The sequence below is a fragment of the Panthera onca genome, chromosome C2 (genome assembly GCF_046562875.1).
Source record: "Panthera onca isolate mPanOnc1 chromosome C2, mPanOnc1 haplotype 2, whole genome shotgun sequence".
Taxonomy (NCBI): Eukaryota; Metazoa; Chordata; class Mammalia; order Carnivora; family Felidae; genus Panthera; species Panthera onca.
In genome coordinates this window covers 28,405,633-28,549,811 of record NC_138347.1, presented here as the reverse complement: position 1 = coordinate 28,549,811, position 144,179 = coordinate 28,405,633, and the positions used below count along the sequence as shown (strand labels likewise).

Genomic DNA, 144,179 nt, shown 5'->3' with positions numbered 1-144,179 from the left:
TGCATTTTGCATCTTATGTATAATTATTCTATACAAGGTGTCCTCTTCCTTACCCAAGTCTGGTTCCTTCTCAAGTCTGTCAAACAGAAAATATCCATCATAGCCTGGTTCTTCTAAGACTCAAACTCCAAATTCACACTGGTTCCTAGCTTTCATAAAAGACTCTCTTTAATTTCACTTCTTAACTGCTACTCCTCCATATTCAATTAGTCCTCCAATCAATACTATTATTGTTTCCTGGTCCCAAATCTCACTTATTTTATTATCTAGTTATATTTGCGATAACCCAGAATGTAATGTTCTCCCTACAATCTCTATTCCTTATTCCAAGCTCTCCCTGAACCCACGATCTGTTTTAAAAAATTAATCAGTTACTGTCCATAAATCCAAAAGTTCAATTTTAATCAATTAATGAATATACACATATCCACGTATAGGGAAAACATAGACAAAGGTGTTTTATAACAAAATCTGTATGTGTTCAGTAGTCTTGGGGCTAAATATTTTATACCCATCAGGAAGTAGACTTCTCATATCTCATTTTTTATGATCAAAAAGGGAAAAGGGCCTATTATTCTATGGAAGCAGGTGGTAACTATAGCAGACACACGTGGGGTTATCTGTCCAGCCTCTTCATTGGGAAATGTCTGTTTTCGTCACCTCATTCATGAGGTTATCATAGATGCTGTTCTAGAGCAACAGTTTTTTTGGCCCAGGTGTGAAGAGTAAACTCAAAATGACTTTATCATAATCCCTACCACAGAACTCATATCCCTAGGCAAAGCTTGTAAGTTTCACTCAGGTATGTGACACAAATGGGAACAACAGGAATCCACCCTTGAGAGTATTTTATCTAGAACAGACAATCATTCTTTGGGTGCCTGAAGTATGATGTATAAAACCAGGAGGCCAACTATCAGTAACCATCTTTCCAGTCATGTGGAACAAAAGAGGAGAGGAAATAAGAAAGAAAGAGAAAAATAAAGCTCATATGCCAGAAGGTCAAAGAAGCAAGAGCTACACAGAATCCTGATGGTGCTCAGGTTTCTATTTCCAGTTCTGCCTAAAATCCAGCTGGATTTCTACGCTTGGGCCTTCTCAATTCTTCACATTCCTCCAATTAGTTTTATTTGATTCTGTTACAAGTGAGACGAAGAGTCCTGATGAATGAAGTTCCCACCATCTGAATTTACCAAATGGGAAGCTGAGCCTCAGAGAGATCAATAGACTTGTCAGGAACATGTAGAAAGTAACTTATGAAAGAAAAATTCAAACCATGCTTATTCATTTCTTATCAAGGAATCTGACTAATTTTCTTTTCTTTCTTTTTTTTTTTTTTTTTTGAATCTGACCAATTTTCTATTGCTTGATATTGTCTTCAGTGGCAGGAAAGTTAAAAATCCATCATTATCATTAGGCTTTATACTGAGAAAAACAATGAATCTTAAATAATTCTAAAACATGGACTCCTGGGTGGAACATAATTATATTGAATCCTCATTTTAAAAGCTCAGTGTACCATTTTTCTCCTACAACTCTTTGAAATGGAAGGAACTCATTGTGAAGTCCAAAAGAAAGTCAAGTACTTAAGCAAGCACATGATCTGTATTATCACAAAATAGCTAACGTGATTCTTTCATATGCTCATAGCCATCATAGGGACACAGAGGATTTCTGCCAGTCCAAGTTTTCATTTCTCATCCAAATTTTCCACAATCTCTAAAAATGTCAATACATACTCTGTTTAAAGGAAACATAAATCTAGTAAATAAACAAAAATATAAACTTTAAAAGGGTCTAACTCATTGTTCCATTTTTATCACCTATAGGAGAAGGACCAAAGGACAAAATAATTAGCACAGTGACCACAGATAAGTAAGGTTTACAAACACATTTCAAGTAATGCAAAACAAAGTACAATCACTAAGGTTCCTAAGAAGGAACTGACAATACTGGGAGACTCTTCATGTATAGAATGATATAGCCTTGTGTTTAGGAACTTGAGTTTTGGAGCTACACTATTAGGTTTCCAATCTCCAACCTGCCATTTAACTTCCATGTGACCTTGGGCAAATCATTATCATCTTGATGCCTCAGTTTCTTGGTCCGTAACACAGAAAAAAAAAAAAAAAACCAGGGTTCACAAATTGGCAGTTGAGAATAGTAAATGAGTTAATATATTTAACACACTTGGAACAAAACCTGGCAGATAATAAGCACTCAATAGATGTTAGCCGTTATGATTAAGAGGTCATGAATCACTTAGTTTTATAGCTTCAAATAAAGTGCTTGTGCGCGCACACACACACACACACACATGCACACACACACACACCTGTTAGTTATTTAAATAAAAAAGAAAACCTAAATCAACAGAGTACATTTTAATTAAATCAGCTAATGGCATAGTATAGATCAGTTGGGAAAATGAGTTTACTTCACAAATTATTTCTAACATGTTTCCTCATAAAACAGTAGGACCTCATTAGATATAGATGTTTAGAGGGAACATTAAAAGTGTATAATGTATTACCACACAGTTTGTTTAACAACTGCTTTTTAAAATTATTGTTATTTGAAGTAATTTTTAGTTTAAGGGAACTTTCTGAATGATTTTCTGAAGAAAATCAATAACTCTGTTTGTTCAGTCCCTTGAGATCACTGGGTCATAGCAACTACCAGTGTTCAGACATTTGGGAACTGTCCAAAAAAACGCAGCAGCTTTGAAGTATCCTCAAGTATGAGAAGGGCATGTAGAAACAATTAATCATAAACAAGTCATTAAAATTAAAAGTGTATTCTTAAATCGTTTCTTGATTAAGAACAAATGCCTCATTAATCTGGAACATATTGACTTGAGAACACAAGTAAAGTCAAAGAGAGCAATGACTGACATGACATGGAACACGAGATGCTGTGTGTTCCCATCTCAAATGCTCTGCAAGAACAGACTCCACAAAAGGTCACTAGATGCAGTGAATTGAACAGAAAATCTCACGTCACCCGGTGATGCTAAGGTAATTTTTTTAAAAATCTAGATAACAGAGAACATTGTGTACCAGCAGCCCCAAAACTTTTTTCCATCTATAGATTGTGAGTACATTCTATTTCTCTCAGAATGAAAACAGGCCTAAAACCCAGATGCACAAAATAAAAATGAATACATACATAAAAGAAATAAGGTATCTACTTTCAAAGAAACTTGGTATCCTTTCCTCCCAACCCCCATCCCCATCTCCCAAGTTTTAGTTAAATATGTGAATAGATATTAAACACCAACACAAATAGCTTTGGACAAAATTCTAACAATGTAATTGTATGCAGATTTTTCTTTGGACCATACTAAAGCTGAATTTCTTAAAGGAGAACATAGTACTTGGTAAATAAAACAATAGATGTCCATCAATGTGAAATGTGCATAAAAAATCTCGGACATAATTTTTAAAAACATCAGATGTTAAACATCCATGTGAAGACGACTATGCAGTTTTTAAAAAACTAAATCTTATTTTGGACTAGCCATTAGGATACATCATATGTTCTTCTGAAAAGTTTCAGAGTTGGATGCTCAATATGTATTTGATGAATAAATAACTTCAGCCACGGTTGAAACCATAACTTGGATATATATGTTGTGATTTATAAATTTAACGATCGGCCTCAGGACCTTACACTCTTTAGTTGGCCCCATATCCATTCCCTTCCACACCTCCTTTATACCCAGCATAACTTCAAGACAGATTCTCCTCATGATGAAGAGAAAGAAAATACTGATGAAGATATGTAGTGGTTTTAGATAAATATTATATGCAAAAAGCTTCCCAAGTGCCATTGTCTATAGAATGGTACAAAAAAACTACAATAATTTTTCCAAGACCAGGATAATTCTTCCAAAGTCAAACAAAATTTGACATCATTTTTAGAGTCAAATTCAAGACAGAATACTATATTATATTTTCTAAAATAGTATACTTTATTTCAGACTTCAAAACAAGGGAAAGATGAAATCTTTCTAGAAAACTTTTCTAGAAAATGAAGAGAAAAAAACAGAAGGTAGAGACTTACTACTCTAGGCTGTAATCAGACTTTATTTTCAGCAATATTTAAACCCTATTTTCCCCAAGACTTTAATCTCAAAAGCAAGACAGCAAAGAAGAAGATGGATAACCAGCCAGTAAAAGTGTTTCTTATTTATTAGATATACCCTCAGCTGGTGCTAGAAAAAAATTATGGTAGTCTGTGCCCATGAGAAATAAACAATCCAGTTGCGGGTATAAGCCTAGCAATCAGGAAACAATTATATCCTGCCTTATATTCTCTTAAGTACTAAATTGTGTACAGCCTATTCTTAAATGTTTGTTTACTTTTGAGAGAAAGAGAAACAGAGTGTGAGTGGGAGAGGGACAGAGAGAGAGAGAGAGAGAGAGAGAGAGACAGACAGAATCCAAGCAGGTTCCAGGCTCCAAGCTGTCAGCACCGAGCCTGATGTGGGGCTGGAAGTCACAAACTGTGAGATCATGACCTGAGCCGAAGTCAGATGCTTAACCGACTGAGACACCCAGGCTCCCCCGTGTAGAGCCTATTCTGAATGGCCTAGAGATGAGAGGCAATTCCAGCACCTCACACAATGTCTCAGCACATATTAGACATGCAATAAATATTTGATAGGTAACTGAAAGCTTGAATGAATTGATGAATGAATGAAAGAAAGAATGAATGAATGAATGCTTTTAGAAGTTAATCCTGTTTAGGATGCTGGAGGATGATGTCCCCCATTTGCTTAGTATCTTCCACAAATGACATTTCAATTTTCCCTACCTTTCTGTCTTCACATACATGAGAGAAATTATGTCAGCCTTATGTAGAAAAGGTGGAAATGTAGATAACACAACTGTCTTCTTAATAATATCGGTGGTCTTAGAGGCTCAAATTACCATAGTTCAGTTGGCCTGACCCATCAGATTCTCCTTCTTAGGAACTAATTCTACCAGACTCATAGGATTGTGGCCAATTTAACTATTTGCTTTTGAGCCTGGGGCCATGCAAGATCAAAGCCAGGGAGGGTAACCATCTGAAGCCCTGTGAAAAATAAGCTGAAAAAACCAGTTGGGATACAGAGAGAACTTGAATAAAAGCAAATTAAGGAGGAACATCCAGAAAAACATGGTCCTTGAAACAAAGACAACTCGAGAGAGGAAGAATGTTCTGAGAGAAGGGCTAATCAGTCCTGTCGTTTCAGCATTCATTTTTTTGGATTGCAAAGATACCTCTTTCTCTCACTTAAATTAAACTACTTTGGGCTAGTTTGTACATCTCATGACTGAAAAAGCCCATTCAAACACTTACCTTTCAATAGTTTTATTCTTTTTCCCACTGTAATTTGTTAAAATTGCCTTTAGCCAGCTTTAGATAATACAAACATTGGCTTAGAAGTCCGGTTTTAAAGCCATTTTGATTATATGTTTATGCTAAGAGAGTTTATATATTTCCATAGGATTTTACTTTACAGCAATTCTGAGAGAAAAGATTAATTTATTGTTCCGGTGAGTTTCTATTCCACTTAAATTTTAAAAATCATATATTTTAAATTGTCATAAAGTAAATTAAGCATTTGAGAATGCCATCTATAACTTTGAAGAGAACATTTCAGGCTAGTATCAGAAAAATTTATTGAAAAATAAAAATTTATGAAAAATATTTCATCAGTTTTATGGGGCTTTTGTATGAATTTAGAAAATTTAGCACTTATACAAGGTCCAAGAGCCATTGGAAAATTTCTAAAATAAATTATTTAGTTGTCCACGCCCACAACACAAGAAAAAGATGAAACAGAATTTTTTCCCCACATAGTTGACCAAATTCCCTGTGATCTTTTTGAAGTGCTTTGTTAAAACAGCTTGGGGGTTCACTGTTTAAAAGTTAACTCCTGGTATGTGTTTGGCTGTTGAGTAGTTTCTTTGCCCCTGGGTACAGTGTTTAATTTGTACATCTCAGTCATCTGAATGATCTCAGTGATCTGAAACTATTGGCTGTGGGACACCCAAACCTTCATCCCAAAGGTCCTTGGAACTAGACCTCTCAGAAGGAGGTAGTTGTATCAGAAACTACCCTACCTTGCTGCCAGAGGCTTACTGTACTGTAAAATAAAAGGTTCCAGAACACACGCTCAAGGAGATAGATCCTAGAGTCCTTACTCACACCTAGAATGTGGGGAAAGAAGCAAAAACCTCTGAGAGTATGACCTATGACCAATTATACTTAAGAGAGACACATGCTAGGGGCCTCTGGGTGGCTCAGTACATTAAGCATCTGAACTTGGCTCACGTCATGATCTCACAGTTTGTGAGTTCAAGCCTTGCGTCTGGCTCTGTGCTGACAGCTCAGATCAGAGCCTGGAGCCTGCTTGGGATTCTGTGTCTCCTTTTCTCTCTGCCCCTCCCCTGCTCATGCTCTGTCTCTCTCTGTCTCTCAAAAATAAATAAGTGCTAAAAAAAAAAAAAAAAAAAAAAAAAAAAAAAGGCACATGCTAAAAGGAAGTAAGATTGTTAAGTGATCTTTTGGTGACTTCATCACGTATAGAAGACAAAAGTTTGGTAGTCTTCTTCTTGGAATACTTTCTCTATTAAGGTTTAGAAAGACAACTTGATAAGTAGGTTAACATCAGGTTTCCTGCTGAAACTCAAGCCGAAAGACTGCAAAGTTTCCAAAGGTAAGGTAGATTGAGGTGCCCATGTTAGAATCAAAATGGGTATCTATGCCTTGGTTGATAATTATATGCATAGAAAGAGCCCAAATCACATCTATAATTTTCCACTCAGCACATTAGATTTGGCCCAGAAAAACAAAGCACATTTATAAGAGCTACAGAGGAAAAATTGAAAAATTTTGGAACTATTAAAAAGTATTGGAGCTGGAAATTCAAATCTAATTCCAAACTGAGACTAATGGTTGTAACTCATGTTTCTGGCTTCAAGTCACATGTCACAAGAAACAAAGAAAGGAGATTTTAATATGTTCTTTTATCTTAAACACTTGCTTATTGTCAGATTTGTGGTTTGTTCTTCCCAGCCTCCATAATGGTACCCGAGATTCTCTTCCTCTTTCTTTATTTATGAAACCTCACATCCTCAGTCCTCAGTCTGCAACTAGAATAAAGGCATATATCTGAGCACTAAGTTACAGGCTTCTTTCTGCTGACTACTTCTTCTTTTTTCTTTTTATGTTTATTTTTGAGAGACAGAGAAAGACAGCATGAGTGGGGGAGGGGAAAAGAGAGAGGGAGACACAGGATTCGAAGCAGGCTCCAGGCTCCGAGCCGTCAGCACAGAGCCTGATGGGGGGCTCAAACTCACAAACTGTGAGATCATGACCTGAGATGAAGTCAGAAGCTTAACTAACAGAGCCACCCAGGTGGCCCTCTACTACCTCCTTCTAAAGAATCTTAGGCTCCGAAGAGTTTTTCTTAGCACCCAAGAAATTCTGGCAGTTTTGTGTTTTGAGTGTTGAAAAACAGCTAGTTGTGCTGGTTCAGACTCTCCCAGCTTTTTACCATGGTCCATGGGGCATCAGAGTGTTTTCCAATCTTAGGATCCTTAAGGAGGACACAGCTTCTGGGGTCCCCAATGTTGTACAGCACAGCCGTGCCTTCAGGGCACTGTCTTTCCTTCAGTCTACCCTGTTCAGCAGAAATGCGGGAAATATTTCTTTTTTTTTTTTTTTTAAGTATGTTTTTTTTTTCTTTAAGTTTATTTATTTATTTTGAAAGAGAGAGGGAGAGAGAGAGAATCCCAAGCAAGCTGCACACTGTGAGGGCAGAATCCGACATGGGGCTGGAACCCACAAACTATGAGATATTGACCTGAGCTGAAATCAAGAGTCAGATGTTTAACCAGCTGAGTCATCAAGGTGCCCTGGGAAAATATTTCTAATTCCTGAATTCTGGGGGCTCAGACGCTTCATTGCCTCCCCATCCAGGAATGAAATGCCACATTATCCTCTATATTTCCTTCCTTCTCATCTTCCAAAGCCTTCTCAGGGCTTCAGATACAAAACTTCCTCCTCTCTCCTCTCTCCTTCCTTCTCCAAATGCAAATTAGACACAAATATATGCCTGGGAGTATTGCTGAATCCAAAAAGCTGTTCTCCGCTTAAGCTAAGAAAAGACCTCAATCTACATCTACATTTGCTCCTTTCAAACCACCAGATGACAATAGTTAATAAAGATGAGACGCAGAGTCACCTTTATACCTTAGTCCTTTGTATTTTCAGTAGGATGAACACCATGGTTCTTCCCAGCTTGCCAAAAAATTTGAATGGAAATGTGCTGAAGTAGGAGTAAAACTTAGTGCTGGCAAGGTAAAATGACATGTGATATTGTTCACGGGGAATAATGGCAAACAGAAAGATTTTCCATCCCATCGTGTCAAACAGATGGAATAGGCATGGATAGAAAGAAGAGAGTACAGCGGTAGAATAAACACAAGTTGGGAACACCACTGAGAAAACTAATAGGTGTTATACATGAAAGAGATGGCCTGAAGTGGTTCATAACTACAACAAGACATCATCTATTTTACCGGTATAATTTTATGTCATCCGGTATTATGCATGGTATACACAGTACAAGGAGCTTGGAAGTGGAAAAAATTCATTTTCAACAGAAGGGTTGAGTTGGCACGCTGATTCAGGTGTGCTACTGAATAGTGAGATGACCCAGGAGCAATTCAGGAGGAGTGACCCAACAGAGGACTTGAAAAACAGGAGCGAAAACCGAGAAGAAGGGGGCAGAGATATTTCAATGAAAAAGGATCTCAAGGCCCTAAATGGAAGACTTGTGTTGAAAAACAATGACTCCCTTGCCAGGAAGAAAAACTTAACTTAGGACATAGTATGTAAGCTCTATAAATTTTCAGTTATCACAGCAAAGAGGAAAGTAGTTTTTTAAACTAGGTAATTAGAAAATGTTTACATTATTACTTCCCAAATAGAGACAAATCTGTACTCTAAATACAAAATCTTCTGAGTCTATTCTGTTTTCCATCATTCAGGAATTGTGAGACTTACATATTATTTTCAGATGCAAAGTTCTGCTCAATTGAATAAAGATATGATTGACATCTTAAACAAACTGGATCATCAGGTCCCACTGCTTTCATGAGCCTGAATCAGTGCTATCCCCTTTTCGGAGTCCATACCTAAGGATGTTTCCAAGGCATCACAATATTATGTTGGCCTAGTTACAAAAGAGAAAGCGTCCTTTCTAAATTCCATGCGTGTATGTTCGTGCAAGCACGCCTGCTGCTGGGGTAACAGGCAGCCTTCGGTCTAGAAACATTCCCAAGAAAGAAATGTATTGCTAGCAAAACTGTAAAGCATAAACTACCATGACTTAAAAAAAAAAAAAATCAGACTTCACACATCCAAGGGTGTGTTGTTGCCTTTAAAGTATCCATTTGGGAGGCTGCATACTTATTCTAATAAAGCTGTTATTACTCTAAACATTTTAAGAGTTCCTTGTTGAAGATGGTCTTCATTTTCTATGCCAAATTTTTTTTTAATGCCTTTACGGTAATGTATCTTCATCCTTTGAGTGTAAATTTGACTTATAAATAACGAAAAGTTAGTCAGAAGTAAATCTTAAGAACAAGAAAGATAATTAAGTTGGGCAACATCAAAAAAAACTAAGGCGGGGCTCCTGGGTGGCTTTGTTGGTTAAGCCTCCGACCTCAGCTCAGGTCATGATCTCACGGTCCATGAGTTTGAGCTCCACATCAGGCTCTGTGCTGACAGCTCAAAGCCTGGAGCCTGCTTCAGATTCTGTCTGTCTCTCTCTCTCTCTCTCTCTCTCTCTCTGCTTCTCCTCCACTCACGCTCTGTCTCTCAAATTTGAATAAACATTAAAAAATAAATAAAAAAATAAAAAAACCTAAGGCGAATTTTGGAAAAGCTTTGGCTGTATCCTTGTACATGTATTTCCCATTGGTGAGCTATTAATTTTGTTATACCTCACACTTTCCAGTCTTTTTTGAGTTAGTTTTGTTGCCTTTGTTTTCAACAACAGATTCACTTCTAAAAACATATACCAAAATGTGCGATTACTTTTAGCTAATTCTTTCCATCTTCTGTGTAAAGGTCTACTCTGCAAGATGCTTTGACAGGAATTTTAATACCGCTTACAGTGTCGTATTTTATTAAAGATTTTTCTCCTTTTGAAAATCGTTTTTATAACTTCTCTTAGGCTCATCAGTTATCACTATTAATATTTTTACATATTTCCCTATGATTGACATGGGAAATTTTTGATACCAAATGAAGTAAAAGAATGTTTTGCTATAAATTCTAGAACTTCAATTTGATATGAAACCATTCTACTACGATTTAAATGATATCAAGTCAACCAAACTTATTTATGCAAAACGTTTCTCCCTACCACTGTGCTCATTGGCAAAGACTGCTGAGTTAGGTGTTCTGTAGCTCCTAAAATATTCAATATGATATCAGGTTATAGGATGTGGGTCACAAATCCCTGAAGCCTAGAGAGGCTTTAGGAGGTACAGTCCACTGTCTTTCAGCTTTACAATGCTCATGCTTGAAACTTATGTCTCTCCTACCTATTTAACTTGTTTTCTAAAATACCGTGTATTTGTTTCAAAAGTCAAACCATAGCAAAGTGAAAGTGGGAGGAATATGAGAGCTCCAGTACAATGAAAATGGGCAGTGGAATCAGGGTTCAAAGGCTAGCCCCCAAATAGACATGGGTATCGTCAGGTGGTGGACTTACAGCCTACATTCTCTCTGTTTCACAATTGAATGAAATTTAATGTAGTTATTTTGCCAAAAGACATAAAAGGATATCATTTCTGTGAGATGTAGTCTCTAGTTCACGGCTGCTTTATGCTAGCACCATCAACATTTGGGGCCGGATAATTCTTCAGTGATGGTGGATTATGTACTGGGCATTGTGAGATGTTTAGCAATATCCCTGGCCTTGGCTCACTACATGCCATTAACATCCCTATTCCCAAAACTGACAGCCAAAATTCCAGATTCCAGATGTGGCTAATTGCACCCTACCCCCCCCCCCACCGCCCTGGGGGACAAAATCCTCTTTCCCTACCTACCACTGTGCTCCTAACTCGAAAACCATTTCTTCAGATCAGCCATTTTGACATTTAGAATATGTTTCTGACAATATGTTACAGAAAGTTTATGTCATGTCATTTATTATTCATGTTAGTTTAGTGTTTTACTATAAGTAGACTGGAGTCAAGAAAATGCATCCTATCCCGTATAATGTAAATTCTCATCAACTATGTTCCTGTGCTCTTAAGTTGTTTTGAAATTGTGAACCTGCGTTTAAATCTATGTTTCTGCAGTTCACACATAAGAAGAAAAGCGTACTGCTTATAGACAATAAAAGATGCAATATGGCCAAATATAGCATACGTTAGCATTATAAAGCGTATCTCAGATATTTGCAGCATTTCACAGCAACAAAAGCTCCTGTAGAGTAAGTGGGTCAGAATTACCATCGGCGAGGTAATACCCAAAATACCTTTGGATTATTATAGGCCAGGCCAAAGCAAGCGAAAGCTCATTAGATTTGAAAGGCAGCCCTTGGAGTCAGTTAAAATATCCCCAGTCAGATAGTATTTGCAACCAACATAGGTCTGAGGTAACCAAGTGGGCACCTGGTAAGACTTCAAATACTCTGAGAACAAGCCTGATTTTGTATGTGATGCTAGCAGAAGCTTCAGGTCTATTCTTGCCCAGCCCCACGAGTTTAGTAGGCAAGTGACAGGAAAAAAAAAAAAAAAAAAAAGACAAACTTCAAATCTCAGTCCAAGAAGTATGTGGCTTTATGGAACATAAAACTAACTCAGGGGAACATAAGCCTTGAATAATGTACAGACTGATAGCAAGTGAATTAAGGAGCCCACAGTAGCCTTCCGGTTACCTTGGCAACCAGATAAAGCCAGGAGAAAGCATCAATGAGTTTTAAAACACACGCACACTCCACCTGAAACTAATATTACACTGTATGTTAACTAACTGGAATTTAAACAAAAACTAAAGACAAAACAAAAGGAAAACAAGAGAAAGGATAAAAACCATACGACTATGTCAATAGATGCAGCAAAAGCATTTGGCAAAGTACAACATCCATTCACGATAAAAATCCTCAACCACGAAGTAGCAGAAAGAGAAATTAAGAAAACAATCACATTTATAATTGCACCAGAAAGAGTAAAATACCGAGGGATAAAGCTAACCAAGAAAACGAAAGACCTGTACTCTGAAACTTGTAAAACACTAACGACAGAAATAGAAGATGACTCAGAGAGTGTTTTCATGAATCAAAATTTTGGAGATCAAAGTACGCGTTGAGCTATGAATATGTATGGTGCCATTTTATAAATAAAATGGGATAATAAAAGTAAACAAATAAATAGATAAATCAAATGCACATACACACACACTTGAGGCTCACAAATACCTGAATAATAGTGATAATAATCCTCCTGAGTGATAAAGTACAGACAACTCACTCCGGTTTGGCAAGTACAAAACCGGTTATTCGACCCTTGACGCTTTAATAAGAAGAGCTTCCCACGTGTAGTAAAGGCCCCAGTGCATTGTGTGAAAGTTTGCAGCGCCTGGGGAGGGGAAAACTGGCCTAATCCCAGAGTCATCTAAATTTGTGACCCCTGTCAAATTCCTGAGAAGATGGCAAAGGGGAGGGCTACTTTACCAAAGATCAGAAATATGGGAACGCGGCGCGTGTGAATTCAAGCTATGTGACACACGTGTTGCTCTTACCCTCCAGCTGCCTCCAAAGCTGGCTGGGAGACGCAGGTCACACAATGAGCTGGAAAGCACTGGAAAACCTGAGCTGTTTGGATCACCACATCCTTACGGTGTCTGCTCTGTTCCGCCTGAATCACCGGCACATCTTATTCGAGACGGAGGCCTGGAAATCGTTCTCAAGTGGCCTAACGCTTCTTCTCCAAATAATATTTATTTTCATGTGGCATTACTCTTTTTCACGAATTATTTTTGGGCACGGCATACTGTAACCATTTGATCCAAAGCCAAACATTACAAATCGTTATAATCACACACATCAAAAGGTTGGAAGAATGAGCTGAAAAACATACAGGAGTTAGAGAGAGAGAGGAAGAGAGAGAGAGAGAGAGAGAGAGAAGAAATCAGGTAAAACCATAAAATAATGAGGAAAGGGAGTAATTTCTGTGTATCAGATGGGAGAGAAAAGCTACTTCCTAAGGCTCTGGGGGCGGGGGAGGGGGAGTTCCCACACTAAAGAGAAACCTGTACAGATCGTCCTCACTCCTTAACAGAGCTTCTGAAAGTATGGGCATTAAATGTAGCATTAAAACTACATACAGGTTTTTTTCCTTAGAAGTAAATTACATTGTTTTATTACTACAATATGTGGCTCTAGAGGCAAGTAATTATTTTTAGTGGCTGGGAAGAAATTAGCTCCACAAATGAGGAGCAGTTTGAAAAAATAAGAATCATAATACAGACAACGGGATTATGTTTCTCTGGGCTCCCACATAGAATTAAATTCTAAAACTTGCCTAAGCCCGCAGAACCAGTCTGCAAGTTTTGCACTCCTTCTGTCCGTTCTTACTAAAATCACCCTTCACACACAACTTTTTCCCTCTCCTCCTCCGGGCACTTCAAATATCTCCAGGATAAAAAACTGTAAACAGATGCCTGTCTGTGGCCAAAAGCACAAAGTTTTCCACGTAAATTTTTCTGCACTCACACAAATGCAACCAAAGGGAGGCAGGAATGTACACTTTATATTTAACAGCTACAGTCTTTGAAGTCTCAGATTATACATAAATTATTTTGTGATCAAATCCTAATCTGGTCGTTTAAAAAACCAGAGACCCAGCTCAATACGCCATCACATTCTCCCTTAAAAATGTAATATCTCTGCCTGAAGGTCTTCAAGTATTGATTTGTTTCTTTTTCTGAAAATTCTGCCTCATGTTGCTATTCCTCTGACATCTACTGTATTATAGTTAGAATTCCTATCGTGGGTAAATGTTATCTTTAAATTTTGTTTTTTTAACGTTTATTTATTATTGAGAGACAGGGAGACACAGAGCATGAGCAGGGGAGGGGCCGAGAGATGGAGAGACACAGAATCTGAAGCAGGCTCCAGGCTCTGAGCTGTCAGCCCAGAGCCTGACGTGGGGCTCGAACCCACAAACCGTGAGATCATGACCTGAGCCAAAGTCGGACGATCAACCGACTGAGCCACCCAGGCGCCCCAGGTACCTTTAAGTAATATGTGCAGGATTTCTTAATAAGTTTTCACAACTATTTGTACGGATATTCATTTTAAGACACAGTTTGAAAGTTGGGGTGATAATTTGATGACTAACAGCTATTGGATAACTGAGGAGAATAAACACATGTAAGTCTTCCCTTTGTGTTTGATTAAAAAATATTAACATTTCATTCATGGTATCCTCTTATATTAAATTTCTTGGGGTCATCAGATCTCGATGCTAAAAGGGCAGAGGAAAGAAAGGAGAAGAACCAGATACTGAAAACATACGGTGTCCATCTTGCAAGCATAAGGCTCCCTGGTATTATTGTGACTCTCTCTGTGTTCAGAAAAGCTGGAAAAAGCCAGCAGGCAATCTGCTGTCTCATCAGAAGAGTGCCAGAAAGAGGTGGTGCCGACCTAACCTTTTCCTTCCACCTTAGCAAATACTCTTAGCAAACCCTCCACTGGTCACCATAGCATTGCTTTAAAACATTTACTAGGTGAAAAACAAGTGTTTTGAAAATGGTAGTTCATAGGGAGTCATGAGGCCTGAAACCGCTGTTGTTTTTTCCCTGCTTTCTTTTTACACTCTTATAAATGATGTAATTTTAAAATTTTTTAAATGCACATATTTTAAATGTTCATTTGTGTGAGTTTTAATAATCGATGTATACACCAACATAATACCACCAAAACAAGATACAAAACATTCCGGTTACTCCAGAAATTGTCTTCCAGGCAAACGCCACTGGACTGTTTTCTATCACCATAGGTCATTTTTGCCTGTCCTTGAAGTAATAATGCCATATGCATTCTTTTGTATCTGGCTTCTTTTGCTCCATGTTGTTTCTGAGATTCATTCATGCTGTTGCAGTTATTTCCAGGCCATTCTTTTTCATTGCTGAGCAATATTTCATTGTCTGCATGTACTACAATTTGTTCATCGATGTCCCTGAATGCAGATGCTCAACTTCCAGGTTTTCTCTGATCATTCTTACATAAGAATGCAACATATATTTTTATAGACCTACATTTTTTATAGACATATATTTTTATATCACTTGGATAAATACCTAGGAATGGAGCTCCTAGTATATAAAGGTTTAAATTGTAACAAACTGGCAAGCCATACTCCAAAATGGCTGTAATGTTTTACCCTACTGACAAGAATGTGTGGGTATCCAAGTTGCCCCACATTCTTGTTAATACTTGGTGCTGTCAGTCTTTTAGTCATTCCCATAGGTATGAAATACTGTCTCATTATATTTAAATTGCACCTTCCCCATGACTTATGATGTTGAGTATCTTTTTGTGTGCTTCTTGTCCTCACTCCTACGTAGGATGGCTCATAGTTACAATTTCTTTTGCCAAGTGTGTGTTCAAGTCTCTTCCCACATTTTATTAGGCTGTTTAACGTTTCACTGTTGACTTGCAAAAGTTCTTTATATATTCTTGATACTATTTATTCATGAAATAGAAATGATAAGACTATCTTTCCCAGTTGGTTGCTTGCCGACTCCTTTCGTGTTCATGAACAGAAATTTTTAAGTTTGATGAAACCCAAATATTCTTTTATAAATGGTGTCTTTTAAATTCTAATAAATCTTGGCATGCCCCAGGATGGCAAAGATGCTCTTACTTGTTTGCTTCTAGAACATTTTTTTATTATAGTTTTTATATTTAAGTTCATGTAGGGAAGGCAAAACTTTACCTCTACCCTCTTAGGGCCTCTGGCTAGTTCTGAGAGTTACATTGACATGCGACAGATTAATAGGACAAAAGCAGCATACAGATTTTTTTTACATATATGTGGGAGCCCCATAGGAAAATGAAGACCCAAAGAAGTGGTCAGGCCTAAGTGTTTCTACACAAGGTTGGACAAAGAGAGACAATGTATGTAATGAAAAGTAAAATTACAGGGCGGAGAAAGGAAGATAAGAATGATTTTAACAAGGCGTTTCTAGAGATTTCTCCTGGCCTCAAGACCTTGTCTCTGCTTATAAGAATATTTCTTTCCTCCTGGTATAGAAGGACACCTTTCACATGGGAATTTCACCTCTAACTTTTAGAAAGAAAAGGGAAGGTTAGAGTGGCTCTTCTTGCACCTGCTGTCTTTCCGGTGACTTTAGCTCAAAATAATCCTTATGCCAACAGGGCATATTTTGAGGTGGCGCATTCTGCCATCCTTCATTCATGATCCGTCTTCAAATAACATTTTTGTGTATTGAGTGAGGTTGGATCAACAAACATTGTTTAAAATGGATTTCCACTGTTTCTACATCACGTTTGCAAGAATTTTCTCTCCCTCGTCAGGGACCTGATTTACTACTTCTGTCGGGTAACAAATATTTGTGCATGTATATATCATATGTGCGTGTGTGAATGTGTGTATCATATATTTGTATACATATGTGTATGTATATATATCACCTATTTGTATATATATCACACATATATAATATAATGTGTATATACATCACATATTTGTGTGTGATCCCATTTCTGGATTTTTAAATTCTGTTCCATCAATCCATTTGTCTACTATTATGCCGATACCACACTGACTTGACTACTGTGACATTGTATTAAGTCCTGAAATCAAGTAGTATAAACTCACCAACTTTGTTCTTCTTTATCAACATTGTTTTGGCTACTCCAAGTCCTTTGCATTTTTAGACTAACTTGAAATTTCTTCAAAACAGCCTGCTGATATTTTTATTGACATTGTGTCACATCTATAAATAATTTGGGGGATGATGGACATCTTAGCAATACTGAATTTTCTAATTCATGAATATGGTATTTATTTAGGTTCATTAAAATTTCATTCAGTAATGTTTTTTAAGTTTATTTATTTATTTTGAGAGAGAGAGAGGTCCTGCGTGCACAAGGGAGGAGCAAAGAGAATCTCAAGTGGGCCTCACGCTGGCAGCGCAGAGCCCAGACGCAGAGCTCTATCTCACGAACCAGGAGATCACGATCTGAGCAAAAATCAAGAGTTAGTTGCTTGGGGTGCCTGGGTGGCTCAGTCGATTAAGTGTCTGACTCTTGGTTTTGCCCTAGGTCATGATCTCAAGGTTTCATGAGTTCGAGTCCAGCATCAGGTTCTATGCTGGCAGTGCAGAGCCTGCTTGGGATTCTCTCTCTCCCTCTCTCTCTGCCCCTCCCCTGCTCATGCTGTCTCTGTCTCTCTCAAAAATGAACAAACTTAAAAAAAAATCTTAAAAAAAAAAAAGTCAGTTGCTCAACTGACTGAGGCCTCCTGAAATTTCTTTCAGTAATCTTTTGTAATTTGCTCATCTTTTGTTAGATTTATTTCTAGGTGTTTAAGGTTTTTGACAGTATTTAAATGGTACTTTACAATTTCATCTTATAGCTTTTAATAATACATGTGATAATAATACAATACAATTGATTTTTGAATATTGAACCTGTGTCTGAGACTTTGCTAAACCCACTTATTAGTTTTAGTAATTATTATTACATTTGCGTGGATTCCATGGAGTTTTATACACACACAGTTATGTCGTCTGTGAAATATGACAGTTTCACTTGTTCCTTTTTAATCTTTATGTCTCTCTCTCTCTCCTTTCTGGCTTTGTTGCAGTAAGTAGGACTTCTAGTACAATGTGGAAGAGAGGTAGTGACAGCCATTCAAATATTCATCCATGTATTTCCCTTTCTGGTGTTTGTTCTTCTTTGCTGCATATCCTAGTTTTCGCACTGCATAATTTCTTTTCATTTCAAAAACCTTCTTTAAATATTTTTTGTGGTCCAGATCTGCTGTAGACAAATTCAACCATTTTTCTCTCTGAAACTGCCTTTATTTCATCTTCATTTCTGAAGGATATGAGTTACAGGTAAATAGCTTTTTCTTTTAGCATTAAATGTTGTTCTTTTCTCTTCTAGCCATCATTGTGATGAGAAGGCAGCCATGTGCTTATCATTGCTCTTATCACTGTTTTCTCTTGTCTCTTTTATTTTTCTATTTTAAAAACACGTAAACATATGACTTGGGTGGATATGTCTTTGTATATAGTCCACTTAGCGTTTTTTGTACTTCTTTGATGTCTTTCGCTAACTTTGGAAAATTCTCACTATATCCTCAAATATTGCTTCCACCTCATTCTTTCTCTCCTCACCTAGGACAGCAATAACCCAGATGTTAAATCATCGAATTACTGATCTCAGGTACTCTTCTTCATTATTTTCATCGTTGGGTTTCTTTTCTCTGTGTTTCATTTTGGATAATTTCTACTGAACCATTTTTGAGTTCAGCAGTTCTTCTCTGTGCCCACTCCGGTTGTCAGTAAACCCATTGAATGCATTCTCTACTGCCTATATGTTTCATTTCTAACATTTCCATTTGGCTTTTTAAAAATGTTCATATCTCTGATAAAAATTGCCATCTGTTCACACATTCACCTTTTCCGCCTATCGATCATAGTTTCCTTAAAGTCCCTGTCTGGGAATTCCAACACCTGAAACATCTCGGTATTTGCTTCTATTGGCTGTGTCCTCTCTTTAACATGTATTATATCTTCTTTTACTACTTGCTTCATAATGTATTTATTGTATTCTGGACACAGTGTGTAAAAGAACAGTAAATATTAAAGTATAACATTATTGTCTCACAGAAAAATCATACCCTTTCTTCTTTTAGAGGATAAATTTGGTGTGCTGGGTCAATCTAATCTGTAATCAAGCTATGCTTGCACATTTTCATAGGTTTGGTTAGACTGGCTTCAAATTATTTGAGAATGGGATCAGGAATTTCCCTTCAGTTGCACTTGGGAATCTCAGCACCAGAGATACTCTGGAGATTTCTTTGTAATTTTCATCCAGCCTCCAGCTTTCTGAACCATGGGCCATCTCTTTTTTGATTTATAGCCCTGTTACTAGATTTTTGAGTCGTTGGAAAATTCTCTTTGCATTTCTGCCAGAATTCCTGAATTTTAACCTTGGACCTACCAACGACTGATTGGATGACTTGGGTGAACTTACTGAACTTTTCCATCTCACTGCTAAAATAGAATAAGAATCATTCTTCCCATGTATATTAAGGGTGCCTTAACATTAAAGAGCTAACATGCATATAAAAGAAGCCCAATGGGTTCTGGTTGAACTGAATGTGAAAGTCAAAATCAAATTTGCTATAGAAAAACAAATAGATATTCTTTTTATGTTGATCTGTAACATTAATATTGTGAATCCAATAGTGTTGAATCAATTGCTAAATCAGCGAGTATGTTCGTTTTTCTATTATGGGCCCATCTCCTGCAAATAAGAAAGTACTAAGTCAGTCTGAGTTACTAGAAGAGATGGTGGGAGCATGTAATCCAGCTAAAGACTATATGGATTCCTGAAATTTGTTTTATTATTTGTAATTTTCTAGTTATCTCAAAAATTTAGAAAATGTGATATTTTAATGCAGAAACATGCTGAAAGACACACAACACAACATGGATATTCACAAGCCTACAAGAAAGACATAAATAAAAAGAGAAGAAAGGGAGATTACTATACAGTTAATATTCAGCATTATTTTGTCAACCGTCTGCAATGCCTTCTCATTCATTACTCTAGGATTATAGCCATATAGAGCAGCACAGAGGGTTTCTGCGTTCTCTATCTGTAACTGCAGTTTAAAATAAGAAGTTTGCATTGTTGAAATTAGCCCATATCCACTGCCAAAAGTACATGATCTAGTGGCTAACATGTAATGATACTATTTCTGAAAACTGTGTTGTAATTAAATGTCACAGTCTTGCATATATTTTAGACAACTCAGCACGGAAGTCAAGTCAGGTCACTGATAGAAAGTTATTGGTCAATGATCCCATTAAGCAAGTTAAAGGATGCTCTATATTCAAAATGACTTCATCTTCTCTAAGGATAAAACCACCACATGATCCCAAAGGATGTCTCCTTGTCCTCATGAGAACTCCATTAAAAATTAATATCTCAACCAATTATAATAAACTGTAAAGAGATTTCACATTTATTGTGGTGAAACTTTATTGTAATGAGAACATTGCTAGGAAAAAATATCCCCAAATAGCAGGGTATAAGGTCAAAAAAATAATTGAAAGAACCTTCTCTTCACCTTATTGTCTCATAATAAGACCTAAGAAAATATTTTTGATCTAAGGAGACTTGTGGCATATAATTTACCATGCCCATATTTGTAAAGCCCTGAAGAGCAAATAAACTCTTGAGTAAGAAGCCTTCCTCTGAACTTGAGGAAAATAATTTTACTTTCATAAGCTCTTCTTGTAAGAATGATTTGTTATTTAGGAGAGACATAGTATACCATTATTATCACTCCCTTACCCCAAAACACACAAAATAAGAACAAAAAAGTACAAGTATAGAAAATATCTTTTAAAGTATTAAAAATAGAATCAATGAACCACAAAGTTTTGGAATTTCTGAGACACAGCATATACAATCAGATCTTTAACAAAACAGAACTGAAGGAAATGATGGGCTGTAACACATGTAGAAGAAGCCTGCTGTGGAAGTTTGAAAGTCTCTAAGCCCAGTGTCAATATTCCAAGAATTAAGGGAAAACCCTGGGCATTTAAAAGGGGATTTAATTGGAGAGCTGCATTTGTAGCAGCAGACTCATCAATTTCTTCCTTTCTCCTTTTTTTGTGTTGTATTGGCCTTAACAACTGACTAAAAAAGGTGTACTGGGGTTGGAGAAGTCTTGCAATGGTCAAATAGTAGTAACTCACTTGCGGGAGTGATGGAAACTCACATTTGGAAGACAAGCTTCCATTCCAAATGTTTCCTCCCCATACACTGGAGGCAGGTTATAGAAATACAAAGGGCACATGAGTGGTGATTCTCAAAATCAAAGCTACAGGCAGCCAAGAAACACTAAACATCTTAAGTCAATAATACAAAAACTAAGCCATAACAAAAAGGAAGTCAATAATACAGAACTATACAATACAATAATACAGGAACTAAGCCATAACTCTCCCCCCCACCCACCCCCCAGGAAAGAATTAACAGAAAGACTCAGAATAAGTATAAAGATACTTAGAAAGATTTGAAAGAACAGTGCGTCTATGAAATATATTTCCTGAAGCTCTTAGAATAAAACAAGACAGAAATGAAAATCTAAATAGGTATACAACAGTAGCAGTAATACATACTATATTGTAAAATACTATACTGGGTTGAAAAACTGAGCTGAGACATTCTCACACAGAGCGGTACATATGGATAAAAGGAGGGAAAAAATAAGTGTAGAGTTAACTAATGTGAAGAGTACATCCAAAAATCCCCAAATCTAGATTATAGGAATTACAGAATAATAGAAAAGAAAAAATGCAGAGAATATGATCAAATAAATACAAAGCAAAAGTTCTCAAGTCTGAATAAAGGATGAATCTTCAAATTAAAAGTGCTAAGCTAGACTTTAAAAGAGCCAAAGCCACATGCCTCATTGTGACATTTCAGAATTTCAAGGATTAACAAAATCGTAAATCTTCTTAAAGAAAAAGAGGGCAAAACAGGAAACTTAAAAAACAAACAAACAAACCCTGAAAAGTCACCCTGCCATCAGCATAACTTCTCATGAGCATCATTCAATACTGGAAGATAGGGGGGGCACCTGGGTGCCTCAGTTGGTTAAGCGTCTGACTTCAGCTCAGGTCATGGTGTCACAGTTTATGAGTTTGAGCCCCTCATTGGGCTTTCTGCTGTCAGTGCAGAGCCCGCCTCAGAAACTGCCCCCTGTCTCTCTGCCCCTCCTCCACTGTCTCTCTCAAAAATAAATGAACATTTTTAAGAAATACTGGAAGATAGGGATTACTATCTTCCAAATTAAAGGGAAGAAGCGTTTCAAACCTAGAATCCTATACTCAGCCAAACTGGCATAAAGTGAAAGATAATATAAACAGATATTCCGAAAATCAAAGCCTCAGAGTGTTTACCAAGGTAAGCAATCTCTGAAAAAATTAGTTGAGGATACGCGCCAACAAATAAGGAATGAATCCAAAAAAGGGGCATGAGGAAGCCCCAAATATACAAGAGTAATGGCACATTCCTAGTAATACCTAAATAATTGTTGATACGCAGTGCAAAATTCAAAGCATAATAAACACTTGGAGCAAACATTTCAGTTAAATTGAATATTAAAGGTGCTGGAGTTAGTGAGGAAGAAAATGGAAATGAAGTTTCTCACTCTTCTGGGGGGTTTTAATCCTTAGTTTTAATCCTAAATATCAAATAGAAAAAAAATAACCTTTAAGAAGTATGTGAAAATTGCAAGAGAGTATTAGAAGAATAGGAGTTAAAGCTTCTAAATCATAGTGTAAAAATAAATGGATCTTGGAAAAAATACTAATTTGTAAATATGCTTTCAATCTTCCTCTTGTACCCTTGAGGTTAATGCCAAATGTAGTCATTTCTGCCAAGAATGCACTACCTTTGCTGAAATGTTTTCTAGTTTTTTGTCTATTAGTACATTATTTTACAATGAATGCTACATCGTGTCACAATGCCAAGAATTCCCTGACAACTAACGATTCTCTGAAACTAAAGGGGACTATGAAGTCTACCCAGGACAGACTGCCATGCATCTTCAACTTTCTTCAAACTAAGTTTAATCGGTGGTTTCACTGCCATCCACTTGACAAGTATCTTTTAAAAACCTCCTATTCCAGTCATTACTGGAGTATTGGCCTCCAACACATCATCTTGATTTTGCAAAGGTCCGATACATGTGTTCTGGTATAAACTCCAATCTGAAAAACTTTCCAGGCTTTTCATAGATGAAGCATGTATCCTGGTATGTAGAAATTAGCCTTCCCTTAAGTCCATGTAGATACAAGAAAAAGAAATTCAGAAATGGAGTATCACAGATAGTTTCATTAGCATCACATCATAAAATGCAGCTCCTTTCAAAACTCGCTGGTCTCTCCTTACTTGGTCCCATGAAGGGTCATGAGAAAGATGGGCAAAGGTAGATTTGATAGAAAAACCAAATCCCTGGGGTACCCAGAGATATTTTTCACTAAAGGACATCATACCCGCGGTCTCTTTCTGATGCAGTCACACACTTCAAGGTAATGTTTTTAAAGTTTTGAGAGATGGTTGCTTCTTCACAGATGTGTATTTTGAAGTTACCATTAGACCGTTATTTGATATTTTAGTAAATTTAACTTAATTAGCTGGATGTTCACAGATATCATTCATACATACAGTGTGAATGGCAAAATTAAAATATTCCAATTTCTCTATAACTTGTATCATTTTTTATCTGATCTGTGTGGGGTAAAACACAAAAGCTCCTAAGCCGTTTTAATCTCATAAATCTCAGGAATCAGTAGTGGCCTGCTAGACATATAGGTTGATGAAATCCACCTCCTATTTTGTTCTAGCTATTCTCCTACAACGGCCTGAAATTACTTAAATAAAACAGACAATACAGACTTTGCAAGAATGAGCAAATGCTCAGCTTAGTCAAACAGCCCACAGAAACCCTCTCTCACAGAAGATTGTTCAGATACTGAATACAGTCCTTGAAAAGAAGAGGGAAGATTGGAAATGCCGTTATTGACACTTCAGCAGAGCCCCACTCATATGCCCAAACACTCCTCTGCAATAATAGCAAACAATTTCTTCAGAGAGTAAGAGCCTACAGGTAGGGGGTGATGACTAACTGAATGTGGGGACTCGCGTGGGCACTTCCCATCTTGGAACCACAGGGGTTGGGGGATACAGCATACCTTTCACGGTACCAAACTTGAAGACTTCTTGCTGTGTGAGGAAGTAAAACAGAAATTCTGGATTTAATAGCACTGCATAAAATGCTTGAAACACCTTGCTACTTTGGTTTTTTGGGGGTTCATTGGTTTGGTTTTGGTTTTGATTTTTTTAACAAAGCAGAAGAATTATGTAAGGCCCACAAACTTGTGAAAGCAGACCAATAATACACAGTAAACATTTGCTTTTTAACAGTTCTCTGATGGAGAAGTGATCAGTTTAAACTGAGGGAAAAAAATGAATACTTTTGGGAGTCTTTACGTTGGACAGTTTTGCTTTGTCTTAAGCACTGGATCTGCCATGTATACACACACACACACACACACACACACACACACAATATTGTTTCACTGACATCTAATTGTAGCCCCAATCCACATCACACAAATGGTGGTGGTTACTCTAAAAATAGCAATTATTTGGATCTTCCTATGTGCCAGATACTATTCTAAGGGATTTCAGCATATTAACTCAATCTTCAGAACATCTGCATTATGATCCCTATTTTTTATGCCACAAAACTAAGGCTCAGAGAGGTTAAGTCACTTATTCAAGTTCATATAACTAGTAAGTGGAAAGCCAAACCGTACACTCCAAGGACAGGTCTACAGTCTTGCCACTCTGCTATCTCTCATTGAGCTAAGCTGCTTCTCAGCAAGAGTGTGAAAAGACAGAAGGACATATTCCATAGTCTAGTCCCTAAGTACTAGACAAGAATTAAGACCTCCATTAGGGGAACCAGTTCAGTGCCACAAAAGCAGCCACAATGTGTGGACACACAATGTGTGTCTGGACAGAGTAAGGGCAGAGTATGAGCTCCACAGTATTGAAACGTGTCTGGACAGGATTCACATTATTTTTGGTAGGTTGCACCATTAAAACAAGTCTTCAGAATAAGTGGGTCAGTTCCAAGATCCATTTAAATTTCTATATATTCATTTGATTTAATCTTTAAAATTGTATTTTTCCTGCTGGAAAATTAGCTGATTAATTTAAAAGATTTCTCCTATCTCCCCCCATCATCTTCTCTTCCCAACCAACTGTACCCCTGTGATGGAGTGTGGAACATGGAAGTTTGACAAACCTGGATCCTTTCCTTGGTCTGCTACTTCATAATGTAGGCCAAGTCATTTAACCATTTTCTGCCTCGGCTTTATCATCTGTAAGTTGTAAGGATTTCTTCCAGATCTAAAACCCTGACATTCCAGCTCACTGCATACTGTGTGGCCATTTCCATAAATTTCACTGGCATTTGAATAGAATAAGAAAAATTTCTTGAGAATAGGGATCATGCCCATCTCAGTTGCCATTGCATAATGCAGAACTTAGCACCCAGTAGATGGTCTTTAAATATGTGTTGAGTATTCGGAAATGTAAAAATATTTGACATATATTAGAAACAAAAACAAAAATAAAAACCAAGCATTTCAAAAGAAGCTTTGTATTTAGAATACTAAATGGGGAATAGTCAGAAGTATTTAATTTACAATTTATGCCCTTTCTGAGAAATATCTGACAGGGTTCAGGGCATGCTATCTCAAAATTGGGCACCTTGATATATTAGGTATCTTAAGTGAAGGAGTCTCAGAAAATGGCAGAAGGAGGAAGTTCACCCTGACCTGCCCCCTGCCCCTGCCCCTTCTTCCCTAAAACAGGTCATAAAACTATCATGTGAAAGGTACCCTCCCTGTACCAGGAGGAAGGAAGACATTCTTATCACCAGAGACAGGTGTCTCACCAGAGACACCAAGGCATCTGTACAAACAAACTTGCTAAACTCACCCTTAACGTCTTAGTTACTTCTTCACTATCAAGCACAAACCCCCTCTGTCTTACCAGTTGTTCACAAATTTAGTGTTTCTTTGTCTAAAAGGTGTAAAAGTTTTCTGCTCCAGTCACTTCCTTAGATTTTCATTATTTTGTGAAGACTCCCATGTACATGCAAAAATTCAATAAGATGTGTATGCTTTTCTTGTTCTGCTGTCTCTGTACATTTAATTTTCAGACAGTCAGGGACACTGAGATGGTCGAGAAAAACTTTTTCTCCCCAACAGATCTAAGAATGAGTCTTTTTTCTAAGAGATTTAACTTTAAAAAGCTTGCAAATACCTTTGCTTCTCCTGTGGTTTTTATTTAATTCATTATAGCCTGAGAGCTGCCAATAAAAGTATCTGATACACATAAGAAAATTGCTGTTACATCACCATCCTTCCTCTGACAACCAAAGTTCACACTGTATAATACAATGGAAAACTAGAATGCTATCTAGACATAGGCGTTGTCTTTTCAACAAGCTCCCAAGTCTCACCAGTACCTATACTTTGTAGACAGGTCACCCAATTTGATTTGTCAACATTAAACTTGGACACACACACACACACACACACACACATTTAACATTATCTTGAAGATCCAAGATGACCAATAACTGGCTGCTAAGAAATCCTCAAAGGTGTTCTGCAAAGTTTCTAGGTCAAATCTGAACAACTATCACCTATTTTGTGGCAGGTATTCTGCATCTGAAATTATGAAATCGAGTGCTTCCACTTTTCTCCACATTTTGTCTAAAAAAATTGTTATTGCCACTAAAAGTTCATTCAGGTTCAGTCAAATTAGTTTTAGGAGAATAGCAAAAGAGGACTGTATGTTAATTTTATACGTTGTATTTAGGAATTGCTCCTTAACAAATGAAGACTTATGTATGTGAAGTTCTATCTACTTGTGAGGTAATTTTGCTAGGATTGAGTGAATAATGAGATAACTTCTTAAAAATCAATAAACGTTTTTTGGCTATAAGATATTGCCTGCTATGTTACATTTCCATGTTAGATGAAAACTTTTTCATTAAATGATTGTTAAAGTTCTGTCCAGTTGACCTGGACTAAAACCCAGAATTTTGGGGGTGCCTGGGTGGTTCAGTCAGTTGAGCATCTGACTTCGGCTCAGGTCATGATCTCGCAGTTCACAACTTCAAGCCCCGCCCTGGGCTCTGTGCTAACAGCTCAGAGCCTGGAGCCTGCTTCGGATTCTCCCTCTGTCTCTGCTCCCCCCTTACCTCACTCATGCTCTTTCTCTCTCTCTCAAAAATAAGTAACATTAAAAAAATAAAAACTAGAATTTTCTATTTTGTGATGTTTATTTTGCTCGATAACAAAGCTTGATAATAACAAAGCTTGATAATTTTTCCTCAAATCCATTAGGAAATCTTGTTTCTGCCTTTAAGATATATTTAGAAGAGGGGCGCCTGGGTGGCTCAGTCCGTTGAGCGACCGACTTTGGCTCAGGTCATGATCTCATGGTTTGTGAGTTCGGGCCCCGCGTCAGGCTCTGTGCTGACAGCTCGGAGCCTGGAACCTGCTTCAGATTTTGTGTCTCCCTCTCTCTCTGCCCCTTCCCCACTCATGCTCTGTCTCTCTGTCTCAGAAATAAATAAACATTAAAAAAATTTTTTTTAAATATATCTAGAAGAGGAAAGCTTCTTCCACTTGCACTTCTGTTCCAACTATCTTAATCCAAGTAAGAACCATTTCTCTTCTGGATTACTGTATTAATCTCCTAGCCCTGCTCCCTGCTTCTACCCTTGATTTCTCCTATATTTACTTTCACCAGAGCAAATCAGGTAATCTTGTTAAATGTAAGCCAGGCCATATTATAATTCTGCTCAAACCCTTCAAATCACTACTCATTTCACGCAGAAAAAAAGACAGTCTTTACAATCACTGCATGATTCTGCATGATCAACCACACGCACACACACACACACACACACACACGCACACATGCATTTGTCCACCATGCTCACTTCACTCTAGCCACGTTGGTTTCCTTGCAGTTCTTTGGTCAGATTGGGCTTGCTCCTGCCTTCCAATCTTTGTGCTGATCACACCCAATGTCTGAATTGCTTTTCCCCCAGACCATATGATTAAATCTCTCACCTCCTTCAAGTTTGTGCTCAAATGTCACTTTCTTAAGTTCTTTCTATCCTATGTGCAACTACATCTGACCCCCAAGCGTGGACTTCCTACTCCACACATCCTGCTCTTTCTTTTCTCTATAACAGGTAGCAGCATTTTCCAAATTGTATATATGGAAAGGCGTGAGGGTATTTATTATGGCTATTGCTAATTTCCTGTCTTTTCTCCCCTACTAGAATGTAAACTGTGAGGGTGGGAACTTTTTTTTAAATTTTTTTTTTTTACGTTTATTTATTTTTGAGAGACAGAGTACAAGTGGAGGAGCAGCAGAGAAAGGAGACACAGAATCCAAAGCAGGCTCCAGGCTCGGAGCTGTCAGCACAGAGCCCGACACGGGGCTTGAACTCACAAACTGCAAGATCATGACCTGAGCCAAAGTCGGACACTTAACGGACTGAGCCACCCAGGTGCCCCATGAGGGTGGGAACTTTTTATACTTTGTTTATTAATGTGTTTCATGCCTATGTTTGGGAAATTATAGGTACATCATAAATATTTGTTGAATGAATGAATGAATGAATGAATTTGAAATTCTAACTATTAATTAAATACAATTTCCTGAAAAAAAAAAAAAAAAAAAAAAACCTCCAGAGGTACATTGATGTCATTTGTTTTGTCGTTTAACAAGGTCAGGGCCATGTCTCTGAGATTTCCTTGGTCTTTCCTTCACGGCTGCCTCATAGTTGCAGTATGGCTGTTGCTATTCCAGGCTTCTTATCTGTGGTCCAGGCAGGAAGAATGAGAAAGCAAATTGAACAGTTCTCCCCAAGAGAACAAACGCTTTCTTTCCCTTAATCTCTCCTGTAGTCTTCTACTAGCTTTAATCTCACTAGGTCACAGGCTGAAGCTCAGTGGTAGAGAAGTTGAGAAAAGGAAACAGGATTTCTATAATTGATTTAGACCAATCATGAATCTCTGGCTTTAGATAAGAACATAGCCAGAGGATCCATTAAGTTGTGCCTAAGGGGAAGGGATACTGGGGAGGTCACTAAGAGGTTGCCACATGAAATCTTTAATCTACTTGCTGAGTCTGAAGTTACAACAGAGAATAACACTATATAAAAGAAGACACAAAGTGTTTATTTCATTGAAGTTCAGAGACATAAAACAATTTACATGAGTTGAAAATTAATAATAGTATCATAAGAGGGAGTTCTTGGGGTTTGTCCTTGGATTGGAGAAGCCACATCAGAAAGACATGAGGTTGACAGTGGGAATGGAGTTGGGACATAAAAGTCAGAACATCAACTCCATCATAAACAGTGACAATAAATATATAATTATATATATATATATATATATATATATATATACATGTACATGTTAAATAAATAAAATGTAGTAAAACCTTGGATTGTGAGTAAATTGTTCTGCGAGTGTTTTGCGAGATAAGCAAACGTTTCTAATCAATTTTAACTTGATATACGAGTGATGTCTTGCAATACAAGTAGTATGTGACGCCAAATTGTCACATGATCACAACTGAGCCAAAGGTGGTTCTCTCTCTCTCTCTCTCTCTCTCGCTCTCTCGGGATTGTGGGTGATCATCTCCCATGCTCAGATGCTCCGCCTCAGGCTGCAGTGTTTGGCAGAAATCAGTGATTTTTTTAGAACATTGCAAGGTGCCCATAACTGACACTTGTGTATTTTTTGTCACTTCCAAGGACCTATGGACAGTCCTTTGCTTTTCCCTCCAAGAGTAAGCTTAGGGATGCTTTGCTTCATTCTGGTCAGGCTGCCTGCAGATAGAGACCCTTTCCTCTGCCGCCTTCTTGCCACTTACATTAAATGTAGTATATGACAAGAGTTTCTCAATCCTGTATTATAGTCCATATCTGTGCAAGTGTATACAATGACTCCCATGCAGAAAAAGATTCCATTGAGCCAGTAGATAGCAGTGGTTCTGTCAGTGATACTGAAAGTCATCATTCACAACAACCCTCCTCTCTCTGGTCTTCCTTACACCAGCCATCAAGGTTTTCAAAGGTAACTTCAGGTCAATTTGCTCATTTATATTTTGTATTTTCTTTCATTATTTTGTATCATTGTACAGTATTGCCATCATTTTTATATGAATATCTTTGGGTTGTGGAATGAATCCTCTCAGGTTCCATTCTTTCTTATGGGGAAATTCGCTTTGATATACAAGTGCTTTGGATGGTAAGCATGTTTCCAGAATGAATTATACTCCCAAACCAAAGTTTTACTGTACGAGTATGAAATACTAAATTAATTAAAAATTTAAAAAACCAATAAAAATTAAATTAAATATTTAAAATAAACAATATAGATAGCACATATAAATAATATATAAAATATAAATCTATAAACAAAAATATATAAATATTTATAAATAAATAGATAAAATTATGGCAAAGTTTTATGCCAGTTTTTATAGAAACATGCTGCAAAAAACAAAACAAAACAAAACAAAACACACATCTCAGAGAAAACAAACCATATGGTACTCACTTAACATTGCCTGAAAGGCTTTGGGGCTTTTAGAAACATAGTTGAACACTGGTGATCTAACCCAGTGATTTTATTATAATCATGAAGGAACTGAGGCCCAGAGATGTTCATGGATTTTCTCTAAGGTCACATGGTAGCTTTCGTGGCCAAGACAGGACTGCAACAAGATTTTTCTATTACATCATTACATTTCCTGAATTTAATTTTAGCATGAATATCCTCCCTTGAAAAACATCACCAAATAGCCATTTGTTATCAACAAATAACAAGATCTTATTATTCTCATCCTGGTCTTACTGTGTCCAACTCTAGCTGAGTTGCTAGTAAATAACAAAAATTTGTGCAAGGTTTGGAGAGGCCATTGTAAAGAGTGCTTAGATGTGTATCAACAAACTCAGGGGGAAAATTGGAGAAGAAAAGGTCAGTGTTTACACAACTGAGTATAGCTTTCACTGTTGACTGGACACGTGTTAAATCTAGAGCTTATATCCCAGAAAAATGTTCAATTATCAAAAGGGCATTCACTCACCAGCTACACGTTGTTAAGATTTTCTAATATTTAAAAGTCATAAAGGTTACCATACTTAAAAAGATATTATTGAATGTTACTGTTCCTTCACAGAAATTGATCCTTTTACTATTTATTCAACTATTCATTCAATTGAACTCACTGACGAGAACGTACTGCAAATATTTAAATGGCTTTTGTCAGAGACAGAGTGTTTCAACCCAAATAGGCTGGCGAGCCCCATGGGAACACTCTGAAAACAAATATTCAGAATAAAGAGCCCGATTTTACATCCAGGACACCAGCCTCAAGCAGTTCCCTGATCAAGTCTCTCTCAGTTCACATTGTGAACTCAAGACGTCGAAAAGCCCCATTTTAAGTTTAACAACAATGAGAAAAAGCACTAAGAAAGGGGTAAGAGGAAGGCAGGGGAAAACCCTAAGTCTGAAGCATTAGGAAATGAAGTCACAACCCGGTTTTCCTTCCTGACATCAGGCAAACACGGTTGACTTTGGAGCCAACAATGGCCTGCTTATAGTTATTTCGAGTGTCAAGTGCCACCTGGTTTCATGTCACTGAACACTTAACAAAGCACAGGAAAAGGGAGGCTAACGCATTGGGGGAAAGGTACCTATCAGATTACTTTCTGAAATCTCAATCTTTCCCAAACAAATGTAAATACTTAGATGCACCTGAATCATTCATTTTGAAAACCCAGCAGAGCCTTTCCTGCGCAAGTCAGACACATTAAGGCAACAATGACTCCGGCTTTGCTCAACTGATCTTTAAGATTGAGCTGACAAAACTGCTCTTGCAGAAGTCCCGCTTACTTCCTTTCCCCTGGAGAATTAAAAAGTTGCTCTGGGTTATGGTGCCAGAGAATCACAGCAGTAGAAGGGCCAGAGAAATGTCAGTAGAGGGAAGGGCTGCAGGGTCTGAGCGAGGACCACATGTTGACTAAGTATGTGTATGTACGTACGTAAGTATGACTAACTATGATGACAATTTTCAGACTGAGCTAATCATCTGCCAATGACCAACTTCACCTGTCATGGTGACTCATCATCACCTCACCCCTGCCCATTTAGCCTGCACATGGTCTACACGCGTACAGCTAAAGGGTTCGGGTCTTCTTCAATTGTATTTCCACATTCACTTGTTCACTCATTTAATTTCTTACTCTTCCTTTCCCCACTTATCCACCCAACAAACCTTATGGGTGAAACAGGCAGGCATGATGATAACTGTTAGAGATGTGAAAGACAAAACATTTTACACACTAGGTAGTACGTACGTGGGAACAGAGATGGTGGTGCAGACTGAAATTTTGCCTAGGGGACTTGAGAAGGCTCCACTGGATCACTGACGTTGAGAAAGGAAGGAATTCACCAGGAGGAAAAGGCATTCCAAGCAGGAGGAATGGTAAATGTAAGGGCAAGTTAGCACAGGTCTTGCTATGCTCAGGGAAGGCTGGTAAATTTCTATCTGCCAGGTTAGTAGGACACACAGGCAGGGATGAAAGGGAAAAGATAAAAAGTGACCAGGAAGTTGAAGGAAATAGACCAGTAAGGTAAATCACTGTCCAAACTGCTTCTCCACCTAGTGTTTTCTCAGCCCAGTGTAAAATGGCTTCCCTCCCACTGCTCCTCTGATACTGTTTGCCAAGGTCACTGATGACCTTCTTACGACTGAATACATGCGTAATTTTCTGGTCTCATTTTTCTTATCATCTAGGCCAGTGATGTACCAAAGGCTGGGCAGTGAGAATAGAGACCATCTTGGGTATAGGCGATAAAGGGGTACATTTTCTATAAGGAATTTAGAAAGAGTAAAAACTTAAAAGTTTGTCATTTTTTATTATCACAATGCACAAGCAATTCTAAACAACGTAAGTATAAAATACTCTTTCCCAAAATTCTTTTGTGGATCCAAGATCTATGTAATTGCTATGGTTGCTACTTTATTTTCATAATTACTTTATTTTAATAATTATTTTAATAATAATTAATAATATACATTATTACCATACATATGTATTATATTTTTAAAATTTGTTTTTTATTTTGAGAGAGAGTGCTCAACACATGTGAGAAGGGCAGGGGCAGAAGAGTGGGAGAGCATGAATCCCAAGCAGGTTCTGCGTTGTCAGCGTGGAGCCCAGTGTAGGGCTCCATTCCACGAACTGTGAAATCAAGACCTGAACAGAAATCAAGAGTCAGAAGCTTAACCTACTGAGCCACTATACATGTATATTATGATGGGCCTATTGTCTGTACAAATGCATATTATGCAAAATTAAAATAAGCACCTTTTTATTAATTATCTTTTAACAAATATCATATTCTACGTGAAAGTTAATTTCACGAGTCTGCAGTTATCCAGTTCACCTCAGACACATAGGGACTCAGCTACATATATTCATTTCAAGATTAAATCCATAATGATTCCAAACCATTCAGGCTTGCTTTGGGCATGGTTTGTGTCTCCAACCATACGGTATACATATTCCCATGTTTAATCAGTAGCTTCAAAATAAGCCGTCACAACACAGAGATTGTAAAAACAAAGACACAGAAATTGAGTTATTTTAATTCTGGCATTTAATGTCAACACATCTTAGGAGTTTTTATTTGTATTTAAAATAGGGGTGTACCTGGCTGGCTAAGTCGGTAGAATATGCACTCTGGATCTTGGTATTGTGAATTCAAGCCCCACGTTGGGGGTGGGGGGGTGCAGTAGGGGTGTAGAGGCAACTTTAAAAAAAAGGAAATCTTTAAAATAAAATTAAATTGAAAACAGCAGCACAGAGTGTGAACTTTGAGGTGCTATTTGCTTGGTACGTACAAATTTTATGAAATAGTTTACTGAGTTTGAATAGTACCTATAAATTACAATTTATTCTTTTAAAACTGTGCTCATTTTAAACTTAAAGAGCAAATCAATAAAATAAAGATGATTATGATCTTACACGATGATGGCTAAAACTTATTTCACCATATGAAACAGGAACTCTGCCCCAGTATTAAATACACTGGGTACCGATCAAGGCGACGTTCAGCATTTATGACCGTGACATCCTTCTTCAAATGCTCTTCTCTTTCGGCCTCTCCCAGTATTTCTCCTACCTAGTAGTTTCTTTTGCAGGATTCTCTTCTCGTTGGTGAAAACATCATATTTCTCAGGTTCTGTCCCAGGTGTTCGTCTTGTCCTAATGTACACGTTTCCCCGAGCACCCTCTTCGGCTCCAGTAGCTTCAGTTATCATCAACTGCACGCTGACAACTCTGAAATCTATACCTACAGCCTGAATCTCGCTCCTGAAGTAATTCGTTTGTCTGACTCTCCGCTGAACATCTTTCCTCAAACATAGCTTAGATATCTGATGCATTTGTCCAAAACTGAGCCCATGAACTTCACCTGCTGCTTGGTGAAGTCTGGAAATCTAGGAGTCGTCCTCGGTTTAGCCTTCTCCCCTCTCACACCACGCCTACTCAATCACCAAGGCTGACAAATACCTCTCCTAAGAATCTGTTGGAGCAGCCACTTATCTGCTTCCTCACTATCCCCGCCATTACCTAGGTCTCTATCACCTCTCCTTGAAATAGCTCTGACAGCCATCTTGTACCTTGTAGACACAGAGCTCTTAAGGGTAAATTGGATCGCGTCATTAACCTGCTTAAGATCATTTAATAACCTCCAGTGTCTTTATTTACAAGATCCATATGAAGGGGGTCCCATTGTCCCTTTAGAGTTTTATCTCTCAGCTACTGTGATCCTATTTTAGTATTTTAATATATTTCAAGTTATCTCCTACCTCCAAGCCACTGCTCGTGATGTTTCCATCATCTAAGCTCCAAGGGAAATATTATTTCCTCTGCAAATCCTGATGACCAGTCAAGTTTGAGTTAGATGTTTTTCTATCCAAGTGGTAACTGCAGTGTCTCTCTCCTGTTAGTGTTTAAAATAATTAGACTTTAAATTCCTTAAGAGCAGACACAAGATCTCTTGTTCCTCATTGCTTTTCTAGCAGCTTACACAGTGATGTTAGAGAGTGGGCACTAATAAATGTTTTGTTAAGTGAATAAATATACGTATGAACCATTTTTCCCCTAATAAGAATTTCTCTACACCGTGGATCATGGCTGCTTTGTCTATGGCTTACAGCATCAAATGTTCCATTTTGATTTATTTCATTCCTAGAAAACTTTTATTATTCATAATCACATTAATGATTTATTTCAGAATATATTGTAGTATAAAAAATGATACATGCTGAATGAAATCTGGCAGGTTTTTTCCCACCCTCAGGAAGGAAATGTGGATGGTAAATACGTTTAAAATCCACCACGTGGGGATGGCCCACGAGGCTTCTGGCCAATTTTAGAATTGTCCTTTCAGTTTCAAATCCACGTACCAACAGAGATGATCATTTTAAGTCTCTCTTGGTTCTGAGCTGTCAGGGAGAATGTGTAGAAAGAATCTTTTCTGATTTCAAATGAAGAGATACACAAAAACTACTGAAATCAAGGCCCTTCATAAGGAAAAAGATGATGTTTTCATCACTGGAGAGGCCCAACTGAAGTCTAATGCCAAGGAAGAGGAAGAGAGGGGCCTCATCTATTCCCCAGCTAGCACAACCTTCCCTTCATGTTTATATCAAAAGCAGTGGCTGCCTCCTGGTCTGGTGTTTACATAAAGATGAGAGGCAACTGGATACTCTGGCTCCATGCTGGCCCAAGGCAGGGTGGACAGCAGCAGGTAGCAGGCACCTGGACGGGGCTCCCCACGGGCCATCAGGGGTTCTAATCAGCTTCTCTTAGCCGGCAGATTTTGAGCAGTGGGTATGTTCCAAATGTGTCAGGGCATATTTTTCAAACATCACTGCGGATTCATTTGTTATGTCTTGCCTTTTTTTAGACCTTGACAATAAAGGGACATTTTTAACCAAGGAAGGGAAAGAGAAGCTAGTGCACACTGATGTTTTATGACATGTTAGGATCCACAGTGAGATTAACCTATTTCTTTGAGATCTTTGGGGCCCTATTATCTGTGACTCCTTGTTGTTTTCCTTTCCACGACTGCAATTATATCTCCAAAGGGGGAGGATTCAAACTACACTTTCATGTTTATGTGCTCTGAATTCTGATATATTTCAAAGTGTGTCCCTCAAGGTGGACTTTGAGAAAACACAGGGCTCTGTACTCTGCTCCAGGTGAGTGAGTGTGTGTGTGTGTGTGTGTGTGTGTGTGTGTCCAACTTAGAATATATATACCTCAAACACGAGAATCTTATCTTTGCTTTATTACCCTCCACAGGACAATAAATACTTGATACTTAACACATTTTCACACACACATAAAAAAAGACAAAGATCTCTAATGTACTTTGTGCATGTTTACTGGAGCCTGCACCTACCCTGGGAAGATATTTGGGGAACATTAAAATGGATTTCTTTGTAATGTCATTTATTTCCTCTGCAGCAGCAGGCGATATAGAAATCTTCTAGGGCTGTTGTTACCAATCACCACAAACTTGGTGACCTCAAACAACAGTAACTTATTCTCGTACTGTTCTGGAGATAAGAAGTTCAAAATCAGTTTTCCTGGGCCAAAATTAAGGTGTTAGCAGGGCCACCATCCCTTCAGAGGTTCTAGGGAAGAACCTATTCCTTGTTTCTTCCAGCTCCTGGTAGCTGCTGGCAGACGTTGGTCTGTGGCTGCAACATGCCGGGTCTCTGCCTCCACAGTCACATTGCCTTCTCTTCTTCTGGCTGTGTCAAATGTCCCCTCTGCTTCTCACCTATAAGAACTCTTGGGTGGCTCAGTTGGTTAAGCGTCTACTTCAGCTCAGGTCACGAACTCACGGTTTGTGGTTTTGAGCCCCACATCGGGCTCTGTGCTTCCAACTTGGAGCCTGCTTGGGATTCTTTCTCTCCCCTCTCTTCCCCCGCCCCCCCCCCCCATTCAAGTTTGCTCTAAATAAATAAATAAATAAATAAATAAATAAATAAATACTTTTAAAAAAAGGAACTCTTGTGATTATATTTAATATGCATCTGGATAATTTGTGATAATCTTTTCATCTCCAAATCCTAAATTTAATCACAAGGAGCTTCTGTAAGGAAGAGAAGTTTCTGGGGATGGACTGGTAAAGAAGTATCCAGTTCTAGGAGCTTTTCATAAATAAAGGATTCCCATAAGGTGGGTGCTGGTAAGAAATTGTCAGCAAATCTTGTAAATAAACAAATAAACAAGTCATGTATTTAACTTAAGGATTCAAGAACAATTAAATGAATTTGTGATGGCCTAAACCCAAACTGTCTCTTGAATTAATATTTGCTTCAAGATGTGTTTAGAGTCAAATGGAATATCCCATTTTGGAAAGAGAAGAAAAGCTTTAATCATATAAACAAACTGAAATAATAAGATCAATAAGTGTGTATGAATATACAGTTATGTGACACCACACGCGATCGTTTCTCTGTTGTTACGCTGAGCCCTGGTGAAAAGAACTCATCCTCAATCATTTTGAGTCTTATGATGTTGGTAGTTCCAACTCTATCAGTCACGCTCAGGCTCTTGCTGTCTTCCTTACAGTCAGCCTATAGAAGCTTCAGATACCACCTGAACCCTTTCTTTTGGGTTAGTAAATATTGTGTGATCCCTTAAGTCTAGTTAGTGGTAGCTTCTTGTCTATTGTCTATAGTCTGGAGAGGGAAGGTAAACATTAAAATATAGTGACCTTAAGTTTAGTGATCAAAAGATAATTGTTCTATGCTCACACAAATTTAAAGGTAAAAGTTGGTATTGCTGAATGCTCATCAATATTTCATTTTCTTCTAGGTACATGATGTAATGCATTTCCTACATCCATGAAGTTAAACTGACCAAACTTCTGTTTCATGTAATGGGAGGTGTTAGATCTTTTAGAAGTCGGTACTCAGTTCACCTTGTTCTTTAGCATGGCAACTAGTGACCTTTTCAGATAGTGAAGGCTCCACCAGCGTGGGTCCCACAAAAAGAGGCTTGTGCCAACTCAAGTCAGACATATAGCAAGCATATGAAATAAACCTTTGTGTTTTTCAGTCACTCAGAGTTTAGGTTGTGTGATACTGCAACATAACTCAGCCTACCCAACTGATACATCCAATGAAATTGGTGGACTTGGAACTGATGGTTAAGCACTTTGGGAGCACAAGAATGGTAGGAAATTTGAATTACCAGATGGTAAGCTCTACCTCTGAAAGCACATACTGAAAACAAAAGAAAGAAAACTTATGTGCACACAAAAACCTGCGCGTTGGTGTTTATAGCAGCTTTATTCATAATTGTTAAAACTTTGGAAGCAACCAAGATGCCCTTCAATAAGTGAATGGATAAACAAATGGAGATACATACATACAATGCAATATTATTCAGCAATAAAAAGAAATGAGCTATCAAGCTGCAAAAAGACACAAAGGAAACTTAAATGCATATTGCTAAGTGAGAGAAGCCAATCCAAGAAGGCTATATACTATATGATTCCAATTTTATGACATTATGGAGAAGACAAAATTATGGAGATGATAAAGTGATCATCGGTTGTCAGGGGCTGGGGAGAAGTCGGGATGGAAGCAAAGGTGGATGAGAGGGGTGAACAGTATAGGGAAATTTTAAGGCAGTGAAACTATTCTGTATGATATTACAGTGGCTACATGTCATGATACATTTGTTAAACACACAGAAGGTATAATACAAAGAGTGAACCCCAATGCAAACTATGAACTTTAGTTAATAATGTATCAATATTATCTCATCAGTTGTAAAAATGTGCCACACTAATGCAAGGTGTTAATAATAAGGGAAACTGAGTGGGGGAGTGGCGGTATGGTGGTTTGGGGAAATGTCTGTACTTTCTGCTCAATTCTGTAAACCTGAAACTGCTCAAAAAAACTAAAAAAAGAAAAAAAAAGAAAAGTTAAGAATAATTTTACTGATTTAAATTCCAAAGAGCCATTTGAACTATTACGAATTGAATATGTGAGTGATGGCAGGTTGTTGTCGCATTGAGGTTGGTCTGGTGGGTTCAACTGTGCAACATTTGATGGGCAAGAAGTGATGAAACTAAAAGTTATCCTGGTGGGATATGAAAAAAAAAAGGGATTCTTAATGAAATATGAATAGATTTAGGCAAACTATGGTTAATGAGAGTGAGGAAAAAAGAGTCTTTCAAAACAGGATGTGCCAGAAATGTGCCATCTTATGGATAGAAATAATGCTGCAGCACAATGTTGCTCAAGCAGGTGACCATGGCTTTGAATGCATTTATTTAGTCATTAGAATTTAGTCATTAGATATAAGGTACGTAGGAAGGATCCATTTTGAAAATGGAAGCATAAGGAGCTCTACAAACCCACTCCCCAGCAAAACAACATCACCAAAGACATTTTTTTTAATTACTCTGAAAATTTTCCTAAGGGCATAGAGCAAATGAAGAAGACATTTACGCAGGAAAATCTCTGTTAAATCTTGGTAAGAACAGTGAGAGTCTATGACATTTGAGCTATGGCCTGCTCCTTTTCCTCTGCCGCAGTTTAATGGAAACTCCACTCAAGGTGGGTGTGGCTGAGAAGATGAGGATCCCTCTCCCCAGCTCCTAGTTAAAGGTTTACTTCCTTGGAAGGGCCAGGCCACCAGCATTTCTCGTCTTCTGCAAAGCTCTGTGTTTCAACAGCTAAATTTCAGGTGAATACCAAAAGTCAAGGGCTGTCTTCCTCTACCCAGATTCCACTCTAAGGGCAGACAGTCTGCCCTCAGTGTGGCAGGCCAGGAATGGTTGGCTTTGGTTGCCCCAATCCTGGCTTGATCATAGGGTTAGAGGTTTCTCACCAGAAATGGCAAACTGAGAAGACTAGAAGCTATCATCTCCACCCAGCACCCTGCTTATAAATCTGGAGTGTTAACTGAGAGAAGCAAGCCACTACCTCTGCTCTAGCAATGGAACAATGGCTCAGAAATTTTGCCTAGGGGAGGAGGCAAGCCATAAGGACAGAGAGTTCTGAAAGTCTCCATTTAGAATAGAGTTGAGGAAGTTCAAGCCCAATGTGCTCTTGAAAATAATGAGGATTTTGGTGGTAAGCAATTGATGGGTGGCTAGTAGCTCCATGAGAACAGGAAGCTAAACCATAGGCCAGCTATTTACCAGAGAGAATCAGGGAAAGAGACTGTAGAAGAGCCCTCCTGGGAACAGAACAAATCTCAAAGACTGGCCTCAAAAACTACTCTTGCAAAAGGACCCAAATTTAATTAGATCAGACAATGGAGCTATTTATGCCTCAGGGCATTGTCAAAAACAATAGAGCAAGGATCAGGCAATTAGTGGAGCCTAACAGCTGGGTGTGACACCAAAAGAAATAGACAGTTTAACAGATCAGGGAAAAAGACAGTCAAAGAGAGAGCCTGCCACAGCCGTCATCCTAGGGTGCCTGTATTGAAAGAAATTAAAGCCGAGCAATCTATGAAAATATTCCATGTTCATGGATTGGATGGATTGATCTTGTTAAAATAACAATACTCCCAAAACTGATCTATACATTCAATACAATCCCCATCAAAATCCCACCAGTCATTTTTGCAGAAATTGTTAGTCTTATTCTAAAATTTGAATATATAAATTTACGAAACCAACAATAGCCAAAACAGTCTTGAAAAAAGAAGAACAAATCTGGAGAACTCACACTTTCTGGTTTCAAAAATGACTACAAATCTACAGTAATCAGGATGGTGCGGTACTGGCATAGAATAATCATGTAAATCAATGGAATAGAATTGAGAGTCCAGAAATCAACCCACACATTTACAGTCAATAAACTTTATACTGTCTGAGTGCATGTGTGGCAATATCGAAACCAAATTTTTGTTAGTTTTGCGTTTTCTTTCTGAAGAGTGACTAAAACAACAAAGAGCATAGCACGGTTATTCATAACAGCTAAAAATGAAAATAACTCAAATATCCATTAACTGGTAAGTTGCTAAGTAAAGTGTGGCATGCATACCATGGGAAATTATTCAGCAATAAAAAAAATATCTAAGTGCTGATACATGCTACAACATGGACAAACCTTGGAAATACTAAGTGAAAGAAGCCATTCACAAAAGATCATATATGATTCCATTTATATGAAATGTCCAGACTATATGAATCTACAGAGACAGAAACTAGATTAGTGGTTATCAAAGACAATAGGAAAAAGTGCAATTTCTTTTGGGAGTGAGGAAAATGTTCCTAGAGATTATAGTGACTCTATGAATATACTAAAAATCATTGAAATAATTGAATTATATACTTTATATGGGGGGAATTATATCTCCATAAATCTATTATATTTTAAACAGAGGGCGACGAGAGAGAGATTGAGAAAGGAATCTGATACATAGGACGCTCTGGCCTGTAATCCTGCTTGAGTGAGTTTGCTTGGTGATGATCAGAAGCAGCTTCTAAGTACCTTAGGATCCCACTCACCTACTGGCATCAAGGTCATCATTATTTTGGAAAGTTGCACTTTGACTATTCCAAGACCCTTGGCTTCTCAGAACCTTCCTCAGACTACTATCATTTACAACTTGGAGCAAAAGAGAGTCCTGGACTATAACTTTAGTGTGCTCACTTCATCTTTAATACTAGTTTGCTTTTCCTGAAGGCCATTTGGACATGTAAGAAGCACGATTTCAACTAAGACCTTATTTCTTCTCTTGGGGCCGGGGACAGGAAGTGTAGTTTTTCTGAATAAAATGCGATAATTAAAAATTAAAATGTTTATTACATTAATTTTACATAAGACAGTAAGGAAATTACATCTTTCTGCCCAATTCCACACATATGAAATGAGCTTCTGCTTTTACATCAATTTAACACATCTTTACTCAGCACCTAACTAATTACTGAATGTTTTACTTTTCTAATAATTCTTAGAACCTGGCCATTTGGTCTTATAGCTAAGCGTCATCAAAGTCCTCTGATGAATGAATATTCATTCTAGTGCACTAGTTCGTATGTGGCACTGGTTTTTTTTTGCATTTCTACACCACACGGACCCAGATGTCCTTTAGAATCTAAAATAGCTTAATGTTAATTCCAGCTCCTACCCTGGTTGAAGGTCTTATCATCAAGGAGTTACTTGTGCCACACTTATCAAGAGAGCATGTTCTGCCTGAGTTTGGTTTTGGATAGTTCAGACAAAGGTAGCCCTCTGGAACATAAACATGTTCATGATTCTCAGGAGAGGCCATGAATTCTTGCCCAAGGCCTATCTCAGCACCATGGTGTTTGAAGAGTTGACAGTTTCTTTGCTAAAAGGCAAGACTTCTAAGATGCTCACGGCTATTTGTAGGAAAATATGGTACAACAGGTAATTAGACTTTTACTGGCAAAACCCCCAAAGTTTCCATTCTCCTTTCAAGGACCAGCTCCTCTTATCAGGAATTTCATAGCAGAACAAATTTCTGTAGATTAGAGAAGGGAGAAGGGAGGATGCCTGGGTTGGACCACAGAGATCACTAGCTCTAGGGCTAGGGGAGGCTGGCCAGTTCTTCAGGGAAATGGACGTGTTCCTACCACATAAATGACTTTGTTCATGTCCCAGACCAGTGAGGGGAGGAAGCCTTTCGTTTTTTGTGTGTGAAGAGATCACCTTCTGTTCATTTTCCGACTGGGCATAATTTATTGAGTAACTGCCATCTATTAGGATTTGGACTTGCCACTGAATGTAAAATTTAGAAGACACATTTCTTGACTTTAGAAGGAATACAAGGTAAGTTGTTAACTACTCTAATGAGTGCAATAAAAGAGGTCTACACAAAGCATTATGGGATTATGGAGGGCTGAACACTCTGCCCTAAAGGAATCACAGAAGAGCTTCCTTCAGCAGGTAACTATTTATTATGTTTTAAAGACAAATATAAGTTTACAAGGCTGGGATTGGGAACGAGAGGGAAAGGAAGGAAGTATTTTAGGCAGACAATGTTATATGATTGAAGGCATTGATGCCAAGAAGGCGGATGTGCTCAGGAAATAGTGAATTATTCTTGGGAAGGTATGGACATTGGAATGTTTGGTGATGGTGGGCAGGAAGGTGTTAGGTGGTAGGACAATGAGCTAAAAGTGTGAAAATGCAGGCAGAGCCAGAAGTCAGAGAGCACACTACTAGATGTAGCGAGGCTAGCTGGCACATCCAATGGGGTGCAAACAGTCTTACAAGGATTTGCAGCTTGCTTATGAAAAGATGAGCTATAATGGCTGCCACAGGCAACCCGTTCAGTTGCAGGAGAAAGGGGTGGTTTTCTAATTATAAGAAAGTCATCTTACTATTTTATCTTTATATTACCATTTCATATTAATTAGCTAAGGGAAAATTCAATCTCATACGGTGGACTGACACTTTGGCTCTCCTTTGTGGTCCTGCTGGTGGTTTTCAAAACCATAGGCTATGACATCCACACGTTAGGCCACTTCCTTTCCAGAAGTGATTCCACAGGTGAATGCTCTATCAGCAAAAATGAGTAAAACACAGTCCACATGAATTTTTCTCAAAGTTTAGAGCACCTACCAATGAAGCTTGGTAAAAGCAAAGATTGGAGGACAGAATTTGTCTAAGTATTTGTGTCAACAAAATGCTATAAAAAGACTGCTTGGAATGGCTCAAAAATCCTCTTCCTCTGACTGCAGAAGTACACTATTTTAAAATTCGGGTTTTTTATATTTCCTGTTAGCTACTCAAAGACGACATCTTATGTGCAGCAGCATTTCCCCAGGGCTGACATTTATAAGATTTGAATTTTATTTCCAATTATTCCGCTACAACTCAAAAGAGTACATTAATTCTGGTTTTTCAAAACTTACCCATAACATGGCATCTTTAAAATGTTGTAAATAGTCCTGGACCATTTAGAGAAATGTAGAAAGAAGATAATGCTAAATAATACCAATAGATTCCTCCACCAACCCTACAAGGTGCCGGTGTCAGATACTCCTCTAAGTTTCATGGAATAAACAAAAAGTGACATGCTTAATAACAAATATTTAAAATCCATTTTTAATAACCAAATAGGTCACAGTTTAGAGATACCAGTAGTAGAAAAAACTTTGATTATTAAAGACTCTCCACATTTAAATCACTGGCACTATCTTGTAGTCAAGACCTAACTGGTTCTCTTCTTAAAAATCCCTTGAGGTGCCTGGCTGGCTCAGTCAGAAGAATATGCAACTCTTGATCTCGGGGTAATGGGTTCAAGCCTCACATTGGGCTTAGAGACTATGTAAATAAATAAATAGGTAAACTTAAAAAAAATCCCTTACTAGGCAATTACTCTGTGCACCTGTTATGTATTTTCACAATATAAATCAATAGATCAAACAAAACATGGTTGCACATCTCTGACTCTAAAGGTGTGGTGTCTGTATGTTGTAGCAAAGTGTTAACTTTTTCAGTATTTTAATAATGTAGAAGAGTTGAATGTATTTCTGCTACTCGGTTATGTTTTAGACAAGGTTTATAAACCTGTTAGGAGAGTACCTGCAAAATTTTCACTATTGTAATAGACTTATTTTAGTGACAGAAAATATAAACTCATTTTGGGAAAATGCCTTCTTCCTAAATTATCATTAATAACATATTTGTAAAATAAAAGTTCCCAGGCTGTCAGTTCACAAAAATTGTTTTTTTTCCGTAAAAAAAATTGGTCTCTATTATTTATTACATATGTATTTCACTTATCATTGTCAATTGCTCATTACCTATATATATATATATATATATATATATATATATATATGCATGTGTACACACATATACATTCATTTTTGGAATGTGACTGAAGACCATTTTAATTTTAAAATAAACATAACACTCATTGAAAACTGGATAAAAACCTTCTAATAAAATCTTAATTTAAAACAAATATTCATCAAGTCTTTATTTTTTAACATTGTACAAATTCGTTCTCCCTTTTAAAATCTACAGTGCTCATTCAGTTATACACCAAATAACAGAATTGAGGACAGGTAGGCTGACTATCTTTTTGAGAGATGCTTTAATTGTTCTGCTTCTAGATACACTAAGTTGCTGGCCACCTTCTTCTTCGCCGCACCCCTCCCCCCACCCCCCACCCCCGCCTTAATTTTTCTGAGAAGGGCAAAGCATCCTTGAAGACTTGCTATTTTCATAACCAGAGACTTTTATATTTATGGAAAACCTAAACACCAGAGAAAGCCCACAAAATAACAGTCATTTCAAACCAAAGACAATGCATTTTTTCTCATTTATTCAAATTCACTGCAGGAAGTAAACACTAAAAGATTAAAAAACAAAACAAAAAATTCACACTGCAGTATGTACAGTTTCATGACATCACATGAAGAAATTAAATTTCTAATAAAAATGACAAATTATATTACTAAGCAGATTGCATCAAAATTGGTTGTGTAAACCCCAGAATTCATATCATGAATGGTAATGTGCCTGTATTCCAGTATACTGGAACACTCTTGGTATAATGTTACATTTCCAATGGGATTAAAAAATTCATGAAAGTAGTTGTCTGAACTCTTTATGTTGAAAAGTGGTTGACTTGATTTTAAAAAGTTTTAAGACCCTTGGATTCAAAGCACATTCTTTCACAAAGCTTAAACCACAGAAGTCATGTCCGGAAATGGAATACTGTCCTGTTGGGACGGACATCTGATCTGACTTGTTAAGACATTTTGCCAAATGCACAGACGCACAGGGTCCCCCATGCACTTTTCATGCAGCAGGTAATCACAACTTAAATAAAGGGTTTATTCTATACATTTGTCCAGACTTGCAACTGTATACACACATGCACAATTTTTAAGCCTGTCTGATTATATTTACACTTATACATGGAATATACAGAAACCAAAGAGATTAAAAGGCTTTTCTGTTGCATTAGAACAATACAAAATATGTATTTTTCATTAAGGAAATCACTATTTACATCACCTTTAAAAACTGATTTTAACATCTTCATGTAACAAGTCAATATATATATATATACATATTATATATATATATATATATATATATATAAAATATATATTCTCACCAGTTTACTCTTCTGTAAGATGTACCAGAGAATAAACAGGTAATGCTACCTTACTGATGCCAATGAGAGCTGTAGTACCCTTTCACAAATGACTTCATTAAGAAGAAATTGTCTAGATATCTAAAATAGTCCTTGAAAACGTGTGTATGTGCATCCTTATATCTACATATGCATAAACAAAGTGGATATGGATGTATGCCCTTTCTCACCACTCTTCTTTAAAATCACCCTAAACTCAAATTGGGGACATTCTCCAGTACATCAGAACATCATTCTTGTGGTCATGTTTACCTACGTATTATATACCCTCATCCCTTTAACTGTTAATAATGATAACAAAACCAACCAACCAAAGAAACAAACAAAAATGTAGCAATGCTGGCCCTTGATGTCCTTTTCCTTGACCTAAATTTCACTCCTTTGTAAAAGCCTCTTTTCCCCTAATCAAAAGGGAATACCAACAATTTTTCTAACCTACCTCTAAGGCTCCAGACTTTTCATAATGGCAGGAAAAAAATGACTTGCTTAAAAGCTCATTTATATTGTCACAAGATTGTCACAGAGTAAATATGGGATGGAGTAGAATATATTCACTGGCCAGTGGAATTTCCATTTCAGAATAAGCATATGCCTTCATCTCTCCATGATGTAGCATAATATTCACTCTTGACTACTGTTTTATAATATATCCAGTACCTATTTACAAATCATTTTGAGAAAAAATAATCACTTAGGGTTTTGGATCATATTAGGAAATAACGCCCATTTTTAATATAAAAATCTTAGAAACAACTTCAAGTAGAACAACTTCAAATAGATATCCTTCTAATTAATAGTTGATTATGTAATGATTTTTTGATAGGTCAGTTGCAAACCTGGTTCACTTTTAAAAACAAAAATATCTAGTGAATGAATGGTGGACTGTAAAAACTGCACTTAAACATATGGATTCGTTTCAAGATCAAAACCCCATGTGGCTCAATAGTAAGTTCTTCCAAGATAACACCCGTGTTTACTTTTAATTACTATTTTAAAATAATAGATCCAATGGAGTGGTTGTGTACAACTCCTGTCACGCCATGCCTTTTCTACTTTTCTGTTAGTCAATCTGAGTTTAGTGCCATTCGTGGGTTTGAAGTAAGTATTTTCACCTTTGTCAGCAACGTTCTTAGGACAATGATTTTAATAGAAATTAAGGATGTATTCAGGAGAAGTGTCCAAACCATCCTGGAATCACCTGAGTTTGGTAAGTGGCCCTGTTATTCCATCCCTAAGGCTAATTAAGTAGATGTTACTCATTAGAACACATAAATAATCACAGATTTTCCTGAGATGTTGAGCCAGATATGAAAGTTGTCCCCTCCACCCAATTTTTTTTTGTCATAAAAAGTATTCTGAACCCGATTTCCAAAGACATAACGGTTATATATGAACTACAATATTGCAAATTTTGGGTTGATGTATAACTGTACTGGGGAAAATATAGGCATCAAATAGGGTTTTTTTTTTTTTTTTTTTGGTTTTTTGTTTTTTTTACAATCCTGTGTTCTGAGAAAAGTCATAAGCAATGGTTCTCAAACTTCAACATGCAGAAGAAACATCTGGGGAGTGTGTTAAGATGCAGATGGGAGATTCCCAGGTCCACTTAGCACAGATTGCTGTTCTGTAGATCTGAGATGCCGTCTAGGAATCTGCATTTTAAAACAAGTGCTCCAGATGATTCGAATGCAGGTGGTCTGAGTCCAGCTTTTAAGAAACCCTGGTCATAAGACTCACAGGTACCACAGAAATGGTGAGAAGTAAGTTTTACAAGAGATGGTGAAAATTGTCCAAAGAAAAGCCATTTTGCTTCTGTTAAAAACAACTTCTTAAATATTCAACTATTCAGGAAACCACCTGAAGATAAATGTTAACTTCCTAATTCTGTAAAAGGAGGAATATTAATTTAGTAAAGTAGTTAAAATACAAAAATGGAAATCTGCCTTTTTTTTTTGTTTTTAAGGATCTATCAAACTTCCATCAGTTGTAATCAATTTTTACTAAGTAGTACAAGGTTTAAAGAATTAGGTATTGAAAAGGACTGGGGTGGGGTAGACACATTGGGAACCACAAAACCCCTTCCAAGAGTTAAAAATAATTTTTTTTTAGCAAAAGTGAAAAATGTAAGCATATTTTTTCTATTTTATTTTTGAATCGGATAATGAGAAGTGAATTAGGTTTTTTTATTCAATAATTAACATTTAAAGAGTTATTTAACAATTTGGACTTAAAAACACATGTGTTATGTAGACTGACTTCTGCAAAGCAAAATAAAGTACCCTAATAAAGGCAGTAAAATGCATTAATCCACTATGGATGGAGATTTACATTTTCATTTATGCCTATTATTTGTGATTATAAAAGAATTTCATTCATAGGCTACTCACAGTTGTTGTCTGATGCATACAGAGTGTTAAACAACCAATTGCTAGTTCAGTAGTTTCCTCATGGCATCTAACGTAAAGCAAAAAGTAGTATGCATATTTAAACATCACCAGTAACCAATACTTTTCAAAATGAAAAAAGTTTCAATTATACCATGCTTTTCTCAAATCATGCTCTTATTTATACAGATCTCAAGTTCACACTAATTAGTTTTAAAAAGATCCAAAGCTGGATGGCAGGTACATTTTATTCTGATTCTTTTTTTATTGTTAGCACGTTTCCCAGAAGTCCATAAACTTCTCCATTTGCGCTGTGTGGGCGAGAGGCATTACTTCCCATATGGCTATTGTAAGGGCTTCTGAGATTAAAGAAAGAAGCTTTAGTTTCTGCAGCAGGAAGTAACTCTTCTTTGATTGTAACCTGTGAGACGCTTTCAGCAGATGAGGGCTCCCTCCAAATGTCCTTGTCCTGTGTTTCTCGACTGGTAACAGAACTGCCTCCCTTCTGAAGCATGTAATACAGTATTGGGTTAGTTTTGGTCAGTCTGGGACAGTCTTTTTCATACTCATTCTTATCTGCATCTGTGATAACCCACTTAATGGGTCCCTTCTCACTGGTCATGGAACACCCATTCGAAAGCCCAGATTCTGGTCTAGACCCTGCACAGCCCATGTGCTCGGGAAAAGAAGGGCTCATGGGAGTTTTTACTCCCCCTGGGTATGGAAATGTCCTGCTATCCATGCAACTGCTCGGCTGAGGGGAGCTGTACATCAGTCCATTTAAAGAAGAAATGCTGAATTCAGGCTTGCTGTTGGTCACAGTATTTTTGTGTCCTTTCTTTTTACTCTCGACAACAGAGTTACTCCTGGGCTGGGACAAATCTCTTACACAGTTTTCTGAGAGAAGCAGCTGTTTCAGAACATTGAAGCTTTTGCTCTCTCTGGCCCAACTCCTATGTTCACCATCGCTGGCTGAACCATGGCTGGCAGGATATTTAAATTCAAGATCACTTTTGTTAAATTTCAGCTCTTGCTGGTTAAGCAAGGACCCATACAACACTTCTGAAGCACTGTGACTGTTTGCAGCATCGACTATATTATTTTTCATCTTTTTAAACGGATTTTCTAAAGGCTCCGTGTAAAGCTTCCTTTTCTTAGGAACCATGCAAAGATTCTTTGATTCTAGAAGTGTCAGTTCACTATTTCTGTGACTATTGTCCAGATCATCTGCCAGGTAACTCTCTTGGTTCTGTCTTAGCAATCGACTTAACAGACCATTCTTTGAGAAAGAAAAATCCTGAGGTGAAACGGGCTCCGATTTAAAGTCCTCGGGCACTGGTAAGGCAGCTGTGCTTCTCTGCACGGGAGGAGCCATACCTAAGAACGGGGCACCCTTGGCGTCGTGGCTCAAGTGCACATTTGTGTTATGAATATGTAAGTCATCGCAAGGCTCAGATTTTATTTTTACCATCAGTATTTGTTCATTTAAAGCTCTATCTGTGTGTTCCTGAGTGCTTTCATCTCTTAAAGGAATTTTCTCTTTCTTTTCACTCTTCCCTTTGTTGGGGTTTCCCAGGAGCAACTGGAGGACAGTGCGCCTTTCAAGCAGATTTTCTATTTCAGAACCAGAAAGTCCTGATTCGGGACCTGTTGCTGGACTGCTAAATGCCTTATTTTCTTCAACTGCATTTGTTTTATTTGAGAGCAGAGGACTATTTAATCTGTCAACCATGCCTACAGGTTTATCTGTGTTTACACTTAGCAGCTGCTTACTAGGTCTCTGCTCGTCTCCTGCTGCGGAAGACTGCATTCCACACTGAGCTAAATTTTGTAACAGTTTACTGGCACTGAAAGTTGCAGAGTTTTGTGCACCTTCATTTTGGACTGGTTTCTCTCCTTGCGATTCTTTGCTTTTCGTAAGGTCCATCAAGTGGTTAGATGCAGTATTTGCTGGCTTTTCAGGTTGAGAGCTGCAGGCATATGGTGGGGAGTTCCATTTGATGACCAGAGAGTGTTGGGAAAGGTTGATGGGAGACTCTGCTTTTGAGGATCCCAGTAATGGAGGAGTGCTCACTGGGGTAGTCCTGTTTGTACTGGGGCTTTCTATTACAGAAGTCCTCGTGTAATTCTGTGAACCGAACTTCGTCACATCACTGTGTACTTCCTGAGGACTGCTGTTTCTTTCGACGCTTTCTTCATTCTTATGGCCAAGGAGCAATTGAAGAAGTGTTACTTTCTGGTGCGAATTTAGCTTGGAATTCTTTGAGGTATCTTGATCTTCTTTGAGATCGACACTGGGGACTTTGGGATCCCAAGTGTTTAGCAAGGACTGAGTTAAATTATCTAGAGAAACAGGCTGGTCGGGTTCTGGTTTCTCAATTCGATGTTTGCAGGACAAGTCTATGGGAACACAGTTGGAATAAGAACTTTCATCGCCACTGCTATCATCTGTAAAACTAGGATTGTTATCTGAGTACTCATCAATGGTTGTAGGTGTACTGCTATCCTCAAAAATGCTTCCTCTCTCACTATGATTATGTCCGTTCATTGGCTTTGGTATGGTCTGGCTTTTAAGAAGATGTAAAAGCAAACTATTACTAGCAGCTTGTTTTATACTGTTTCTTTCCAGTGAGTTCTTATAGCCTGCATTTTTGGGGGAAGAGGGAACACCCACTGGATTCTGAAACGTGGCATTCTTGCTAGCCATTAGTTTGCTTGATGATGTTCTTGCCTGACCATTGAGATGGCTTGACATTCCTTTTGAGAGCTGGAAACTGCCAACATCCTTCTGGCCATTTTCCTGCAATCTGGCCATCGCAGCAAGTCTCTCACTCGCCGCCTGACTGGCGTTTTGTGTTTTTAAAGCATGTTCTCGAGAATACTGCTGCAAATGGGCTTCACTCGAAAGGAGTAATGCTAACTGGCTGCAAGCAACACTAGGTTTGGGGGAAGTGGCAGGACTAGCCCTTTTTTCCACCATGCTTGCAACCGCCTGCAATCTTGCAGCACACGACAAGGGTTCGCTCATGACCTTTGTCCCACTTTGTCCAACACGATGCGGTGACTCTGGGAACCGATCTCTGATGAGGTTCTTAGTTACGTCAGGAAGACTGGTATCAGGCTTTTGATCTTTAGCTTTACTTTTCTTCAACAAAGTTTTTAAGTGACTTGACGCAACACCGTAGCACCTTAAATCTTTTTCCACTTTTAAGGAGTCATGACTGAGGGCATATCCTTGCTCCTTGAGGCTCTGCCTAATTTGTTGCGACAGAGCAACGGTCTGCAGCCTAGAGCTGAATGACTGAAGCAAAGAGGCCAGTAATGTGCTATCTTGTTTGCCTTTAGGCACATTGTCAACCATGCCAGCTAGCAAAGCTTCCTTCTTTACGTTTAAATTTACGATGGAATCAGACAGCCTCTTCCGCTTCGCTGCGTTCCAGTCCTCAGAAGACTGCAAGAGCCTGGCTTTTTTGAGATGCAACATGCCAGATCCCTGATGTGAATGTGTATTGAGAACGGGCCCATTACTTTGACAGGTGGGAAATGCACTGCCAGAAATGTTAAAGTTCTGATCATCTTCATTATGCCCAGCAGACTTTTTGTCAACGGCAGTCCCTGATCCCTCTGCTGCCTGATGCATTAGTAATCCTTCTAGGTAAGTTAAAACAATAGAATCCTGGTGCACATCAGAGCCAAGCTCTTCTCCATGAGTCATGTTCAATAGAAGTGTTCACAAGGGCTTGGTTTCTAGTCACGCTGAAGAATGGTTTTCTGTGGGGGAGTGAGATGTAACTTTAATAAGTGGGCGTCAGTTTATCACCTTCCATGGTAATTAGACAGAGATGCACTGTTTCACTCCAACCAGGATTTCTTTTGGCAATGACAAGAAAAAAAGCAGGCAAACTCCAAAGCAGTAGGACCACAGAGCAGATCAACTCCTAAGCAAGAAGAAGCAGAAGAATTCCTTAATACGTAGGTCTACAGAAGCAAGCAGACAGACTCCTTAGTGAATGCACTGCTCCTTCTTCATCTTGCTTCCAATTAAATGCAAATATCAGTGCTCTAAAAAATAAATAAATACATAAAAAAGTTAGGAAGGGACAGAGCTAGAATTATGCTATGATACCTATAAGCAAAACAATCAAATATGTGTAAGTTTCTGCATATATGTATGTGTGTACATAAACATAATACACATACATATGTATGAGTTACAGTCACTTCTTTAGTAATATATTTTGCCATTCCTATTAGATCGGAAATCTCCACTGGAAAGCCTATAAATTAATCCATATTGTTAAAATGATCAGATCATTTAGAGAAAGCACTTAGGTGTTACAGGACTGTCTTCCGAAGAGCACAAAGTTTCTGAATTTTCATGAGCACTTTTCTGCAAAGTAATATGAAGCTAAGTCTCTTTTATAGTAAGGGAGCCAGAATTTGCTCTCTGACGTGCCTGGGAGCTTATGAAGGAACAAAAGCAGCAGTCCAGGAGAAAACAAGAAAAGAGACAAACATGACATGAACCCCTCTGATAAGCTGGATGTGGAGGTGAGGACTGAAAAGAGATGCACTTCTGACATCATCCTTGAAACATCACACATTCCACAAGTGATCTGTAGATCTTCTGTTTTCAAAGAAATGGAAGCACTAACAAATACAAGTATTTTGTGGGCCTATGCAAACTATGACAGTCTTAGTCATATTCATAAACATTTAAGTGTAATCACAAACTTATTCACCCGTAATTTTTACCATGACTTATTAAAAACAGAAGAGATGGATTCTCTAGATGCTCATCAAGTGTATCCGAGGTTTAATGTTTGTTTTGAAATCTTTACTCGTTTGCTTTATGTAGAAATTTTAATGTGAGGTCCATTCTGAGCACAGGCAGAACATAGGTTGTGGGTGAACCTGTAACTCCCAAGTTCCTAGGATGTTCCTAATATAAAGTACTTTTCTCCCCACGCATGCTATCTCTTTTTGTGTGGCTTTGCTATTACTGAGTATAAATAAATTAAAATACTGTATGTGATTTGACACAATTTTGTAAGATTTTAAAATAAAAATCATTAATTTAGAAAAACGTGTTAAGGTACTTGTACCTACTTTTAGTTTAGAAAATGTGGTTACTCTAAGATGTATAACTATGTGTATACAATAGGCTATCACAGCATCCTGTTGAAAAATGGGCAGGAAATGAATTTAGAATAGATTTGAAGGGAAGATAATTGACTTCTTCCAGAAAATTCTAAGTCAACGTGGTTGTTTTTCATTAATTTCTTTGGAAAGAAATTCTACAAATAGCACCATTACATGAAACGGTGAGGAAAGAACTTCTTAGAGAAACCTGCTTTTTAATAAGATGACTCTGTAAATGAAAGATTGTATTTCCTATGACACTGCTTCAGGCGGCACTCAGCCACAACACCTACCATCATTCTAGCAAAAAATGAAATGCTGAAGAAATTAGGAACTCTGAGACTACTTGAGGCCTGAATTCACTCAGACTCTGCTATTAAAAACTCTTCAGGGAATCCAGTGAGCCAAATATCTTCAGAAAACTTCCTTTTCTTTCCTTTCAATAACTGAAGCAGGAGAAATCGTTACATTTTATTAATATTTAAGTCAATTTATAAATAACAAAGCAAGAACGAAGAGATAATAAAAAACAAATCCATTATAATTTTAAATAAGAATTTACACATAGCCAACCCATTCTTAATTCCGTATCTTCCTGGTTTTGAAAGACAACATATCCATATGGGCAACTGACAGCTTGTTAACTGTCATGCATGAACTTGGAAATATCTTGTAAACATCAATTCCAGATTGCAAATACATGTCTAAGAGGCGGGCGTTATCACTTCTGGGTCTGCTCTCTGTACCTGTATAAATCAAAATGTGTTACTTTGGAAAACTTCGGTAGCTCATAATTATGCTGAAGAGAGGACAGACATCTTCCTTGTTCCATAAACTGCAAAATATGTATTTTATTTTTAGATTTTCTAATGCCAATTACAACGATTAATCAATGGATTACCTCATTTCCACGTCATCTATTTTCTTCTAATCTCTTTTCTTACATACCAGCCTTCAATAACTGTCCACTTATGAACCATTTCAAATAAATTTTGGTGTGCCAACATGATAAGAGAAGAAAGAGTACTGCCATGCATCCTTTGAGCAAAACAGGGCAGTTGAGGTTCTTGTCACGAAATACTGAGTGATGAAGTCCTTCTTATTGAATAGCTGAGTAGACGGAAGTAGCCTATTTCCTTTTTGTCTTTAGAAATATACTGCTATGGGAACAATGTGAGGTGACAGATGTATTAACTAACTTTACTATGATAATCATTTTGCAATATATGTGCATATCAAATCATCATGTTGTACACCTTAAACCTTCACAATGTTACATGTCAATTATGTTTCAATAAACCTGGGAAAATGAGAACCATACTGTTGAACTATACTGTTCACTCATCAATTCTTGAGTCTGAGAAAATTCATTTAGGATTTTGTCCTCTGAAGACAACAGTCCGTGATGTTGCCTGTGCACTCAATGTCACCATCATCATTCATGTCTAGAGTACAACTATCATTCTCTTTGCAGCCATCCTCTGATTCATCTAATTGAAGCATCTTCCTATGCCAACTTTCTTCTCTTTCACATTATAGATGGGAAGGAAAAATACTGAATTCTCTATTGTGTTTCCTAAAAACTTAAAACAGAAGAAGAAGACTACAAAGACAGTGTCTCCAGACTTTTCTTCTGAAACATTCATGAGAAATGATACAGAATTAATGGGCTATGCAATAAGGAAACTGAAGATGATACAGGGATGACTTATTTCATTATTGCATCATCCTTCTAGGCACTTCTATTATTTTCCCTTGGCTTATTATTTAGTCTTTATTTGGCACAACTGGAAATAATGAATCAATTCTCAAGATCAGAAAATGGAAAAATATACATAGATATAGGAAAATTAAGATCACTAAAGTTCCAATAATGTATCTTTGATTTATAAAAGGTTCTATTAGACATATATAGTAATAGCAATATAACACTGTTCTTTCCTATTAAAAATACATTCATTAAAACTTTAAGAACAAATAAAAGTCATATAATCCTTGCTACTACTTAGAAATATTAAAAAAAAAAAAAAAAAAAAAAGGCTTCAAAATCTAAAACCAGATTTGTGGTGCCTGGGTGGCTCAGTGGGTTAAGCATCTGACTCTTGGTTTCAGCTCAGGTAATAATCTCATGGTTTGTGGGTTCGAGTCCCATGATAGGCTCTGCGCTGACACCGTGGAGCCTGCTGATTCTATCTCCCTCTCTCTCTCTCTGCCCCTCCCTGCTTGCTATTTCTTTCTCTCAAAAAAATAAATAAAACATTAAAAAAAAAACAACTAAAAAACTAACATTACATGTTTCAAAGAATGCTGCCTGAGAGTATATCAAGGATTAATGTATTTCATGGCAATTTAATAAAATTCATGTAAAACTACTTCACAATGTTAAAATTATAAACTGAATCTTCCTTTTATTAATTTAAAATTGTTTGTAAGAATAAAAACCTTTTAAATTTCATAAAATTGACTTTTCACTGCTCTAACTAGCCTACAGTTAAAAAAAATTGCTAGATTTAAAAAAACAATAAAATCAAACTAAACTGTGAAAGAATTCCATGGAATCTTGACCATATGCACAGATTTGGAGAAAGATCCAAGCTTCAACACACAGACTAGTTTATTTAAATATCTAGTAAAATGCTTGAATTCAGAGAGTATTTTTTAAAAGCTACATTTTTAAGTACCTGAAAAATATGAAATTATGTTGAAGTCTAACTTTTTTTATTTAGAGTTTTAATCAATAAGATAGTTGTAAATAATTTGCACATTAACCATTCCCAAATGGGTATCATATTGATCTTTGAGGAAGTTAAACTAATTTCATTGAAATGTGTTTTGTACTTTCTATTTGGAAATGGCTTATTAAGCAAAGGGAAAATCTGAATTTTTAACCACTTTTGAAAATGGCAAAATAAAATTTTATTTGGATAAATGAAGGATGAATCTAATAGAATTCTTATATGTGGGACTACTTTTGGTTGACAACACATAAATAATGAGAAAGGTCTTCCTCCAGCTGTTTTTAAGGAAAGGATACAGTATCTTACTTGTCATTAAACTCTCCATTAAAAACACATTTCAATGACTAAACATCCATGAAGTTACTTTGTATGGTGGTTAAATTATGTCTAGTGAACACTTCATGACTTCCAATTGTTTCTGTGAAATCTCTTCTAATTTATTTTGCATTAGCAAGTAATACCAGTTTGCTGAATTTAAAGGTATTTCTCCAATGCCACTTTAATAAGCATTTCAATTTTTGGCTCTGGTTCCTCAAAATGTAAAATTAACTGAAAGTCTACTTATCCGTGACATTCAAGAATAACTCCTATTGGATAACGTTACCAAAATTCCACTGTAGATTATTTTAGGGATGCTTTTTATACAAAAGGCTAAGAAAAATATTAAGATGTTTCACTAAGGATTAGAAGAAAAATATCGAAGTTTTAAGAAGATTCCAAAGTCCTAATTATTGAACCTTTTATTAATACAAACTGAGGTAAATAATTCAGAAAATTCTTGGTGTTCTCTAAGGTGAGTCCTTGAAAAAAAGTTTTAAAAGTTGAAAGGAAACAAAATCCAAGAAAAATTTATCAGGAGGATGTAACACCAAACATTTTATCCAAATGTGTAAGATTAGGCTTTCCAAACCAGTGGCCTATGAAAAGTTCTAATACATAGCACTCAACACTTACTTTCACAGAACAAGAAAGAAAAAGTAACATTTCAGATAAGGGTTCTGGAGCTTCTTTAAAAAGTCAAGATTACAGTGAATCCCCTATTATAAACTGAAAGTTATTTTTTAACCAAGTCAACAAAACTGTAACTGAAAAAGGAAATACTACCAATACCGATACCACAGAAATGAAAATGATCATAAGAGGTTACTATGAACAACTATACTCCCAACAAACTTGACAACCTATAAGAAATGGAAATATTCCTAGAAACATACAACTTCCAAAGACTGAATCAGGAAAAAAATAGAAAATCTGAATAGACCAATTACTAGTACGGCAATCAAATTAGTGCTAAAATATCTCCCAATGAAGAAAAGCCCAGGACCAGAATTTCACGGAACATTTGAAAAATTAACACCAATCCTTATCAAACCCTTCCAAAAAGTCAAAGATGAGGGAACACTGCCAAACTCATTTTATGAGGTCAGCATTACCCTGATACCAAAACCAGAAAAAGGTCACTACCAGACAAACAAACAAAAAAAGACTACAATGATGAATTATATATGATGAGTATAGATACAAAAATTTTCAGTAAGATACTAGTAAACCAAATTCGGCAGCATATTAAAAGAATCATTCACCATGATCAAATGGGACTAATCCCAGAGATGCATGGGTGGTTCAACACCAGCAAATCAATCAATGTGATACATCACATTAATGGAATGAAATTATCATGACCATCTCACTGGATGCAGAAAAAGCATTTGACAAAATTCAACATCTACTCATTAAAAATAGGCATAGAAGAAACATCTCAACATAGTAAAGGCCATTATATGACAAACCCACAGCTAACAGCACACTCAATGGTGAAAAGTTAAAAGTTTTTGCTTTGAGATCAGGAGCAAGGCAAGGATGTCCAATCTCACCACTCCTATTAAAATGGTATTAGTCCTAGGTAGAGCAATTAGGCAAGAAAAAGAAATAAAAGGTGTCAGAATTAGAAAGGAAGAAGTAAAAACTTTCTCTATTTATAATGATTTTATACATAGAAAACCCTAAAGATTCAACCAAGCAAAAAACTGTTAGATGTAATCAATAAGTTCAGTAAAAATTGCAAGATACAAAATTAACCGACAAAAATCAGCAGCATTTCTATACACTAGCAATGAATTTTCTGAAAAAGAAATCGATCCTATTTATAATAGCGTCACAAACAAAATAGTTAGAAATAAATTTAACTAAGGAAGTGAATGATCTCTCCTCTGAAAACTGCAAGACACTCATGAAAGAAAAGGAAGAAGACACAAATAAATGGAAAGGTATCCTGTGTTCACGGACTGGAACAATTAATACTGCTAAAATGTCAACGCTACCAAAAGCCGTCAACTTAATGCCATTCCTATCAAGATTCCAATGGAATTTTTTCATAGAAGAATGAAAAACACTCTTAAAATTTATATGAAACCACAAAAGATACCAAATAGTAAAATATACATACATATATATATATATATATATATATATATATACACACACACACATATATACACACACACACATATATATATATCTCCTAGGAAAGTAGAATAAAGCAGGAGGCATCACACTTTTTGATTTCAACCTATACTATAAAGCTACACTCATCAAAATAGCTTGTATTAGCATAAAAACAAACAGGCCAATGGGACAGAAGAAAGAACCCCAAAATAAACTGAAGCATATACGATCAACTAATATTTTGACAACGGAGCCAAAAATACTGAATGGAGAAAAGACAGCCTTTTCAATTAATGGTATGGGGATAATTGGATAACATGTAAAAGAATAAACTGGACTCATATATTTTACTACTCCCCAAAATTAACTCAAAATGTATTAGACTTAAATATATGATCTGAAATCATGAAATTCCTCGAAGAAAACATAGGAATAAAGCTCCCTGATGTGGGTCTTGGTAATGAGTTTTGGGATACAACACCTAGCAATAAAATAAAGCACAAATAATAAAATAAAAAATAAGTATACTACATCAAACTAAAAAGCTTCTGCGCAGCAAAATAAATCATTGACAGAGTGAAAAGACAACTGATGGAATGGGAAAAGATATTTACAAGCCATATATCTGATAAGGGTTAATAACCAAAAAATATAAAGAACTCATACAACTTAATAGCAAAAACGGCAAATAAATCATTTTTAAAAAGGGCAAAGGACCTGAAGTGACATTTCTCCACAGAAGATATACAGAGAGCCAACAGGTATGTGAAAATATGCTCAGTATCAGTAGTCATTAGGGAAATGCAAATTAAAATTACAATGGGCTATCACCTCATGCCTGTTAGAATGACCACCATCAAAGGACAAGACATAGCAAATGCTAATGTGGATGCAGAGAAAAAAAGTCCTTGTGCACTTTTGGTGGGATTTAAACTGGTACAGCCACTATGGAAAACAGTATGGAGGATCCTCAAAAATTAAAAATAGACCAATCATACGATTTGGCAATTGTACTGCTGAGAATATATCCAAAGCCAATGAAAATACTAATTTGAAAATATATCTGCATCCCCTTATTCCTAGCAGTATTATTAACAAAAGCCAAGACATGGAAATAAGCTAAGTGTCCATGGATGGATGAATGAACAAAGTAGCTGTGAAATACACACACACACACACACACACACACACACACACACACACACACACATGACGGCATATCATTCAGCCATTAAAAAACAAGGAAATCTTACCATTTGTGACAACATAGATGGCCTTTGAGGCATTATGTGCCTCATATGTGCCTAAGTGAAATAATAAGTCAGACAGAGAAAGGCAGATACCATATACGGTATCACTTATATGGAAAATCCAAAACAAAAACAAAACAAAACAGCAAACTCAAAGAGATCACACTTACTGCTTATCATTACCAGAGGCAGAGAGTTGCGGGGAGGGGAGATGGGAGGAAGGTGGTCAAAAGATACAGACTTCCTGTTCTAAGATAAATAAGTCCTTGAGATGTAACACACAGCATGATGACTAGAGCTAGCACTGCTGTATGATATATAGGAAAGTTGTTAAGAGAGTAAATCCTAAGAGTTCTCATAATGAGTTTTTTTTCCTTTTTTTAAAAAATTGTATTTATATGAGAAGATGGAAGTCAGCTAAATGTATGGTAGTATTCATTTCACAATATGTGAAAATCAAGTCACTGTGCTGTAAAATTACAGTGACATATGTCAACTACTTCTCAAGCTGGAAAAACAAAAGAATTCTAAGTATTTGTAAACATTTGAAAAATGGAGTTATTGTGTCTAAAAAAATTATAAATATCATTTGCTATTCTTTTGATTATCATAACTATTGTTTTATTCCACTTTACAATTGTCTTACATATAGGGGCATCTGGGTGTCTCAGTCGGTTAAAGCGCCCAACTTCGGCTCAGGTCAGTATCTCACTTGCGTTGGTGAATTTGAGCACTGCGTCGGGCTCTGTACTGACCGCTCGGAGCCTGGAGCCTGCTTTGAGTTCTGTGTCTCCCTCTCTCTCTGCCCCTCCCTTGATCACACTCTGTCTCTCTCTCTCTCAAAAATAAACATTAAAAAAAATTAAAAAATAAATAAAACTGTGTTATATATAAATGGAAACTAGTTATTAAATTTAGATTTAGTTTCAGTAACTCAGTCTAAAAAACTGATCACCACCACAACAGAAGCAGAATACATGACAGAAAAGGGAAAAAAGAAAAGTTGGTTTTTGAAAAAAATTTAAGGGAAAAAAAACCACTTTCAATTGTTGTCATTTCAAGCAGGGAATAATAAGGACATGATAAGAAAGGACGACTGAAATTTATTAGAATGCATTTCTAATCTATTGAGAAAAAAGGAATAGATATTAATGTCCTTTGATATAATTTGAATTCTGAGACAGTAACTTTCTTTGTAGTATTATCTTTGTGCAAAGACAGATGTGTGGTTGTACAATTTGATGGGTGCCAAGAAAATAAACTTATCTGAAAACATTTTGCTCAACTGAGGGCCTCAACATTGTAGAACAGAAGAGCTTCTTGCCGTCTCCCAGGGGTTCTCAATTTAAATAGTAAATAGTCTTCAAAGGTTGGTAACAGAAGCCAGTGACACTGTGTGAGTAAAACAGCGGCCCAGATTGCTCTCCATTGCAACCTGAGGGACTTAACATATTTTTGCCCAAGGCCAAATTTGCTCCTAACTTCGAGGTCCATCAGCTTTAACTTGCTGTCAGCTGCTTCCATAGGAGTAAAATTGTGTCATTCACATTCTCTATTAAATGAGACTCACTAGGACATGCCAGTGTTTGCCTGACTCAAGTGTTCAATATAAAGACATGTGTATGTGAGGACCTCTTCAACCCTAAAACTTTATTTCTATGACTCCAAGTAATTTATCAAATTGTAGCTGATAACAAGGACAAGCATGTTAACCAGAAAGTTGATAATGCTATCATAAAGTTGTGGAAACAGTCCTGACCAATATGTGTCATAGTCTTTTCAGTGAATTCTGGGGGAAGGAAATGATTTTGTAATAGCTATACAACCTCCCCATCCAATCGCCCCAAATTATTTATCTTCATTACTTTCTTTAAGGGGGCCACAGAATTTCAAACAGATGTTTACTTCAAAGCTAAAAATGAGCTTGTATCCAAACTGGAGCTTTTGCTGATCTCACAATGACTACATACTGAATAAAATGCAATAATAAAGATTCAGGATCCTTGGTGGCAGATAAAAGCATATGAGAGAGAGGACAATTATTGTCCTGGTGACAGAAACAAATATCTCCTATAACTGATATAGCAAAAGAAAGAGCTTCATTGTTCTGAATTATGAGAAGGCTTATGTTTATGAAACAAATTCGATAAAAGCCACTATTTCACTCTACCTTTACAATTCATTAAAAAAATTAATCTTAAATCAAAATTAAGATTTGAAGCAAAAAAAAGGCCCACGAATCACAGGAGCTAGAGAAAGAGCTTAACTGCCAAACAATTTCTATTCCAAAAATGTAATATTTTCCTGGATACTATGTTGCATTTTCTTGAAAACACGGAAAACTAGAATATCATTAACAAAAATTAATTCTAACTACAACTGTTAAAAATCCAGAAGATAAACATTATATGATAAATACATAATTATTTATTTAGCATTAATATTAATGTCTCTCACTGCCTCCTACTATTCTTGAATAAAAAACAGCTTCTTTGAAGAAACACAAAACAATCACTAACAAATTATTTTGGTAGCACATAAAAGTGAAAAAAAAAGGGGGGTTTAAGTATAAAACAAACAGAGAGCATAGGTTCTCCTAACCTTTTTCAATAGCTGTTCAAAATAACTGGTTCTTTCTATCAGTTTTCAAAAGCATATTTTCCAAACTCTATCAAAATATAAAATATAATGGAAAATGGTGCTTTCTTCTGGAATTGAGTGTTTATAGTGTTTATAGTATAGTTTATAAACATACATACATACATACATACATAAACATACATACATACATATATACATACATACTGGGACATTCTTTGAGATTGGAGTATAAATTCTATTAAATTCAACTATGGTCTCCCCATCCCTAAAATAGATCTGACATACAGATACAAGCACAAGGTCAAGGTCACAGATCAGTAAGAAAGATTACCAACAGAACGGATATAACAGCTGGCAATTGATCAAAGCTCCTGGAGTTTTTAGTACACTTACCAGATAGTCTGCATTTACTCATAGGGTACACTCTGTTTTAAAAATATTTCCCATCTTTGAAGACAAGATCTTCATGTACCTTTTGTTATAAAGCATATTCTGCTAAAATGTTGCATTGATCACAGAACAAGAGAAGAAACTTGTGTATGTGTAATTCAGAATCATAAGTTTTTATGTGTGTGTATGTATATGTATGCTTTCATATTAATTTGCTACTACTGATCTTTGCAATGTGACAATTTGAAATTAATTTCAGTTGCAGGTTCCTGAATCATCCCATGTTCCCCCACACCTCCATGTCTTTGTACCAGCTGAAATGGAAATTAATTGCGTATTCCTCAATATCTTAGGCCACTTCCTCCCAAATACACAGATTTAATGGCTAAAAATTGGTTCAACCAGGAAAATTTTATAATATAACCATAGCTTTCCATGACAGTTTCTAAATTATACATAGAAGAAGAAAGTTTTGTCATCAACAACAGCAACAAAAGTGATTCTTAATGAAATTATATTATTGAACAGGGCAATTATCTAACAAAACCATGCTTTTGTTTTAGCTGTTCAAATAAGATATTGAATTGATTTTAAATTATATTTATGAACCAAAAATTATGTGATAAATGTTCTTACTGAAAGTGTTCTGGTGAAGAAATCATCATTTTTAAGGATACATCATGCTGTTGGGGTAAATTTATAATAGAAAAGCCTTCCTTGTTAAATCAAATATCACCTGCTACGGCTTTATATAATTTGCCAATCAAGATATATGTACATGCAAATGTTCTCAATGACCAGATTTTCATTTTGCAAATTATTTTGAGAATTAAATAGGTTTAAATGAAAGTACGAGAATTGTACTATATTAGGAAGACTGGGGTTTCTAGGTAACAAAGTAAAAAGAAAGAAATATGTATCAAATTAATACCACAAAAAGTGGACCATCCTTTACCAGGAGAAAAAAACTGTGGGTATAGAAAAATTACTAGTAGTGGACGCTAATTTGTATATCAAAAGTTGATCAGAAAATCTATTGACAATTTATTTTATTTTAAAACTAACAGAATTCCTTATAAAATACACTATTAAAGTCTATTTGCAGGAATCGCTTTTTAATCAATTCATCAGTTAATCAATTAACATTCTCCTTTGTGTGCTGCCTGGTAAAAGTGTTACTTTGCTTTGAATGGTCCATGAACTCTGACTTGATTTTCCAGAAATGGAAAACATCATGACATCATTCTTGCTTATACTGGTCCAGAATATAAAGCTTTCCAGATTGAAGGTTTTAGTCAGCTTGAGGCAGAGAAACATCACTACAGACACAATCCCTGGGAAGACAGACATAATGACGATATCTGTAAAGAGAAGAAGTCAATAAACCTGACAGGGTCCCACCCCAGGGGATTAATAAACAAAAACAAGAACATGTACAATGTACCTGGAGAATTTCTATGTCTTTAAATATTTAAAGGGTAACATCAAAATACGTTCTTCAACTAGGAAGATAATGCTACTGGCATACCATCCATCATTAGGCTATTCATTTTAAGTGGTTTCATTTTTATTGAAGAAATTGCCACCCATACTTTCCTCTGACCTCTCTTTTGCTCATCCGTACACGTAAACAAATGTTTGTAGGAATAATCTCAGTAACTATAGGCAGTAGCTGCCAATTTGAGCCCCAGCATTGCTGCTGTCCAAGTCTCTGGTGTGTTCAGTCCACGCAGCAGGGACAGCCTGCATGTGGCCCTTGCCAGGGCACCTGACAGTCAGACACAGACATAGACCCAGGTGGGGGTGGGGGTAGTAAGGATGCTTTAGCAGAGGCTCCTAAGAGCTGGCAAAGAAACAAGAAGAGCAGCAGTAACATAAGTCAGGGCTTTTCTGACCTCACTCACTGGACAGAAACATTTCAGAACAACTTTCACTTGAGCAATTAAGATCATTAAAAATAACCACTACTGTCTTCCATTAGCATTACTTAATAAAAAATAATTACACACTCTGGCTTTATGAGACCCTCAATCTATCATATACATCTTTTTTTTTTTTTTTTTGATAGAATAGCATTTATGTGGAACGGCATATATATACTATATCCATCACTTCTATGCTTAGTAGTTTGTTCAATTCTAACATCAATTACTGAAATCTTTATATAAATATTTCCTACTGTTTATATTTTGCTTTGTTGTTTTGGTCCTTATTGTGCTTTTGATGACAGCATTTCTATAAAATGAATAATTTGTTTTACATTTAAATTCTTGTCATTATACTTGAAAAAGACATAAGAGTGGGAGCAATAATGTACAAAAAGTAAAGAACATTCTGCTCAGTGCCCTTTCCCCAACACAGTCCCTATAATCATTATTTGGTGAAATATATCAGACTGAAAAATGCATCATCATATAATGCATTTCTCAATCATAAAATAAGCCCCAACTGCCTACAACCAAGCTAAAGGATTAAGGCATGTCTTTTATCCTGTAAGCCTCAGCTGAGGACTCACCCCTTCCTTGGACACCTTCCCTCACCTCCACAGGCTGACGATAGTTTTCATCTCAGGAGCTCCACAGTACTCAGTAGATCTTCCAATCATCTCATCATAATGTTGTATTTTGGTTTGTTTATGCCTGGCCCTCAAAGAGAGGGTAAGTTCCTGATAGGCAAGGACTATGTCTTCATCATCCTTACATCTCAGTACCCTGCAGAGGTAGCATTCCCAATGGAACATGCAAAAAAGTCAACCTCTTAGAGACTGAGTCTGTAAAATGAGGGGTAAGCTACCATAAATTCTAAGGTATCTTAAGACTTCACATGATATGATAAAGCTATTTATATTGTTTAGTTTCAAATTCAATTTATCTCTTTTTTGTGCCCCCCACCCTGAATATAAACTAACAAAAAATTCATAAAATTAAAGAGCAATAAAATATTTTTCTCTGTTTGGAAGACAGTGTGACTAGCATTCTGTTAGAAAAACACAACATTTAGGGGCGCCTGGGTGGCTCAGTTGGTTAAATGTCCGACTTCGGCTCAGGTCATGATCTTGCGGTTTGTGAGTTCGAGCCCCGCGTCGGGCTCTGTGCTGACAGCTTGGAGCCTGGAGCCTGGAGCCTGCTTCAGATTCTGTGTCTCCCTCTCTCTCTCTGCCCCTCCCCTGCTCACGCTCTGTCTCTGTCTCTCAATAATAAATAAATGTTAAAAAAAAATTTTTTAAAAAGACAAACACAACATTTAAACATTTTAGAGATACATATATATCTAGAAGATTTTAGTTTTCATAAGATCATTTTCAACATCTGTTGACATAAAAAAAAATGATCATAGTCATTGAATTTCCTTTAATTAGTGTCTTCCCAGTCAAGGTTTATAAGAACTAATATGCCCACAGACTATATCTAGAATGGATAAATGTTTCAGAATACTGGTATCATACAACTTATCATTTTTCTTTCTCAAACTACTCATCCTTTGGAAAACTGAATCAAATCTATTTAACATTAAAACATTACTTTGTTAAATTTTCATATGATGGGCACGTGTTAAGCAATGAAGTTAATACATTGAAAGATTTATTCCCCCAAACTAGACAAATCAAATTCATCCTAAAAAATAGTTATGGTAAAATGGGGAAAGAAAAGCTTTATGAAATAACTTTGTACTGTATCGACCACAATTGAGAAACTGTTTCCCTATACTCATTTTAAAAACCAATCACTGCAGCATATATCACCATATAGTAAAGAACTTGAACCCTTTAAATTATGTGATAAAGATTAAATCAAATTGGTGAAAACTATTCTCAGGATAATCTTTTTCATGTGAACTTAAAATGCTTTAAGTGTGAGCTTTCACTGTGTCTGGCTAAATAAAAACAATATCCTACTGTTTTTGAAGTGACTCAATGAGAGTATGTAAACATAATCAAATAGTTGTTTAAGGACTTGAACATGAAAAACTAAAAACCAAGTCAATAAAAACAAATATTATCCAAGCAGGTCTTGAACACTGATGGAAGAAGAGTCAGTGTGTCATTGTTATGCCTTTTCTTTCTTTTTTTAAGTGTTTATTTATTTGTTTTGAGAGAGAAAGGGATAGAGAGTGAGGAGAAGGGGGGCAGAGAAAGGTGGGGGGAGAGAATCCCAAGCAGCTCTGCAATGTCAGCACAGAGTCCCATGCGAGGCTTGAATTCACAAACCATGAGATGGTGAGCTGAGCCAAAACCAAGAGTCGGATGCTTAAGCAACTGAGGCAGTCAGGTGTCCCTGCTCTGCCTTTTCTACCCTTCACCCTACCTGCAATGTTTCTGTTAGTGGCAATATAAAATTATGACATTCGCTCCTCTGAGCCATGCTGAAGGGGTAAGCTTTAGGTCTCTTCTTGCCACATGGCATGGTATCAAATCGAAATAATGTTTCCCGGGTCTGAGGAAGCGAAGAAGTCATGTAGGTCTAAAAAAATATCTAACTTTGATGTAGGTGGGTAACATTTTGAAAATCTGAGTTTTCTAAAATGTACAAGTAAGTACTCTTTAATTAAAAACAAAACAAATCAAAAACTATTTAGTCATTTCTTTTAAAGATACTGAACTTTCTCATCAAATTTCCTTGACATTTATTATAATTTTTTTTTCCTGACACTTTATTCACCTAGACCAATCACTTCTTTTTAAAGGTAAAGTGACAAACATCATAGGAAAACAAATTTATAGAACTTGTATAAAATTGGCAGAGGAGCAAATGGTTAGAAAGAGAAAGCTATTTTCTTACGATGATTCTACCATCGGCCATCATTTTCCTAACAGTATGTCTTGCAAATTGCTTCTATAAACACAACTGGATCATGGAATTTAAAGTTTAAAAGAGAGGCGAAAGGTCATCTGCCTAACCAATCGTTCCCACAGAATGCTTAAACCCCTTTATAACCTATTTGCTAACTCTGATTGTCTATATTTTTTTTTTGTTCTTTTGTTTTTGTTTTTTTCCTGAAGACCTCTAGTGACCATGGATTGTCATCTAACACAGTATCTTTTGGAATCAGAGAGCTCTGGGTTCAATTTCTAACTCTTCCAACTGTTCTTACCAAATAGTTGGTAAACTGTTTGACCTTGAGCAAGTTAACTACTCTTGAAAGTTTTATATACAAATGTATAAAAACCAATACCTTTGTCACAGAGCCTCTGTGAGAGATAAATGTGACAATGTTCATATAGTGCTTAGCACAGTGCCTGGGTACAAAGCAGGCACTCAGTAAAGGTTAGCCATTATTTAGAGAACTCCTTCCACATTTGCACAACTGCACTCCCATAAAATTCTTCCTTGCACTGGGCTATAATCTATCTCCTTTTAGTCTGATGGCCGGTCTTTTAGAGGCCTCAGAAAACCAGGCTAATCCTTCAATTATCCTTCAAACACTAGAAGATAGCTGCCATATTCCACTGACTAAGTCTATCACCTTGTTAAGGTCTAGATAAGATAGTTAAATTCCATTGTTGACAGGGGGCTAACAAAGGGCAAACAAGAGAAGATGAATGTTCCAGGGCTCCAGTCTGTGGTGGGTGCTGCAAAGATGCAATTCTTCACAAATTCCTGACTGGCCAAAGCAGTGTATTGCCACAAACTATTGACTCCTACAGAGTTTACTGTAACTACAAAGGCCCTGCTTTTCCCCCAGTACTCTAAACCATACCTCCTCCTTAAATGAAATACCAAGATGTATTTTCTTTGTTTTTCCTCATGGGGTTGGTTAATATTATATTATCCTCATTCACATTTTAACAAAAAAGGTACTAAAGCTAAGAGTAATTGAATGATTGTTTAAACTGCAAATTAAGTAGCTTATCCAAACCCAAGCCAGGTCTTCTCAGTTCTAGCCTTGCCTAGTAGTATGTTAAACTGCCACAGAGTATAGAACAAAAGTGAATTTGGAAACATCTGGTAAGACAAATGCTCTTATAGCACTCTTAGAACTTTGGGTTTTTTTTTCCACTTCAAAATCTTATCTCGGTTATCCTAAGTCTCTTTGTTTTTATTAGAAAGACCACCAAGCACAGTGGTTCAGAGAACAGTCTGTGGATTCCTGACTCTGTAATTCATCAGTAAGCGACTTTGGTCAGTTACCTATCCACCCTGGGGCTCAGTACCTTTAGCTGTAAAATAGAAATCATAGTGTCTACCTCCTAAAGTTATTGCCTTAAATGAAATATGTATGTAAAACATTTAGTAGAACATCTGGCATTTTCTAAGCACTCGATTAATGTTAACTATTCTACTAGCCATGGCCATAGCAACAGACTTTCGTAAAAAGAAAAAAAAAAAATATTCATTTGCTGGTCACTACACACAAAGCTTCTTGAGAATTGGGGCTGTCTTTTGCGTTTATAATCTTGGACCTGATAGATTAGAGGCACGCAAAATTATCTGTTGAATGCTTTAACATAATACTCCAAATACCCCAGAAAAAAAACAAAACAAACAAACAAACAAAAAAAACCACCACAACTTTGTATCCATAAAATATTTTAAATACCTAGCTAATTAATTCTTTACTTTTATAATTTTATAAGACATGTTCCCATAAACCGAAGAGTAATTTTAGGTACAAAAGATGCCTATTATTTCTTTCTTTCTGAGACCTTTTTTCTTAAAGAATCTGTTCCCAGTCCACTAGCTACAGGGAAGTGTGGGAACGTCAGGAATCCAACTACATGGCATCAATTCCTTTCTTCTTCTGGGATCTAAAATTCAAGGAGATGGAAAACCTTCACTTTGGGTTGCTTTAATGAGGCCACAATATAGAGATTAGAATACCAAGGACTTAGTATGTTGAAAGGAAAGAATGAAGTAGGCACATTCAGAGAAGCAAAGACGAGGAAAGCAAAAGGAAGAGAGAAGAGACACAAGCTGCTGAATGGTTTTCCAGTTTCAATGAGGGGCAATGCACTCGTCACTAGGTTCCTGTGGAGCCTCTGGCATGTCTCTATAATGAATGAATGCCCCATGCTTGAGCGCTGTTCAGTGGCCTTCTGTTCTGTGCAATCACAGCATCCTTAAGATATTATAGTAATACTATAGGACACAAACTTCACCTTTGTATCTACAGTCTTAAAGACCTCTGCAAATATTAATACTTGCCCTTACTTTTCCTACCGTGCCTCTGCTTCGTGTATGGTCTTGGAGAAACATGGATCTCCAATTTTCAAATGGGGAGATTTAATGACACAAAGAGGTAAATAAGTTGTCCAAGGTCATACTTAAAGTTTGTAGGGGCAGAGCTGATAAGAGAATTTCAAATTTCTTATTCCCATGAGCTTGAACTAACCAATAAACCAGCTGCCTCCCTTGACGGAACTAAAGTATGCCAATTATCCAAACTGTGTAGGAAACATTGACCAAAACAGGGGTTAATTGGACATTGGTTGTTTTAATTCCATAATCAGCTCTTTCCCTGAGCTACCCTGGGAGTGAATAACGTATCTTTTGCAGGAATGGGAAGGAGGCCAGCACAGGCCATCTGGCTGAACATGTCCTTTCGTCAAGTTATCCCTGCAGCTGTGTGAAACTTACTGATGTTGAAGAACTTTACAGTTTAATTTGCTTTATCATTTTCCCTCTACTCTATTAAATCTAAAAGTAGATAAATCTTTATTTTCCTATTAGCCAAGCAACTTAACTGACTTTGAAGTTACTGAATTTACATGAACATATATATTATGTGTGTGTGTGTGGGGGGGGGGGGGGTTTGAAGGGGATTGAAATTTTCTGATGTTAAAAATGATTTCTCATACTCAAAATGAGAGCAATTCGTTTAAACCATTGGCACTAGAAAAGAAATAAAGACTCATTGTTCTTTTCACATGAAAAGTAAAACAGAATATTGGTCTTCCTCTCAATCAAGAAAAGAAGGAAACATGAAAGAGCACAGGTGGCCTATTTCCTTGTCCATGCTCCTGAGTTCTTCTACTTTGTAATTTTGCACAAAGTCCACAAATCTGGACTTCTGAATTCAAGAGCAGTCCCTAAGATCTTAGAGTCAGACTCAGATCCTTTGAGTGGGTTCAGATCATGACTCTAGCACCACAAGCCTAAGGCAACAGTCAAGAGTTGCTCCAGCTCTTAAGCGTGTATTTTCCCTCTCACATTCCTTCTTTCTTGCTGAATCCTTCCACCCTTCCTCTGCTCTCAAGGTGTTTACTCTTCTTTTTTAATTCTCCAGTCTTAAATTAATCCTGCCTGTTTTACTCATGAATACTGCTGGTATTCAGAACTAGAAAGGGTCCTGGTATTGATGGGAAAGCCATATTCTCTATGCTGGGAATTGTCTCTAAGAGTGGGAGAGGGCGGGTTATTAATACTTAATAATGCAGGTATTAATGTCTAACTGTGGTTCAGACCAGTGTTGCCCAACCCCTACATGATGAGCCTTGAGCAGGGTTTAACGCCTTGAGACTCAATGTCAGAAAGAAAGGCAAGCTTAGAGGGAATGTCTATCCAATATACAATCCAGTTACTTTCTCTTAATTTGAAAGGTACGCATCCATGCCATGGAGCTACATTAGGAATCAGATAAGAGGTGATAAAATCTTAAGGGAGACACTTGTATTCAAGCTATATGTGTGAGAGCATGTGGAAAGTGAATTCTTAAAGTAGAACCAAGCAATAAGGATAGGTAGATGGGTTATGTTGAAGTTTGCAAGCAAATAAAGACCAGATGGTTCTTGCTCAGAGGGCTCTTGAGGGATCTTGATTCAGCTAACCTCTACCATCTCTAGAAAAACATGCCCCTAGTTCTTTAATTTTTTTTTTTTTTAACATTTATTTATTTTTGAGAGACAGAGAGAGTCAAAGCATGAGCAGGGGAGCAGGAGAGAGATACAGACTCTGAAGCAGGCTCCAGGCTCTGGGCTGTTTGTTAGCACAGAGCCCAACATGGGGCTCAAACTCACGAACTGCGAGACCATGACCCGGACTGAAGTTGGACACTCAACCGACTGAGTCACCCAGGCGCCTGGACCCTATTTCTAATAGAAAATAGGCATGGCATTGAACAGTGAGCAGCATCACACTGTTATAGTGCCTGCAGCGAAACTTCATTAGTGAAGTTGAGTGGGAAACAGGGTTACCCTGTCTCATGCAAGGTCAGGTTGTACCTAAGGGCTCTAAATGCTTCTCTTGTTTCATTTGCTGCTGTCAACTATTGGATTTCCACCTGTCTCCAATTCTTAACTAAACTTTGGTGGCTCCTGATCCTAGATCAGCCTTGGCCCAAAATGTTTTGACAATAATTGACCAAAGGAATAATGACTTGGTCAGAAATAATGATTATTCCATGGTGGGATAAACAAGGAAAGAATCAGAAGGTTCCACCGCAATAGTTCTCCAACTAGTTCTTGCTTAATTCCTTCCTGCGTATCATATATAATGCCTCTTCCTACTAATAGGACCTGGGCAGAATCAACAGAGGGAAGATACAGAATTTGGCCATCTGGACGAACTCCTGGAACTCTGTGGCTACAACAGATACTGAAGAAAAAAAAAAAAAGAAAAAAGTGACCTTGTGTTATTATATTATCTCTTTGTGCCTCACTTTACTCATTTAAAAGTAGAAGGCTCAACAAGATCCTCTTTAAGATTCTATCATGTCTCCCCAGGCTCTAGTTATTTTAAAGGCCTTCTTGAGAATGTTCTTAGTACAGCTAAGCCTAATCACTCTGCCTTTCTTTCTCTTCTCCATCTTTTAGAACCGAAGCTCCTTTCAGGGGTTAAGTGTGTATTCCCACTCCAGATGGAATAAAATGCCTTCTTCGTCTTCCTTCTTACTCACACAAGGGGGACTTGTATAAGTGGCACTCCAATTTTTTTGCAGTTGAGCTTTAGAGGTAAGTATCATGGACAGCGAAAGGAAATAAAAATACTTGCATAAATGATAATGAATGTTCAAAAAGTGACTAGAATGAAAAATTAATACACTCCTCTTGGAGAAGGAAGAAGTCAGAGAAAATGTGGTATCCATTGCTCCATTTACTTTCCCCACAACATACTCTAGAGCCCAGGCACGTGACAAAGATTTGCCAAAACATTCCCAGTACTGGGGCACCTAGATGGCTCAGTTGGTGAAGCATCTGACTCTTGGGGCACCTGGGTGGCTCAGTTGGTTAAGCGTCCGACTTCAGCTCAGGTCATGATCTTGTGGTTTGTGAGTTCAAGCCCCACGTGGGGCTCTATGCTGACAGCTCAGAGCCTGGAGCCTCCTTTGATTCTGTGTCTCCCTCTCTCTCTGCCCCTCCCCTGTTCATGCTCTGTCTCTCAATAATAAATAAACATTAAAAAAAAAAATCCGACTCTTGATACTGGCTCAGGTTGATCTCAAGGTCCTGAGACTGAGCCTCATCTAGGGTTCCAAGCCAAGTGTGGAGCCTGCTTGGGATTCTCTCTCTCCCTTTTTCTCCACCTCTCTTCCATTCTCTCTTTCTCTCTCTTTCTCTCTCTCTCTCTCTCAAAATAAATAAATAAATAAATTACAAAAAATATTCCCAGCATTAAAGTGGGAGAGACTTTATACAAATATTGTCCATTTACCTTTGAGATGGTAAGAAACCTCATCCAGGATTAAAAGGTGGCTTTTCCTTTAAGAAATTTTCCTCCTCTCCCATACTCTCTCTGTTTCTCTGACCAATGTTTTCTCCCCTATTCTGAATACCCTATAGTACCTAAAGAAACTCAGTCTATGTTTGAAATAAGTCCCAGAGGCAAGGAAAACACTTAAACAATTTAACTTACAAATTCAGCTTCAGTGAGTTTTGTGGTTTATGATATACTCATAGAAATGGTTGATAAGTTTCTGTATCGATTTACACAAGAGAATACCATTCAAACTTTTCAAATAAAAAACTTAGAATCCACCCCACCCCTAAAAAAGTCTAACCGCAAACATGGGTTTGCTATAGTTACCAAAATTGACTTACCGATTACGGTATCCCCTCACCCTTTCAAAAGATATGTATGCTATTGGAGTACTCTCAAGAAAAGTGGCACAAAGAGGGGGAAAAACTCCTTCCATATCTAAAAACATCTACAGTGTACTAAAGACAGTCCCCAGATTTGACAATATTTTTGTTCTAAGTATATTATTTAATAGCATAAATACTGTGAAGTAAAACGGGTTGGAACACATGTTCAGAATTAAAAGGGCTAGGTACCCACAAAATGAAAGAATAAAATTATACATTAAAATCTGCACACTGGAACAAAACTAAATAAGAATGTGCCCTGAGTTTCTACTTATAACTACATAATCAAGAAAAGTGGTCAGCAGGTAGTTGATACTAGCCAAATGCTCTTAATACAATTATTTACGACTGAGAAGGGATAAAAATGATTCAACCTCCTTAAAATCTGTTCAATATCCAGTTTTTAGTTACTAAAAAAAAAAAAAAAAAAAAAAAAAAAAAAAAAAGCCAACAAGAAAAACACTTCTACAGTTGCAGAAGATAATCTTTGCATTTTGCAATGTTAAGTATTTCTACTTTTGTTTTATCAAGGGATGGGCCTGGGGACAAGAGAGGATTGGAAGTAACCAACAAAACTCGAGACCAGTAACAGCAAACCATCGGTGACTAAGAAACTAGACTCCATAAACTGTTTTACTGCACTGGCTAGTCGCAGGACTAGACATCACTCTCATCTCACCAGCTTTCCATGTCAATAATTTAAAATGAAGAAAATCTAAAAGTCAGATTTTCCACAGTTCCCTTTGGAAAGAGCTTCTTTTACACCTTCAAACAATTTGTAGAATCAAAAACTCCTTCCAGTTTTCATTTATAAAACATACTGTGAACTTCAAACGCAGTAGCACTGGGGCTCATCCACTAGCTCTGCAACTCTGGGTAAATCTGTCTGAGCCTCAGTTTAATACGTACGATATCAACTTATCTACAGAGACAGTTGTGAAGACTTAAATAACGGATATAAAACACCCAACACAGCAAGTCCTTAAGAAATGGTAATGTACTCTCCCCTTCTCTGCGCTGCTTACATCTCTAATAGATATTGATGATAATTTACATAATTGTTTTAATATAATTTTATGTTAATTAGGCAAAACCTATGCTTTCCAAAATCAAATAGTATAATGGAAACTACAGTAGGTAGTACTATATTGCAAATGTTTTGGATAGTAAGGTATTTTATTAAGTTTTTTTAATGTTTATTTTTGAGACAGCGAGTGAGCATGTGAGTGCACATGAGCGAGTAGGGGAGGGGCAGGGAGAGAGGTGAACACAGAAGCAAAAGCAGGGTCCAGGCTCTCAGCTGTCAGCACAGAGCCCTACAGTGGGGCTCGAACCATGAACCGTGAGATCATGACCTGAGCCAAAGTCAGGCACTTAATCGACTGAGCCACCCAGGCGCCCCAGATACTCAAGTATTTTAAACAACCTTTTATATAATACCACATACCTAACTAACAGAATAACAAATAGAATCTGAAATCTAAAGTAAAACCATGTAAGATGTATTCTACTAGGACTTGGTACGTTAAGTTATAGGACATTGCTTAGCCACAGTATTGGGCCTATTGATTCCACTATCCAATTATTTATAAGATCATCCATTACAAGCAAAATGCTAGATTTTTACGCTGTTACAGTGGGAACTTAAGTGCTACCTGATTTTTCGTCTCTTGTTTTCATGTAACAAAAGGAAATAAAACTATTAGTTTACTGAAAAGTATCAGCCTTGTCAGTGATAAAACTTGGACCAATTTTAATTTTGCTAAGGAAATGTGATTTTTAAAAACTTAATGTTTAAACAACCTTTGCTTTTTGCAGTGAAAAATACTATCGACAGTGTAAGTGCTCTATAATGGATACTGAGAAGATAATTGTTTCAAATATACCTAAAAAGTGGATAACATACTGAAGCTGAGGATTTGGGCTTTAAATCTTAACTTGGATATTAACTTTTCTGTGATTCTAGAAATGATGTTACTATCTAATAAGGCTGTAAAAAGGATTTAATGAAATAAAACATGCAAAGTACATAGAATTGTGGCTGGTATCCTCTAAGTACTCATAAGTGGAAGCAGATTCTATAGTAAATAAACTCTATCTTTCCCTCTAAAGCAAAAAACCAAAAACAATTAAAAAAAAAACAAAATTAGACTATATGCTCTTCATTTTTCCAATACTATGAAAAAAAACCCAAAACCTGTACCACCACAGAATAGTACAAGCAATAGTGAAAAGCCAAAGTTATGAATCATTCCAATTTTATATAATTAAACAGTGGTACTACAAATATAGCTTCTGAGCCAAATAAAACTAATGACAAATCTAATTCACATTCATGTGCACAAATACACACACACATTACATAAAAGGAACAATTTAGATAAGAGGAAATCACAACACATATCTGAAAGATCTGAGTTTCAGCTTAAGGTTTGTCACTTACTACCCTATAACCTTGGCAGCTTGCTTAATTACTTTAAGTCTCAAGTTCCTTCACGTACAAAAGAGGGAGAATAAACTCTACCAAGAGAATAGTTGGGAGGATGAAATAGTTGGGACAAGAGATGGGAGATTACCAAGAAAATAGTTGGGTATGATGACATTTCTTAAATTTGAGATCCAAGGCTCCCGGACAGGTGGCTGTGCCGACCTGAGAGACCCATGACGTCAATAGCCTCCATCAAATCATCAAATAAGTACTTGAACCCCAAAGTATTAACAGATATTTCAGTCTTGTCAAAACTCTTAAAAACCTTTCAAGCTATACAGGCTTTTCAGGTATTGCTATTTCCATGAACCGTGTTCTCCGAGGCTGGTCGATATTTAAATTTGTGAGAATTTTAATATTCCATGAACATGGAGGAAAGAAAATTCTTATACATGTAAACCTAAACCAATGTCTGCATCCACAGCTTAAGAAATTCTATCAAATAACACTGAGAAACTCATTGATGATTACAGAGATTATTTTTTATATAACATTATCTGACAGCTGTTGGGATAACCAGTTTAGCTGTGTGTTATGTGTGTACTATTGTACTAGCTTCCTAATTGGCCCCCCTCCAATACATTCTCCACATCGCAGTCAATGCTCTTTGTAAAAGGTAAATCCCTTTGGCTAAAAACCCATAATGGTTTCCTATTTCACTTTGAATAAAGTCTGAATTCCCCTCTACGGGTCCGCAAGACCTTGTAAACTGGCTCCAGTGAATCTACCCAATCTTATCTCCAGTCATTGAGTCCCTTGCTCATTACATCCTACTAAGGTGCTGTCCAACAGAAATATAATGAGCGTCAGAAACGTCATTTAAAATTTTCTAGTAGCCATATTTTTTAAAAGCTAAAAAAGGTAAAACTAATTTGAACAGGTTTTATTTAACCCGATATATCCAAAACATTGTGATATATAAAATTCTTAAGATATTTTACATTCTTTTCATCAGGTCAGGCCTTCTGTAGAGTGTATTTTACACTGAGAGGACATCTCAATTCAGACAAACCACGTATGGCTCATGGCTGCTATACTGGACAGCATCACTCAAGCTATGCAAACGTCCTTCGGTGCCAGAACAGACAATTCTTACTGGCCTTCTAGCCTCTGCATATGTGGTTCCCTCTTCCTGAAAGGCTCTTCCTTTGCTTCTTTGCCTCCTTCCCCAGCTTAGCCTATATGTCCACCTCCTTTCCCACAAGCCTTTCCCAATGGCTTTATTCCCTAGCAAAGTACCCAGGAAAACACAGTTGTCTTAGGAGTTCTCTCATTCTGTAGTTTTCTACTTTTGCTTACTTGGTTTTCCTTGCTTTCAAAGTACTTAACACCTGTCTTCTAGTACTATGCTGTAATTATTGCTCCACAAGGACCAGGATTACTTTTATTCTGTTTGCCACAGGCACGTCTGAGACGCTAAATTTTTGCTGAGTAAGTGGGTATCTATACATATTTCTCTCTGACCACATAATTTTCATACTGAAAAGCAACTTACAGTATAAGAAATATATATATAATCATTTAAATTTATCATGTAAGCCAACTAAAGATGCTTTAAGAAATCCTTTGATTTTTAAGTAATGAGCTTTTATAAAGATCAAAAGAAATAATCACTTCATTTAAAATTACAAGTACTACCCAATGAAAAAGTTTACCTTTAAACTCAGATCAATCATAAAGCATTTCTAATATCCTCTTTTCTGTGCCTTCCAGAGAAAGTATTGTATTAATTGCTATTTATTTGGCATTCACATTTCTAAACTTAGATCATCCCAGTCTCCTAAAGATCTACAAAAGTCTGTAATTGCTAAGTAATTTCTACACCTTAAGGGAGAAAAGAAGAGTCTAGAAACTACGAGTGGCATTTGAAGGAAGGTAAACTTCTAGATTCTAAAGTGAGAGCCATGATCTACTTAGGCGTTTTACACTCTTACATGGAAAGGTGGTCACTGAAATCATGCACAGTTTTTATACATATTTTAACACAGTCAATACAAATAAAACTCAGATAACTGATCAAGTATGTACTTTTGACAAGGAATCATATTATTAAAATTACAGACTTTTTTTAATGTTGAAATCTGAAACTAAATTGAAAGGTAAAAAATAGGAATAAGAGTTTATAAATAGCTTTACCATGTTGAATATAAAAGATGTAAAGACTGTATCATTCATTTTGAAATACCCAGTTCTACTGAATCATATTATGGTTAACTAGTCAAGTCCTCTGTTATCATTAGTAGCATAAAGAATACATCTACACAGGGCTTGGCTGTCTTACATTGAGACACACAAACCACCAGCCCCCCCCACCCCCACCCCCCCCCCCCCCCCCGCTCACCAAAACTATCAAATATGTATAAGGTCCAAGCACCATTCATGTGTCTTTTCATTTAATCTTCATAATAAGCTCAAAAGGCAGATATATAATAATCCCATTTTGAAGATGGGTAAACTGAGGTTTAAAGATGTTAATTAGTTTGCCTATAAACAGCTCTGCCCAACTGTTGAATCAAAGAGATACATACGGAATTCTTTCCCCCACTAATGTGGGGGAAAGGCTCCATAGTCAACTCCTATGACTTATAAGCTTCATATAGAGTTGAATTTTGAGCCTGAGATGGCCAAGTCCCCAAACCACACCTCCAATGCTGACTAGGTTCTCCACTGCCACCATGGGTGGTCAATTTGGTTTTCTGTCAGTTCTCTAGTTCCCTATTCATTTCTCAGCTAGAAACAAAATTAGGTTATGAATCTCAGCCCAGCTATATGAAGGCAAGTCTACTCTTGTCAGGCACTGATTTTTGGACAGACCGTCTTTAACTTGGATACCCATCTGACATGCTGGGACCCATCCACAAACCCCAACTCCATCCCCAGGAGTCTAATCTTTCTGAAGACAATCTGAATCAGAATATTTCTCAAATTTGGCAAGTCAGCATTTAATTATGCTTCAAAGAGGCCATGCCTGGCTAGTATCCCCTCTTGGAGGTTCCTTCCCAATAAGAGTCTATGCTAGCTGTCCTCATTGTCTGCTCAGCAATTACTACATTATTAAAGAAAACACTGCCATAAAATATTAAATATCAATAGACCATAATGCATTTATTTGTGATTGCACCATTCACATATTTACACTAAAGAAACACTACAATTTTATATAAAGATTTTTCTTTAGTTTTTAATATCTTTCTTAGTGATACTCAGTATTTTGTCATTCTTTCCAGTATAAAAATATACTGGGTCCACATTCATGGGGACCAATCCATAATTGTGTATATATAAAATGATGTAACATCAGTTTGCTTTAATATACTTCCTATTTGGGAATGAATTAAATTTTACTGCGGCTATAAGATTTCTCATTTGTTAAACATACTCTATATTAACTGCTTTCTGAGGTTGCTACCATGCAAAAACTCTGGTCCCAGCCTAGCTAATGCTGGACACCAAATAAAAACTTTTGCTCATTAACTGAGCTTAGAGAATTGTCACCCACATATTTCAAGTTGTCCTCATGAATGACTTTCATTTCATGGCCTAAATTAATAGTCATGATAACATGCTAAACATCGTTTTTGTCATATATTTAGTGTGCTTAGGTATCTCTGACTAAAGTGAACACTAAAGCGAACATGCAGTTTTCTTGGATGTTCAATGTAACTTGTTGGTGTTGGTTGATAAGCATAATGTGCCTAGATCCGCAGAAAGAATCTAAATAAGAAACAGATTTCATAGCTTTAGAAAATGTCTTAACATAGACCAGTATAGGAGGAAAAAAGACGAGTCGATCTGAAGTGAGGAACTCATATACTCGTATGTGCTCATCTAATGTTCAGAGGAAGAATGATGTGAGGCACAGTGAATTACTCTAACTGTAAAACAATTCTATAAACATGGTCCCTAGGTTGGTTCTAAAGCTATAAATCTCTATTCCTTCAACACACAGAATATTTTCAGAAGAGAAGCTGACGCTAAAAACTCACTACCATCAGCACAGCAAAAACTGAAACTGTAAATAGACCAGAGAAAAAAAAACAAGTGTGTGTGTATGGGGGGCAGGGGGTGCTGGTTGAGTGCTGTTTATTCATTTGACCAAGAAATACTTACTGAGCAGTTATTATGTGCCAGGTACAGTAAGAATTGTGGGTACTTTTATAAACAAAAAGCAACCTCCCTCTCCACCAAAAAAAAAAAAGAAAAAAAAAGACAACAACAAGAAAACATAAATATCAATTTCTTTTACTTGGTATTCTCTCCTCTATGTTCCCATTCTGAGTTGGCTGAAGATTATATATATGCATATCATTCATTTCTTTTAAAAAGGTAAAAGAGTCCAAAATTTTCAAAGTTTGAAAAGCAATTACAAAACTAAAAACTAAAATTAAAAGTAGAAGAAGTTCAAAATATGTTTTATTCTAGAAATGAAAATATTCTGGCTCTTAGTTCTACGGTTTATTTTTCCTTTACATTATCTCAATTTACATTTTTTCAATAAGAAAAAAAACCCACAAAACTTAGTGTATAAGAGTACAGTACTAATCATTTTGATGACTTACATTCAACTGAAAACCTACCTAATAGTCTTCATTTTGCCATCAAGTTTAAAAGTTCTCTGAAAACATCCCTTCCCTTTATAGATAATATAACCTTAAATTTTAATCATATCAGGAATTGGTACATTTGTAATTGTTATTTAACAGATGCTTAAAATACATGTTTCTCCATTCACTCATTTTCTATAAAAGTATCGGGGAGCAAGTCTAAACCAATGTCCATGACCTCTGATTACACTGATCTTCTGTATCAGGATGTTTTTGTGATATAAAGTTAGTATATACACAACAATTACTCACATATTTACAGAAGCGAAATGTAATGTAAAACCTGTAAAGCTATATACTAATTTCATTGTTAAAGTAAACAATGGAAAACAACTTTAATTCCATCAGTGAGCTATTCTGCTTCCCCTCTTTCCTAAATCAAGTATTCCGATTATAATCAAAGGATCAGGATGGGGACAGAGGAGGCAAAGGGCACCTGCAGTTCAATGTGGCAAGGGGCTTGGACAAGAGGAATATCTCCTCTCCCTTTCATAGTACAGATTTATATGTAACCTCAAAAGTGCAGCTACAACATTTCAAGAATGCCTGAAAATGGCAAGGGGTCAAATCCCAATCACAGATATTTCAACCGTTTTGTGAAATATTAAAACATTTATTTAATTCATACTGAGCAATCCTGAATTTTATACTGTTAAGTCTCTATCTGAAAAACATTCCCAGAAATAAAAACAAACCAAAAAAAAAAAAAAAAAAAAAACAAAAAAACTAGAAAAACTGTTTCAATTTCCCAAAACAGAATCAAACAGTACAGTGTTTATGCAAATGAATGAAACTAGTAAAAGAATAAAGTAAATAACACATTTCTTAATTTCCTTAATATAGTTTAATGTAGTATAGTGGCTACCTCTTTTTCTTTCCTTTCTTTTTTTTTTTTAATTGAAAATCTCTTTTTCTTATTCTCTGTACCACATTAGGTAGGACCTTTAACAATGTAATACCCTGAAACATAATTAAAAATCATTTCCTAAACCAACTAGGTCCTCCATGACTTCTCCCACTCATTTTGTGCTTAAAATCCTCACAATATTAGCTTGAATTTCATCTCAGTCTGACACATTTCAAGCAGTGAAGCAGATTAGTGCCTCAGAACACTTTACAGGGTTTCGTTATCAATCAGGTTATGTTCCCGGTGACGCTTTCAGCAAAATTATCTTATTCGAATGAACTCTCATGGATTGAAGTAAACAAAGCTGTAGCCCACTGCTCTCGCATACTTTCCATTCATTTATTTCCTTTTTCTTTACTTAGACTTCAAGCACGTGCCATAGAAAGAGCGCATGTTAAATATTCCTGGAGTGTCACAATATGTAATACAATAAAACAGATTACAACCCTACCTTTCTTTCACAGCAGTGGTGCCAAGCACAGGTACACCGGAGCAATCAATTTGTTCTGCAGACAGTAAGGCTTTCATAGAATACTAATGTAAAATCTCTTTTCTTTCTCCTTTGCCTTGACTCCCCAATGCCCAGGTCCCGACCAATACTAGGAGGAGGGCGGTATGTCTTCTGCTGAGATAACCACAACTACTAATCAAGTCTACGTGTACAAGGGCACAGGATTAAACCTCCACCAAGCTTGAGTCAGGGCTTGAGAGCAGCTAACACATGCACAGCACGGTCAAAATTAAACACACACACGCACGCACACACACACACACACACACACACACACACACACCATGCACATGCCACGAAAATACAGATGTGTCTACTTCGGTGAACTAATTCATCACACTTTACCACTAATAGTTTCTTTCTTTCTTTCTTTCTTTTTTTTTTTTTTTTTAATTTCAGAGCATAAAATCACCTCCTGTTGGACTGGGGGCTTAGATCCAACAGTACCCAACAATAATTATGATTTTCCAGAGATGAGGATCATGATCAGTAGTCTCTGCATGACAGTATTCAGTTTTTTAAACATGGCATTTTTCTAAATTGGACTATCCAATACACTGTACATAGACTTATACTTTCAGGTATTAACATAGGGTTAACAGACACAGCAAAGATTCTTTAAATTTTAAACTTAAAAAGGGAATAAAATAGCTCAAGTCCACTTCTTCAAGAAAAGGATGCACATTACCAATAATGAAAAGATGTCTGGAAGATTTTCATTTATCTTAAAGTTTTTATACTAGGTATAACCCCAACCTATTTAAAAAATATTTCCAGGTCTTAAAATGTTACTTAAAAAAACATCTTAAACACTTTATAATTATGGTAGCATAGTGGTAATTTTGATCTCATAAATCCACAATGCTGAGGTTCCTCTCTATGAAGGATTTTCACTTGGCTTCTTCTTCTTTTATCCAAAATGTTAAAAGGTATGCCAATCATTGAGTAGGGTGATGACAGAAGTTGTTAAATATGTTTTAACAACACATATTACCTCATTTTCATTTGCTTGCCTTAATTTTCAAATAACTCCTAAAAAGTACTGATAGTCAAGGGTCTGCAAACTAAGAAACAATTAAGAACAAAACACTCTAGATAATCAAAGAAACTTAAAAGGAGGCTTCCTAAACCAGCTCTATTTTCATGTGCGCAAATGCTTTAACACTGATAAAAAAACATGTGTCTTATTCTGCACTCTTCCCTTTTCTTCAAAAAAAAAAAAAAATGCAGCAGGAACAATTAGGAAATACTGGGGCCTTCAATGAAGTATTGCAATAATGTTTAATCGATACTGATGCATTTGTCCTTGACACACTGACCGTGTCATCAGGCTACTGTCATGTGATATCATGTCATTTCCCCACCTGGCTCATGACCTTGTCCTCTAAATGACCTAAAGCCTCCCTCAAGTAGCAGGAGGCCCCTCCCCGCTGTCTCAGCAAGGTCGAATGGGTCAGCGTGTCCTCATCTATAATCCACCACCATTTGTCAGCAGGGAGGCTGGAGGAGGCAGGCTTGCTACAAGGGGAGAATGCCCAATTAGGCAGCTGTCACACAAAGCATAGGCTGCAAAATTATCCCCTGTCAAAAGAAAGAGCAGCTGCGGGTGCCAATTACAGCAACCTTTCAACCCTTTAGGTACTGGAAACTACACAGAAGTAAATGAAGAACAATTAGTGATAACAAATCGATGAATTAGGACAGTGAATTAGAAATTACTAGCAGGTGAGCCTGGGTCATACATGACATAAGGGCATACCAGACCCCAGGCAAGGGCAGGGATGTACAGAGTCACACTAAGCATTTTCTTGCATGTAGATTTTCCCTCTGGCACTTTCTTTTTTATAAGCCTCAAATCCTTTAAAATGCTCATTACCTAATAGTATACATACCTTTTTACTTTTCTTGGAAGACCCAAATAAACGATTTCTTGACTAGAAGAAAATCCTTCAGAACAGTAAGTCTAGTTAACTCTAAATTGCTCTTATACAATCTATCATGCTATCCCCTCACACTTAAATTTAAGTGTGGCCCACGGAATCGAAAATACCAGTTCAAATAATCACACCTCAAATATTATCCATCTTCATAAAGTACTTGCCCCGATGCTACTTTAATCACACTTACTGGGAAATACCTCTACGAAAGCAACTGGGTATGAATTCTGGGAAAACTGTTAGGCTGATATCATTATGTTGATGTTAAATTTCTCTGCACAGTGTGATTCTGTGTATAAAGAAATAACTGCAATGCATGCTTCTCTATATGATATATATTTTTTAAAAAACAACTACATTAAACTACTCAGATTATTTTGCTCCTGCAGAGGTGATACGCATTGAGTCTCAAGCATAGAAAGCCAATCCACTTGGACTGTATCCAACGGATGTCTTTGGTAGTTAGCACTGGGAGGCAGCAGAAAAGGAACAAAAATGGGCAAACATGGCCCACAAAGGAGAGGGAATCCAACATGGCTTAACGTTTATGGACACGGTTTCCTTGTGCCCTGAAAAAGTTACGTATGTTCAGAAACAACTTTCTTAAAGTCCATTTTAAACTCATGCTCCTTATTTTCCTTGGAAAAAAGTATGTATCTTCCCACGCTGATTCTTTGGAAGTTGAGAAACCTGAATGATAGGTGCTATAATTTGTAAAGAAGCAGGGATAAATTGCTCAACTAGAATTCTACATCACAAATGGGTAAGAGTGAGGAAGACAAGGGGAGGCAATAAAAAGCACTTCACTCATCCCCCTCCAACACATTAGAAATAAATCACAGTTGCCAGAGGGAAAAGTTCATAATTCCTAGCTCCTAAATCAAGTCATTTGATGAAGTTTCTAGGAGAGAACTGTCGTGGGAAGAAAACTTCTCCATTAAAAGTTTATCCAAGAATTTGATTCATAAATTATGTTTCACATTGTGAAAAAATGGGCATTTATAAATTTTCTTTAGTTTAGAATTCAACCTTCTAAAGTCAGACGTAAGAATTCAAAGAAAGAAATGGCAAGTAGACCGGAAAGAAGGAGTTAATGCCTTTAGAATTCAGCTTCCATCATACATGGGTGACTATCTCTTTAAATAATTTAAATCCTCTCCATCAACTACAAAGCTGTTTTGAAGCCATTTAGCTTTGTTCTTTACATGTGTTCTAATTAAGAAATGACCTTGTCATCACACACACCATAAATCCGGGATTATTTCCTACAGCAAAAAATTCACAGAGTCCCCCCCAAAAAAAGAAAAAGAGGGGAAAAAAAGACTTCTTCCTCAGTTCCTCACTAAAGGAAGTTGTTGGTTGGCTAAACGCTGAAGCAGTTTCACCGCATAATTTTTTTTTTGTTGTTGAATGTCACAGGGCGGGTTAGTGTGACCTTGAGCTGCATCAGCAGCACAGCAAGGGTCGAGATGCCTGCAGGCGCCCTTGTACTGGATTTGCAAGACAAAAACCTTCAAACTAGCTGAAGGACATCTTAAATCTCTTCAAAGGTTTTCCGAACTAATCTGGGCTGCTCTTAGCAGGATCTGTGCCAGTGTGAGAGGCAAAATTAAAAACAAGGTCTTTGACAGGATGTTGTCTCCTCTTAACCCTTCCTAAGCAGAACAGAACAAATCACAGGCTTTCTGGAGAGACAGTTTACCTAGAAGCATTCTTTCATAACAAATTACGTAAGCAAGCAATCACAAAGGATGGGGCAGCTATTAGTTCTCAAAATCAAACCTCCCGTGACACTGATTAAAGAATTTGGGTCAATTTTTTTTTCTTGACCATATTTTAATGTAGTGAATGTAAAACTTAAAGCTCTATTTGCTATCTTTTCGATTTGTAGCACAGTGAGAGGTTAAGAATAAGGAAACATTTCCATCCACATTAATCTCTAGAATTCTTTCTTTTTTTTTTTTTTTTTTTTTTTTTAAGGACTAAGCCGTAGCTGGTTAAGTCACAAACTTCATGCATATTACAAAGAGCTTACTAAAATGACAACAGGTCAACAAAATGACATCATAGGTTTACAAAGTTCTTATATCTAACATGATGGATGCACTGCTAAGAGGGGGAAAAATCAGAATAGTGAAAAGGAACATAAAATGAACAAAGCAATGTCAGCCTTGTTAGGGAAAAAAATCAGTGTGAAACGTTGTTACTGTGCTGTAGTATCTCCAATGCACGAACCAAGAACTGGGTGCGAGTCTTCCCTGGCAATGTTTTCAAAGTTTATTAAGTAGCTATGCTGCCAAGCAGTAGTCGAAGGAACAAATAGCTATATCACTGTCTTTAGGATACTGCATTTTAAGTACCCTTCCATCTAGAACATGTTAATTTGTCATCATCAGATAAAAGGTATGACGTAACTAGTCGGAGAGAATATTTAGTAAAAGGTACAGAGTTTATTAAGGTTTGGTAGGTTGCAAATTAGGTCCTTTAAAAAAAAAATAGTCTAAGTAAATTCAAGATTATGCTGAGTAACAACCACACTTTCACTTACTTGAATTCAGACACACTTTTCTGAATGGGACAGGAAAAGGGTAAAGTAACACCTAGTAAGCAGACAATATACGAGAGTGAACCATACGTGTGCATTTCTTTAGTCTCTGTGTAAAAGGAGACAAGAGCATATACTGTACTGAATGCTGTGGCTGAAGGCTGTTAAAAAAAAAAAAAAAAGGACTCTAGGGACACAGAGTGAGCAGTAACTAGGTTTTCAGTTCACAGGTACATGTGCCCTAGGTGGTGGTCAGTGATGGTTAAAAAACAAGGAAGGGCTGGCCAGGGAGAAGAGAATGGCACCACTCTAGGTTACAGAAATAGCACTCAAAGGCAGGGAAGAGCTGAGTGTGAGACAGGAAGGGGGGGTGGTCCAATGTGACTAGAGATTAGGATGAAAACGCAATTGGGACCAAGGACTTTGAATCAAGGCCATGGCAAGGAGCTGGCCTTTATCTGGTGGGCAGTGGAAGGGTTACAGGCAATAGTCTGATTAAATGCATGTCAAAAACAAAAACAGAAGTTGTAGAGTTGTTGACGGCTTGGAGGGGAGAAACTGAGATGAACTAGCACAGAAAACATGGTCCAAATGAGACAGGGGCAAGAATGTTGAAGAAAAAGATAACTCCAAAAAACGATAAAAGGCTGGTCTGAATATTTAGAAAGCAATGTGTAGAACATAAATAGTGCTATAAAGTAGGATATTTTTAATAGCAAATACATTAAATCAAAAAATTATGAAAATAATAACCATATCTCAAGCCCAGGTTTGTAAATCACCTTGCTGACATGATTTGTACAAAGTTTCAAGAAAATCAGGAACTCCTGTAGAGGTATTTAACAAAGAGTCAGAATCAGATTCTGTTGGCGATTTGAATGTTGTACATTTAAAATAACACTCTTCATTAAATAGCAAGTAAGGATTTTTGCCTATTAAGGCAGGAACATGTAACTTTTCAGAATAGTGTGAAGGTATCTTCCCTTCGCCATAAGAGACAGATGTCTGGCTTAAACCATAATGTGGTTGCTGGAGCTCCCACAGTATAAAGAGTTCCATCAACACTAATGAGAATAAAATTAACTCAGCAAACATTTATTCTGTGTATACTATGTTTAGAACTCAGAATTAAAAAATAAAAAGTCCCCAACATTCTATCAGCTTTGTACTTCTAGTGTATCACTTATAACGATAAGTCCTTAAATTATAGTTCACACCATGACACCATTACACAGTTAACAGACTACAAGTACAAAGAATATTAAGCTGTTAGTGAATTAAGTCCCAACCAGCAGCCATCTTGGTATCCCCATGCAGCTGACAAGGTACGCAATGAAATCTCAGAACTCTCTGGGAAGACCCAGTACCCGTGCAATTTGAAGAGAGTCGTCAAATACTCCAGAGACTGACTGTCCTGCTAAGACCTCAGAAAGAATTTAACAGAGTATCAGCCAAGGTAAGAGGGTAGGGAGTGAAAAAGAACAGGAGTCACTAGAGCCAAGAAACTATCTGCCAGAGAGCAGACTGTACTCTCAGAAAAGGAAAGCCAGCATCAGGGATCAGGTTGAGGCAAGTAGAGGGGAAGGTCAAACAAAGGAGAGAAGAAAGATTCTGAAGGGAATATTTCTCACTTCCCTGAAGAAGTAAACTTTACTCTGTGAAATCATGAAGAAAATGACCAAATCACCAAACCCTCTAAAGTAAGAAGAATCTATCACAGGAGAAGTGTTTGGAAGCTCACAGGTCATAAAAAGGTCTAGCAATTGAAAGCCAGGGTACTGACAGGGCACAACTAGTGATGACCTCCCCAAGTATCTACAAATAAAATGACTTTTCCTTGAGTAAGCATCTCCATCCTACCAGTAATACTTTGCAGCACATTTTATGTCTAGACATTAATATGAAGATGGGTAATATGATAAGCCTTGCAGATTAAAAAAAAAATTTACTAATCTGCAAACACGAAAAGTAGGATACAACATTATTTAAATAATAATAGAGAATACTCTGTTGGCAATTAGACAAGCTAATTCCCGTAAAGAAAAAATTCTTAAAGCACCTCTAAGGAGGTGCGTGAAGTCAAAACTATTTTCATAATAACAACCTGTTACCTGCTTGTTGTCTCTTTCTCTCATGAATGTACACAGAAGTAAGTGATGTGTGTTACTGATAATGTGTTAATGACTAAAGGAACACAGCCTTGTATATTCTTGAGTTTTAAATATTTTGTCAGTTTTAATGTCTTTAAATTTTTTTTTTTTTTTTAATTTGAGAGAGAGAGAGAATACGTGAGCTCTCTTTAGAGAGGGAGAGAATCTCAAGCGGGCTCCATGCTTAGCGTGGAGGCCTATATGACCCTGGGATCATGACCTGAGCTGAAATCAAGAGTTGGACGCTCAACCTGGTGAGTTATTCAGGTGCCCCTCTCAGTTTTAATTTCTAATATGGCAAATATTGGTTGATATGGCCCTCATAAAGAAAAGCTCTTTTGGGTCCTCAATAATTTAAAAGCTTTCTAAAGGGGTCCTGAGACTGAAAAGTTCGAGAACTGCTGCTAGTCTACTGACATAGAGTCAAGAACTTCACAATCTTGGTTTCAATCTTCAAACAATATCTCTTTCTAATTTTCAACAATTTATACTTTTAACAATGCCAGATAAATACTGTTCTCTGTGCAGACATGTCTCAAAGACCCAGGTGGGGGAAGAAAACAAAAAACAAAAAAACGATCTTTTAAAAAAGAAAATTAGTAGACTAAAGAGGGTAAGAAATATCTACTATTTTTGTGCAGTCACTCCTCTTCTGAATTTACCATGCAAGAAGTAACAAATCCACAGATATTTATAAAGAGGCTGCTATGCATTGAGAACTGAAGACAGAAGGATAACTAAGTGACAAACTAGCCCTTGGTAGGCTCACCATCCTGTCAGAAAAAAATATAGTCCACAACATGGTGAGATACTAGTAACAGAAAAGGTATGGACACAGTTAAGAAAAAAAAAAAAAATGGAAGGGCAAATTACTGGGAAGAAGACAGGCAGGGAACGTGTTTGCTAGTTGTGAAGGCACACCATTGAGGTGGCATGTGAATTGACTGGCAATAATCAAGGCTTTGCCAAATGGAACAGAAGTTAAAAGGCTCTCTTTAAGCAGTGGGAGGAGCATCAGTCCCAGCAGGGAAGCCCAACAGCACACAGCATGTTTTAGAAATGTTAAGTAATCTACTCAAATAACAGAAACTGTGAGTAATTAGGAAGTTTTATGGAATTTGATAAAGTAATTTGGGGTCATCTGTTGAATTCAGTGATGAAAATATGGATTTATAATTTGTATGTCTTTTTCTTAATTTCCAACCTGTTGTAGAGAGAAACTTTTAAAAAATACAATGAAAGTAATTTGTTTTAAAAAAAATGAAGTGAAAACAAAAGCTAGTTCTTCACAGATATTTTGAGAACCTTGGAGAACAGGCTGCAAGATGGTGGGACAGAGGGGCAGTAAACTAGAGAGAAAACCTTCATGCTAGAGCTTGCATGGACAGTACTGTCAATAATCTTTCTACAAGTAAATGAAGAAAAGAAAATAAATAGGGTTTGAAAATTACTGGCATATCATAAACCCTACTGTTAGAATCACACTAATTTCAGATGCACAAACAGCAGGCCATGTGATTGATGGGCAAACATAGCAGAGAATCAAGGAGAATATCAGGTTCACTAGTTATTTTAAGTGAAGACGACCAGGGTCTGTGTAAGAAGAGAAAGTGAATTGACACTCTGATCAACACATTTTAAAATTATTTTAATTATTTCATTTGCCACCTTTCACGGGACAGAAAAACCCTGAGTTGACATGGTGGCTTGGTATAGTGGAGAATTTTCCTCTCAAAATGATGTTCGTTAATATCATTAACTTACTAAAAGTATTAGGTAAAGCTTACTAAAGGTATTAAGTAAAAGACTTAAAAAAAAGCCAATTCTTTAAAGACACCAAGTTCAGCAAAATGTTAATTATACTAACGTTTCCCATTGTAACAGTGTATTAGGATTAAGGAAGACCTGTTACTTTCTTATGGTCATTATGCTATTGGGATTGCTGAATTACTTTATCAGACTAGTAACAGGAGCGAATTGGAAGTTTTAGGAAAATGTAGTGGCTGTGGAGGCAAAGGCATAAGCAAGGAGGCTTCTAGCACAAACACTCCAGATGAGAAAGGCGCTCTGAGACAAAATGCTGGCTGTGGGAAAGGAAATTAAAGAGGGAGTGGAAGCAACGTTGGTAATTAATGCTTCATTTGAGCCCAGCATCCACATTTTCTTGCCCAGGTTGTCCACAAAACCAAGGAAACATCAGTTGAGAAAGCCAAGTTAATTTATGGGAATTAATTCCAACTAAAATAACTCCCCTAGATTCTGGATTGATCTTGGTTTCACCAGTACCATGTTATCAACTGAAAACCTTGTGTAGGAGTTTAAACACTTTTTCAAAGTGTTAGTTCTTAAATTAAAAACCTTACTATGAGGCATGTTTTATAAAGTTTGGGGAAGGCATTCCATGTAGACAACTAGACTTACCAACCTGGTAACCCAATCTGTTAGAACCAGCTGAATCACTGGCCATTTTTGTGTCTTCATACAGACATTTCTATATCTGACAGAAAACCTACTGAAATAGTTATCAACAATTTAATTGAACTAGAAGAAAAATATATACATTAAAGAACTCTTCCCAGGGAGAAATCATAAGATATAACAATAAAAACTCCACTTAGTGAGAAAATGAGTATTTGAAGCTAAACTGATTTATGGTCAATTATCTAATTCCACCCGAGATGGTCACTATTTTTTGTATTACCAACACTTACCAAAATTAGCTAATAAATGTTGCACTCTGAAATAAAAAGAGCACAGAAAGTATATGGAGTCCTATAAAACATTAAAGAAGGTGATTTTATTTTGTAATTTATATGGGATAAGTTTTTGTTTTTTGTTTTTTGTTTTCCAAAAGACAGAGCTGACAAGTGAGGAAAGGAAATCTGGCCTAAGGCACAGAGAAGCTTTATAAACACTTCATACTTTATATGATTTGCAATATTCATTGAATCAAATTCTTTTCCTTTTTCCTTATCACCCTCTTTGGCCTCCCATTCTCAAGAACATTACTCTACTTAAAAATATGACATACCTGTTTCTGGAGGGTAGCTGTATAATGGACAGATTATAGTAAAACCTCATGGAATATATTAATTCACACTCTTCAACTGTATTCTATTGAATACTAGTCTTCTGAGATATATAAAAATCCTCCTTTGGAAACTAAGAATCCAACGGCTGACTAACAGAATGCCTACTGAAAAGATATATTATGACAACTTCTCCAAATTTATTTGACCATGGACCTCTAGTTCAAAACAAAGAATTGTTTAACAAAACATATTTTAAAAAACACATATTGAACATATATTCATTTTTAAATCTTGAAAAAATTTAAATGTACATAAGTGATCATCACTAATAGCTCATTTTTATATGCTTTCAAACTATTCATTGTACATTCAAAATAGTCTGTCTTTTCTATCTGGGAGAAAAGATCTAAATTTGATCATTTTTCAAGGACAACTTTTTGGCTATGTAAATTTGCCAGCTGGCTATCTATGATTTATCTATCCAACTGTCATAAGTGGTTGTTGGTTACTTGGTAAAACAAGGGCGTTGACAAATTAAGAACAACAAACTAATTATATCTTGTGGGTCACAAGAATATGCATGATTATAATTTTCATTTTAACAAAATTAAAAGTTGAGAATTAGAGCGCAGTAACAACTATGCTCATCAAATAATAAAAGCAGATTTTGGACTATCAGTCATTAACACATAATTATACCTGAATGAAAGAACTCTTAGCATTTAACAAATAAAACTCTGGTCGATTTAAAATCTCAATTTAGAGGAAAAAATAATATAAGAATATGTGAGGAATGACTACCAAACCAAAAAATTATTAGTAACTGTATAGTCCTTTTATTTGACAAATACAATGGTTTAAAGATTTTCCTACTTAAATTACAAGAAAGAACAAAGAGAATGATTAAAACAAAAAAATAAGAAGAATAATTAAATAACTTAATCCCTGGGTTTCCTGAATATACTCAGAATAGTCAGGAAACAGGAATTTGTATTAGCACTGTGCCCACCATCTCACACGTAAAATAAGGAAAAAAATCTGGCTCAAAGTTGCCATCCCCCTTTCGAAACATCAGGGTCCATTAAAATACCGTGAATTTTAGGATTTCCTATCTGTTTTCTTCTAACAAGAATTTTCAGCTAGCTAATTGAAAGTGAACTCTTCACAACTAATTATGAGCACAATAATTCATCACTATGTCCTTTCCCAGTTTAGTCTAAGTGCTTCTGTCCAGGCGTAAGCAGCGCAAAGTGCTAGAGCTTAAGACATGACAAATTCATTTAGGCTGTAGCTATACGAGATAACAGGAGTGCTAATCCAAGTAGAATTAACCACTTGCCCATCTCTTTCTGTCGTACTGCCCACCTACTTGTGGTAACTTAATCAGATTATTTTATCACATCTCAGAAATGCTAATATACTATTTGCCTTGTAAGAGGTAACCATTTTATATAATTCAAAAAGTAATCATTGACTCAGATTGTGATAAAACCACAATAACCAAACATGCTTCTATTTTTCCTCAAAACAATAATTAACTTTTTATCTGAAATCAGATTGCTATTTCGGGTTTTATATTAACTGTCCATTTTCTCTGGGTTTTGGTAAAAACAAATTATCATCAGCACAACTAATATTTCTGATTTCAAGCTTCTCAATCCCTCTCCAGAAGTAATCTATACCTTTGAATTCTGCAGAATCTCTCGTGTCTTTCTTAGGGCATTTAACTTCTTTCTACTGCTTGATAAAATTTATTTATCTCCTTTCGCTGTAAGCTCCTTAGACTGTATCTTATTCACTGTTTTGTTTTAAACCACACTGTGCCTAATGAAATAATTTGCACAGATATAACACAAAATATAAATCTGGTGACTACGAGCTAATTTATAACTAAGAAATTATGGTCCAAAATATATTAAAATTACATTGATTAAGCCTTAAGAATGCAGGAAAAATATTCTCACCATCTGTCTCCAACAAGGTTTGTATCTACTTTCTGAGAAAGGAAATCGAGAAGGCTGTTGAAAAGTAGCTCTCCTGTCATCTGGAGTCTTCAGATTCCCTGTTCCTCCTTCAGTCTCATGTACATCTGAGGAAAAGGAAAAAGATAGTTTTGCATCTATTCCAAACCAGATTCTGGAATATCTTATGTGAAGTTCTGTAAACTTTTCCCAGTATCTTTTCTTGTTCAAGTTCCATGTAGAAATAGGCATTTAAGAGAGAAATATGGTTTTATGAAATATGAATCATTCATTAAAGGAGAGCAACATATCTTTGCTTTCCAGACAGTACATTTGATAAAAGTAGATGCTTCAAGAAAACAAACTGTGAAAAGGTTTATAATTGTTTCGGATATACTTATAACCTCTGTTAATTTTAAATTTCAGTCAAATCAATTCAATTAAGTTACAACTAAAAATTCTAAATCCTTCCAAAGGTGTATTTTCAAAACAGAAAAATAAAAAGAAAAAATATATATAGTTTTTTCTCATATTAAGCTTTTTCTGTTACAAAATACTATTTATGTAACCTTCCTAGCACAAAATTTGTAATAAATATCAAATGACTTATGTTCATAGACAGACTTGTGCCCCAATCTTCAAAGCAACTTTATTTTAAATAAAGTTGTTGGAAACAACTCAAATGCCTATCAGTAGGTAAATAAATTTCGGTATGCCTATACAATGAAACATTTACTACTCAGCAACAAAAAAGGATGCACTATTGATATAAGCAACAGCTGGGATGAGTTTCAAAATAATCATGTTGAGTGCAAGAAGTCAGACAAAAAGGAAAACATAGGGTGTAATTCCATTTGCATAAAACTGTAGAAAATGCAAAGTAATCAAGAGGGAGAGAAAACATTTCAGTGGTTACCTGGGGATACAGGGGTGGGAAGGTACAGGAAGGAGGGATTACAAAAGGACACTACCTTAATTGCGGAGAGACGGTATCATGCATATGTACATATGTCAAAATTGATCAAACTGTAAACCTTAAATACGTGCAGTTTATTGGATGTCAATTATAACTCAATAAAGCTATAAAAAATTAAATTTCTTAAAATGTTGTATGCTCCTTGATGTAGCAATTCCAAGTCAAGGATTTATCCTAATGAGAATTTATACAAGTATTTGGCCATAAGGATGTCATAATATACGTTATTTATAATAGTAGAAACCATTGAAAACAGCCATTGAATCTCCAAATAAAAAGTCTGGGAAATTTTCGTATATTACATGGTGAGATACTATGTATACACTAAAATACTACATAAAAAATTATAGTATATCATCATATATAACTTATTACATAGTAAGTGATAAAAATAGGAAACACAGCATTATGTTCAGTAAACTGAATGTGTTTCAAAAGTATATGAAAATAAATGCAGCAATTATTTCATTTAGAGATAATTTTTATTTTTCCTTTTTTGCTGATTTATATTTCCTAGTTTCTTTATAACAAACATGTATTACTTTGGTAATCAATAAAACAAATTCAAGGATGAAAACAGCAGCAGTCTACAAGTGTCCACTCCCTAGTACAAGTAAAACTTGTACAAGTAAAATACTCCTCAGAGGGGGTGTACATTACAGAGTTTTGAGCTATCACGTCACCTCCACCAGTGACCTAGCCAACAGTAGTGAGAAAAGGGCAGGTCTGACAGGATGAACTGGAGTAATAATTAGTAGCCAAGTGATTTACCAGTTATAAAGCTCTTTTATGGGCATGACCTCATTTGATCTTCATAACTCAGTGAAACAAGCAGAGAAGGCATTATCCCATTTTATAGAAGAGGAAACAGACAATGAGCAAGACTAGGTAAATGTCATGTCCCAATATTACAGGTCTTGGATTTAAATGGAGTCTTAACTATCAATTCTGGTACGAATTCTAAGAGGAATAGGGGACAAACACTTCTGATTATGTATAACTAGAAGGCAGTGATTTACACGTGAATTTAAAAATACCCATATTTGCTACTATATTAGTATTCTCATTTGAATATGCTAGGGGCCTTAGGGACGTCCTAAATTCCCAGGCCCAACCTCAGAAGCTATACCCAGGCAACCTCATCTTGTCCCTGGTCAACATTACCTACTAAAGCACTGAAATTCAAGAATTTGATTACTCAGTTTTCAGTTGCATTTCTTTCCTTCTTGGAAAAAAAAAAAAAGTAGAACCCATAACTACATTTATGAATGCTGCAAATAGTGACTTACAAGTTTGATGTCAAAAGATCTAACTTAACGGTACTTTAAAATACCACCTTTTGGGTCAAATCTCTTTTGGTACATGTGCAGACAAGAAATAGTCTCCGAACAACCCCAAGTATATTATATTCAGTGAAGAAAATGACCAACTCCTCACTAAAGTATCAGTAAACATCTTCAGAGGCACATTATGAACAGGTTGGTTAGCATCTGCTGATGAGGTCTTGAAGCATAAGAAACCCTTGTAGTTACTACTCCAACCATCAGCCCCATGACTACGAGAGACTAAAAAGCTCTTGTTTTCTGGACACTTATTGTGTATCAGGACTCCACTAACCTCTCTCTATATACCATCTTTAAAACAACCTTATGAGAGAACTGTTATCAACCCCACTTTATAGAGGAGGAAACTAAGTTTAAGTTACCCCAAATCATAAAACCAGTAAAAGCTTAAAGTGGAATTCAAACTCTGGTATATTCTACTTGGAACCAAGATGGGGCCTTGGCAGTTCTCTGGAACATAAATCTGACTTTTCTCTTGTGTAACCCACCCACAATGGTTTCAATTCAAGTAGGGCAAAAACACTGGAGAATGGTATATGAAGTTCATGACTACATTTCCCATGTAAAGAGTAAAAAATATCCAGAGCTCACAATCTGTGTCTGATACGGTGCCACATTCTAGAATAGTTTGTATTAATGTTTAATGGCTGGTCTCTATTAAAGCATTGTTTTAACCCCTTTGAGCTAACATGATCATGTGAAAGATATATAAGTATTTAAATAAAAATTAGCAAAAGATAATATAAAAGAAACACCTCTCACAGATTAAAACTGTCTTATATCAATAGATGAGTAATTCAGTCTTAAGTCCAAGTCAGTGAAACTGAATGTGCCAGGTGTTTTGAACTATGAAGATAGGAAGCATTTCTATGAATAAGAAAACATTTAAATAACTTTGTTAGAATTGTAGAAAAGAAGTATTTCTGTAGAATATTATGCAATCATCAAAATATATTATTTCAAATAATATTTAATGATAAAGATGGTAAAAGGAATGTATGTGATGCTAAGAAAGCAAGGTTCTAAACTATCTGTTAAGTTGAACAAATTCTAGGGGCTAGGGACTGTGCTAGGTGTTGGAATTACAAAGGGAACAAGATTCCTAGTGCAAAACTACTCTTCACTGTGTTATTTGCATGATTAGGACCTTCAGGTTGTTTAGATATCAGTTTAAATGTCATTTCCTCAGAGAAGCTTCTCCTTATCACTTTATGGAAAGTAGCTTCCTCTCTACCTCTTACTTTGTTTAAACTCTTTATTTTGTTTTCTGTTTCCTTGTTTTCTTTTATCTGCATCTACTGAGATGCCTAATGGGGTTCTTATCCTTTATTCTATCATTAATGGATTACTACGTTATATTAAGCTATATTACATTAATTGATTGTTTCAGTGTGAAAACAACCCTTCCTTTTTGAGACAAATATCTACAACTAACACCATAATTAATAGTGAAAGACTGAATGCTTTGCCCTATCACGCTGGTAAAGAGGTAAGACGTTTGCTCTAGATACCACTCTGAGACTTTACTCATTGCAATCAGGCCAGAAATTTAAAGACACATAGACAGGAAAAGAAAAAGTTAAAACTCTCTATTTGCAGGCAACATTACCTTGTATGTAGATAAGAAATCTACAAAAAAAAAAAAAAAAAAAACTACTAAGAATATGTCGAAAGGTTGTAGGGTATGAGATCCAAATGTAAGAATTAATTGCATTTCTATGTACTAAAAATAAATAATCCAAAAATTAAATTTTTAAAGTTCCACTCACAATAGCAGCAAAAAGAGCAAAAAGAGACTTAGGAGAAATTTAACAAAAGAAGTGCAACACCTGTGCACTGAAAAACTAGAAAACGTTACGAGAAATTAAAGATCTAAATAAACAAAGATACATTCTATGTTCATGGATTAGAAGACAATGTTGTTAAGATAGCAATTCTACAAATCAACACCCCCCCCCCAACAAAATGAATAATCCAATTAAAAAATAGGCAGAAGAAATAAACAGACATTTCCCCAAACAAGACATGCAGCTGGCCAACAGACACATGAAAAGATGCTCAACATCACTCATCATCAGGGAAATGCAAGTCAAAACCACAATAAGATATCCCCTCACACCTCTAAGAACGGCTAAAATCAAAAACATAAGATGGGTGTCTGTGTGATTCAGTTGGTTAAGTGGCTGACTTTGGCTTAGGTCACGATCTCGTGTTTATGGGTTCAAGCCCCACAGTGGGCTTGCTGCTATCAGCTCAGAGCCCACTTTAGATCATCTGTCTCCCTCTCTCTTGCTGCCCCCTCTCTCCACATGCTCTCTCTCTTTCTCTCAGTAAGTAAATAAAGAACATTAAAAAAAACACAAGAAACAACAAGTGTTGGGGAGGATATGGAGAAAAAGGAACCCTCTTTCACTACTGGTGAGAATCAAACTGGTGCAGCCACGCTGGAATACAGTATGGATGTTCCTCAAAAAGTTAAAAATAGAACTATCCTACAACCCAGTAATTATGCTACTGGGTTTTACCTCCAAAATACAAAAGTACTAATTAAAGGGATACATGCACCCCTATGTTTACAGCAGCATTAAAATCGTCAAATTATGGAAGCAGCCCAATGTCCATCAATAGATGAATGGATAAAAAGATGTGTTGTCTATATACAATGCAATATTATTTGGCTATAAAAAAAAAAAAAAAAAGTGAAATCTTGCCATTTGCAACGACATGGATGGAGCCAGAGAGTATAATGCTAAGTAAGATAAGCTGGTCAGAGAAAGACAAATACCACATGATTTCACTCGTGTGGAATTTAAGAAACAAAACAAATGAGCAAGGGGATAAAAAGAAAGAGGGGGAGGGAGGGAGGGAGGGAGGGAGAGAGAGAGAGAGAGAGAGAGAGAGAGAGAGAGAAAGAGAGAGAAAGAAACGAAGAAACAAACTCTTAACTATTGAGAACAAATTGATGGTTACCAGAGCGGAGGTCAATGGGGGGGGGGGGGGGGCGGGAGGGGTGTGAAATAGGTGATGGGGATGAAGGAGCAGACTTGTGATAAACATGGGGTTATACACAGAATTGTTGAATCACTACATTGTACACTTAAAACGAATATAACACTGTATGTTAACTACACTGGAATTAAAATAAAAAAATAAATCTATCAATTTCTACCATGCTTTCTTTTTTGTAGAAATTGATTCTGATATAATACATATGAAAGTATAAAGGATTGAGAATATGCAAAACAATTTTGAAAAAGAAGACTAAAGCTTTAGGACTTATACTACCTAACTTTAAAACTTACTATAAAGCTGTAATAACCAACACAGTGTGATATTGGCATAAAGATAGACATACAGATAATGAAATAGGATAGAGCCCAGAATAAACTCTCACATTCATGGTCATTTGAATCTAACAAACGTGCCATAGTGTTTCAATGAGGAAAGAATAGTCTTTTTAATATATGATGCTGGAACAGGTAAAAAATCATACACAACAATAAAAAGACAAATAAGTGTAAATCTTTCACAACATACAAAAATCAGAACTTGAAATCGAATTATAAGAACTAAAACTACAAAACTTCTAAGAGGCACAGGAAAAAGTCTTGTGACCTTAAGTCAGGGAAAAAATTCTTAAACATGGCAACAAAGGTGTGATCCATTAAAAAACAAACAAACCAAAAATGGACAATTGGGACTTGAAAAAAATTTTCAAAAGATATAATTTACATAAAAGACAAACCACATAATAAGATAAAATATTTGCAAATCACACATGATATACATGATAAAGAAGTGGTATCTAACATATTAAAACCCTCAAGACTTGAAGAAGAATAAAACAATTTTTTTTAAATGGGCTAAATATCTGAAGACATCTCACCAAAGACACATAAATGTGTAGTAAACATACGAAAAGATGTTCATCATCATTACCTAATAGAGAAATGCAAATAAAACCACGATGGAATTCCACTAGACAACTCATTAAAATAGCTATAATTTTTTTTTTTTTTAACTGAAAAATCTAAAGGTTGGGAGGATAGGGAGAAAGTGAAATCCTCATACATTGCTGATGAGAACGTGAAATAGCACAGCCACTCTGGAAAACAGCTTGGCAATTTCTTAAAAAGTGAAACATACCCATATACTTAAACATATGACCCAGCAATTTCACTCCTGGATATCTAACCAAGAGGAATGAAAACATATGCATTTGTATGCAAATGATCAGAGGAGCATCAATCATAATAGCCCCAAACTGTAAACAACCCAAATATTCATCAACTGGTGAAGGGATGAGCATAAAGTAGCAACCAAAAAAAGAAATAAATTAATAATTCATGCAACAAGGATAAACCTAAGAAACATAATGCTCAGGGAAGGAAGCTGGATTTATAGCTGTTTTTTGGATGGTTCCATTTATATGTAAAATGTCTAAAAAAGCCAAAATTACAGAGAAAGAAAGCAGATCATCTCCTGGGACAGGAGAAGAGAACAGAAATTAACTGCAACAAGCATGAAGGAACCCTTTGGAACGATGAAACTGTTCTAAAACTAGACTGTGGTGATGGTTGCACATCTAAATAAATTGACTCAAAATCCCCAAACTGAACAATGAGAATGAGTGAACTGTATGGTATGGAAACTATACCTCAATAAGGCTGTAAAAAATAAAAAGGATATATTCTACCCATAATCGTAAAAAGGATACATTCTATACAGATGCATAAAATGAACCTGATATTAAAATAAATTGCCATTTTTCTCATTTATTTAAAATAATAATCATAATTAATGATAAGCCTAATGTATAACAATTACTTTTTAGAGAATTCAAAAGCAGTTTTAAGAGGACTATTCATCTCTCTCATACTGCTGGTGGAAATGTAAAATGCTACAACTGCTAAGGAGAACAGTTTGGCAGTTCCTTAAAAGTTAAACATAGAATTACCATATGACCCAGAAATTCTAACCCCTAGGTATAAATAGAAGAGAAATGAAAACTTATGTCCATATAAATATCTGTATCTGCATGTTCATAACAGCATGATTCATAATGACCCAAAACTGGAAACAATCTAAGTGTCTATCAACTAATGAATGGGTAAACAAACTATGATATATACAATAGAATATTATCCAGCCCCCCCCAAAAAAAGATGAAGTATTGATACATGCTACAACATAGATGAACCCTGAAAATTATTACACTGAGTGAAAGAAGCCAGTCACAAAAAAAACCCATGTATTATGATTCCATTCATGTGAAATATCCAGAATAGGCAAATTCAGAAACAGAAAACAGATTCGTACTAGTTGCCTAGGGCTGGGAGTGAGGAAGGACAGGAATGGGGAGTGACTGCTAGTGGGTATGGAGTTTCTTATTAGGGTCATGAAAATGTCCATAAATCAGATGGATGGTGGTGCTGGTCGCATACCTGCGTGACTATAAAGAACACTTGAAATGGGTAAATTTTATTGTATGTGAACTGTATTTCAATAAATCTATTTAAAAGAGGACTATTAACCTAGGATTTATTAAAACATCAAAAGAAATTTCAGAGTAAAAATCTAGATTTCTATTCTTGCTATTCACTTTTGGGCATGTCTAACATTTATTTAAACAGGTATGTTAGTGTTCAGTTCATGGTGGCTAATTATAAATCATTTTTTAAAAGTCAACCGTATTTTTACAAACCAGTAACAAACAGAAAATAACATTTTAAAAACACCCAACAACAAAATATATCTAAGAATAAAAGTAACTTGAAAATATATTGGGAGACATTAAATACAAGCTAAATAAATAAGAGGACATACCACGTTCATGGTATGATAGAAAAACTCTATATCAAAAAATGACGATTTTTTTCCCCAAATTGGACTAATATATTTAATGCAATGCCAACTGAAATCCAAAAGGTTTTAGAAGTTGATTCTAAAATTCACAGTGGAGCACCAAAGCCCAAATGGACAAGCCATCCAACCAGAAATAGAATCCAGTAGGGAACTGGCCCCGCCTATACCGAGATCTATCATAAAGCTGTCCTAATGAAATTAGTGTGTTTCTGGAAAAGAAACAAACTGTTGGAAAAGAAACAGACCTTCACATATAAGAAAAAACGATATTTGACAAAAGTCACACTGCAAATCATTGAAGAAAAGAGGAATCATTCAACAGTGCTGAGAGAATTGGTTATTCATTTGGGGGGGAAAAGAAACTAGACCACGCTTGTATAATATAGAAACAATAAATTCCAGAGAGATTAAAATTTTAGGTAGAGAAGACAAGTCTTTACTATTTTTTTAAATAAAACATAAGAGACTATCATTATGAACTCAGAGTATGAAAAAAAGTTTAAAATTTAAGACACAGAAAGGGTTAACCATAAAGCATGTGATTAATAAATTCAACTATATTATAATTAAAAATTTCCTTTCATCTGTAAATACAACAAGGAAAAGTAAGATTACAATACCACGAAGCACACGGACAAAGAAAATTTTGGTACCTAGAATGTATGTGTGTGTGTGCCTGTGTGTCTGTGTGTGTATCCTACAGCATTTTAATTAAAAATAGGCAAAATGTAAAAAAGTATCCCTAATTAAGGGTGTGAGGGCCTGAACAGGATGAGGCAGTGCCTGTGGAGAGTGGAGACAACCATTGGCATGAGAGTCAGAGTTCAAGCTTTGGCAAAGTAGTGTGGGTTGAGCAGGACCATGTACAGCAGTGATCTAACAGCAGATGTCAATGCCTGATCAGGGGGAGGAAGGTGCCCATTAATAGATGTACTGTGCTGTATACTGTAGGAATCCAAACCTGGTGAGGAAGGCTTCCACATGAAGGGTCTTCAAAGCTCAAACCGAATTTGGGGAAGAGGGTCCAAGGAATATGGCAAGTTCATCACATACAGTGGGACTGATCAAATAAGTAAATAAATTTAGGTTAATAAGTAAATAAATTTAGACTAATCTCACTGTTATAGAAAGAAATGAAATTGGAAGTAGCAGCAGCATGATTGATGAGTGGCATGTCAAAAGGACACAGAAGCCAACTTAAAAGGATCCCACTGGCTAAATCAGGGCAAGATGAGCATCAAAATAACAATAGTAACTGATTATAGCTCATTGAAATAATATACAGAATCATTAACTTATACTGATACAGAGAAATTAATTAAAGTTTGATCAGGAAGGAGAGAGTCACACAGTTTCACAGTATCTCCACACAAAACAATTATTAAACACAAAGGGAAAATGAGTAATTTCACAGAAAGAAACATGGCAGACACCATCTTAATCAAGTTAATATAAATAGTAAAGGGTCAAAATGAAAATCACGTGCCACTTGATAAGATAAAAAGAGAAGACAGACCATAACGTCTGTGATATCCCTGCCAAGTGTTCATAACTTGCATGTAGTCATTAGGAAACTGCAGACAAACATAAAGAAGAGACATTCTACAAAATAAGTGGCCAATACAGTATAGTCTTGAAAAGTGCCAAGGTCTTGAAAGTCAAACAAACACTGAAGAACTGTTCCAGATTGAAGGAGACTGAAAAGATGTGACAAGTAAAATGCAAGGCGTGCTTCTAAACTAGATCCTTTTGCTATAAAGGACATTATTGGGACTACTTGTGAAAATTGAATGAGATCTGAGGATTAGATGGTAGTAATGCATCAATGTTAATTTCCTGATTTTGATGGCTTTATTGTGTCTTATAGGACAATGTCCTTGTTTGTAGGAAATATACACTCATTTATTCAGGGGTGATGAGGCATCAAATCAAATCTTCAGGGGAAAAATTTTCTCCTTTATTGTACTTAAAACTTTTCCATGTGCTGTTATTTAAAATTTTTTAAATATAAAAATAAATATATTTAATGCATAGTTTTAAGTATATAATGCACAGAAGACATACACAAGCAATTCATGAAAGAAAAATACCAATGGTGAGTAGTCGCATGAAAAGATGTTCCAAACATCATTAGCAATCACAGAAAGGCAAATTAAGACCACAATAAGATTCCATTTTGTAGCTGCTATATTAAGAAAAATTACGTAGCCCGAGATTTCCAAGTTTCAGCAATGATTTGGTTCACTGGGAGCTTCTGTGATATTATTAGTGGTATGGAAACTGGTCCAATGACTTTGGAAAACAATTGGCATTGACTCATATAATTGCATAATGTACTCATACAATACTCACATGATTCTCTACACTTCTACTCTTAGGTATATTTTCTAGAGTCTTACACATGTGCACCAGAACACATATAAAAGAATACAGACATTAGCAATGCATCCAATAGCTACATATATACACGAGACATAGGCAAACGGAAGTAATTCAATATAAACAATTCAATATAAACAATTCAATATAAACATTTCCCCTCACTTGTCATAAAGGCTAGTGGTCACATATTCACCTGATTGGTCAGAAGTATGATAAGAAAAGCCTAATCCATCCTAAAGAGCAGAATTTCTTTGCCCAATAAACAATTCATTGTGTGTGTGTGTGTGTGTGTGTGTGTGTGTGTGTGTGTGTGTATGTGCGGATGTATATATATATCAATGTACAGATGTACACCAACTTCAATATAGATACACCAAAAATAAATAAGACAAGCAAACAAGAAAAAAAATACGAAACAGCAACAATCCAGATGTCTACTGCTAAGACAATAAATAAATTCATACAATGAAATATTACTCAGCAGTGAAATAAATATACTACAACTACACACAACAATAAATAAATTTTAAAAGACCATAATGAGCAAAAAAAAGCAGATCTCAGACTATATATGCCACCATTTTTATAAAACTTAAAAAAAAAAGGAAAATTAAACAGCATATTACTTAAAGATCCGTGGATTAAAACCAGTGTTATTAAAAAGTAAATGATAAAAAAATTGAAGAGTGATTGGGGGGTCAGGGAGAGCAGTAAGAGCAGAGGTACAGGCAAGAGGTATATGCTAATAGATGCAACTTTATTAGTAAAGCTCTAGTTCCATGTTGGCTGGTAGATCATTTTAATATTATGCTTTATAATATTAATATATTCCTGTTTGCATAATAAAAAATAAGCGCCACATTGTGGCAAATCAGAGTTTTACTTTGATAAGAATATTAGTTAGGTATGCATCTTAAGTTGCACCCATGAACAAATGCTAATTGCTGGGCAACAGATTTTCCTAACTCTCCTTTTTAAAAAAAGCAAAGGAGTATATAAAGAGATACACTCCAAAGAACTGGGAAGCAGATGTATAGGTAAAAACTTAGAGCTTGGTCAACCAAAAAATGAGCCTAATTCTTATCTATCATCAATCTGGTCTCAAAACTAGTATAAATGCTAGCTTAATTACTGCAAATTTGCAGAACTCTCTTATGGGAGATGGTCATTTTGCAACAAATTACTTAACACGAGAAATAGGCAAACGGAAGTAATTCAATATACTTCATTCTGAACAAACAGTATTTCCCCTTTAATTATAAATATTTCCCCGCATTGGTGTATAGGTTAGTGGTCACATATTCACCTGATTGGCAGAAAAGCCTAATGCACATTAAAGAGCAGAATTTTTTTGCCCAATAAACAACTCTTTATATTTACTATGTAGTACTTTTATCTGACAAAACCCAGGGTAATTCAATTTTCTCCACAACCTTGCATTAAACATAGGGTACGTATTATCAAGCAACACCTACCTCATGCAGTAAAATATTTTTAAAAGTTTAAAAATAAGTTAGAAATATTTATTGAGTACCTATAATATAAAAGGTACTTTATAAGATGCTTCTCAGCATTTTATGCAATACAGATTGAAAATCTTAGCTATGTGCTGCATTCTTGTTAAACACAAACAAATACAATAATCTGGTTAAAAGGCATCTTGCACTAATTCTTTTTCAAAAGAAAAGTCACTTGTCTTGATACATAGTGTACGTGTGTGTGTGTGTGTGTGTGTGTGTATCACGGCAATTCTTTCTCTTGGCTTAGATAACTATTAAATGATATGCGTGAACATTACTTAACAGGCTGCACAATACTTAACAGGCTGAGGAAGCTGGGGTGGGGACAACAGCCTATTTGTTAACAACATGCGTCCTTTAGACGGACTGTTGCATCATGTTATACAGGGAACAAACAAAAACTAAATGAGGTATTGATAGAAAGAATAAATATATTTGTTATGCAGTTTCTGAAACTAGAATACACTGGGCACTAAATAAATGCTCAGTATATAAATGCTTCTTTGAATCTCTATTTTAAAATTACTTCCAGGGCACCTGAGTGGCTCAATCGGTTGGGCGTCCGACTTCAGCTCAGGTCATGATCTCACAATTCGTGAGTTCGAGCCCTGCGTTGGGCTCTGTGCTGACAGCTCAGAGCCTGGAGCCTGTTTCAGATTATGTGACTCCCTCTCTCTCTGACCCTCCCCAACTCACGCTCTGTTTCTGCCTCTCTCAAAACTAAATAAACATTACATTTTTTTTAAATTACTTCCAATTTTTCCTTGTATTTGTTCAATGAAATATAAAATATATGTCCTCATATATACTTTATTTCTCTATTTCTTATTCTCCCCTTATTGTTTTCTTTTTAAATTTATATTCTTTTAAAAGCCATTCCCTACTATTAATGGCCAATGTCATACTTCTAAAATATATGTATTGATCCCTCTTCAAGAAATATGTATATATCCATTTTTTATTTGACATCTCCATTTGACATCTATAAATTGTTTATTTGACATCTCAGATTTAACATGTCAATAACTGAGTCCCTGTTCTTCCTAATCTCAGATAATATCAACTCCATTCTTTTAACTGTTGAGGCCAAAAACCTGGCTGCCATCCTAAATGCCTCTCCTCTTCTCATGGGCCCCACCCAATTTATCAGCAAATCCTGTAGGCTTTGCCTTGGAAATATCTAGAATCCAACTACTCACTGCCCCCATTCAAATCACCATCATTTCTCCTGGATTATTACAATAGCTTCCTAACTGGCTTCCCTGCTTCTGTTTGTAATGCCTTTTGGCCTATTCAACACAACTGCCAAAGTGATTCTATGAAAATGCTTTACTGAGTTAGTCCTTCGCTCAAAAGTGTGCAGCGGTTCCCCACTCTGACCTCACTTCCTGTAACTCTCCCTCGTTCACCCACAGGGGCTTTGACTAGAATACTCTTCTCCCCAAAGAGCTGTACACTGGCTCTCACACCATCTCCGCCTTTGTATGAAAGTCATCTTCTAGGCGACACCTTCTCTGGACATAATCTACAATGTCATACACCCCTGCCCCAGACCTTCCATGTTCCCTTCTCCGGTTCAGTTTTTACTCAGTACTGCTCGTAAGATATCATGAAGTTGAACTGCTTTACACTGTTTATCTCATCACTTAAATGTAAGCTTCAAGAGGGCAGCAATTTTTCCCCTTTTTGCTCACTGCTCTTAGGACAGAGAATAAATGGAATACAGTAGATACTCAATAAACATATATCGAATGAATCAAAGCGTGACTGGCTATATTTTGTGATCTCATGAGGAAGGCTGAAAAAATTAACAAAACTGTGACCTTCCCTAGCTGTGTCATCCACTTCAGGAGCCCTCTCAAAGACACACGTCCCCTTACCTTACTTGCTGGCAGAACACTCACCCTCTTCCTCTTAGGTGAATCCTGATTAGGTCAAGCCACTTAGATAAGTAATGTTTACTATGCCAATCAGGGGTTTAAGCACAGGCATATGATGCAATTATGGCCGATGAAGTTTACTTGGAAATGTTTTTCTCACTTAAAAAAAAAAAAAAAGTAGCATGGAAAAATGTCCATCTTAACCAAAGTTTGCCAAAACACTCAAGGCAACAGTATAGAAAAATGGAAAATACCATGTGGGTTCCTGATAACACCACTATGGCAATTAATTACCCACCTGTTCATGTTGGGTAGGATGATATATCCCCTACTGTTTAAGTTATTTTGGTAATGTCTTCTATTACTTATATTTTAATTAACACAAAAAAAATTTCAAATAGGGGGCGCCTGGGTGGCTCAGTCGGTTGAGCGTCTGACTTCGGCTCAGGTCATGATCTCGCGGTCCGTGAGTTTGAGCCCCGCGTCAGGCTCTGGGCGGACAGCTCAGAGCCTGGAGCCTGCTTCATATTCTGGGTCTCCCTCTCTCTCTCTGCCCTCTCCCGCTCATGCTGTCTCTGTCTCTCAAAAATAAATAAACACTAAAAAAAAAAAAAATTACAAATAGTCACACGGTTTCCTGCAATGTGTTAAGTCAAACTAAAATGAAGATGGATGTCAGGTGCCCCCCCGCTTTCTATTAAGCTGCATGCCTTACAGAACATGTCATATGACAATAAAACAAGATCTCCCAACATGAGTCATATTTTCTCACAGGAATTAATTTATAAACAGTGTGTTCTTAATTAAGAGTTGAAAATAAACATATGACCAAAGCAAAGGCAATCCAAATATAGAGCTTTGAAATAATCTAAATAGTAAAATGTGCTCTAAACCACCATATGCCTAACAAGGATCTGCAGAACTATCAGTACTTATCCAAAGGAAGGAAGAAAGGGAAGGAGGGAGAGGGGATGGTAGGTGGTAAGGGGGAGGTGGAAGGTCCCAAGGCCAAACAAAATCAGGACATGATGGATTAAACATAAATAACTACACTTCCTTTGTGTGTGTATATACACTGGAAATTTAGCTTCTAGTTGATCTCACATGTTCCCCTTCCTCTTTGAAGTAATTCTAGGTTGGAAGGGAAGAGAGGTTGTGGGTCAGTAATGGTTTGTGTCAAAGGGCTAACAGTCATCAGGTTTTGATTTTTACCTCAAAGCCAAACCGTTAGTAACAAAATCAAAGCTTTATCTATCTGAAACTCTAACTTTGAGTTCTCACTGTAAGAACCTACCAAACTACAGTGTTTCCTCATAGAAGTCTTATAAGCTTAGAAAATTTCTACACATGTAAAACCCCTATGATATTAAATAACTCACTTTAGACATCATGGGCCCCAAATAGAAGATATAAAAAATTAACTTCATACAGGATAAACTTAACTCTACCCTTAATATAATACCTATAATATATGGTAGGTATTTAATTACCAATCTTTTATTAGCTGTCAAACTGAAAATTTACTGATTTATGGCTGTTAAAAAAATTATTGAAAGATGCTGGGAAAAGTAGAAATTTCCTTTAAAATCTTCTCAGCATACATTACAACAGTAAAAAAAAGCAATCAAAATTATTCTGCTGGTAAAACCAAAAAGTATTCACGAATCAATTTAACTGAGGATGTTAGTCCCGACAGTATATCTGATCATGGTAAGGCTGAGTATCTATTGGCAATCCTGCCTCATCCTGCTCTACCCTGCTTCTCCTTTGGGTTACTCTCAGGCAATGAAGAGGAAGGAAAGCAGAAACATGAATAAAAACTGGATTAAAAGTATAGAGCCATGGAATTATCCAAAACAATGGATGCTATCTTAGTCCAGTCAGGCTGCTAACATGGAATACCATGGACTGGGTTGCTTATAAATGACAAACATTTACTTCTCACAGTTTTGGAGGTTGGTAAGTCTAGGATCCCCATGCATGCAGGTGCAGCATCTGGTGAGAATCTAGCTTTCTAACTCATAGATGGCCATCTTTTCACTATACCTAAAGTGGCAGAAAGGGAAAGGGATCTACTTCAGGCCTTTTTTTTTTTTTTAACGTTTATTTATTTTTGAGACAGAGAGAGACAGAGCATGAACGGGGGAGGGTCACAGAGAGAGGGAGGCACAGAATCTGAAACAGGCTCCAGGCTCTGAGCTGTCAGCACAGAGCCCGACGCGGGGCTCGAACCCACGGACCGTGAGATCATGACCTGAGCCGAAGTCGGACGCTTAACCGACCGAGCCACCCAGGCACCCCTCCTTCAGGCCTTTTTTATATGGGAGCTCATCCCACTGTGAGGGCTCTACCCTCACGACCTAATCACTCCCAAAGGCACCACCTCCCAATACCATCTCCTTGGGGGTTAGGATTTCAACATACGAATTTTGAGAAGAAAATAAACATTTAGACTATAGCAGATGATATTTAAAATTTTGTTTTTCCAAATACTTATTGTTATTTTGACTGCAGGAGATTCAAAACATTTTAGTGTTTTATCTTAATTTAAGTCAACTAGATAAGCATTATACAAACGAAAAAAAAGTATTAATTCCAAAATTCCAACATTAACTATTACATCAAAAAAAAATTCAGAATTTTATTTCTCACAAGTACTCAAGGCCATGTCCAAAAGGGTATCTATGGACTCACAAGAAAAACTAAAACTTACTGTGCACAGTATGTGCCAAGAATGACATTAAGTGCTTTCTATGGTTTCATTCTTTCTTTTTTCTTTTAATTTTTGAGAGACAGAGAAAGACAAAACACAAGTGGGGGAGGGGCAGAGATAGAAGGAGACACAGAAGCAGAAGCAGGCTCCAGGCTCTGAGCTGTCAGCACAGAGCGCGATTCAGGGCTCGAACTCACAAACTGTAAGATCATGACCTGAGCCGAAGTCAGACGCTTAACCGACTGAGGCACCCCTATGATTTAATTCTTTCAATTCTCAAAACAACGCTATAAAGTTATCCCCATTTTACAGATGAGAACACTGAGCCTTAGGAGGTAAGAGGATTAGTCAAAGCCAACAAAGTAAGTGGCAGAGTTAGGATTTACACTTGTTCAAAACCACCACACCATAGTGTCTCAATGCTTGTCAAATTCAATCTATTACCTATAAATACTGCTTTGAGTCTAATGTGGCTTCCTTAAGATTTTTAAGAAACCTCAAATATATTTCTATACTTTAATGCCTCTCAATAGGGAATGCAATTTTTTTAATGAAGTTTCTACTTTTTTAAAAACAATTTTTTTTTTAAATGTTTATTCACTTTTTGAGAGAGAGAGAGAGAGAGCACAAGCAGGGGCGGGGCAGAGAGAGAGGGAGACACAGAATCCGAAGCAGTCTCCAGGCTCTGAGCTGTCAGCACAGAGCCCGACGTGGGGCTCAAACCCACAAACCGTGAGATCATGACCTGAGTTGAAGTCTGGCGCTTAACCAACTGAGCCACCCAAGCGCCCCAAAGCTTTCTACTTTAATTCCAGTATAGTCAATATCCAGTGTTACAGTTTCAGGTGTACAATATAGTGATTCAACAATTCTACGCATTACTCAGTGCTAGTCCTGGTAAGCGTACTTTTAGGAATGCAAGCTTTTAAAACAACTACTTGGAGGGTTAACTCCCAGCCATTATAATTAACTTTTATTAACTGGTTGGGAAGTGAATGCCCGGTTTTGACAATTATACTAAGTCATACATTAACTCACTTAATCATTATCTATAAAATAGATACTATTCAACCTTACAGCTGAAGAAGGTAAGGCTCAGAGCAGTGGAATGACTTGTCCAAAGTCACACCACAGCTAAGGAGCAGGCCCGGGATTCAAATTCAGGTCAGTGTGCTTTTATAATTCATTTCACAAACCGCTACTGAAGTAAGCCTCCACAGTGTCAGACCAATCACCTTGGTCAACCCATCTCCCGACCATTTCATGAAAGACTAACAGTCTGTTTTTAAATCACTGGTCAAATTTTCTGCACCTAGAGCTATACAAATATAATTACTAGTCCTTGCTGCCCCCATGAGCCTCTTTAAATAAAAATACATCTTTAGGGTAGTCTGGCTTCTGGCAATGTATTTAAACAAATTCACCAAATATATTGCTTTTGTTACTACCATGGCACAAGCATTCTGAATTTTCCTTACTGTAATAAAGCCTATTAAGTCTTTTTGCAGGAAAATCTCTAGGACTTTTGTAAATACCAAAAAACCTGAGGAAATGTTGATCCTTTAAAATAAATCTTGACCTAGTAAGAACTGGCACCAGGCCTCTTATTTTCTTGCAGTCAGCAAAACTGCAAACCTATAAAAATTCAAATAGTAGTTCAGGGCATGCATTTTGAAGCACCTGCATATGTGGTGAGTCACTTTACAAACTCATACTTTATACTGAAAACTTTCTTCACTTGAGTACAGAGGCAGAAATCACTTAGAAAACCCAGAACTGCTGTACAACAAAAGAAAAAGCAAGTCCATTTGGGGTTTTACTACTTGTTTCCCCTGACAACTGTCTTCCCTAGAGGGGAAAAAAAAAAAAAGAGTATTACTATTGGCTCCTATGCACCTTGCTTGATAGTTCAAACACATTTGGAAGCTGCTGTTTCTAACCCTGTATTAATCCAGATCTTTGGAAAAATCAACTGAAGGCCAACTTAATCATCCAACAGAAATAAGCAAGTGTGTATGGGGAGAGCAGGGTTGAAGGAAGTAGAGAGAACTGGGTCAGTAGGTGGCAGATGGTAACTGGTTTAAACTTGAAAGGAGTTCAAATGCGTGGAGCAGGGTTTGTGAATACTCTTCAAGTGGAATAGAAGCAAAGAAAGAAAAATGCAAAATGTGTGGAACAGCGGTCTTTATTTAGAAGAGTGTGCTATTGAGTAAAACAGCAATCATCAACAGTCATCACCTATTTTATTTCTTCTGGAACATACAGAATTAACAATATTGCGAGTACAACACTATCCTTCGAGAACATTACACTGGTGACAACAAATTTTATTTCCTCATTTACTCTGCAAAATATTCCTTTGATGTAGGTTATAGCTCAGGTTACAGATTAGGAAACTGAGACTCGGGTGAAATGATTTGTTAACAGTCTGTTTGGTAAGCTATGGTTCAAATATAAATCTTATGACTCTAAAGACCAGCATTTTCCATGTCACTGTGTGAAACTGTGGCCATAACAGTGGTTACTCTTAGTATCTGCACAATAGGTAAAAGAGAAATGCAGCTGGTCCTTGAACAGCATGGGTTTGAACTGTGCAGGTACGCTCTCTTTCAATAGATATATTGGAAATTTTTTTGGAGATCTGCAACATTTTGAAAAAAAAAAGATGAACCAATGTAAGCTAGAAATACCAAAAAATTTAAGAAAAAGTTAGGTATTATTGCAAGACTACAGTATATAATACACATAAAATATGTGTTAATAAAGTGTTTATGTTGTCAGTAAGGCTTCTGATAAACAGTAGGCTATTAGGAGTTAAGTTTGGGGGTAGTCAAAAGTTACAGATTTTCAACTGTGCCAGGGATCAGTCCCCTTAACCCCCATGTTGTTCAAGGGTCAACTGTATATCCTTTGGGTGTGTATGTATATGTGTATGTCTGTGTGTGTGTATATACATATGTATATATATACACATATATGTGTGTGTATATATATATGTATATGTGTATATATATATAAAACGAACAAACAAAACAACTACTGCTGCTTTCTCTCAAGTTACACTATTGCGAAAGACTTAAAAGCTAAGTAAATAGCATTCTGTGGTCACCAGACTAGGTTTAAATTGTAACTTTCCAAGAAATATTGTTCACCCTTAACAGAAACTCATGGGAGTACTTAAAGAAATGAAAGTATTATTTATCCATTTCTTATTTACTTAAATTACTATGAAAATAGTAAATCAGCACAAATTCAGTATTAATACAAACTCTATGCACATATTTTTAACACATATGTCAAAGTAACAATAACATTCATGGTCAGGTTATATCCATTTCAATTAGGATAAACACTTAGACTTCTTTCTGAATTTTTGTCTGTATCATAAAATAAAACCAAAGGATCAAATTTTTAGTCACCATTAAAAAATTAAAAAGGCCAAATATTTTCTATTATGACCTAGGTAATAAAACAAGGGCTCTCTGTAATGACCACCTAAAATACGCCTGGGCGGCCTATAATGTTAACTTCCCAAACCTGCTTAGTTGCCAACAGAACAGTTTCCAAATTGCACATCATACTTTGTCACGAGTAAGGAAGACTTAGAAACCGCAGTCATTGCTTCCTCCTTACAAATTCAGTCTCTGTTACCAATTCGTGTCACCAACATCTGAGCACTTAAACACAAAAGAATATACAGGCTCATATTTTCAGGGTCTACGGATGATCACAGTATTCATGCCTCAAGATGCTGGTTCTATGAAACTTATTTCCTCCCTCAACCTCAACCCCTCTTCTTCTTTGAACTAATTCACAGTTATAACCCAGATATACACAATATCCAGATTTGTTTTTGAGAAAAAAAAAAATCTCCAAAAATCAGAAACTTACTCCAATCCTACATACTGTTCTTAGTACAAGAACTATACCCCAATTAAATTTAAAAAAGAATTCACCATCCCAAATTCAGTCTCGTTTAGAACCTCCGCTAGCCAGGTAAGCTATTTAATTTTAAATACTCCTAGGAAATAGAATTGACAGGGATGGGGTCACCTTTGAGAAATTTATGGAAATCTATGAGATGATGCCCTTCAAAAAATGTATTTTACTCCATGTAATTCAAACATACGATGAATTAAGGATCAATTTTGGAAAGGTGTTAACAAAACTTTTAAATCCATTCATCTCTGAAACTGTTGCATTTCACACAGGTAATTTATTACTTTCCCCACAGGCCTATTTTCTTTCTTGTTTCAGATGAATAGTAAAGAGACTTATTATAGTAAACATTCAGCTAACACATTAAATCAATCTTGCCATTATTCAGGTAAGAAACAAAACAACATTCTATATGTTTTACATAAAAACAAAGAAACTTATGTAGTCAACAAGATACAGTTTGAGTACTTTCATGAACACTTAGCCCACACTTTGGAACCTACAAATTTCTTTTTTTTTTTTTTTTAATGTTTATTTACTTTTTTGAGACAGAGAGAGACAGAGCATGAATAGGGGAGGGTCAGAGAGAGAGAGGGAGACACAGAATCTGAAACAGGCTCCAGGCTCTGAGCTGTCAGCACAGAGCCCGACGTGGGGCTCGAACTCACGAACCGTGAGATCATGACCTGAGCCGAAGTCGGACGCTTAACCGACTGAGCCACCCAGGTGCCCCAGAACCTACAAATTTCTAACACACATGCCATAGTGTCACCTTCACACAGATAACTGTTGCACAGTAAGTTCAAGTGACTTGCGTCACATAACATGGGATGAGTTTTTATCCTTTTCTTAATTATTTCTAGAGCTCCAGGATATACCCTGGAGGAGTTATTTCAACGACATTTTGATTGATAACTATATATATATATATGGCAGAAAGCTGAGTGCTTTACCCATCACAACTTTATAAAAGACATGGTCCCTATCCCTTAGAAGTTTACAGTCTTTCAGAAGAGATGAATAAAATAAATGCAGTGTGAATGGTACTCATCAACTAAGGGAGAGTGTAAGAGGGCACTTCGGTGTGATTACTCAAATCACAGAATGGGGAGCGTTCTGGTAAAAGAAAATGAGCGGTGATCACAAGACACTGATGATGAAGACTGAGAAACCAGTGTGGCCGTCTAAGAAATGTGCACTTTAACGTCTTTAAGGATGAGGCAAATGGAATATGATGCTGAGAAGTAGGAGCCAGATACAAATAGGACTTGGCCTTTTTCTTATAGGCAAAGGTCTTTGTTTAGAGTTATGATACTTCAGAAAGATTTACTGTCCTATAGTATATACAATGTGAATAATAAAACTTAATGGCAAAAAAAAAAAAAAAAAAGACCAGTTAGAAAGCTACTGCAGTAACAATCATGAAGTACTAATACTTGAATTTGGAAGATGACAGTGGAAAGAGAAAAAAATAAACCCAAACCCATAATTCTTCCTGTTCTAATGAAAATGATTACTGAAATAGTCATATATATCATGTGCTGATATATGAAGGCATAAAATAAAACCAAATACTTGTAAACACACTTGCATGAAAACTTTGGTTAAATGATTGCATAAAGTTACCTATTCTACAAAGGAAAAAACATTTATAATATCTGCTTTCAATATATTCTAAGGTAGCATATACAATTTCTTAATATAAGGCTTTGATTACATTTTTGTATTATTTTAAAAACATTTATTGTAGGTGGCCTAAAAATAAAACTTTCAACAACTACAATTAGAAAATATCTATATACAACGAAAGACAATCTATACTAGATAGAAATCACTTCTTAAAAACTATCAAGGTCTATTTGGTTCATACTAATTTTAAGATACCAAACTACGATGTATGTCTCTATATTTCACAAGAACAAAAAAAGTATCTTATAAATATCCTTCTCTGATAACATTATTTTTATGATCCAAATGAAAAAATATACATGTAAATACCCAAAAGATAAATTACCTGACCATAATTATAAACCCTACTTTTTGAAACCACATAGTTACATGCTACCTTTCGTAGGTACATACGTATCAGTCTGAGAAATAAACTACTTTCAACTAATTCAAACTATCAAAAGTATTATTATATATACAACTGAAGATCTTTGTTTCCTCATGCTTTAAATATTCCCTATCCCTAGAAAATTCCTAAGGCACATTTTCAGGATTGGAAAAAAGTGTATCTTTTCCACGCATTCAAGAAATATTTACTCAATAAATACTTATGAGCTCCTTCTAGATGCTCATTAAAAAACAATAATTTTCAAAGGTATAATTGATACACAAAAAGCTGTACAACTTGATGAGATTAGAGGTAAACACAGACTCATGAAATCTCTGCCACAGTCAATGCCATAAATACATCCAACACCTTGAAAAGTTTCCTCCTGCCCTCTTTATTTTTTGTATGGTAAGAACACTTAACATAAGATCTACCTCTTTGCAATTTTTTAAATATAAAATACAGTATTGTTAACCATAGGTAGTATGCTGTACAGGTCTTTAGGATTTATACCTCTTGTGTAATTTAAAGTTTGTACTTTTGACCAAAACCTCAGTTTCTTCCTCCCAATTCCTGGTAAACACCATTCTATTCCCTGCTTCTATGAGTCTGACTATTTTGGGTTCCTCATATAAGTGAGGTCACGTTCTTCTGTCTAGCTTATTTCACCTAGGATAATGTCCTATAAGTTCATCATGTTGTCACAAATGACAGGATTTCCTTCTTTTTTAAGGTTGAATAATTCCATTATATGGAAATACCACATTTTCTTTATCCGTGTCTTGGCTATTGTCAATAGTGCTGCAATGAGCCCCAAGAGTGCAGATAGCTCTTCAAGATCCTAATTTCAATTTGTTTTGTTATATACCCAGAAGCAGGACTACTGGATCATATGGTTCCATAATCATTGTGTTCAATAGTGGCTATACCAACTGATGCCCAGCACTACTCTAGGTCCTTTCAGATATATTAGGGATGAACAACACAACATAAAAAGATTCCTGCCCTCAGGGAGCTTTCACTATAGAAGAGGAAAATAATCAATAACCAATAATTTTTTAAAACTTAATTTCATGGTAGTCTTAAAGGTGGTTAAGTGTTGTGGAAAAAGAAAAGAAGTAAAAAAGGAAAGAGGGGAGGCTTCCACCTTGAGTGGTTACCAGGCTAGGCCTCATCAAGAAGATGCCACAGCCTTATCAGCTAATACAAGAACTTTAATTTTACTACTACTAAGATGAAAGCTTAAAAGCAGAGGAATGATTTTCTTTTTCAAAAAGTGGCCAGGGGACCCTGGGTGGCTCAGTCAGTTAAGTGTCTGACTCTTGGTTTGGGCTCGGGTCATGATCTCACAGTTGGGGAGTTCAAGCCCTGCACAGGGCTTTGTGCTGACAGTAAGGAGCCTGCTTGGGATTCTGTCCCTCCCCTACTCATGTTCTCTCTCTCTCAAAATAAATAAATACTTTTTCTAAAAAAAGTAGCCAATAATATATAATGTTAGAACTGGGTGTTGGGGCACCTGGATGGCTCAGTTGGCGACTGATATCAGCTCAAGTCATGATCTCACAGTTCGAACCCCACATCAGGCTCTGTGCTGACAGCTCGGAGCCTGGAGCCTGCTTCAGATTCTGTGTCTTCCCTCTCTCTACTCCTCCCCTGCGCACTCTCTGTGTCTCTCTGTCTCTCAATAGTAAATAAATGTTAAAAAAAAAATTTTTTTTTAAAGAACTGGGTGTCAAAAAAAGTAGATTTCGTTAAAAAGGAAGAAGTAGTACTATATATTAAAAAGGAAAAAAAAAATGAGTAGGACTATAAAACAACTACCACAGATCTAGAGCCCAAAGTAACAGCTAACATACAGTTATAGCAAGTATTAATCCAGGAGCTTTATCCCCCATGACAACACCACGGGTTACCATGTTCAAAGGTCAATACTACCTTATCCACATTCTGAATTACATTCTGAATTCTGAACACTAAAAAAGCTTAAAACAAGCCAAACTGGTGGTAAAATCTGATCTAAGTTCATATAAGATAGCATATAGATCTTGATTTATCCTACTTGGCAAATATATACATGAAGAAACATTACCCCCAAAATCTAGGTAACCTTTAAATATCCTAATTAATGAAAAGTCATAGATACATCTATAAGTATACATATAACCATTTTTTCTTAACTGCCCTATTTTATGCAGGAGATAGAGGAGTTACATCATTCAGTTTATCACAAAAACCAGCCATGCTTTTACAAAATGGACAAAAAGGGGGGCACCTGGGTAGCTCAGTCGGTTGAGCATCCAACTTTGACTCAGGTCATGATCTCATGGCTGGTGAGTTCGAGCCTCACGTAGGGCTCTGTGCTGACAGCTCGGAGCCTGGAGCCTGCTTCCGATTCTGTGTCTCCCTCTCTCTCTGCCCCTAACCCACTCGCATTCTGTCTCTGTCTCTCTCAAAAATAGATAAACATTAAAAAAAAATTAAAAAAAGGAAAAACAGGAACATACAAAAGAATAAAATTCTATTCAGCATATAACCTAGAGTAAGGTGGAAAATATGAGTCTGCTATTACAGATTTTGAATTGTACAGTATAAAGGTAGTGTATTTTTCATACATGTGCCCCAACCATTGACTAATTGCTTTATCTGATGTTCAACAAACGGAAACGTTACTTATTTCAACACCGAAGGAAAACCAGGCTGTTTGAGACCCACTAAAAAGATGGTATATTAGCTTTCAACATGGCATCTTTCTACCGGATTTTAAAGGATACTTTTAATTAGATAGGAATTTGGCAAACACATGGTCTTTAAAAAACCCAAGATATAACTATAGCTATGATGTCCAATATGGTAGACATGTGGCTACTGAGTATTTGAAAAGTGACTAGTTTGCCTTTTTAAAACTTTTTTATTTTTATTTCATTTTTTTAAATGTTTATTTATTGGAATGCCTGGGTGGCTCAGTGGGTTATGCGTCCAACTTTGGTTCAGGTCATGATCTTATGGTTCATGAGTTCAGGCCCCGTGTCGGGCTCTGCTGACAGCTTAGAGCTGGAGCCTACTTCGGATTCTGTGTCTCCCTCTCTTTCTCTGACCCTCCCCTGCTCGCACACTGTTTCTCTCTCTTTCAAAAATAAATAAAGATTAAATTATTTATTTATTTATTTATTTATTTACTTATTTATATGCTTGTAGCCAGAATTACTATCAAATTCCACTCACTGAGCCAGAGATCCTTGCGCTGTTAACAAAAGATTTCCCCCTCCTACAGCACACTATATACACCTGTAAGTTCATCTGCCAGCCAGTGGCCTCAACTCCAAGCTCTAACAATATGCAGGAAAAGTGACTAGTTTGAATTGAGATGTGCTATAAATGAAAATATACACTGAATTTCAAAAACTTACTGTGAGAAAATGAATGTAAAATATCTCAGAATTTTCTATTAATTATGCAATGAAATGATAGTATTTTACTGATGGGGGTTAAATAAAATATTTCATTGATTGATTAGTTCCTTTTTCCTCTTGTAATGTGCCTAGAGAAAAATTTCAAATTACATGTGTAGCTTACACTATACTTTTTTTTTAAATATATTTTTAATGTTTTTATTTATTTTTGAAGGAGAAAAAGACAGAGCATGAGCAGGGGAGGAGCAGAGAGCAAGGAAGACACAGAATTCGAAGCAGGCTCCAGGCTCTAAGCTGTCAGCACAGAGTCAGATGTGGGGCTCAGACTCACGAACTGTGAGATCATGACCTGAGCCGAAGTCAGACACTTAACCGAATGAGCCACCCGGGCGCCCTTCTTCTGTGTGAACTTCTACTCAATGAACAGCACTGTTCTATAGTAAGACTGAGAAAAAGATGGACATAAAATTTCTCAAGTCCTTATGTTCCAGAATAAATAATTTCACGTTAGATATCCAAAAATATTAACACAACATGGATAAAGTTAGCAAGATATATTTATCAGAAATGCTAAAGCAAATTATTTTGTAACTCAAGGGTATATTATTTTAGATATTCAAGAGGTATCCAAAAATCCAGGAATAAAATAAAAGCCCTATGTATGAAATGTCTAACTTATTTTAAAATCAACGTTCAGTACTTCTACACTAGTAAGTATATATAAGGGTTCTGTGTCTTATTTTCCTTCCCTAGGGTTAGGACAGACCTCAGTTTCAGTGACTAAATATATAACCATAATGGCATCAGAAAACGGGCAATTTATTTTTAATGGACAGAAAAATTTCATACCTCCTAAAAAACAACTTTAGATTTTACTTAAAGTTGGAAAAAATTAAGTCCATTTCATAGTAAGATCTATCATTAAGAAAAGATACACTGATAGGCATTTCCCAAATATCCTTAAAAGCACTCCAAGTATATATTATACTAAAGTTAAACATTTCCATATTCCACAATTCCCCGGTTCCAGTCCTGTGCATATACGCATCAGAAATGAATGTTTGTTTCTACCAAAAGACATAAACAAATTCACAGTAACCTTTCTTATACCCCCCAATTGGAAAGATATTCAAAATCCATGTACAATGGAAAAGATAATGGTAGTCTAATCATACATACAATGGAATACAGACAATTTGAAAAGGGAGAGACAAATAATACACATATGGAGGACTCTCGCAGACATAAGGTTGATCAAAACACTCAGACACAAAACAGCTCATATTACATGATTCCAACTGTATAAAGTTCAAAAACAGGCAAAATTAACACACAGTAAAAAACACCAAAGATTGGTTTCTGTTGAGTGGAAGCAGTACTGACTAAGAAAGACAGCCTTTTGAGGTTGGGTGTTAGCTACGCAGGGTTTGCTTATGTAGAAGAAAAGAAAAATCACTGAACGGGCAAGAAAGAGTCTATTTCACTAGGTGAAATTATACCTTGATAAAATGTTTATTTAGGTAACTTTTTAAAAAAAATGGTTTATATCTGTTAGTTTTAAAGAGTTTTAAAGTCCATTTGAATGTTTGTATCTCTAAATATTTAATTTTAACAGTTAATTCTTATCTTCAATTTAAAAAGATAACTTTCCATGCTCCTGGATCAGAGAAACAAATATTGTTAAAATGTCTACTACCCCAAGCAATCCACACATTTAAGGCAATCCCTATCAAAATACCAATGGCATTCTTCACAGAACTAGAACAAAAAAATCCTAAAATTTATATGGAACCACAAAAGACCCCGAATAGCCAAAGCAATTTTGAAAAAGAAAAGTGGGGCACCTGGTTGGGTCAGCTGGCTGGGTGCCTAACTCTTATTTTTGGCTCAGGTCATGATCTGAATCCAAGCCTCGAGCAGAGCTCTGCACTGACAGCACAGAGCATGCTTGGGATTCTCTCTCCCTTTCTCACTGCCCTTCCCCCCCCCCCCCCAAATAAATAAACTTTTTTTTAAAAGAAAAAAGCAAAGCAAAGCTGCAGGTATCACAATTTCAGGCCTCAAGTTATATTACAAAGCTGTAGTAATCAAAACAGTATGGTACTGGCACAAAATAGACACTGTGATCCAGTTATCATGCTACTGGGTATTTACCCCCAAATGCAAAAACACTAATTCAAAGGGATACATGCACCCCTACGTTTACAGCAGCATTATTTACAATTGCCAAATTATGGAAGCAGCCCAAGTGTCCATCGATTGATGAACAGATAAAGGTGTGTGTGTGTGTGTGTGTGTGTGTGTGTGTGTATACATAACGGAATATTCACTCATAATAAAGAATGAAATCTTGCCATTTGCAATGACCTGGATGGAAACAGGGAGTATAATGCTAAATGAAATAAGTCAGTTAGAAAAAGACAAATGCCATATGATTTCACTCATAGGTGGAATTTAGGAAACAAAACAAATGAGCAAGAGGTAAAAAAAAAAAAAAAAAAAAAAAAAAAAAAGAGAGAGAGAGAAAGGAACAAGCCAAGAAACAGACACTTAACTACTGAGAACAAACTGACAATTATCAGAAATAGATGAGGGGATGCATGAAATAGGTGATAGGGATTGAGAGGGGCACTTGTCCTCATGAGCATGGGGTTATGTATGGAAGTGTTAAATTACTACATCATACACTTGAAACTAATATAACTGTATGTTAACTACACCGGAATTAAAATTAAATTAAATTTTAAGCTAATAAATAAATAAATAACCAGTAACCCGCCCTCCAAAAAACTAAAAAATAAAAGGATAACTTTGAATTTCAAAAAATCCAGAGTTTCTGATCCTATCATTTCTTTCACTGAGAAAGTATGCATAGTCAAAATTAAAGTTAATATTTGAGGGGTTGTCTACATTTTCTTTAATAGTCCTAATGTGCTTATTTAAATTTCTTATTTGCTTTCACCCTCCCTCTCTTAACTGACAATAAAAAAGAAAAGATGCTGCTTTGCCAATGGTGAATAATCTTGAACAGTTACTACTCTAAAAGTTCAATACAGGGGCGCCTGGGTGGCTCAGTCGGCTAAGGTCATGATCTCGCGGTTTGTGAGTTCGAGCCCCACGTCAGGCTGACAGCTCAGAGCCTGCTTCTGATTCTGTGTCTCCCTCTCTCTCTGCCCCTCCCCCACTCACGCTCTGTCTCTCTCTGTCTCAGAAATAAATAAACATAAAAAAATTAAAAAAAATAAAAATTAAAAAAAATGAAAGTTCAATACACTGTGTGATGGAAACATAAAATACTGTAAATTTATCCAATCCTAGAAATTCCTATGGCTTGACAAGTGATTAAGAAAATCTGTAAAACTGATTTTTGTGTCATTGCATATGAATATAAATAATGAATATCCAGTTAATAAAGAAAATACATATTCAAAGAAGTTGACTTATTCACTACCACTTTAACAAACACATTATTTTATTAAATATTTGTATTCCAAGCAAGACAGCTGGCAAGTTTTTTAAGGAAAACACAAAACTTAGGGGAGGTTTAAAGGTGGATACTAAGAAGGAAACTTTGGATAGGGTTGAAGGGGACTGCGTTCACCACTGACTTCAGTCAAATCATTTGGTACATTCATATGGGGTCCTGGGATTGCAAAAGACAAAAACACAAAGCAGGGAAGATTCTTCCTTCCTTCCTAGTAATATATCACCTGTCCTGAGACTCAGGCTCCGCAAGTAGATGAATTCTTATGCTACAATAATAAACCACATGTGATAATGCAGATAGGGAACATAATAGACGGACACAGGCAGAATCAGGTGTCCATGGATCCAGATGAAAGACTGGCAGAAATATAGATGGTAGCTGATCCCTCTACTGGAAGGTAGAGTTGTCATAGGCAGGAAGGACTTTAAGCCTGCCTGATTATTTAAGGTATAGTTCATACTGTCTTAGATTAAAAAAGAGCCTTTTATACCTTATTTTCAAATCAAAATATTCATTAAAATAATTATATACTGGAAAGAAAAAAATGTAAATACTTCAGATGTTTAAAATAGGCAAAACTGGTTCCATCTAAACTAGACTTTTTACTCACTTACACAAAACTCAGAATTACTGACACTGAAATATATTCCTCCCCTGGGTTACAGACGTCAAACAACTAGTTAATCGACATCTGAAACTTAAAGAAAAATAAATAACAAAATGCAACATGATGTTCTTTCTTCTATAACTGGAAAGGCTTAACTACATTTAAAAAAATGGGACAATAGACAAAATACAATACCTTCTAGATGTGTTTCTCCTGACTGTTAAAATAACGGGTCCTGAGAACAGAGTTCTGCAATAGCTCACAGTCCAACACTCCCTGAAAATTAAGAAAAATAAATATTACTTCAAGCGCATTGTATCTCAAAGAATTTCAGTGGTATGTTTTACGATGGAATCTTAACTACTGGCTAAAATAAATTATCTCAAAAAATAACAAAAAAAAATGTAAGACAAAAAATATTCTTAATTATACACGCTTTCCTTGGGCATAGTTGTTGACCATACGTGATGAACAATCTGCATTATAAAATTTACCAAAATATCTTTGTGCTACACCTATCCTAAAGGTGAGAAGTTAATGGTGATGAAGAGGAATTCTGATCAAGAATTCTGGGAGAAAAATTACTAGGATTATTTGGTTGTCAACACAGAGTTTGAAACACCTTCTTTTCTCTCTCTCTCTCTCTCTCTCTCTCTATATATATATATATATATATATTTTTTTTTTTTTTTTTTTTTTCTCTAGAGCACTGGTAAGAAAAAAATGTTGAACTGAGACTTAGAAGCCCTCTAGATACAGAATGACATCAACATGTGGGAAAGTTTATACCTTCAGGAATAACACACTGGGTGAAAAGTTTTTGAGCAGCAAGAGACATAGCCTACACTTTAATACTGTGGTGGCTGAGGGAACTTCATATTGATCAACAGGCTACTGGACAGCGAAGCCAGCTGGGGATAAGGAAGGTGTGATGCAGACTCCCTGATTCCACTACCGGAACTTTAACTTCCCCAAACAAAGTAGCTGCTTTTGATTATCACTTCATTCCCCAGTGCCTGTCAGTTTCCCCACAACCATACAGACGTACCAAATTTCTTTTGAGTAATGCTTTCTCAACACCCAGCCAAAGTAGGCTCTTTGATCATTATGCTTCCAGATCACTTTCTCTGCATCGTGCTTATTGTTATTCTCCCTGCGACTGTGAGCCCCTCACTCATCTCTGAATCCTCCAGCATCTAAGATGGTGCAGGGCACAGAGCTACGTGCAGTAAATATCTGCTCAACCAGTATCTCTTAGAGTCTTTACCAATTAATTAATATACCATGCTGAAGTAAAAATGATACCATAGAAGGAAAGAAGGTAATTATATGGGCCAACTACAAAGTGAAGAATACTTTTCTTTTAATCACTTCATATGCACACAAACACACACACACACACACACACACACACACACACACACGCATGTACACACATACACACAGTTCTTCATCAGCAAGACTCTTCTGGTATCCGTGTCAATGCTCTCCCAACCCTTACAATCATCCTGCTAGGGTGGCAGATCTCCTTTCTGCCCAGGTGAACTGGGACTCCAATCCTGCTGTCCGAGGTCCTGCACCAACTGTCATGACGACTGGACATTAACACAAATCCTCTAAGCACATACGTGAGCTGCTCCTAAGCAACACTCCATCAGCAGCAGGAAATGCCACCCACATGTATGAGTCAAAGATATCCAGAATCAACTAAGCGTAGAATGTTCCCAAAATTTTATAAGTAGACAGAAGGCATCATCTTAAAATAGAATTATAACCACTAGAGAGAAATAAACAAACAAACAAACAAACACCCTGAAAAGACCTCCCAGTGATTTAAAGAAAGGAAAAAAAAAGCATTATCATTTCCTGTTAGGACATTTCTTTTTCAGCAACTAAATAAAAACATTACCAAATCATTTTATGTAATAAAATTTAACCTTATTTTGACCTTCCTCATAAAGCAAACAAATCTCTCTATCTAATAAGGTTCCATCTGAACTATGTAAGATGATAAGCAATACCTTAATTGCATTCATTTACATGACTTTGAAACTATTCTGGGCTGAAGTCACTGACTGCAAGGTCACAGAATACAAAAAAGTAAAATGTACGCAGTTTACTGAGGAATGATCCACTTAGAGTGGTAGCACCTTCTCCTTCCTCATTAGAAGACAGCAAATGTCTTAATGCAATCAACAGGTGCAGAGGTCTCTGAAACATATCACACATATGCATGCTGATTTTATAACTATTAATATGGATATAACTATGTAACTATATAACTATTAATATAGATATAATATACTAATCATATATATTTGAATAAGTTCATCATATATTATGCCTTGCTTATTAAAATCAATCTGCCGAAAAGAGGTAAAGGACAATTCTATGCCTTAATAGCATTTAAAATCAAAAGATGAAACAGGGCTATTATTTTTCCATTATCTAATAAAATTTCTAACAACTAAAATTCAGGTTACAGAGCTATAACAGTTTTTAGGCCAAGAACTGCAAACATAGGATCTTAAGTATATTAAGAGTTTCTGCTTTCACTTTTTATAACCTAAACGAGCATATGTTCAACTATTTTGCTTAGAGAAGCAGACTTTACATGTCTCAAAGTCAGTAATTAACATTAGTAAAAGGAAGGAAATACAGCAGACAGAAATTGACTACTACAGATTACAAGATACAATGTGTACTCTTTGTAAACCTCAAAATACATCAAAACGCACAAAAACAAGTTAACTCAACAAAATATTTCTGTTTATTTTTATAAAATTCTAACAGACTACATAATACTGGCGCTTGAATTTACTGGAGGAAAAAAGAAAGAAACTAAAATAGGATCCAGGATACTTTAAAATGTTTATAATGAAATGTAGAGCATCAAATATTTGTTTTAGGTTTAACATAACATCACCAGAAGATTCGCTTAAGAAGATCCTGCCCCCCCAAAAAAGAAGTTTCTGTGCATTAGATAAATCTCCCACATTTAATTTACTAATCAACTACTTTTATACTACTCAAGCCAATCTTTCATAATTTAAAAATGACTTAGTGAAAGAGAAGCACTGGTATTCACATTCTCTACCTTCACAGAAGGGCAGCACAGTTTTTCATGTAAATCTGTATTAGCCAAAAAGTTTCAACTAATGCTACTCCACCAAGAACACAACGATGAGTACATATATATTGAAGTCCTATATTCCTAAATAAACTCCAATATTATAACGTCACTTTGTCTTTTTTAAATGAGAAATAAAATATCTCGATTTCCTTCTATAAGTTAAGCCTATTCACTTTGAATAGCTTAGTGGTAAAATAAATGTATATATGCATTTTTAGAAATACCAGTTACTATGATCCACATATTACTTTCAGTGACCATATCTTATTTAGATATTTAAGTTTCCTTTCCATAAGAAGCAATTCAGAGTCTAACATGATACATGTATATATATATAATTTGTATAAACACATAACAGGTAATTCATGGTTCACATCCTTTGACAAGGATAAAAGCATAGGGGGCCAATCAGAATCTTCTAGTATTGTTTGCGTGTTCTTGGTCACCTTTTTACTTAAACTCAAATCTCAGGTTGTCAATAATTTTCTGATAAAGAGGATAACTTTTTGTTATTTCTAAAACACTTCCGTCTGTCCACCCAAAAGACTGAATGCCTTACGTGCCTACAGCTCCTTGATTACGATCACAATATCTAAAGTTCTATTTCATCCACATAAATTGAGGATTTTCCTTTCCATGGACATCAGAACATGTTAAAGCCAATCTTTATAGCCACAATCTAGCCTTTGTGTATCTTTAAATGGTCTACAACCTTGAACTGAAAATGAACTACATTAATGGCATCACTCCTACAGCTCTCAAAGAAAGAAAGGAGTCCGAGTCTAGGTTCAGATACACTTCATTTTAACAGCATGCATCAATCTCAGGTGCGCCCAGTAAATCCTAGCCACAAAGCAAGCATGCACACTTATGCCTTTCCATTTTCTCTTTTCTTTCCCCTTTCCTCTTCCCCAGGAGGTTAATGAACAAAATATTACACTTTTTAAATAGATATAATGATATGGAGATAAACTATCCATCTGTCAGAAACAGAGTTACATAAATAAAGAAACTTAACAATTCTGTATGTAAAATTAAATCCTGGACTGACAGGGTTGTTCAAATAACACTCAGAAAAGAACAACGTGACTCAAACTGTAAGGAACAGGCCAAAAACATTCCATCAAATCAAGTGTATCTAGAATAGGCCATCATCTCTATTTGAAACACTTGCTAAGAATATGTGAATTCACAGTTCCATCTAGGAAATATTTTTTCTTCCTCTCTTACCTGTTCCCCCACCCATCTTGCATTCAACTCCATAAACAGCAGTAATCCCCCATTATAAAACAGTTGACGGTTAAAACAATGAGCCAACGAAGAAAGTACAATATTCTGTAACTGACATTTACTGCATTGGCCTTGGACTTCTAATCTTTACCAGACGGGCACACAAATCAATCCATCAGCTCATAAAGGTGTGCTTTTTTAACCTCTAAAACAGATGGGATTGGCCAGAAGTGTCTGGCATGTCAAACTGCTAATCACTGCTGCCCTTTGCACAAAATAACCCACTTAAGTTGAGGCATGGTTGCACTGTAACCGACATTAGCCTGTGGGAAACCCATTTAACTGTCACACACTCCTGCCACTCCTGCTCTCCCTTAATTAAGCCTAATGCCTTATGCTTTGACCTTTTGTTCTAGCCTATTAACCCTATCTAGTACAAGTTCAATTATGTTAAACTAAAAACTTTGCTGTAAAATATGAAATGCCAAGCTCAAAAAATCATAAGGGACATCCTCTCAGCCCTTAGTTCTATGCACACTGTTACTCAATGCATGCAACGGTAAAACCTCACTTGTGAAGTGATACTGATTCTTACGGAGTTGAGAGGAACCAAATCATCATTCTAGTCTGCCTCCCTTATTTTATAAACTGAGGCCAGAAAACATTAAATGAAGCCCATTTCACAGCTTCAGCTGAGCCACATTGAAACCTATCTAATCTCTACCTCTACTCCTTTATTCTCCATGATATCTCTGATTAATAGTTAAACCACTCAACAGTGTGTTAAAGATACTAATTGTTCACCACAAATTATTATCTTTCACCACCCTCTAGAGTGCACCACACAAACTAGACTAAAGCAAAACAAACAGGCATGTGAACAGGCCTCAGAAGTAATTTCCCTACACACACAAAACTTTCTCTCCCCTCGCTAATTCTTTTTAAAAGTAACAACGGTCATCAAGAACTGCTAAATTCTGCCACATTCACATATAAGTATGTGTGAATATGTATTGTATGAATACAGTTTTTTTTTCTTTCCTGATGCTTCATTTAAATATTCAACAGAGCAAACGACTTAAGCTACAGAAAGCAATTACAACTCATAATCTATTCCCAGTGGACAAATTCACAGCTGGAGATCTCTAAAAATACCTTTTTTTTTTTACACCTGTATGTATATAGATTGCTGTTTGCATCTACCAGGATTTCAAAATATAAAAACAAAACAAAAAAAAACTTTTAAATACACTATAAAATAAAAAATAGTCGAAACTAACATGCTGCCATCACAGGAGTATTTTAGTTTCAACATACAGAAATGTGTGTTATTAGTCCTCTTCCATTTTCCTCACACAGCTAGAAAAATTTTTTACTACTTGCACTATAACACATGAAAACAATTTAAAGATCAATAACATATAACAAGCATTGGATTACCATCTGTGAATCTTGTGAGAAAATACAAATTGGTCTCAGATTTTCAAAAGATTAAAAGTCAGATTTTACTTCTATCCTTTTTGTTGTTGACTGTCCCAAGGCCCATTTCACCCATTTTCAGTAATCAATATTGTCATTTTACAGGAAACTGACAAGTTAAGGTAATATGCCACTAATTGGAACATACCATAATTTTTAAAAGAAAGATCATTCAGAGTTGTGCTAAAATGATGAATAAATCCAATGATGGAATTTATTCTATTTTAACAGGTAAGAAAACATGGTACGAGAGTTTAAAACTCAAAGTGAATTTGTTTACCCTATTTCAAAGGAAAGCATGGCTTGGCATTATCAGAACGAGTATCTACAAGGATGTATAAAATGTAAAATGCGTGGCTGGATGAGTGGTCAGAGCTAGAACAAACACTTGTAGCAGACACAAAATAATTACCCACAAAATAATGATTTAGAATCTTATTCACCTTTTTTTTTTTTTTTTTCACCACAAAGGAAAATGCTGTTATTTTAAATGAAACATCACGCCTTACTTACAAGAGTCAGTTCATGAATATAGAAATTAAGTTTGGGTCTCTGTTGAGGAATCTAACATTGGAAAATTTATACTAATGTACAGAATTCACGCATTCTATAACACATTGACGCTAAGGAACTATGAAAAGCAAAGATGTCCAGTCAATCAGGATAAACAATTTTGAAAGCACAAAGTAGAATGTATCACATAATTAGTCAATGTGCAATTTTTTCTACCCTTTTACTTTGGACAATAGTCCATTGGCCTGCAGATCTTCTTTTGCTATAATTTATAAGCATGTGACATACACACACACACACACACACACACACACACACACACACACACATATATATACATGAGAGCCATGAGAGCTGTTTTTTCTGTTTACAAAAGATACCCACTCCCAAGCATGGATGAAGTTTAGTAAAACTTTATCTTCACAAAGCAAGAAACCGGGTTAAAGTTACTTTAAGACCATTTGTGAAATCTCAGTGTTGTAAACATATATCCCAGATAACCTACACATTTTAGCATTTGAAAATTAACTGGTAGTTTAGAGATTTCTGAGCTCCATTTTAAACTGTTTCCTTTCTACCTGAGCATTATTAATCTAGTTGAACAGAATAGTGTTGTGACAGTCAAAAAATTCACTTCCAGAAAAGAGCTATTACTAACTTAAAAAATAATAATAACAAAGGGGGTTCATCTACTATTTAAGTCCTGTAACTTAGTAGGGTTTGAATCATCAGGTCATTCTTGATGGTCTCTAACTCTTAGATTACTGAACACCAAAATTAACTCTAGACATGAGATTTTGAAATGCCTCCGTCTTCCCAACTAGTCAAATCCAATGTGATTAAATGTGCCAAGCTCGGGTCTCTTTACCACTACCATAAGCTAAGTGTCCTTAGCTAAGGAAATGAAGCTAAGAAAACTCTCTATGCAGCTCTATAACAAATTTGTTTCTTTAAAAAATAATTAAATGTTGCCCCCAAAGATTGTGCTAAATGTGTTTTCTGAGATATTGTAGTTTGTGTAATTTTGAAGAAACCCAGCATTACAAAACAATTCCAAGTGCCAAGTAATTATAATGTCACCAATAGGTGCACTTTTTCCTTCATAGTTAATATGCCTGGAAAGATGATGATAAATTTTAAGGAAGAAATAGTATTCCTTTTAGACGTCCTAATTTAAATAAAGAAAAAAAAATGTAGAACAGCAGCTATTACGAATTAGCTTTGCACAATAATTGGCAACTGTTACATATAAATACATAAAGGCTCTATCCCTGACCCCACAAAGCCAGAGTTTACCAATAATTGGATTGGTACAGTTCAATTCAACAAATGTTTGTAACGGCCCTCTATGTGCCAGGCATCTACAACACCAACAGTACACTGATGAATGAGCTCCTATTCATGGAGCAGACGGTCCAATGAGAAACACAAACATTAAACAAGTGTGGCCATTGCAATCAGGGTACAGAGAACTGTGGGAGACAAACCTGATCTTGTTGGAGGCTTGGGGACTGCAGTGAGCACCTACACTCTCTTGCCCGCTGTCCCATGAGTAAGAATATTTCTTTCCAATTTACTTCGCCAAGGTCAAAATATGGTCTGTGGCCCATATAAGTGGCTCCCATTAGGTTTCTTCTCTCTTGTTCTCATTCTACAGGGCTGGATCTAGAGGCCCTTGGTTCAGGGCACATTCTCACCACTAGCCCACACAGTGCCCTGTCATTATGTTACCTTTTCACAGGAGTATATAGTAATGGGGTCCATAACCTTTGCATTATATTCCCAGTTGAACAGACAGACCCAACTACCTGCACTAGTAATTTTAAAATATCACTCTTCAGTAATAACTAGAGCTGACCTGTGAGTATTCTGATCCCACTAGTTAATGAAAGGTACCTGGCTCTGGTAATCTACAAATAGAAGTTTCCCTACTGATTTTTAAATAGAACTCAAAATGTATATAACATGTAGAAACAAAGCTGCTGCATGAATAAATGCGCACCTGTACTGTAAAACTTGTTTTTAAATTCTCAGCCTAGAAAGTACATTCCAAGTACTAGAATATCAAATGAATCACAAGATTGTTCTGAAGACCATATTTTGGTAGCAGGAGAAGAAAATATGCTCCAAAAACGAGGGGGATGTAGCTGGTCCTTTCTCGCTCCGCTTCTCAAGATTGTCTTTCTGGTCAGTGTGGACTTTACTGCTGGATCCATCACCAAACGTTATTAACGATTTCTTAACATCTGGTACCTAAGCCCTCTTTCTGTGACTGCCTTCACAAAAACTAATAAACTGAAATAAATTAAGGCTTGATTTCTTATCCTGGGTTTACCCAAGTACTGGCTGTATAAATTTTAAAATGTACTTAAATTCTCAGGGGTTCAATTTCCTCCTCTGTAAAATGCAAACAACAAAAGTTTTGGAAATATTATTTCATTTTTTTAAAGTTTTTATTTAAATTCCAGTTAGCGAACAGTATAATAGTTTCAGGTGTACAATATATACAACACCCTCATTTCAGCATTAACAACGACAAAAATGTTGGAAGATAAGCAAGTAATTTACCCCATTGCATCATATGTATACCTTGGCAAAAAAAAAAAAAAAAAAAAAAAAAAAAAAAAAAGGAGGATCAAAGGAAAAAGGTGTGTAAGTGCTAAAAGGTAGCATTTAACATTATTTGATTTACAGTTCACACCAACTACTATTCCATGTACTCTCCTATTAAGCAAGATGCCTTTATAACCCAACTTGTTTGAAATGGGGAAGACAAGATACCTGTAGGACAAATATACTTAAACCTGGAGCATCCATAGCTTTTATCACATTCCCCTCCACTCTGAAAAATCTAAGGATTCTATGAAATTACTTCAACTCATGTGAGAGCCAAGCAAAAAAAAAAAGGAAAAGAAAGGGAAGAAGAAAATATGACATTGATTCAGGTCAGTCAAGGATACTAGGATAGTAAGCACAGCGTTTTACTAACAAAATAAACAATGCATTGCTTTGAGTTTTGACTCAATAACACCAAACATCTGGATATTGGGAAAGAACCAGATGGTGAATTAAAAAAAAAAAAAAATTCTATCTTCAATCCCTGGCCTCATGTGGATTCAGTCTATTTAGTTAAACTTCTTAAAAAGGTACGGATGGGTTAGGGAGAGAATATAAACATGTATCTGAACTCCAGAAAGATTTTTTTTCCCCCCAGATTGTTTACTTACATGGCTTCTCTCTTATTTGGCCAGATACAATATATTCTCTTAATAAAACATTGTAGTAAAACATTCCTTTGCAGCTTTTATACAAACCCTTTTGTTTATCCAACATTCACTTGGCAATTCAAAATCCAAAGCACGCTAGAAAATATTATGTATATGAGCCTATTACTCACCCTTGTGTCTCCACTACAGTTTTAATTTGACTGTATCCTTTAGTGCAGAGGGAACCACTACCACCCAGCTTGATTCTTTTGGGTTCAGAATTCCATAAATTAAAAAAAAATTTTTTTTTTTAACGTTATATATTTTTGAGACAGAGAGAGACAGAGCATGAATGGGGGAGGGTCAGAGAGAGGGAGACACAGAATCTGAAACAGGCTCCAGGCTCTGAGCCATCAGCACAGAGCCCGACGCGGGGCTTGAACCCACGGACCGCGAGATCATGACCTGAGCCGAAGTCGGCCGCTTAACCGACTGAGCCACCCAGGCGCCCCAAGAATTCCATAAATTTTAAATGAAGCAACTAAGAAGAGGTGGAGAGGTTTATAACTACATTTCTCATGGCCCCAACAATAACAGAGCACGTCTGATGTGTACTTAAAAATATACTGTATACCAGGGGCACCTGGATGGCTCAGTGGGTTGAGCATCCAACTTCGGCTCAGGTCATGATCTCAGGGTTCGTGGGTTCGAGCCCCGTGTCGGGCTCTGTGCTGACAACTCAGAGCCTGGAGCCTGCTTCAGATTCTGTGACTCCCTGTCTCTCTCTCTGCCCCTCCCCAACTCGTGCTCATGCACGCACGCGCTCTCGAAAACAAACATTAAAAAAAATTTAAAAAAAAAATACTGTATACCACAAACCTCCCTAACCCAAAAATCTCTTTGCTGACCATAGTCTACTCCCAGAATGAAGCCAAATACTCATCTATCTCTGTTTCCTCCTGATAAATTCACAAATGCATTATCAATTTCCTCTTTGTAACAAAGAGCCCCGTTTATTAGCATGGTGTAGTCTTTAAAATAAAATTATGGTAGGTGAAGATAGGGCAATGACACAAAATTCATGTCAAGAACCATTACAGTCAAGAATTTTAACTTTTCCACCAGAAAGAGCTATGGGCCTGAATTTGCTGAAAGTGCTCCTTCAAGTAGACAAACAAAATTAGCCTTGGGAGCACCTGGATGAAGACCATGACAAGGTATTTTAATGAATTATATCAAGAAACATGGTTGCTTGCTCTGCCTCAAAGAACACTACAGTAATTGTGTGGAATACCTCACAAGGGTTAGCATCTGAGGAGGGAAAGGAGCTTGCAGAGTTACCCTGGGTGACTACATTTCTCAAGTAAGCCCAGGGAACAGAGGGCATCAGTTCTCTTGGGAATTAACATCAACTGCTACAGAATTACCAGTTGGAAACAGAGTGCCTTCCTTATGAGACTGGTCTTTGGAAAGCCAGGCCCGGCAGACTGGGGGTGCTGCACCGAGTTCTATGGCTATTCTACGCTCTATTTGGGAGCAGGCTTTTAGAACTTTCTAAAAATCAAATAGAGACTGGCTTTCTTTTAAAAAGATGGCATACTCTCATGAAAAAGCAAATTATTACCAATGACATTAGCTGTGTGACCTCAGGCATTTCTCACACTAGGTTTCTTTCTCTGTAAATCGAGAAAATGATACCTATATGTCACATGGAAATTGTAAAGCGGACAGCCAAGTGCCTGGAACAAAGCAGATGTCCCCAAATCCTCTTCCTTTTCCTGCTCTTTCTCTCAATAAAAAAGTAAAAGGCAAAAAAAAAAAAAAAAAAAAAGTCAGTGGGGCGCCTGGGTGGTTCAGGCGGTTAAGCGTCCAACTTCGGCTCAGGTCATGATCTCGTGGTTCGTGAATTCAAGCCCCGCGTCGGGCTCTGTGCTGACAGCTCGGAACCTGGAGCCTGTTTCAGATTCTGTGGTCTCCCTCTCTCTCTGAACCTCCCCCGTTCATGCTGTCTCTCTCTGTCTCAAAAATAAATAAACATTTAAAAAAAAAAAGGCAGCTTTTTGGATTTCCAGTTTTTACCCTATCATGTCTACTTTTAAAACCTCAGGCTTGAAATCTTTACTGCTTACTGACAGCACACGTCAATGTATAGAATCAGAATTTCACAATTTAGAAATCAAATCTAACCCCCTTGTTCTAGTCTACAGAGAGATAAAAGGACGTTCCCATTACCTGTATTATACACGGTTTTAGTAGCAGATCCTAAGCTAGAAAATTGGATGTGGAATAACAAAACAAATACTTTTATTTATTTATTTTTTAATGTTTATTTTTGAGAGAGGCAGAGAGTGAACGGCGGAGGGGCAGAGAGGGGGCGGGGGGGGGGGGGGGGGAGAGGGAGGCACAGAATCCGAAGCAAGTTCCAGGCTCTGAGCTGTCAGCACAGAGCCTGACGTGGGGCTTGAACCCACAAACCATGAGATCATGACCAGAGCCAATGTTGGACACTTAACCCACTGAGCCACCCAGGTGCCCCTAGAACAAAGACTTTTTAAAAATTTGTGTTTTAAAAATCAAAGTTGAGTTTACATGACCCATTGTGCAAATATTCCCTTTATAGGAAAACAAACAAACAAACAAAACAAAACCCTGCAACTATGATTAATTCATTTTGAGGATGTTTTTTACTTATGTCCTATTTGAGTGTTTCTTATTCTAGCCTATTTGAAAGGTGGGGTCAATTCCTATTCTAGAGTTTTTCTTGGGATTCTCCACTTTCTTCTATCCCCCTTCCTTCCCTTAATTTGTTTCTTTTCCAGTGTATACATCTACCACTCTGTTGTAGATTACTCTAAATTCATAAATGCAAGAATCAAAAAAGATAATCTAAAAAAGTACGCATTTCAAAAACCAGCTACAATCCCTTAAACATTTCCTATCTCTCGAATCCTGGAGAGATCCCTCAAGGGAGAAGACTCTTTTTTTTCTATTTTGAACTTCTAATTCTCAAATTTTGATTATGTTCTGTCACATGTCGGTTCTCTTATCTACACTGTTATTAAATCAACACAACAATTATACTATTCTCATTTTAAGACTGCATATAAACATAATTTCCTAACTACTGCAATGCTGAATTATCATCACTTTTTAATGCATTAATGTATTTTTTAATGCAGTCACATGTTATATACAGTATAGACAAACTCAACAAGTCAAAGCACACAACTACAAGGAGAAGCTTGCTTAGCAACTATGTGACTTGAGCTTTTCTCTCATCTACCTAAAGCTAATTGCCTGACTTCTACCCAGTATCCATCCTTACATAGCTGGTGAGGAAGGTAAAAGCAAAATAAAGCACCCCAATTAACAGAAGCTCCTAACTCCTTAATTCCTGATTTGTTCTCAATTCATTAGCAGATTACAGATTTAAAAATAAGGAGTAGCCCTATCATTTAACACGTGACTGAAAAAGGACTTTCTTAATTAGAAGTCCAAGGATAAGAGACTTCATTCCACCAAAGCTCTGAATAAACACCAACATCAGGTCAATCAGAGTTGTCCTGGTCCTCGTGGTATCTTAAGCTGATGACTCAAGTTCCCAGCAAGCTTCTAGTTTAATATTTCTTGAAACACCAGGCTTAGTCACAGAGTGACCTGGAATTTAAGGCAAATAAGGGTCTCTTTCTTCATCCTTAAAGATATTTTTGCTAAATGACACAAAGTTAAAGAGGCAAGATGGGTTTTAATTTAGAGCTTTTATTCCCTGAAGTATACCAAGTCAAAAAAATTTTCTGGGAAGAGTGAAGCATGCTAGCTTTGAATTTCAAACACAACTATTAACCCTGTCAGAGAAGCAATTCTATTTCCAAATTTCTTAACAAAATGATTTTTCCCCTCACGCTATTTATTGGAAGAGGGAGGGAGGGAAGAAGGAAGACAGGATAGATGAAGGAAGAAAGGTGGGGAGGAAGGATGGATGGATGATGGACGGACAGACCAATGGATGTCACAAGCATCCTCCTAGCCAAAGTTTGAACACATTCTGGAGTTATTCTTGAATTTTTTTCGGTTAAAAAACAAATCAGATGAATTATCCAAATCAGGTAATTATCCATAACATTATCTTCAAAAACAATCTATCCTAAAATCTGGTATAGACATTCAAAAGTATCTTAATACTAAGTAAACGCAGTGAAGTCCCTTTTTTCATAGCTACATTTTTGAATTGCCAGTCTCCTAATAAATTCTTTAAATCTGCTTCTCATCATATTACCCCTACAGTTCTAGGCCAAATGTTATCCCTAGCATGGTTTAAGGTATTAACTTTAACAAAATCCTAATACAGTGGTAAAATGTATCATATTTCCCCTCTTTCCTGTTCTTCTCAATGTTTTATGAACTTAAATAAGATTACTTTGTTTCAGGTGTATGGATACTCTAAGACACCACAAGTTTTGTAATGCTTTATTTGTAATATTTGCAAGAGGTGCAGGAATCCATTTGGATTTCAAGGTTCATAATGCAGAGTATGTACTATCACAGTGACAACAATTAGTATAACATCCTATTATCTCAATAGCTGTATTTTTAATGAAAAATTAAAACTACCCTTCATACCTGTAGTAAAGGAAAAGGAAAAGTCTGTTCTAAATGACCTCTAATTTTTAGAATCCTAAATATTCAATATCTATCAAATTGAACATTAAATTTCAAGGAACAACAACAACGACAACAACAACAACGAAACAGATGGACATTTAGAGCATAGTTTGTGAAGAAACCCTACTAAGACTTCAGAGAACTCTAAGTCCCAATTTCCCCCTAATCCTAAAGGTGCTTAAAGGAAATATTCTTTCTGTAGTTATCCGCTTCAAGTTATCTTTATCAGAAATCCTAGGAAAGAATTCTCTAGTTCACCACCCAAACCTCAGTACTGTTTCCTGTATTCAGTAAGACGCTTGGGAAACACAAGATCTTAAAAGAACAAAGAAAAGTGATCTAATATGAATTCATTTTCTTCCAAACAAACTATAACTCCCGGTTCTACTCTGGTACCCAGTTTTGATCTTCCACCTTAAATATATATTTAAGAGACATTCAACAGCAAAGTATACAGAGGCACAAATGTGGAATTTGTCATTTTTCCCTCTCCAAACAACCACTATTTATATAATATTGCAGCCCTCATAAAAGGGAATCCATTACCATCAGCAATTCATGTCCCTGCTTCAGCATCAGATGCAAACAGGATACGGAAACAAGATCTCTCTCCTCCATTTACTTTTTGTTCATTCCAGCCTCCGGACATAATCCTCAGTTCCATTCCAATGGCCTGCTTCATCATCTGACACTCCTGATTTTTACCTTCTCAAGTCTTAGTGACCATCCTGGTGTTATATTTCTGTGATTGTTGTGGTATCTAAATACTACAGAATGAGTCTGTTCATCCCCTTGCCCCCGGAGAGCAACTTAAGGAAATGCATCTTGAACAATTCAATTCCCAGATTCAAACTTACTATCCTGAAGCCCCTCCCCCTGCCATATTCTGCTGAGAATGTTTGACTTTTCAATGGTAGTCAATAATTGCTTTTCATAAAAATATTTCCTCCATTGGAAGACATGTGCACAAGGAGCTTTGTTAACGTACCAAATGCTTCTTTCCCCAGTCTTCATCCACATTAACAGTAAATCAGTATTAAAACAAAACAAAATGCACACTGATCATGTATTAGCCACGTGAAGGGGCATATGGAAAAAGCTCAAGAGTAAAGAACCTTTACCCCACCAGGGCCAAGACAGGAAGCTACAAAGGAAGGCAATTTTCATGAAAGAACGCATCCAAAAATGTAGAAGCTATTTATTTTAGAAAAGGGGATGAGAGGAGACAGCAATACAGAGAGAGGTGTACCACTGACAGATAAACTAGAATTCTTCTTCTCTATTAACCTACACTTTAAAAACTAACTGCATCAGGCAATCTAAAGTTTGAAAAACAAAACTGTACCCATCACAATTTAAACTCAACAATTCTTTCTAGGTGAAAATTAGACGTTTTGAACTTATTTCTGGCAGAATTATCTTTCAACCTGATACACAAAACTCTTACCGCTTTTCCAAAACAACACTTAAAATACGAGCTTTTAAGTTTCCTACAATCTTCAAGTTTTAAAATTAAAAACCTAATCCCTTTAACATCATGTATGATATCCTAAGCCACTTTGATTTAAAATTACCTTCTATATCACTGTCTTCCAGTATTGGTTTGCAAAGAAATCTGTACAATTAATAATAACCTTCTTCTCTCTCATCTTTCTAGAGAGCCAAGAATGACATATCTTCTTATCTTCTTACTTGTTCCATTAGATTGACATATTTTGCCTCATCTGTCACCTTCCATAAAACTCTGCTTTCAGATATGAGTTAATTCATTTTTAGTTGTCCTCAATGTTCTAAAATAGTGATGTTTGACAGAATTAATACAGTGCTCTAGTTCTCTCTGTTCAACCGGTACTTAATTAAAGATCTTGGAGGCCATCTTTCTCTCAGGTTGTACCATTTAAAGAAGGAACGTTACTTCCTCCAGACAATGTGATAAGCCACATGGCACTCAAGCTGCCATCCCCAGGTCTCCCATTTAACGGATTACTTTACTATGTAGAAACTACCAGCAAGACAGATCACCACTCTATTTCACATTGATTTACTTTGCACCTCTCGGAACCCTAAGTCTACTACAGCCTATGTTCTCTCTTACTTTTTGAATTTCCAGAATTTCTGGAGTTGTGACACTCCCTTATACTTTTATCATTGCTTTTGTTTGATGTGGGACCTCAAAAAGTCCTAATGGCATTTCATCTGTAAGATTTCTTGAATCTCTGGTAACAATGAAGACAGCCTTTAAGCAATCACAGAGCTACCTTGGAGCGCAAACTGAAAATTCCCAGTTTTAAATTCTTTTGAATCAGTATCTTTTGGAGAACAGCCACTCAACTTGATATGTCATAATTTTCAATGCTAAAGGTAGCATGGATCATTGAAATTGGCACTTGCTATTTATTACACAAATAATTATTCTCTTGGATGGCCTTTTGAAAGCTAGCGCTTCTTAATCATTTTTTGGCTATACTGGAACCACAAGAGACGTGTCAATTTAAGCAAACTTCAGGAGCAATAAACTAACAAACAGACTCTAGGTGGTGGTATAGGTTATTTTTTACCATGATGTTTTGCTCTTAAAACTGCAAGAGTCAGAAGAGCCCTTAGCCTTTTAGCCTCTTTTACAGACACTTCTTTGTTGCAAACTTACAGTATTTGGGGATGTTTAAATTAGTAAAACCCAAGTTCTACAGAGTTTTGGAGATAAATGCAGAAAGTAGTTCTAAGTCAAGTCTTCCCACAGGCATTAAACCTGGTTTTCAACTGCTTCAAAAGCACTGTAGAGACCTCACTGGAGTAAAACTAACAATAAGCAGTCCTCTTTTTTTTTTTTTTCCAAAATATACATTTAACTCACCCTCTTAGGGTACCTGCAGGTGTAAGTGTGGAAAGAGGTGTTTCCCCACCAGAGTGAGTGAAACAGACTAGACTGACAATCCCCCAGCCTGCATAGTAGCTGTTCCCAGGGACTGATTCTTCTTTGTCTCTAGGAACTAACTCCAGACAGGGAAAAGTTGTTACTGGTTAGGAAGGCACTCCTCTGAACCAACCAAACCCAATCGACACTACCACCAAAGCACTGGGCAAAACCCAAGCAACTTATTTCTAAGTTGAAAAACATTTCAACATACTCCAGGCAGCAACCCACACTCAAGTGCCAGGCAGTTGAAGCACTATTTGTTTTAAAAGTCCACTTATTTCAGTGTCTCTTCAACAAAGGTGACAAAGTGGTGGTTAAACATCCGGAAGATGCACCCACTTGCTAAACATATGATCCACTAATAAGCAGGTTCAAGGCAATTCATAACTTTAAAGAATGAATTACCAAAGCCCTCTGCTCCACCAATGCCCCCCCCCCCCCACCAAAACGTAAAGGGTATTCATGTATATTACACGACAACCATATTTACTTTGGACACCTATAGACAGACTTTCTTCCTCTAAAGACAGTTTTTCACCCCCGCACCATCTCACAATTTAATCATTTACTTTACCGGAGACAAACTCCAACTTAGTTCCACCGTCTGAGCAAAAAGTCTTTGTAGCTAGAAACGTCTTTTTTCCAAAATAAAATGCCCTATTAAAAAAAAAAAAAATATTTAACGCAAAAGCGCTTATCATTCTGTTTTTCTTCCACTATCTTCAGAAACCAATTAAATCACTAACGAGATAGAAGGTAGAACCGCCTGTAATGCTTCAGAGATCAACATGTGTTACAGACTCCCAGCTTGTTCGCCTCTGAGACACACAGTTGATTCCTTTGTTCCTTCACACTGAACACCAACTCTTGGTTAAAATTTGGAAACTACTTTGGAAAGGATGGGAGGGATCGTAGAATATTTCCAGGGAAACCGTTCATAAAACAACAAGATTCACTAGTAGTAAGGAGGACACTGCTTGCTGCACAAGAGGAAAGAAAGGCAGCCTCCCAGGACCTCCACTGGGCTCACCCCAAATGTGAGCCCGGTTTCTGGCTCATCAGGGGGTCAAGTGATGGTTGAGGCCTCGGGTGCAAAGAGCCTCGCTCTCAGGAGGGGGAAGGACAAGAACCGGCCGGCCAGGCCTGGGGGTCTGGTGGGGGCCGGGAGAGCTGTCCCTTTTTTCCTGCTCGCTTGTCCAGACCCTGAATCCCGCGAGCCCTGAGCAGGGAGGCACCGGGCGAGAGACGGGTAGCAGCACCCGGCGCCGCCCAGGTCGCCCCGGGCAGCAGGACCGAGGACTGCGCGGCGAGAAGCGCCCGGGACTCCGGGCCGAAGGGGCAGTGGAGCGGGGCACGACCCGGGCCCGGCCACCCGTGCCGGGCGCGCCTCGGGGAGCACACGGAGGCCGCCCCTCGGCCCAGGACAGCCACAGAGCGGCCGGTGAGCCCGGGGCCAACTCCACAACTTGCCGGCCCAGCTGCCTCTCCCCCCGCCCCCCCCCCCGAGTTCCCGGGAAGATTCGGACCCGGCAGGAGAGGCGGAATATCCCCGGAAACGATTCCTCCCCGAGGCTGAGCCCACCCCGCCGTCCGCGTCCGCTCCCGCCGCAGGCAGCGCGGTCCCCGGCGCCCCGACGCCCCCGCGGCCCTGCCAGCCGCCGCCGCCGCCGCCGCGGGGCCGCGCTCCCGGGCCGTTTCCGGCGGCGCCCGCGGCCGCTCCTGCAGCCCCCGGCCGCGGCCGCCACTCACCCGAGGCCGCCGCGGCTCCGCGCCTCGGGCTCCGTCAGGCGCACTCCACGAAGGCGCCCCGCCGCCCCGTGCTCCCTCGGCGCCCCGGCGAGCTCTTCCCTCCGGTCAGCAGCGCTGCCAAGCGCAGTGGCAGCCGCGGGGCCACCGGCGGGCTTGCGCGGGCGGGCGGGAGGGCTTGGGGCCGGCGCGTCCCTCCGCCTCGGCCGCCTCCTCCACCTCCTCCGCCTCCGCCTCCTCCGCCTCCGCCGCCGCCGCCGCCTCCCGAGTTCGGGGCTCTGCTGCAATGTCTGCGAGGCTGACTTTGAGCGCCTCGCTCGCCGCCCGCCCGCCCGCAGCCGCGCTCCTCCCTCCGCCGCCGAGTCCGCCGCGGCCCAGTCCCTCCCCTCGCCGCTCCACGCCATTCAGCTCTTCAGCCAAGTTTCTTAACCCTTTTTTCCCCCTCCCTCCCATTGTCACCGGGGCAGGAGGAACCGCTCGGGTCCCGGCAGCTCGCGGGAACTGAGGAGCAACCCCCCCCCCCCCCGCCTCCGGTTTGCTGTTTTCCTCCTTGCCCGCCCTCTGGATGGCCCGGCGGGGGCTGCAGGGCCCAAAGGCGGCGGGAGGACTGCGTCGGCCGGGAGAGGTGGGTGCTCCACGCGCCCGAGCCGACCCCTTCCCCCCCACGCTCGGCTCCCGGCTCTGTCCAGCCGCCCCCGACCGCCCAAGGCGACTGGACAGCTCCTCCCGGGCCCCCCGGGGGCTTGTTCTCGTTAACGCCGGCCGTGGGCTCGCGTCTGGGACACAGCCTGAGGGCCGGGACGCCCAGGTCCCGCCGGGGTGCTGGCGC

At 36.9% G+C, this 144,179-nt stretch overlaps 2 protein-coding genes and 1 non-coding gene across 4 annotated transcripts; all 3 read right to left on the bottom strand.

Annotated features, from left to right (window-relative positions):
* Positions 1-45,322: 45,322 nt before the first annotated feature.
* Positions 45,323-94,414, bottom strand: NRIP1 (nuclear receptor interacting protein 1). 2 transcript variants are annotated; one of them, XM_060640287.3, is made up of 2 exons: positions 94,290-94,414; positions 45,323-52,630 (listed from the first exon to the last, which is right to left on the bottom strand). In XM_060640287.3, the coding sequence occupies exon 2, from the start codon at positions 52,281-52,283 to the stop codon at positions 48,816-48,818; it is 3,468 nt and encodes a 1,155-aa protein (XP_060496270.1). In that variant the 5' UTR covers positions 52,284-52,630; positions 94,290-94,414; the 3' UTR covers positions 45,323-48,815. The 2 variants fall into 2 exon arrangements, with proteins under 2 accessions (XP_060496270.1, XP_060496271.1); XM_060640288.3 differs by having other exon boundaries at positions 45,323-52,506.
* A 12,759-nt stretch (positions 94,415-107,173) lies between these two features.
* LOC132683867 (uncharacterized) lies at positions 107,174-143,854 on the bottom strand. Its single transcript, XM_060640289.3, has 3 exons — positions 143,354-143,854; positions 124,660-124,740; positions 107,174-108,411 (listed from the first exon to the last, which is right to left on the bottom strand). The coding sequence occupies exons 1-3, from the start codon at positions 143,752-143,754 to the stop codon at positions 108,390-108,392; spliced, it is 504 nt and encodes a 167-aa protein (XP_060496272.2). The 5' UTR covers positions 143,755-143,854; the 3' UTR covers positions 107,174-108,389.
* On the bottom strand, positions 120,148-120,301 carry LOC132684470 (small nucleolar RNA SNORA62/SNORA6 family). The gene has a single exon (XR_009612681.1). It is a non-coding gene; the product is annotated as a small nucleolar RNA SNORA62/SNORA6 family (small nucleolar RNA).
* Positions 143,855-144,179: the final 325 nt, after the last annotated feature.

Bases quoted from the DNA above. Each gene is read 5' to 3' on its own strand.
- NRIP1 (XM_060640287.3), bottom strand. From the start codon at position 52,283: ATGACTCATGGAGAAGAGCTTGGCTCTGATGTGCACCAGGATTCTATT.
- LOC132683867 (XM_060640289.3), bottom strand. From the start codon at position 143,754: ATGGCGTGGAGCGGCGAGGGGAGGGACTGGGCCGCGGCGGACTCGGCG. The intron at 124,741-143,353 runs GTGAGTGGCGGC...CTTAATTTTCAG, and splicing joins CGGAGCCGCGGCGGCCTCGG to GGAGTGTTGGACTGTGAGCT. The intron at 108,412-124,659 runs GTATTGTATTTT...TTTTTTTTTAAG, and splicing joins AGGAGAAACACATCTAGAAG to TGAGAAAAACATTTCCAAGT.